This window comes from Spermophilus citellus (genome assembly GCF_964194105.1).
Source record: "Spermophilus citellus genome assembly, chromosome: 1".
NCBI lineage: Eukaryota > Metazoa > Chordata > Mammalia > Rodentia > Sciuridae > Spermophilus > Spermophilus citellus.
Genome location: NC_138182.1, coordinates 192,131,142 through 192,275,320, shown reverse-complemented (window position 1 = coordinate 192,275,320; position 144,179 = coordinate 192,131,142). Strand labels below are relative to the sequence as shown.

Here is a 144,179-nt window from a genome sequence, read left to right as displayed (position 1 = left end):
ATTTTAAAAAGGGCTGGGGACATGGCTCAGTGATTAAGCACCCCTGGGTTCAATTCTTGGTACAGAAAAAAAAAAAAAAAGGAATATATTGGGCTACAAGTAACAGAAACCAAACTGAGGCTGTTGATTTTATTGAATAAAAAAAGGAAATGACCTGCAAAACTAAAAAGCACAGGTCACATGCAGGCATTTACTCTCATGCATATCTCTGCTGACTTCCTATGAATTGGCTTCATTCTTAAGCAGGCTCTCCAGTCCAGAGGACAAGATGCACTCCAGGTTTACATTCTTTTTTATTTTTTTTTGAGGGGGGATTATTGGGGGTTTGTTTATCTGGGATTGAATTTAGGGGCACTCAACCACTGAGCCACATCCCCAGCCCTATTTTGTATTTTATTTAGAGACAGGGTCTCACTGAGTTGCTAAGCACCTCGCCATTACTGAGGCTGGCTTTGAACTCATAATCCTCCTGTGTCAGCTCCTCCAGCTGCTGGGATTACAGGTGTGTGCCACTGTACCAGGCTCAGTGTTTAGTTCTATTGGTTGACTACCATCAAGGAAAGAAAATTCTTTCCCAAGAGTCCAGAAATGATTCTCATTTCCCTAGTTTGGGTCATGTGCCCATTGTGACTCAATCTATGATGAAGGAAATGCAATTCTTCTAGAGCATCCTAGATGGATGGCCAGGCCTGGATTATAGATTTACTCTTAGATTTTGAATGTGTTTATCTTTCCCCAACCACATGAATTGGGGTGGTTCCAATGGAAGTTGCTGGTGCAAAATATTTACCAACAGAAGGGTGGTGATATTGGGCATGCAAAACCAAAGATGTAGACTGTGATGACTTCTGGTGTCCAGCTTCAGCAAGAACCTGAAGATATTTCAGGTCAGGTTGCACATTAGAATCATTGGGGAATTGGTTTGCCCTGGCATGGGGAGTAAGATGTTCTCTGGGCAGCTCCCCAGAGACAGCACAAGGACCCTAGGCTGAGGAGTTTGCTTAGTGCTGTCACTTACAGATTGTGATTCTGTTGGTCTTTCTTTTCCAGAGCCTGACTGGTGATTCTGCTGCCCAGTCAAGACTGAAATATTCTGCTCTAGGTTAGGATATTCTGTTAAAAAAATTTAGATTTCTTCTTAGGGAAAAGATCTTGTGTCAAGACTGGAATGATTTTTCCCAATCAGCACAACTTTTCAGAAAAGAATCACTGGGGGTGCTGGGGTTGTGTAGCTCAGTGGTGGAAGGCTTGCCTGGTGCATGTGAGACACAGGGTTCAAGTCTCAGCATCACATAAAAATAAATAAATAAAAGTATAGTGTGAATCTACAACTAAAAAGAATATTTGGGGGAAGAAGAAGAAGGAGGAGGAGGAGGAGGAGGAGAATCATCATCATCACCACTGGGGTTATCTTGGAGACTCAAAATGCATGGGTGAATGGTGGGTGACGCTGTGGGTCCCATGCTCCTGAAAATAACAATAGCCACTGTTTATGGAATGCCAACTGCAAGACAGGCACTGTGCTCTGGGATTTAACAGATGGCAGCCCATGTAAATTTCAGTCTTCACAATAATCCACCCTGTGAATATCATGAATATTAACCCCATTTTACAGTTGAAAAGAGTGAGATACAAAAAGCTTGGCCAGCGTAACCCACCTTAGAGTGACAAATGGACATGCAGACACGGGACCGTCTGATTCTCTCTGGCCTGGCCCTCCTGCCCTACAACAGGAGGTAGATAACAATGGGAGTGGGCCCCTCACCTTTCCCTAGCTCTTAGGACCAGGAGTTCAAATACAAGAATCTCGGATCACTGCGGGATTTTGTAAGTTGATTTTATAAGAAAATGAGGCGGGGGAGGGGGCAGTGGCAGAGGACAAATTCAGAGCGATGAAGCCTAGAGTCTCTGTTTCAGGCACGCTCATTTAAACCCGGTGTCCTGAGGCTGTTGGGGCTCACGAAGACCCTGACCCAACCGCTTCCCTCCAGTGTCAACACCCTCGCTCACATGCATTACCTGCTTTCTTTTTAAATTAAAACGCCACCTCCCCCAAATTCAGAGCTAGAGCAGGAACCTTCTCTTCCCAGAATCCTTGTTCCCCTTGGGATGCGCATTTGACTGTGTGGAGGGGGCGGGGAGGGCTTCCCTGTTTACGTCTTGCTCCCTGCAGACCTGCGGAAATCGTTTTCCAAGCCCCACCCCCCCACACCCCACCCCGCGCCCTTGGCCTGGCTCGAGGAGCGAAGTGTTATCCCGGAGTCTGGGCGCTTTGGCAGTAGCGGCCTCCCCAGGGACTGCAGGGAGAGCCCAGACAGTGGCGCCTGCTCAGTTCGCGTTCACTGCGTCTAAGGCTCCCCCGGCCTGGCTCCGCGCCCAGCACAGCAGCCGCGAGGGCAAGTGAGGAGGCGGCGGAAGAGCCCGCTCGGCCAGGGGCCGGGTAAAGGAGATGGCAAGGGGACCTCTAGGGGGCAGCACCAAGCCGCTAAGCACGTCCTCTGTTAGCGCTAAACCTGGGGTCCCCAGGCAGCCCTTAGGGAAGCCCTTCTTTAGAATCCTGCAGGGTCCGCCCCGCTTCCACCGGGATAGGATAAAAGTGGGGAAGTGCCCATCCATCAAAAGCTGGTGGGAATAGGACTCAGGACTGTCCTAGGGCAAACGAATTCCTTCTTCCTGTCCCCCAAAGGTGGGTTCTTTTCCAGCAGGGTCCAGGGAGCAGCCTTAGGTTCTGGGTGGGGTATAGAAGACCCCAAGCCCTTACAGCCCCAGCCCATTGGCAGGTAGCGGGGAAGAAGACTGCTACGCAGTGTCCCAAGAACCATGTGGCCATAATTTCCTAGCCTCAGTTTCCCTAGCGACTTCTGGAAAGTCGCCATGTTATTGGTCGAGGCCCAGGATCAGGGCCCCGCCCATCCTGGGCGGCCTCTGCCCCAGCCGGCTCAGCCGCTCCTCCCCTCAGCTCCGAGTTCTCTCCCACGGTCCCTGAGGTGGGCGGGCGGGCACTGGATGACGGCTGCAGAACCCCGGCCCAACTCGCCCTCGCCTCCGCTCGGTGTCTGGGTTTCCCCAGCCCAGCTCACGCCCGGGGGCCGCCTGAACAGCCGCGCGCCCAGAGCTACCCGCCTAGCGCCTTCTCCTCCTGGGCGTCCCTGGCTCCTGCGCGTTGGGTCTCCAGGCTTGGAAGCTGGGAGGAGGGAGGGAGCGCGGGAGCAACCAGCAGCGACCCGGAAACGCCATATAAGGAGCAGGAAGGATCCCCCGCCGGAACAGCCCTTATTTGGGCAGCGCCTTATTTGGAGTGGCCCGATATGGCCCGGCAGCTTCCGGCTCTGGGAGGAGGGGAAAAAGGAGGAGGGAAGGGGCGGGTGTAACGTCGGGAACTCCGAAGCTCTAGAGTCCGGGAGGCTCCAGCTGCGGCTCGAGAACTAGGTTTCCCCGAAGCCTGGGCCCTGGGGATGAGAAAGCGGTCGCGGGACCCGGGGTGCGGGATGTAGGTGTCCACCGCTCTTGGCTGGGGGCTTCACGTCACTCCGGGTCCTCCCCGCCGGTCCTGCCATATTAGGGCTTCCTGCTTTCCATATATGGCCATGTACGTCACGACGGAGGCGGATCCGTACTGTTCCAGACCCTTCAAATAGAGGCGGATCCGGGGAGTCGCGAGAGATCCCAGCGCGCAGAACTTGGGGAGCCGCCGCCGCCGTCCGCTACCCGCCGCTGCCAGCTTCCGCCGCCGTCGCAGGACCGGCCCCTGCCCCAGCCTCCGCAGCAGCGCCGCGTCCTCACCAGCCCGCGGCGAAGGCGAACCTGGGGATTCCACTTGCGTTCTCCCCAGTGCACCCCACACCCCGCATGTGACCTGGCTAGTCCCCCGCAAGTGTGTCCCCCCGGCGGCTCCATCCCCGGGCTGCGCCCACCCGCCCCAACACCGGCTCTCCAGCCCGCTCGTTCGGGATGGCCGCGGCCAAGGCCGAGATGCAGCTGATGTCTCCGCTGCAGATCTCCGACCCGTTCGGCTCTTTTCCTCACTCGCCCACCATGGACAACTACCCCAAGCTGGAGGAGATGATGCTGCTGAGCAACGGGGCACCCCAATTTCTCGGTGCTGCCGGGGCCCCCGAGGGCAACGGCAGTAGCAACAGCAGCAGCAGGAGCAGCGGGGGCGGTGGAGGTGGAGGGGGCGGCAGCAACAGCAGCAGCAACAGCAGCGCCTTCAACCCTCAGGGGGAGCCAGGCGAGCAGCCCTATGAGCACCTGACCGCAGGTAAGCAGTGGCCTAGCCAACGATGAGCCCCCTTGTCTACTACCATTCTGATGGCCAATCCTTCACCGCAGGAGTGCTCCCGTACCACAGGGATGCAATCGGGGTTTCCCTTCCATTCGTGCATCTCCAGGGGCATGTGTTAGAAGGAAGCCCGGAGACAACCCCCATCCTCGACCCTAGTGGTGCGCAGAAGACTGAGCTTTTGGATGGAGAGCTCTAGAGCTGCGTGGGTGGGTGGAGAGGGGGAGGGCTTGTTTTGATGAGCAGTCCTGGGCCCCCATCCCCCTCCTGAAAGGCTTGCCTTGCCTACTGCCTGTCCCCAAGGAAGGGCCGAGATTTGTGGCCTGGGATGTCCCGGCAGCCCAGGGTAGGGGGCGCGCACTAGCCCTGGCCGTGGGGAATGCTGGCGGGAATCCCTCACCCGCGCAGCCGCTGCTGCGGAGCGCTGGGAGCTGCAGTGGAGGGGGATTCTCCGTATTTGCGTCAGCTGTTGAAACGGGCTCTGCCACTGGAGCAGCTCCAGGAACATTGCAATCTGCTGCTATCAATTATTAACCAGCTCAGGAGTCAATGGTAGCCTGCCGACCTCTTGCCTGGCAGCTCGAGTCCTCCTTGTTCTCCAGTGATTGTTCTCCAGTAACCAGGCCTCTCCCCTTTCTCTCTCCTGCCAGAGTCTTTTCCTGACATCTCCCTGAACAATGAGAAGGTGATGGTAGAGACAAGTTACCCCAGCCAAACCACCCGGCTGCCCCCCATCACCTACACTGGCCGCTTCTCTCTGGAGCCTGCACCCAATAGTGGCAACACCTTGTGGCCTGAGCCCCTCTTCAGTTTAGTTAGTGGCCTGGTGAGCATGACCAACCCACCGGCTTCCTCATCTTCAGCACCATCTCCAGCGGCTTCCTCCTCTTCCTCTGCCTCCCAGAGCCCACCACTCAGCTGCGCAGTGCCATCCAATGACAGCAGTCCCATTTACTCAGCGGCACCCACCTTCCCCACGCCCAACACTGACATTTTCCCTGAGCCACAAAGCCAGGCCTTTCCGGGCTCTGCAGGCACAGCACTTCAGTACCCGCCTCCTGCCTACCCTGCTGCCAAGGGTGGCTTCCAGGTTCCCATGATCCCCGACTACCTGTTTCCACAGCAGCAAGGAGACCTGGGCCTGGGCACCCCAGATCAGAAGCCCTTCCAGGGCCTAGAGAGCCGTACCCAGCAGCCTTCACTTACTCCACTCTCTACTATAAAGGCCTTTGCCACTCAGTCGGGTTCTCAGGACCTAAAGGCCCTCAATACCACCTACCAGTCGCAGCTCATCAAACCAAGCCGCATGCGCAAGTACCCCAACCGACCCAGCAAGACGCCCCCTCATGAACGCCCTTATGCCTGCCCAGTGGAGTCTTGTGATCGCAGGTTCTCCCGTTCCGACGAGCTCACTCGCCACATCCGCATCCACACAGGCCAGAAGCCCTTCCAGTGTCGCATTTGCATGCGCAACTTCAGCCGCAGTGACCATCTTACCACTCACATTCGCACCCACACAGGCGAGAAGCCCTTTGCCTGTGACATCTGTGGGAGAAAGTTTGCCAGGAGTGACGAGCGGAAGAGGCATACCAAGATCCACTTGCGGCAGAAGGACAAGAAAGCAGACAAAAGTGTTGTGGCCTCTTCGGCCACCTCCTCCCTTTCTTCCTACTCATCCCCAGTTGCTACCTCTTACCCATCCCCTGTCACTACCTCTTACCCATCCCCTGCCACCACCTCATACCCATCTCCAGTGCCCACTTCCTACTCCTCTCCTGGCTCCTCAACCTATCCATCCCCTGTGCACAGTGGCTTCCCCTCACCCTCTGTGGCCACCACCTATGCCTCGGTTCCCCCTGCATTCCCCACCCAGGTCAGCAGCTTCCCTTCCTCGGCTGTCACCAACTCCTTCAGCGCCTCCACAGGTCTTTCGGACATGACTGCAACCTTTTCTCCCAGGACAATTGAAATTTGCTGAAAGAAAAATGAAAAAAAAAAAAAAAAGGAAAAGGGAGAAAAAAGAAACACAAGAGACATAAAGGACAGCAGGAGGAGATGGTTGAGAAAGAGGAGGAATCTCCTAGATGGAGGTTCTCAGAGCCAAGTCCTCCCTCTCTACTCAGAGTGGGAGGTCTGTTGGCCAACAATCCTTTCTTCCTGATTCCCCTTCCTCCCTAATTCCTGTTCCCTTTGACTTCAGCTGCCTGAAACAGCCATGTCCAAGTTCTTCACCTCTATCCAAAGAACTTGATTTGCATGGATATTGGATAAATCATTTCAGTATCATCTCCATCATATGCCTGACCCCTTGCTCCCTTCAATGCTAGAAAATTGAGTTGGCAAAATGGGGTTTGGGCCCCATAGAGCCCTGCCCTGTACCCTTGTACAGTGTCTGTGCCATGGATTTTGTTTTTCTTGGGGTACTCTTGATGTGAAGATAATTTGCATACTCTATTGTATTTGGAGTTAGATTCTCACTTGGGGTGGGGGGGGAAGAAAAGCCAAGCAAACCAATGGTGATCCTCTATTTTGTGATGATGCTGTGACAATAAGTTTGGAGCTTTTTTGAAACAGCAGTCCTAGGTATTAATCAGAGCATGTGTCAGAGTGTTGTTCCGTTAACCTTTTTGTAAATATTGCTCGACTGTACTCTCACATGTGGCAAAATATGGTTTGGTTTTTCTTTTCTTTTGAAAATTTTCTTCCGTCCTCTTGGTTTAAAAAGTTTCACGTCTTGGTGCCTTTTGTGTGATGCGCCTTGCTGATGGCTTGACATGTGCAATTGTGAGGGACATGCTCACCTCTAGCCTTAAGGGGGGCAGGGAGTGCTGATTTGGGGGAGGCTTTGGGAGCAAAATAAGAAAGAGGGCTGAGCTGAGCCTTGGTTCTCCAGAATGTAAGAAAACAATCTAAAAATCTGAACTCTCAAAAGTCTATTTTTTTAACTGAAAATGTAAATTTATACATATATTCAGGAGTTGGAATGTTGTAGTTACCTACTGAGTAGGCAGCAATTTTTGTATGTTATGAACATGCAGTTCATTATTTTGTGGTTTATTTTACTTTGTACTTGTGTTTGCTTAAACAAAGTGACTGTTTGGCTTATAAACACATTGAATGCGCTTTATTGCCCATGGGATATGTGGTGTATATCCTTCAGAAAAATTAAAAGGAAAATAAAGTAGATGTGAGTGGGTATATTTCCTGGGCTGAGGGAAGGGCTCCGCATTCTTAGTGAGAGGTTTGAGGTTTTCTCAAGATTCTGAACCATGTCCACTGTGTCCCTGGAGTGAATTTTTCTTTTCTTTTTTGGGGGGGAGTGGTGGTGGTGGTGGATAATACTAGGATTTGAACCCAGGGGTTTTCTATTACTGAGTCATTTCCCCAGGCTTTTTAAGTTTTTATTTTGAGAAACAGGATCTTGCTAAATTGCTGAGGCTGATCTTAAACTTGGTATCCTCCTGGGATTATAGGCACATGAGACTGCACCAGGTCTGAAGTGAATTTTTTTTTATTTGTTTATTTTTATGTGGTGCTGAGGATTGAATCCAGTGCCTCACACATGCTACGTGAGCATTCTGCCACTGAGCTATAGCCCCAGCACTGAAGTAAATTCTTAATGAGGACTGAGTCTGGGTCTCTCTCTCTGTTGTTGAGGACTGAACCCACACCTCATGCAAGCCAAGCAAGATCTCCTCTTGATGCTGGGCTTGTTCTACCTCACTCTGATAGGCTTCCACTTTGATTTATCTTAGTTAAAGAAGGTCACAGCTGGGCATGGGACATATGGCCAGAGGCAGTGCCATTCCTCTGGTATTAAATGTGTGGCCAGTGCCACCTTTCACCTCTACCCAGAGTATGGAAAGTCTGTTCTTGGGAATCCCTGCCATGTGCATTTGAGGTAGATAAGAGGTGGAAACAAGGGATTTGAGAAATAGTAACAAAGCTGGGACTAACTCCTTTCTCCCTTTCTCCATGTCCCCAGCAATTTGAGGGCATCAAAGAAGAGGCAAGGGCCAGTTCTCAAGCCAAGAATCCTTCCAGGAAGAAATTCTTGCCACTTGCCAGCTGGAACTGCCATCCTTGGCAGCTTCCTGGGACATAGGGCAGAGTGGGCAGGAAGCTAGCCTGGTATCTAAAGTTCTCATCCAGGCCAAATTTGTCCTTATTGAGTAGGCAGACAGTGCTAGGTTCTTTGGGCCCCACCCCCCTAAGGGCCCCCTGGAGCAATCCTTGTGGATATGTGAGCATTTGGCTACTCTGTGAGAGAGCTTAACCTGGCCATGACAAGCACAGCAAGAACAGATCCTATTCCAGGAATAGGATCTGTTGGTTGGAGAGACAGAGATTTAAGCCAAAAATTAGAACAAGATGTTATGTTATACAATATGGGCAAGCATGGGTCTTTGAAAGCACAAAAAAAAGGGCACCCAACCCACCCAGGGTCTTAGCACAGGTGGGAAAGTGGAGATGAGAAGCCTGAATAAGATTCAACACAATTGCCTTGGTTGTTGTGGAGGCAGAGAGGACATTGGCTAAATTTTTAATCCAGGTGTATAGATGAAATGGAGTACTGAGCTACCTCCAGCCTTTATATCTGAGTGTTTTGTGGATTGGTCAGATATACCCATTAATCGGGTAGATGGTGCAATAGATTTGATGTCCTGGAATTGCCAAACCTTGGCTCTTCTCCCAACCTCTGAGCCCTGGAACTGGAGTGACAATGAAGTATAGTTATCTAGTATAGTTATCAGGCCCTGAGTGAAATCAAGGTCAACCCATTCCACCCCTTCTCTCCTGAGTTCCCCAGGTTTCAACCCACACCTCTGAGGGCTAGGGGAAGTTCAATAGTCCCTTGGTATTAGCCCAATACTTTCTATTTATTTATTTATTTATTTATTAGTTTTCAGTGGACACAACATCTTTATTTTATTTTTATGTGGTGCTGAGGATCGAACCCAGCGCCCTGAGCATGCCAGGTGAGCGCACTACTGCTTGAGCCACATCCCCAGCCCCTAGCCCAATACTTTCTCTTGCCTTCTAGCCCTCCCCCACCAATACTGTTGGTCTCTCTGTTATTTCCCATTACCCCTAACTCCTCAACCTGGAGCAGGGGGAACCAGGTACTTTCTCTAGACAAGGGCATATCCCTGCAAGCCTTGTTGGTAAAATTGCCAGGTCCAGATGGGACATTTGTCTTGACACACCTCTTCCCAGCCCCACCTACCTGTCCTCACTATTAGCTCAGGAATACAAGTCTGTGCCTGTCACACATTCTTAAGAGTATCTCACTTCAGGCTCCCAAGAAACAAAGCCCAGCAAGAGTAATATGTGAAAAAAGAATCTAAGAGGTTATTCCTTTAAGCCAGAGTCTTATAAACTATAGTGCATCAGGATGAGATTCCCAGGCCCAGTTCCCAGAGCATCCCACTGATACCTTACATCTGGCACGGAGTCCTGATAAAAGGCCCTTCTGACACCAGCTACTTTTTGTTTTTTTGGTACTGGGGATTTAACCCAGGGGCGCTTAACTACTGAGCCACATCCCCAAACCCTTTTGGTTTTGTACTTTGTGACAGGGTCTTGCTTCATTGCTCAGGCTGGCAATTTAGCAATCCTCCTGCCTTAGCCTCCCAAGCTGCTGGAATTACAGATTTGTGCCACCAAGCCCCAGTTGCTAGCTACTGTGTGTGTGTGTGTGTGTGTGTGTTACCAGAAACTGAAACCAGAGCCTCACAAATGCTAGTCAAGTGCTCTACCACTGATACATCCCCAGCACTATTTTATATTATTTTATTTTATTTTGAGGCAAGTTATTGCTAAATTGCCCAGGCCTGCCTCACACTCAGAATCTTCTTCCCTCAGTATCCCAAACAGTACCTCGTGGCAGCCCATTTTTATTAACCCTGTTGCTAGGGTTTTCTTTAGGTTTAGATATCAAACTCAATATCCTTTGCATGATTGAAATAGGGCATGACTCAAAAAATTGCCCCATCAGGCACAGTGGCACATGCCTATATTCTCAGTGATTTGGGAGTTTGAGGCAGGAGGATAGCAAATTTGAGGTCAGTCTCAGCAATTTAGTGAGGTCCTGTTTCAAAATAAAAAATAAAAAGGGCTGGGGATGTAACTCAGTGGTAAAGCACCATGGATTCAATCCCCAGTACGGAAAAAAAAAAAAAATTGTCCCATTTTATAGACCTGTAATATAGTGAATATGTTAACTGATATTAAAAAAAAAATAGTGAAAATGTGGGATTGGGTATGTAGTTCAGTCGTAGAGCACTTAGATGCAGGAAGCCCTAGGCTTGATCCCTAGCACCCAAAAGTATTGTTGAGGTGTTTGGTGTTTTGTTTGTTTGGTACTGGAGATTGCACCAGGGGTGACCTACCACTGAGCAACATCACAGCCCTTTTTATTTTTTGTTTTGAGACAGGGCCTCACTAAGTTGCCCAGGCTGTCCTTGAACTTGATGTCAACCTCCAGAGTCAAATGGATACCAAGTGCCCAGCAAAAGTGTTGATTTTAACTCCTGGGAGGGAAATCTGAAACTAAAGTCACAGGGAATACTGATAAAAATCTTTCATCATCATAAACATTGAGGTTTTGGAAAAGACCTAGAGAATGTTGAACAATTGATTGCTACCTGTGGACATTGTCTAGGACTTCAAGAATGTGGGAAGGATGGAGAGAAGTAGAGTGGAAAGGGGTGGGGAGGGAAGGGGGAAACTTGACCAGCTGAAGACAGGTTTAAAGCTGAATTAAAAGAGCCAGGCCCTAAGAACCCTTGACCCTTCCCTTCCATCTAGTACCTGAGAAGTACTCTTTTAGCTTGAATTTCATGAGTGTTCAATCTCAACCATTTTGAAAGGTTCCAAGCACTTTGGAAGGCATAGTGGTCACACTGTTTGGAGTGTGCTTCATCCTACTTTTCCCAACTCACAGCCCCTAACCCCACCAGAAAGATAGGGAGTCAGGTATGGTACTACAAGTTCAGAGGTATTCCCTGCCAGGTCTCCCTACCTCCATCCTAGCTTCATGGCACACTTAGTGTGGTTTGTGAGAGGAAGACACTGGACCCAGTGAGGTCCCACTTTCCTAGCATGTGTGAGGCATTGGGTTCGATTCTCAGTACCACATATAAATAAATAAAATAAAGGTCCATTGACGACTAAAAAAATATTTAAAGAGGGCTGGGGATGTGGCTCAAGCGATAGCGCGCTCGCCTTGCATGCGTGCGGCCCGGGTTCGATCCTCAGCACCACATACCAACAAAGATGTTGTATCTGCCGAGAACTAAAAAAATAAATAAATATTAAAAATTCTCTCTCTCTCTCTCTCTACTCTCTCTTTAAAAAAAAAATATTTAAAGAAAATAAAAATAAGAATCAGATGTCATGTAAATAAGATTTCCAACATTTTACCCATAAATCTTTGAGTGATAATAAGATTTTTGTACCCAAGTAGCAAATCTAGCTGACTGCTTCAGCAATTTTTCTTACCCAGTCTTCCTTTTCCCATTGCTGGAATCTAGGAGACACTTTTGTGGCTAAGCCTACTTGAGATGATCTCTTGGGCTGAGATTGTAGGTCAGCTCCTCAGTTCCAATAATTTTATGTCATTTACCTTTGGGTAAAATTCTCCAACAAGCCCATTCTCCTCAATACTAAGGATTTTTTAAAATATTACAATTTGGACTGGGGATGTGGCTCAAGCGGTAGCGCGCTCGCCTGGCATGCGTGTGGCCCGGGTTTGATCCTCAGCACCACATACAAACAAAGATGTTGTGTCTACCGAAAACTAAAAATAAATAAATATTTTTAAAAGATACTACAATTTCACCTCGGTACAGTGATGTACTCTACCATTGAGCTATATCCTCAGTCTGCATCATTATTTTTGAGAGTCATTGATGCTGTGTGTCTTAATCGCTCAATCCTTTTTATTGCTGAGTGGTGTTCTAGTGTATGGCTATACCACACTTTGTTCATCCTTTCACTGATGGATGGACATTTGTGTTGGTTCCCTCCGGGACTATTACAAAGAAAGCTGTTGTGAACATTTGAGTACAAGTGTTTGTTGAATGTGTCCCCATTTACTCCAAAGTGTTCCTAAAACTTTCTGATTCCTTCTTTGCACAACAATCTTATTTATTCACCTCCCTGGTTCATGAAGCAATAATCACCCATTTCCCCTCACAATCACAGTCAGGGTCCAGCCTGCTTCTTTTAATCTTTTTTGAGTAAACAGAGCCAATCCCTTCATCATTTTTATTGCTCTATTCCAAACTCTTTCCTATTTGTTTATATCCTCCTGGTAATGAGATGTCTAGGCTAAGCAAAGTATATATTGATTCAACTTGGCAAGTATACAGAAGTTTTTGGAGATACTTTTCTATGGAGAAAAGGTATATGATAGAGAGTGAGCCACTGAACCGATAAGACACTCCTCTTTCAAAAAGGAAGGGGTGAAGGACCAGATGTGTGGGAGTTGCCCCAGCAGACTGGTCCTGAGAAGTTGTCTGTACACTTTGCCTTTATTGCTCTCTCCTATGACTGTTCCCCAGTAGGTTTTCTGGAACTCTGGACCCACTCACCCACTAATTGTCACAGACTCTAATCTATCACATTTCCACATCTGAGTCCTGGGAGGGTGCCTCTCCTCAATGGGCACAGGGAGTCTGGGACTGTGGAGTCACCTGAGAATATAAAGGGCAACTGAGGCTAGAGGAGCCGTCTGGCCGGAGTTCCTAGAATCAATAAACTGGCACTTGATGATAGTCTAGCGTGTGCTGAAGTTGAATAGAGAGAGGATGACTTCACCTATTCAAAAAATTATCCTGAGCTGGGTTCATGCCTTCAATTCCACCTACATGGGAGACTGAGGAAGGTGGATTGTCAAATTCAAGGCCAATGTGGGCAACTTAGGCGAGATCCTGTCTCAAAATAAATAAAAAGGGTCAGGGATGTAGCTCAGTGGTAAAGTGTTCCTAGGTTCAAATCCCAGTACTGGGAACAGGGTGCGAGTGGGGAAGAACTTTGACAAATCATTATGCATGAAATTCTTAAGGGCTGATAAAGGGAGAATGAATTGGGGCCTGATTTATTTTGGGGGTTGCTTGAGATGGAACCAGGGCCTCTTGCATGCCAGGCAAGCACTCTACCACTGAGCTACAAGGGGCCAGTTTTCCCGAGGTCAATTCAACAGCATGTGCCAAGAACCTTATAAAGTCTGTGCCCTCTCTCCTCGTCATTCTGCCAGGACTGCTGTTTATCACAATATTATTTGTAATGGAGAAAAAATGGCAACAAGCATAAATGTCCAATGGGTGATAGCTAAAATAAATTGTCACATCATCTGATAGACTATGAGGCAGTCATTATAAATCATGTTTTGAAATAATTGATGGCCTGAAAACGACTCACAATATAATTCTAAGTAATTAAGGTAGGATATAAAATGTTACATGGCATTATTCCAGTTTTGTAAAATAAATATGCATATAGCATACATCAAATGTTAATGGTTTTTATATCTAGGCAATAGGAATGCAGTAATTTTATTTATTATTTTGCAGTAATTTTATTTATTTATTTATTTATTTTGGTATTGGGGGTTGAACTAAGGGGTACTCGACCACAGAGCAACATCCCCAGCCCTATTTTATATTTTATTTAGAGACAGGGTCTCACTGAATTGCTTAGTGCCTTGCAGTTACTGAAGCTGGCTTTGAACTTGTGATTCTCCTGTCTTAGCATCCCAAATCATTGGGATTACAGGCGTGCGCCACTGTGCCTAGCTTGATTTTATTTTTTATATTTTCCCATCTTTTCCAAATGAGCAGGTGTTTTTGTCATTAGAAAAAGAATCATTCTTGGGCTGGGGTTGTGGCTCAGTGGCCCTAGCACGCATGAGGCACTGGGCTTGATCTTCAGCACCACATATAACAAATAAATATAAACAAATAAATAAATAAAATAAAGTATTGTATCCACCTACAACTAAAAAAATACATATATATTTTAAAAAGAAAAAAATCATTTTGTTTAAGGAAGAAGAACAAAAATAGTTACGCAAATTATAATTTTCTAGAATCTGGTGTCACGTGGGATTTTTTTTTTTTTTTTTTTTTTGTGGTGCTAGGGATTGAACCCAGGGCTTGTGCAAGCAAGGCAAGTGAGGCAAGCAGTGTACCAACTGAGCAATTATATTTGCAGCCCCCATGTGGGATCTTTATAAAGGTCTTCTGATGGATTATTTTCTTCCCTTGCAACTATCTGCTCCTTCAACAATAAGGTGTTAGCCCCATGCGGCTCACACCTGTAATCCCTTTGGCTCTGGAGGCTGAAGCAGGAGGATCACAAGTTCAAAGCAAGCCTCAGCAATTTATCGAGCACCTGAGCAACACAGCAAGACCCTGTCACAAAATAAAAAATAAAAAGGGCTGGGGATGTAACTCAGTGGTTGAGCACCCTTGTGTTCAATTCCTGATACTAATAATCATAATAATAATAACAATAATAATAATCATATGTTAAAGAAAAGTGCTAAGGGTCTGGGGATGTAGCTTGGCAGTAGAGAACTTACCTAGCATGTATGAGGTCCCAAGTTCAATCCTCATCTACCCCAAAACCAGAAAGAAAGAAAGAAGAGTACTAAAAATAAAGAAGAGAAAGTATTCCTACAGATTTGGGGCTGTAGGCTCTTTGCTGGTTGGATGCAAATTGGCTGTTTAATCCCAGTGGATGGTCTTTAGGAGTTGGCAGAATAGAAGCACCAGGCAGCCACTGTTGGCTTCTAAATATCTAGGCTGTAGATTTTTTTAAAACCAGGAAGGGTGCAGAGTGTGGTGGGACACACCCCCTGACTCAGTAGACTGAGGCAAGAGGATAGCAAGTTCAAAGCCAGCCTCAGCAATTTAGCAAGGCCCTAAGCAATTTAGTGAGACCCTGTCTCAAAATAAAAATAAAAAAGACTAGGGATATGGGGTTGGGGTTGTGGCTCAGCAGTAGAGTGCTCACCTAGCATGTTCGATCCTCAGCACCACATAAAAATTTAAAAATAAAATAAATATATTGTGTCCAACTACAACTTAAAAAAAAAAAAGACTAGGGATATAGCTCAGTGGTAAAGCTCCCTGGATTCAACCTCCAGTACCAAAAAATAAATAAATAAATAAAAATCAGGAAGGGGCCTAGGTGAGGTGGCACATGCCTGTAATCCCAGAAGCTAGGGAGGCTGAGGTAGAAGGATAATGAGTTCAAAGCCAGCCTCAGCAATTTAGTGAGGCACTAAGCAATTCAGTGAGACCCTGTCTCTAAATAAAATACAAAAAAAGGGGGGCTTGGAATGTGGCTCAGTGGTTAATCATCCCTGAGTTCAATCCCAGTATCAAAAACAAAACAAAACAGCAAAGGTTTTTTTTTTTTTTTTTAATTGTTGTTAATTCATGGTGCTCCCTCAACTTTCTTTTATTTATCTATTTGTTTGTTTGTTTATTGAGATGAGGGTCTAGCTATATTATTCAGGCTGGCTTGAATTCCTGGGCCCAAGTACTCCTCCTGTCTTAAGTGTACACACACCCAACTTCCTCAACTACTTCTTAGAGAACTGGTGAGATCTTGTCTGTGTTTCTTAATTAATTTTCCACCCCATTTCCAACATACAGTTCACACATATGACTAGACTCAAAGCTTTTCTCTTAAATTTCCTTTTCTTTTGCCAGGTGTAGTGGTGCCAGCCTATTATTTGTTATTCAGGTGGCTCATAGGAGAATTAAAAATTCAAGGCAAGCCTGGGAATCTTAGCAAGATCCTGTCTCAAAATTAAAAAAAAAAAAAAAAATCAAAATGGTGTCACCAGTTGTGGTGGCACATACCTGTAATCCCAGGGACTCAGGAGGATGCCAGGTTCAAGCCCAGCCTCAGCAAATTAATGAGGCCCTAAGCAACTTAGTGAGACTCTGCCTCAAAATTTAAAAACTGAAAAGGGCTGAAAAACTCAGTGGTTAGGCACCCCTGGGTTCAATCCTCAGGGAAAAAAATATTATTTTTCTCTCTTCAGCTTATTGCTGAGTTGATGTTAGTCCTGTGGCCTTTCTGGTGATTATTGGGTCTGACTGTTTACTTTGTTGTTCCCCAATTTAGTGAGCATCTCTAGGAAGGAAGAGCCCAAGTCTGGGTAACTTTCTTGGGACCACACTCAGTACTGATCCATCCAGAGTCTATGTTGCTCTTTTAGCCACTCAAACTTAAGATCTATGTATGTCCAGGTGATGTGGTGCACACCTGTAATACCATTGGATTGGGAGGCTGAGGCAGGAGGATTGCAAGTTCAAAGTCAGTTTCAGCATCTTAGTAAGGCTCTAAGCAATTCAATAAGACAACGTCTCTAAATAGAATATAAAAAAAAAAAACAGGGTTGGGATGTGGCTCAGTGGTCAAGTACCCCTGAGTTCAATCCCCAGTATATAAAAAAAAAGTTTTGTCTAGAAAGCATTTACTAAATACCTGCTTTATGTCAGGCACTGAGCACAGGAAGATAAACAGGATAAACAATGTAGGGCAGCATAAAATTGGGTGGGGGGGGGGATTTGGAAATAAATAATTACCAGACAGTGTGGTATATTAGAGGTGTGTACAGGTCAGGGAGTGACTAATTCTGTCCAGGAGGAGGGATGTAGGAACAGGGTGGAGAAGGAAGACTGGGAGTCCACAGAGGATTCCCAGGCAGAGGGAACTGCAAAGCATTAAGGCAAAGAGGTGTGAAAGGCCACAATGCTCAGGTGCTCAGGAATGGTGAATTAATAGCAGTGTAGCCAGGAAACCAGGAGAGGAGGAGCAGGGAATAGCTGGAAAGACAGGTCAGGGCCAGATTTAGAAGTACCTCAGTGATAGTGCAATGGGTTGTATTTTTCCAGAAGACAATTTAGTTTGACTGTGTTTGTGGATATGTGAAAAGCTGCATACTTCCACTTCCTCCTTCTCAGGAGGTCCTTGTGCCCCTATTCCACTTCTGATCCAGCTGCTGCAGTAATAACATTAATTGAGATTGATCACTTCAGATTCTATGCATGCTTTTCATGTTTGGTTTGTAATACAGTATGAACAAACCAGAGATAGTACATACTTGTAATCCCAACTACTTGGAAGGCTGAGGTGGGAAGACTGCAAATGGAGTCCAGTCTGGGCAAGTTAGCAAGACCCTGTCTCAAAGTAAAATAATGGAAGGGAAGGGCCAAGGATGTAGTTCATTGACAGAGCACTTCTCTGGCATGTGCAAGGCTCTGTATTCGATTATCAGTACTGCCAAAAATAAATAAACAAATAAACAAATAAATAAAGTATGAGCCACCTCAAACTCAATTATTCAAACTTAACTCATTTTTCTCCAAGTAAGATATGCCTACTAACTATGCTTTCATTTCATTTCTTTCTCTTTTATTTAATATAATTTATTTATTTTGTATCAGAGTGTGCCTAACCTCTGAATCACATTACCAGTCCCTTTTATTTTTTTATTTTGAGATAGGTCTTACTAAGCTGCTTAGGGTCTTGCTAAATTGCTGAGTCTGGACCCAAACTTGTAATCCTCCTGCCTTTGCCTCTTGAGTTGCAGGGCTTATAGGCATGAGCCACCATGCTGGGCTTTTAAAATTTTTTTTCATGTGGTGCTGGGGATCAAACCCATGACCTAGTACATAGGATGCAAGTGTTCTACCACTGAGCTACATCTACAACCCCAAGCCTCATTTTTTTTTATTGCGGAAACTTTCAAACATTCATAAAAGTAGGAGGGAAATGCATAATGAACCTCCCTATCAACCAGTTCAACAATTATCAATTCAAATGTGGTCTTATTTCTTCTACACACTGGATTATGATAAAGTAAATTCCAGACATTATATTATTTCTTCTGTAAAAACTTCACTGTACATCTTTTTTTTTTATATTTATTTTTTAGTTGAAGTTGGACACAATACCTTTATTTCACTTATTTATTTTTATGTGGTGCTGAGGATACAACCCAGGGGCTTGCACATGTGAGGTGAGTGCTCTACCGCTGAGCCACAACTCCAGCCTTTCACTGTACATCTTTATAAGTATTCTAAGTTCCTTTGTTTATTTAGGATCTCAAAATATCACACTTTACATTTAGTTGATATGTCTAAAGTTTCATTTCAGTCATAATAATTCCTCTTGTTATTTACTGAAAAAACTGGGTTATTTATCTGAAGAATTTTCCACTTTTGGAATGTGTTAGATTGCATTGTATTTTAATTTTTGTTTAATATGTCTTTTTATCCCATGAATTTCCTGTTAACTAATTTTAGACCTAGAGAGTGGGTCAGATTCATGTGCAATACTTAGGTGATGCTTTGTTTATATAATAAGTTTTTGGTTTTTTCTTTCCTCTAGCTCTTTAATTACCTGGATATAATTTTTTTTCTTTTTTTTGGAGGGGAGGGGCTGGGGCAGTAGTGTGGATTTAACCCAGAAGCACTCAACCCCTGAGCCAATCCCCAGCCCTTTTTATTTTATTTTTTAAAATTTTGAGACAGGGTCTCGCTAAGTTGCTTAGGGCCTTGTTAAATTGAACTTGCAATTCTCCTGCCTCAGCCTCCCAAGTCACTAGGATTACAGGTGTGTGCCATTGTGCCCAGCCTGGATATAATTTCTAAAAATTGCAGTATAATTCATATAACATTAAATTCTCCATTTTAAAAAAAATCTTTTTAATTTTAGTTGTAGTTGGACACAATACCTTTAATTTATTTTTATGTGGTGCTGAGGATGGATTGAAACTAGGGCCTCGCATGTGCTAGAGGAGCGCTCTACTGCTGAGCCACACTCCAGCTCTAAATTCTCCATTTTAAAGTGCACAATTAAATGATTTCCAGTGTATTTGCAATGCTATACAACCATTGCCACTATAAAATTTGAGAACATTACAATCACTTCCAAAAGAAACCTGCTACCTATTAGCAGTCACTCTCCTTTCCTTACCCCACCCATCAGTGCATCACCTGACAACTACCAATCTACTTTCTATCTTTATAGATTTGTCTATTCTGGAAATTTCATACAAATGAAATCACATTGTATGTGGCTTTTTGTGTCTGACTCCATTCATTTAACATAAAGTTTTTAAGATTCACTTATGTAGAATGTGTCAGTACCTCATTCCTTTCAATGGATAAATAATATTCCATTATATGGACATGACACATTTCATTTATCCATTCATCAGTTGATAAACATTTGGATTGGTTCCACCTTTTGAGTATTGTGAATAATGCTGCTGCTATGAACATTTATGTACAAGCTTCCTTATGTGCATGTTTTTTCAATTACTGTAGGGGTTGTCTGTTTTTGTGAGGTTAAAGTTGATTGGTGGGTTCAGGTGTCATTGGTAGTATATAAAGTGCCCCTCTACTTTTCAGCCCACAGTTATAGGTATCTCCCCCACTTTTTAAAAATTTGTTTTTAGTTATACATGGACCCAATATCTTTATTTTGCTTATCTATTTTTATGTGATGCTGAGGATCGAACCCAGGGTCTCACACATGAGAGGTGAGTGCTCTACCACAGAGCCGCAACCCCAGCCCTCCCCCACTTTTTTTGAGAGAGAGGGTGCTGTGTCGTCCATGTTGACCCTAAACTCCTGAACTCAAAGGGTCCTCCTGTTTTAGCTTCCAAGTGTTAGGACTATAGGCGGATCCCACCACAACCTGCCTTCCTCCACTATTGACGATACTTGTCTAACTCCATTATCTCATTAGGAGTTGCAAAATGGTGATTTTGTAATTCTATCATTCCATTTGCATTTATTAGCCAGAATTTTTCTCTACTGAATCATAGGTATAAAAAAAGGCAAGATAAATACTTGACTCCTTTCATTTATCAAATAATGATATTTTTTACTTTCCTGTATGGAATCCTAATAAAATTTTGAGTGTCTACATGGTTAAAGTTCTCCACATTGTTGAAAAGAAAGAATTATGATTCTGGAGTGAGAAAATGAAAAGTTATTCTGAACAGGTGTCCACTTAATGCCCCACAGCAATACTTTTAAACATCCTCTTTTCTTTCTCCTGGCTTACCTCTCTCTCTCCCTATTCCTTTCCCCTTCCCTGTTCTTTACTAGATAGATCAATATAACTTCTCTACCCAAACTCTCCTTCCTCTTGGCCTATTAGGCTCACATCTTTCTCACAAACTAGCACCCCAGCACTCCTCTTTTCAAATCTACATTACAAAAGAGCTGGTAAAGGCCAAGCATTGCAGCTGGGGAGTGGGTCTGAATTCTAAACTGAAAACCTTCTGTGGTTGGGTAAGAGAGTAACACTCACACTTAAGAATTTTATTTCCATCACATGTATTGTCTGCAATGAACATGCATCACATATGGTGTAATAAAAAATAAATAAGATGTTTTAAAAATAAATAAAAGAGATGGTAGGGAAGGAAGTGAGCACTGTTCTTTCTCACTTTCCACTTTCCTTTCCTCTCCATAGAGACTGCTGCATCCTTGACTCTCTGTTCCAGGGAAAGTGGAGTGGAACCTTTCCTGTGACTCAGGATTTGAAGTGTTTCCCACCCCCACAGGCCTGCTGCGGGGGTGGGAGCAATGGAGTCATACTCCTGTACCAGTGCAGAGGAGCTCTGAGAAGGGCTCTGGAATCAAGCTACCAAAGGCCTTCAGAGAGAGAGGAGCACAGCTCTCCCATCTCCTGGACTAGATTTGCTGGGCTCTCCATCCTGTCCTCAAGAAACACCTCCCTGGGTCTGAGATCTTTGGAGGTTTGTTCAATTTCAACACCTTGGCATCCCTCAGGAAAATCTCAAGGCTTGGGAAGGATAGTGGAACTGTATCAAGGCCTCCTGCCTCAGGAGTCTGCGATTGGAATGGGAGGCCACTGACATCGAGTTCTAAGAAAGACCCAGACCCAGAGCCCCATATCGCCCATCCATGCCTATATATCCTGATCCTATAAGCACTCTGGTGGTGAGTCTTGAATTAAGCCAAATGGACACTGGACAGTTTTTTTTTTTTTTTAATCCGTGTGCTGAGCACAAGGAAAATGAAGTGTGGGCAGGTTTTTGTGATCTCAGTCTTTCTGAATAGGAGCCCCCACAGGAGTGAAGAAGCCCTGGTGAGTCAGGAGGCACAAGACAAAGTGGTTAAACTGCAAGTGCTCACACAGATCTGAACTCTAATCCTTCATTCTGCTCTTACATACTTACTGATTGTAGGCAAGTTCCTGATGTCACTGAACCTTAGTTTTGTTTTATCCTTTTGTTTTCTATTTTGCAGTACTGGGGATCAAACTCAGGGTCTTATACATGCTAGGCGAGTGTTCTACCACTGAGCCTCAGTTTTTATGTGGAGTGTTCTACCACTGAGCCTCAGTGGGCGTATGTGTTCATATCATTGGTTTGCTGTGAGGATAAATGAAACAATGTCTATAGGGTCCCCAGTCACTCTCATTAATTGAGTTATTAGTATTAAGGAACCTATAAACCTTACTTTCCGGGCTGGGGATGTGGCTCAAGTGGTAGCGCGCTCGCCTGGCATGCGTGCGGCCCAGGTTCGATCCTCAGCACCACATACCAACAAAGATGTTGTGTCCGCTGATAACTAAAAAATAAATATTTTTTAAAAATTCTCTCTCTCTCTCAAAAAAAAAAAAAAAAAGAATTGTTTCAAACTTTAAAAAAACACAAAACCTTACTTTTCTTTAAAACAGGAATAGGGGTTGGGGATGGTTCAGAGGAACAGAGGCTTGACTGGGGATTAGGATTTATCTGAGGGATGGGGATTAAATGAAATAATAAATGAAGAGTAGTTGACACACTATGAATAAGTATCAATTATTGACACCTCCCTGTTTTTTTTTTTTTTTTTAAGGTCACAGCTTAAGAGTTTCCTCCTCCTACTGCTTACCTCCTTAAAGTTTTCCAGTTGCCAGGAAATGACCCTTTTTATCTTTTTGAAGGAAGACTCACTGATAGAAGAATGACATCTAGAAAAAATCATGTAGGGAGCTGGGCACGGTGGCACACTCCTGTAATCCCTGCAGTTTGGGAGGCTGAGGCAGAAGGATCATGAGTTCAAAGCCAGCCTTAGCAACTTAGTGAGGTCCTGTCTCTAAATGAAATATTAAAAATGGCTCAGTGTTTAAGCACTCTTGTGTTCAGTAGCAGGTACAAAAAAAAAAAAAAAGAAAAAAGAAAAAAAAAAGCATGTAGAGAGAGGAGATCCTGGGGTCTCTCTCCTTCCTGAGATCTGCCTCTCAAAACATTCCAACCCAGGGCTTTCTTATTAGTGTTTCTCTTGGGCCAAGCTCTGCCCAAGGGTTCATTTTAGCGTTTTCTGAAATCCCTAGAGGATCAGTATTAATCTTCCCTACCTATAACATGGCAGCTCAAAGCCAAGGGCTTCCCAGCCAGGGAGAGAATGAAATGGAAGTTTCCTCTTTTTATCTGTGTCTCTCTCCCCTCCCTTTTGCTGGGGAGCTGAATGCTCGCTCTGGAGGGACTGAGGGAAGCCGGGCTGGCTCTAATGTGATTTTGCCTAGATGAAGCTGGCAGCTGGGAACCACTTTTCCTCAGCTTGCCCTCTGCTGGGGAAACTCCATGACGGAGATGAGGCAGCTGGCAGGGAGAAGCCTCTGGATTGAGGCTGCCCGGGCTGCTGCAGAGCTAGGCAGGGACATGCAGGACCATGTGGGCACAGAGACAGATGCTGATGGCACCTTTCCTTTTTGAGCGCTCCCTAGAAGGGCGATGCCTTGGTGAAGGATTACTTCCTCAGTAGCAAGAAGAAAATACAAAAGAGCACAGGACATCATGGAAAGGATTTGGTACCTGGGGTCTCAAGACTTTAATCCCAATCCTGGTGTTATCACTTCTTGGTCATATGATTTTTGCTCTCAAGTTTAGTGTCTTTGCTCAAATTCTAACCTCCCAATTTAGAAAACGAGTATCAAAAACCTTTCTCATAAAACTGTGGGGGGAGAATTAGTTGAAATAACTACATGAAACTGGAATCTGGGCAATGGTTAATAAGTGTTCATTTATTCCACAAAGAGGCTGAAACAAAAGGAAATCACTGGATTCTGTAGGATTTGTGATTTATCAGCTTATTCTATAGGATGAAGCAATGGGCATCACATCATTGAGTGGGTGCTTGATTTTATCGAAAATGTTTCTATTATTAACCATGGGATCCCCAGAGGCTCCCTGATACTCTCTGTCTCAGAATTAGTTTCTCTGGGCATTGACACCCAGGGCAGGCGATCCAATCTGCATCTCCCTTGAGCCCTTGGCTGTCCTTCAGGAACCAGTCCTTCCTTTCTGGTACCAGAGCCACATTTCTGTTCTGGGGAGGACTGGATGACACAGTTACCATGTCACCCTGTGGTGTGTATGTGTGTGTTGGGGAGCTGTGTCCATTTTGGAATTGAAAAGCATCCTTGAGGGCTTCGACTTTAACAGGGAAGGTTACCATGCCAACCATAGCTTCCTTGCCCTACAGGGATGAAGGCAAACAAGGCCATGGGTGAAAGGCATCTATTGTGTATCCACAAACTTGCTTGGAGCCTATTAGGGGCTGCTAACTGCTGCTCAGCAAGACAGGGCAAGGGAGATTCAGGTTAGGTTTCAGTGGGACTTGGGACAGGCAGGTCTGATGAGGGCAGGGCAGGGTCAATGAGGGAGAATCAGGAAATGCTTTTCTGAGATTGATATCTATCTTCTGGTGAAATGTGTGGGTGTGGTACTGACAGCAGGTGTGGGAAGGGATGCTGTCCTAGATACAGGTTCTGGCTGTGATGGGAACTTCAACTTCTTCCAGGTTCTATTTGCCCTTTTCAGACCATACAGGAGGTCACCTATGCTTTAGAGGAAGTAGAGAAGGGTAGGGACAATAGATAGCAGTGGCTGAACTGAGAAAAAGAGCGTCAGTGCCACAGGCATGCTCTGGTAAAGGCATTAAAATCTTGGCAATAAGGTCCCCAAGACCTGGGGGTGTGGCTCAGTGGTGGAACAGCATGTCTAGCTCGCTGGAGGCCCTGAGTTCAATCTCCCAAATCAAAAGAAAGAAAGAAAGAAAGAAAGAAAGAAAAATAAACTTCTAGAAGGACAGGCTCACCCAGGGAGGGCAAAGCTCCCAGAAGAGCGGCCATGTGCACAAGCCTGCATTTCCAGGTTAGGCATTTTACACAAGTGCACACACTCGTTTCATTTGATTCTAACAGACTTGCAAAACAAGCATTGTTTCCCCCATTTAACTGAGGACTTGGAGGTTCGGAGGACATAAGCACCTCTTCCAGCGTCAATCCACTGGTAAGCGGAGAAGCTGGGATTGGAACTTCCTGTGTGAACCCCGAAAAACTCCAAACCTTAAGGGTGCCTTATTTTCTTCTGGAAAGATCTTTTTCGAAGCAGTCAGCTCCATGTTTCCCCATTCATTTAGGCTTCCCAGAGGCCCAGTTAGTTGGAAAAAGGCTAAAGAGATTCAGACAGCTGGTGTCTGGGCAGACTGTCCTCGTCCACAGCTTCCAATAACCCAGTGGCCACCGCGGACCATGTCCTTCTAAGGGGGTGGTCCTGCGGCATCTTCTCATTTTATCCCCTCCACCCTCCGCATAGTAGGGGCCCGTGGCTCAGAGACGAAAGCTCTCGCCCAAGGTAACACAGCGACTGCGAGGCGCAGCGAGGTTCCGGGTCGGCTTCGTAAGCGTCAGGGCAGCGCGGGGTCTCGGAGGGCCGGTCCGCAGTGCGCGTAGCCCCCGCCGGGCTGGAGTCCCGGGCTCTGGCCGCAGCGCGGGCTCAGAGGTCTGCGGCGGCGGAAGCGCCTCCCTATCGGGCGGGAACCCCGCCCCTGGTCCGCCCCGGCCGCCCCGCGCCATGTATGGTGCTTCCTCCCCGAGCCCTACAAGGCGCTTCCTTCCAGCCTCAGGCCCATACAAGGCGTTTCCTTTCCGGCGCGTCTGGCTGGCGGCCCGCGGGCGGCTGCGGGCTAGGAGCCCAGCCCTCGGGGGCCGCCCGCGCCCGGGAGCCCGAGGCCAAGGGACCCAGCCAAGGAGGGGGCGGCCGGCGGGAGGGTCCGGGAACGCGCGGCCTCGCCCCGTCGCCGTCCGGGCCCAGCTGAGGAAAACGCTGGACAGGCCGACTTGGGAGTCCCTTGGGAAGGCGCCTTCCTCCACCCCGCTAAGGTCAGAGGCTCCCACTGTCCTCTATCGTTTTCCTATTTGACCCCACCCCTGAACGCAGCACATCCTTGTTGGAGATCCTTAAGCGGCCAGAAGCCCAAGACCTGAAGCCTGCTGGCCCTCGATTTACCCTCCACCCCTTGCATTGGGCAGGTTGGTCTTTGGTAATATCTAATTGCTTCTATTTCTCTCTCCTTTTCTTTCCGTTTTTTCACTCCTCCCAGCCTTTAATCAAGCTGTTTCCTCTGCTGGAATGCCCTTCCCGCACCATTCTAGTGAAACGAATGCTGCTGCTACCCATCCTCTACTTGATTCAGACGTTGGCCCTGTGGAAATCCCTCCCACCCCACTCTATAGGTCCACAGACCTAGGTACTTCCCAGTGTCACACATCTTTTGTTTATTGCAACTATGATTTGGTCTTACTCATCTTTGAACTTGTTCTTACCGCAGAAAATGAGTAAGCCTGAAGAGGAAGAGGACCCTGTTAACAGGCCTCTACACACCGTTTTCACCTTGGATAGAGGTTCTTCACTTTAGGTCTGGTCTCCAGGATCTCTGGCCATGGCTCCCTGTGCTCTGGGGTTCACAAGTCTCAGGACCCTACAAGAGTAGTTTGGCTCTGTAGGGGATGTTGGGAGTGGGGTGGGATAGTGCCCACTAGGTGCCCTCACCACCCAGAGGGCCTCTCTTGTGCACCCTGATAGCTCTGACTATCCACCTTTGTAAGAGCAAGCCCCCACAGGTGCTCCATACAAAGCCTTAAATTTGGCCAGCCACGTGGTTACTGTGATCTGCCATGAGCAAAGGTCAGAGGGACCAGACTTCAGCAGAGACCAACAACACAACTATCATCAAAGTCCAGACTCTACTGGGAGGAGACAAGCCAGCTCCCATATTGCCAGCTGGACCAACCTGTGGCTCCTGATTTTTCTGCCTCAGGTGAGAACCAGAAAGAAAGCAGAGCTTGGGGCTGGGTAGGGGGAATATGCCAGAGCAGGGGCTTCTAGTGACAGGTAGCCTCTGGATTTGATCCAGAATAAAAATGACTCACAGGCTTGTAGTTTGTACTAGTTTGCAAGTGTGCACACACACATGCGTGCTATAACTACAAGCACCAAAGTTAAGGAGTTTCATATGTCTCCCCAACTCCCTCTGAGAGAAGATCTCAAAGGTCTAGGAATTGGATTTCAGATAAGACCCGGCTTCAGGCTTTGCAACCACCGTCTATGGTACCTCTTGCTTTGTTTTCTACCTAGACTGCAGCTCCCCAATCCTTCCCCAAGCCTTCTCTTCCGGGCTGCTGTTTAGGATTGTGGGTAAGAGACCAGGCTCAAAGGGGTTCTTTCCACCCTCTCTCCTACTCCTGCCTTCCGCCCCCTGCTGGCCACTGCCCTTTCCTGCTCCAAGCTGAGGGCAGTTCAGGGTGAGGAGGTGGTGCTTGCTCCTTACAGGGCTGGGAGATCCCCAGCTGGAAACCAGTTAGCTATTTATAACTGAGCCTAACTGAAGGGGAAGGCCTGAGAGGAGATGTGGAGCTTCTGCAGGCTGCTACAGAATTTGCAAGAACCCCAGGCTTCTGCTTAGGCTGGCCTTCTGTTCTTTTCTGGGTGAGGGTACTTTGAGCCTCTGAAAGCTCTATGAAGCTTAAGGATCCTAGGCTGTTTTCTGACCTAAAAAATAGGACATGTACTCCAGTTGCCCTGCACTGGGCATTTAGGCCCTTCTCACGGGGAGTATTGAAAACTGGAATTGGTAAAATGAGACTTTTTTTTTGTGGGGTGGGAATACCATGTGATGCACAATAAGATGGTCTCTGATATTTCCATGCATTTTTCTTATTGTATTCCTATGCTTGCCTTCTCAACCAAATTATATACTCTATAGAAATAAAGAGAGAGGAACTAAATCTCTTGCTAATGGTACCAACCCCTCCTTACCAAGACTGGGTTGGGTGCAACTTTTGTTTCCTAACCCTACAAAACCTTTCCATTGCCTTTTGCTTTTGCTTGCCTGGTTTTGCTACTATTTGGTGACTTCTTATTGATATGGACTTATCTGCCTTCTTGATAATCCCATTGTGACATAGTAAACAATTGTTGAATGGCTGAATATGAATCAGAGATGGCTAATTCTGCTTGTGGAATGCTTGATACATACTTAATTAACAGTTTTTCTTTAGTATCGGGGGTTGAACTTGGGGGTACTCAACCACTAAGCCACATCCCCAGCCCTATTTTGTATTTTATTTAAAGACAGAGTCTCACTGACTTGCTTAGCACCTCAACTGTTGCTGAGGCTGGATTTGAACTCGAAATCCTCCTGCCTCAGCCTCCCGAGCCACTGGGATTACAGATGTGTGCCTCACCAGCTCATTGTCACATTTAATCAGTGTTTTATAGGTTGGAAAATAAACTTGGCTGAGTGTAGTGCCAAACATCTGTAATCCCAGTGATTTAGTAGATTGAGGCAGTAGGATCACAAGTTCAAAGCCAGCAATTTAGCAAGGCCCTAAGCAATGTAGTGAGACCCTGTCTCAAAAGAAAGAAAATAAGCTGGCTGTGGTGGCACATTCCTGTAATGCCAGCAATCTGGGAAACTGGGGCAGAAGGATCGCAAGTTCAAGACCAGACTCAGCAATTTAGCAAGGCCCTAAGCAATTTAGTGAGACTCTCAAAATAAAAAAGCAAAAGGGCTGGATCTGTGACTTAGTGCCCCTGGGTTCAATTCCCAGTACCATAAGAAAAAAAGATTAGCTTTGATCATTATTTTTAAGTGCCTTCACCCAGATCTTTTTTTCTTTTCCTTTGGTGATAGTGGGGATTGAACCCAGGGCCTCATGCATTTTAGGCAAGTGCTTTACCACTGTACTACATCCCTGAGCCTTTTTAAAAAATTTTTTGAGACAGGGTCTCACAGAGTTGCCCTGTCATGGAACTTGTGATCCTCTGCATCAGCCTCCTGAGTAGCTGGTTAGATATTAAGTGGGAGCTGTGATAAGACCTGGTGTCTGACTTCAGAGTAGTGGTTAGGAGGAGGCTGCCTCCGTGCTGGCATCCAGTCAGAACCTGGTACCTGTGACTGCACAGCAGCCAGGTAGGTGAGGAGGGACACATGGGTTATTTGGCTGGGTTCTGCTGGGAAACTGAGGCAACACAGAGACCTTCTTCAAACCCCAATTCTTGTGATTAAATCAGAAAGATTTCAGACATGTTGCTTAGAGTGACAGGCATGAGTTTATTAGAAGGGATAGGAATGGGGCTGAGGATATAGCTCAGTTGGTAGAGTGCTTGCCTTGCATGCACAGGCCCTGGGTTCAATCCCTAGCATCACACAAAAAACAGGGATAGGAATGGGGAAAAGGAGAAGGACAGTGCACTTCTCCTGCCCTCCAGTTTTTTTCTCCACATTTTTTAAAATTGGTCCATTATAGTTGTATATAATGATGGGATTTGTTATTACATATTCGTACATGTATAATATAACTATATAATTTGGCTAATATCCTTCCCAGCACTTCCTCCCTCCTCCCTTCTACCCTGCCTTTGTCCTTTTCCCCCATTCTATTAATCTCCTTTGCTTTTCACGCATGGCTTCCCACCTTTCTTTTTCTTTTTCCTCTCTGGCATCCACAAATGAGAGAAAACATACAACGCTTGACCTTCTGAGTTTCTGCCCTCCAGTTTTATTGAGGGTCCCAGGGAGGTTTCCAGAGAGTCCTGCCCAGGTGTGCTGCTTGGCTTTTTTTTTTTTTTTTTTTTTTTTTTTATTGTAGCCATAGATGTGTTACCGCTGCTTGCTTCCCCCAATGCTGAAGTATAACACCAGAGAAGCACGCCGAGGCAAGTTTAGAGTGGAAAGTGGAAGCTTTATTAAAGGACAGCAGAAAAGACTTCTCCCCAGAGGAAGAAGGGGACCCAAAAGGCAGAACCGTGGAAGAGGGAGGTCTTCCCTTTTTTATAACTAAGGTCTTCTTTCAGTTTTCCCACACTCCTGTCCTTTGTTTCCCTTTATCTTTCAGTGAAAGAATGCAGGTGGGAAGGCCCCAAAAGGTGGGAGATAGGTGGGCTGGAGGATTAATCTGGGCAGGAAGGGTCTGGGGTGGCTTTTGATTAGCATTTCCCTGTTTGCTGGGAGCTGTTTCATTAACAGTTCCTTAGAATGGGTTCCGGGCCTTGGGGACATTAATATTTCAATTTCCACAATTGCTGCTTTGGTTTCCTGGACTCCATTCTTTATAATGGCCTCCATTTTATTTATCTTACTTGGTATTAGACCCGATTTACCTAACTACACTAACTACCTATCTGTAAATCTGGCTTCAGATGGACATCATGTCTTTTGGTTTGTTTATTTTTATGTGGTGCTAAGGATCAAACCCAGTCCTCACTCATGTGAACAAGTGCTCTGCCACTAAGCTATAGCCCCAGTCTGGTACCACTTGACTTTTGACTGACAGCAGGATGACATCAGGTTTTCAAGTCCCTACTGCCATTATCACTCTAAGTGACTTTGGCCCATGCTGACCCTGCTGGAACCTGTTCTTACAGATTTTATGGTTAGGGGGAATTATCCTTATCTACCCGAGTTCCAGGTGTAAGGGTCTCTCCTTCAGTGTAACTTGTGTTTTTTTTCTTTTTTTTTTGTACCAGGGATTAAACCCGGGGTGCTAAAACAGTGAGTCACATCCCCAGCCCTTTTAATACATGTTTATTTTGGGACAAGGTCTTTCTAAGTTACTGAGTCTGGCTTTGAACTTGTGATTCTCCTGCCTCAGCCTCTCAAGCCACTGGAATTATAGGCATGCACCACCTTGTTCAGCTAATTTGTATTCTTATCACTGGCATTTCATGCCTACATTTCTTCTGCAGATAACAGGTGGTTTGCTGAAGAATGTAACATATCCTGTTGACTCAAGCCAGGCAGTACCACAGGTAAATTGCTTTTCTTTCTTTCTTTTTTTTAATATTTATTTTTTAGTTCTCGGCGGACACAACATCTTTGTTGGTATGTGGTGCTGAGGATCGAACCCGGGCCGCAGGCATGCGAGGCGAGCGCGCTACCGCTTGAGCCACATCCCCAGCCCCGGTAAATTGCTTTTCAAAAGAGAAAGAATGTGGGGGTCAGCACAGTGGGCTGAGTTTTATAGAATTCTTCCCTTAACCTCATGTTCCCACCCTCAGGTCTTTCTGTCCCCTATCAGCCTGAGCCTCTCCCTGCCAAGCTTGCCTGTCTTGCGATTAGTGTTCCCCGGCCTGGCTCAATGACGCAGATGCTTTTCAGATGGCCAGGAAAGCTGCCAGGGAATCCTCCTAAGAAGCTTTTGGAGAGAAAGACCTGTTCTCATCTGCCAGTGGGAGGATCCTGAGGTAGCTGCTGTTGAGGCTGGAGGTGGTTGGGCTGGAGGGCTGAGCTACAGGTCACTGGGATTATTGGCATGTGTGGCCACACATCCACCAGGCTAACACCTCTATTTAAACTTGAGGGAATGGAAAGAAAAGTTAAAAAACATGTTCAAGACCACATAAGTATGTGTAAGAATTAAGATTTTACCCTGGACTGCTGGCTCCAGTGTCCAGTTGTTAATCCTGAAGTACTTTTAAAGTAAACAGGAAGGGTAAAAGAAAGGTGATAGGGAAAGGAAGGGGGCTGTTCCCTCTCCAATCATGGAAATGCAAATGAAGATGTACTCCACCAAAAAAAAAAAAAGATACTTGAATAGTTAATAAGCATATGAAAAGATAATGTCATCAGAAAAATGAAAATCAAAAGCAGAATGACACCAGCCATGAACAATTTGAAAAAGAGATGAAAAGAATTTAATTTTCAATACTATCCAAAAAAATAAAATACTAGGAATAAATTTAAGCAAGGACATAAAAGATTTATACACTGGAAACTATAAAATGTTGCTAAAATAGATTAAAGAAGTCCTAAATAGAGAGACGTCCTAAGTTCATGGATTGGAAAACTTAATATTATTAAGAATGGAAATGCTATCTAAAACAATCTATAGATTCACTGAAATCCCTATCAAAATTCCAATGGCCTTTTTTGCAGAAATGGTAAAGCCCATCCTTAAATTCATATGGAATTATAAAGAGCACTAAATAGCTAAAACAGTACTGAAAAAGAAGAACAAATTTGGAGGGCTTGCACTTGTTTTAAAACAATGCAGTTGGGTGTGGGGTGCACACCTCTAATCCCAGCTACTTGGGAGGCAAAGGAAGGAAAATTGCAAGTTTCAAGCCAATCTCAGCAATATATGAAGATTTTGAGCAATTTAATGAGAATTTGTCTCAAAAAAATAAAAAGGTAAGGCATCCTTGGGATCATTCCCTGGTATCAACAACAACAAAAACTGTTTACTATAAAACTACATAATTCAAAATAATATACTGTTATTAAGATTAGATATAGACTGATGGTATAGAATTCAGAGTTTAAAAACTATCCCACATGTCTGTGGCCAACTGATTTTCTCCAGTAGTGTCAGGACCATTTAATAGTAAAATAATAGTCTCATTAACAAATGGTGCTGTGCCATACATAGTGGCCCATACTTGTAATCCTAGCTATTGAGGAGGCTGAGGCAGGATGATCAAAAGTTTGAGGTCAGTCTGAGCAAATTAATGAGACCCTGTTTCAAAATAAAAATCTGGAGATGTAGCTTAGTGGTAGGATGCTTTCCTAGCATGTGCAAAGCACTGGGTTCAATCCCTGGGATCACAGAACAAAAACTGGGACTGGGACAACTGGGTATTTATATGCAAAAGTATGAAGTCAGACCCACCCTCCCATCTCACACCACATGTAAAACAAATGAGCTAAAAGGTAAAATTCTTAGAAGAAAATATAAAAGTAAATCTTAATGACTTTGAAAGTTGCCAAAGGATTCTTAGATATGGCAAAAGAAAGAAAAAAGATAAATTGGATTTCATCAAAACAAAGTTTTAGCATGGTGGTACATGCCTGTAATCCCAGCAGCTCTGGAGGCTGAGGTAGGAGGATGGCGGGTTCAAAGCCAGCCTCAGAAATTTAGCCAGGCCCTAAGCAACTTAGTGAGACCCTGTCTTTAAATAAAATATAAAAAAGGGTTAGGGATATGGCTCAATGGTTGAGCGCCCCTGGGTTCAATTCTTAGTACCAAAAAATAAATAAATAAAATACAAAGTTTTGGGATTGGAATATAGCTTAGTGGTAGAACACTTTCCTAGTATGTGTGAGTTCCAAAATTAAATCCCCAGTAGAGCACAACAAAATAAATATAAAGTTTTGTGCATCAAAGGACGTAATCAAGAACTTACAGAATGGGAGAAAATATTTCCAAATCATATATCTGGTGAAATTCTAGTATCCAGAAATATGTAAAGAATTCTTATAACTCAACAGCAAAAAGACAAACCAATTAAGAACAAGGAAAGGACTTGAACAAACATTTCTTTATAGATATACAAATGGCCAACCCACAACAAACAAAATCATTTATACAAAGATTTACATGTGAATTTTCATGGTGGCATGAGAATTTTTCCAGCTAAAAACTAGAAACCACCTAAATATCCACCAATGGAAGAGATAAAATGTGGTATACATACAATGGTATACTACTTCTCTGCTATTTTATTCATAGTTCTAACACCAGATATGTGGGATTTTGTTTCTATATCAAATAGTTCTCCAACTCTCCAAACACTATTTGGGTTTCCTACCATTCAAATAAATTCTGACACTCATTTACCTAGAGTTAGGGCAGACCCCATGGCTTTAAGGATCAGTCCCAGAAGACTACCTCTATTTCAGAAGACAGGCACAACTCCCAGGTTGCCAACCATACTTTTTTTGGTACCTTGGATTGAACCCAGGAGTGAATAACCACTGAGCCACATCCCTAGCCCTTTTTTTATATTTTATTTAGAGACAGGGCCTTGCTAAGTTGTTTAGGGCCTTGCTCAGTTGCTGAGCTGGCTTTGAACATGGGATCCTGCCTCAGCCTCCTAAGTTGCTGGAATAACAGCTCTGTGCCATGGTGCCCAGTCCAGCTATACTTCTGATTGACTCCTGGCTCTAAATCATGGGTTTCCACGACCCCCTCCTCAGGTTTGATAATTTGCTAGAATAGCTCACAGAACTCATGAAATTTGCTTACTGGTTTATTATAAAGGAATACAACTCCTGGGTGAGGAGGTGCAGGCCTGTAATCCCAGTGACTCAGGAAGCTGAGACAGGAGAATGGTAAATTCAAGGCCAGCCTCAGCAATTTAATGAGAGAGTGTCTCAAAGTAAAAATTAAGGCTGGGGCTGTAGCTCAGTGGCAAAGTGCTTGCCTAGCATGTGTAAGGCACTGGGTTCTATCCTTAGCACCACATAAAAATAAACACATAAAATAATGGCATTCTGTCAACCTACAACTATAAAAATAAAAGTTAAAAAAAAAAAAGGAGTAGGGATGTGGCTCAATGGTAAAGTGCCCTGGGTTCAATCCCAAGTACCAAAAAAGCAATAAAATTTAGGGGCAGCCAATTGGAAGAGATGCATAAGGCCAGATATGGAAGGAAATGGGGGTTTAGAACTTACACACCCTCTCTGCGTATGACCCCTCCCAGCATTTTAATGTGCTCTTCATCAACCTGGAAGCTCTGAGAACTGTCTTTAGGAGATTTTAGGGAGGTTTTGTTTTTGTTTTTTTTCGGTACTGGGGATTGAACCATTGAGCTATATCCTAAGCACCTTCCCTTTTTTTTTTTGTACTGGGAATTGAACTCAGAGGTACTTTACCACTGAGCTACATCCCCAGACCTTTTTATTTTTATTCTGAGACAGGGCCTTGCTAAATTGCTGAGTGCTAACCTCGAATTTGCTATCCTCCTGCCTTCCCTCCTGAGTTGCTGGGATTACAGGCTGCACTACTGCACCCAGCATCCTAAACCCTTTTATTTTTAATTTTGAGGCAGAGTCTCACTAAGTTGCCCAGGCTGTTCTTTTTTTTGGTACCCAGGATTGAACTCAGGGGCACTTGACCACTGAGCCTCACATCCCCAGGCCTATTTTGCATTTTATTTAAAGACAGGGTCTCCGGGCTGGGGATGTGGCTCAAGCGGTAGCGCGCTCGCCTGGCGTGCGTGCGGCCCGGGTTCGATCCTCAGCACCACATACAAACAAAGATGTTGTGTCTGCTGATAACTAAAAAAAATAAATATTAAAAAATTCTCTCTCTCCCCCCCCCCACTCGCTCTCTTTAAAAAAAAAAAAAAAAAAAAGACAGGGTCTCACTTGCTTAACTCCTCGCCATTGCTGAGGCTGGTTTTGAACTCCTCAGCCTTCTGAGCTGCTGGGATTTTAGCATGCACCACCTAGGGCCCACAGGCTGGTCTTGAACTTGCAGTCGTCCTGCTGTGACCTCCTGAGTAGCTGGGAGGTGCCACACTGTCAAGTTTTAAAATTTCAATATGGTAGACACGGTGGCACAGCCTATAATCCCAGTGAATCAGGAGGCTGGGGCAGGAAGAGTGCAAGTCCTGGGCCAGTTCTAACAATTTAGGACCCTCAGCAATGTAGCAAGACCCTGTCTCAAAATAAAAAATAAAAAGAAAATGGGCTGGGGATGTGGCTCAAGTGGTAGCGTGCTCGCCTAGCATGCGTGCGGCCCGGGTTCGATCCTCAGCACCACATACAAACAAAGATGTTGTGTCCGCCGATAACTAAAAAATAAATATTAAAAAATTCTCTCTCTCACTATCTCTTTAAAAAAAAAAAAAAAAAAAAAGAATTGAGGATGTTGCCCTGTAGTATAAGCACCTCGTGTTTAATCCCCTCCTCAAAAAAGTTTCATTATTTAGGTGTGATTGATCACATCATTGGATATCAGTGTTTAATTTAACTTCCAGCCCTGTCCCCTCTTTGGAAGTGGAAGGCTGAAATTTCAGCTCTCTGTGCTTTCAAATTAGTCTTTTTGGTTAACAGTCCCCATTCTGAATCTATTTGTGCACACTCAATCACCAGCTCTTTCATTAACCTACAAAAGATAATATATTTATAATTTTATTATACTACCTAACAATAAAAATGAACCCAAACATTCAATAACAAATGTACTTAATCTTTATTTTTATTTATTTATATGTGGTGCCGAGAATTGAACCCAGTGCCTCACATGTAAAAGGCAAACACACTACCATTGAGCCACAACCCCAACCCAACAGATGTATTTAAAAAAAATATTATTTGCGAGGATTAGGCAGGAGGTTCACAAATTTGAGGCTAGGCCTGGGGATATATGTGGCTCAGTGGGTACAGCCCTTGCCTGACATGCATGAGGCTCTGGGTTCAGGTTCCCCCCCCCAACTTGCCTCCCAGAAAAGAAACAAGAACACACATTACAAGTTCAAGGCCAGCCTTAGCAATTCAGTGAGACCCACAGCAACTTAGCAAAACCTTGTCAAAAAATAAAAGGCTGGGGATATAGCACCCTGGGTTCAATCTCCAGGGCCAAAAACAAATAGAAACAAACAAACAAAAAACAAGTCCAAGTCCAATTTAAGTAGTGGTAGCAGTGAGATATGTTTGTGGGATAGATAGAAGTGTTACCAGCAGTTTAGACAGGGAGCATGCCTGGATCTCAACTGCCTGGATTAGACCACCTATCCACATAAGAAATAGGCAAATGAGGGACTGGGGCTGTGGCTCAGGGGTACAGTGCTTGCCTAGCACGTGTGAGGCCCTGGGTTGAACCGCAGCACCACATAATAAATAAAATAAAGGTATTGTGTCCAACTACAACTAAAAATAAGTTAAATATTTTAAAAAAAGAAAATAGGTAAACGGTATACAAAGGGAAAATTGATTTTATGCAGTTTGATCAAATTTGGCCAGCTAGGATCCAGGCAGGTTCCCTGACTTGACTGCCACTAACAGAAGGCTGGAGGAAACAGTTTCTGAAGGTCTTTGCTCAGCTCCCCAGAGAGAAGCAGAATTACCATGCTACTTCAGAGTTGAATTGGAGCAAGGAGCACAAGTATGCTTTTTTTTTTTTTTTTTTTTTTTTTTTTTTTTTTGACGTTGCATATGGAACTCAGGTCCTTGGGCATGCTAGGCTAGTGCTGTTATCACTGAACCACATACCTAGTCCCAGAATGCAACTTTACTATGGGGCAGGTGTCCTGTCATCAAGCCTTGATTCCTCTGCATTCTCCAGCCTACCTCTTTCCCAGGCAGCAGCAGATCTGCAGCTTTGCCTGTAATTTAGGAGCATCTTGCCTCTCTAGCTTAAAACTTTCTCTGGGTTCAATCCCTAGGACATAGGGTGGGTTGGAGAGCCTGAGACCAGGTAAGGTATCTTAGCAGAGTGGAAAAGACAGGTATCTTAGCAGTGCTGGGAACCTGGCAGTTGGGGAAACTTAGGTTGAGCTATTTTAGAAAACTGGGAACTGAAGAATCAAGTTAATGTATAGTCAAGCCAACCCTGACTCAGGGAAGTGACTTCAAAATAGATTTCATAATCCCACCTAGATGTTAGCCACCTTTACCCTCCCCGCACTGACTTTGGTGTTATCCATTCACTTGCTCCCTCGGATCTTCCCTTTTCTATATCTGGAGAGAATGGGGCTTAGAAGAAGAGTAACAAGATCATCCATCCAGATTTGGAGTTGTAACATCAGGTGCTCATGTTGGCTCTGCTAATTTGCTGAATGGACCAACAGGCCATTCACTCTGTTGCTCTCTGGACTTCAGTTTTCTTCTCTCTTCAACAAGGGGACGAGGATGAAGTCCAAGGCTCTTTCCAGTATTAAAATGATGATTTCTTAAGGAATGAAAGTGTTAGGGTACCACAGAGAAGAACTATAGAAGGGTGTAGTGTAGACAGATTCTTAGAGATTCTTGTCCTTTCTGAGAATGGGCTCAGTTTCCAGGTATAGCTTTGCCTTCCCATCACCTAGCTAAGGGTCAACCCTTGCCCAGTTAGCCCTTGTATTTCACAGTACCCCATCTCCCCACCCAGCTCTGGACCAACCTTAAGGCCGATTCTATCACCAAGGCACAATTATAGCATCTCCTTTATTGGTCCTGCCCCTGCTCCCTTCCAGCTTTGGCCCCAACTCCCAAGTCTCATCCTCCAGGCCCACTGGTTGACTCATGAAGAAGCAAATGAAAGTGTCAAGTAACTTGTGAACCATTTACAACCCCCAAACTACACATTGTTCTATAATAGGTGTTCATTAATGATCCTAAACTGTTAAAGACAATGGAATGATGCTGTTTTTCTTTATTTCTGATATTTCAAAAATTTCCTTAATGGATATGTCTTATTTTAAGCTTCTTGATACATTAATATATATTTCCTAAGGAAATAAGTAATATATAACCACAGAAGTTTTAAAATTTAGGAGCTTTAACATTGATACTTTTTTCTATAGTCTACGTCAGGTTTTGTTTTCATTTTTTGGTACTGGGGATTGGACCCAGAGACACTTAACCACTGAGCCACAGCCACAGTCAATTATTATTATTTTTTCATATTGAGACAGGATCTTGCTAAACTGTTGAGGCTGGCCTTGAACTTGTGATCCTCCTGTCTCATTGGGATTACATGTGTGTGCCATCACACCTGACTACATTTCAGTTTTGTTAATTGTCCTATTAATGACATAATTTTAAGAGCAGGGACAAGTCAGGCAGGGTAGTGCCTGCTGGTACTCCGTGCTGGCTGGGGTGCTGAGACAGAACTGCTTGAGCCCACAAACTTGAGCCCAGCCCAGGCAATGTAGCAAGACCTCATCTGTTAAAAAGGAAAAAAAAAAATGCAGGTGGTGGTGATACAGTGGTACATGCATTTAACCCTAAGTGGTTTAGGAGACTGAGGCAGGATGATCAAAAAATTGAGGGCCAGCCTGGACAACTTAGTGAGACTCTATCTCATAAAAAGGGCTGGGATGTAATCTAGTGGCAGAGCACACCTGGGTTCAATCCCCAGTATTGCAAAAATAATAAAATGAAAGGGGTTGGGCTTGTAGATCAGGGGTAGAATGCATGCTTAGGATGTATATGGCTCTGGGTTTGGTCCCCAGCAGCACCAGAAATTAATGTTTTACCCTCCCCACCCTTTTGTGGTATTGAGGATTGAACCCAATCTATTTTGGTGCTGGGATTGAACCCAGGGCCTCATGCATGCAAGGCAAACACTCTACCACTCAGTTATATCCCCAGCCCCCGACTGTAGTTATTTTACAGATGGATAATTCAAAACCCAGATTGCAGAGTGCTAAGAAAACTGAGCAGACTCAGTGAGACTTCTAAGTGCTCCTCTCTGTTCCCTCATCCTTGCTTTCTTTAGTAGACTGCCCTCTCCATTTCTCCAAAATTTAAGGGCAAAGCAAACTGTCCCAGGCACCTCTTAGAACTTGTTAGAAATCTGCTCTCCTTCAGATGAAGCAAAATTCTTCCACTGCCATTGTGGTCTAGCACCATCTTGTGGCCACCAGCACAAACTCACTCTCGCCACTTTAAGTCTACAGTTGGAAACAAAGCATTCACTGAGGCTCTCATCTGAACCCTAGCTAAGTTGCCAAGCACTGTACCGTGGACTTCATATGTCTTTGCCTATTTAATGCTTACCAAGGCAGCATTACTACAGGTAGAAAAATTGAATCTTAGGGACATGGGATAATTTGCCAATCTCCTGGAGAGTCAGGATGTCAGTCACATCTCATAGGGAGATGTGAAACTCCTGCTCCCCACCATAGCACTTCAGATTTAGGACCTGCCTTATAGTGAGAGGGAATCTGGACAGGAAGGGACTTGTTTGAAGTCAGAAGTCCAGCTAATGGCAGAGCCAGAAAAAGGGCTTTATTCTGGCCTCTTAACTGAACCTGCCATGCAAGTTCAGGGAAGTTCTGTTGAAGATGGCTCAACCTGAAACTGTTCGCACCTATACCTCAGTCCCTCTGTTCAGCCACATCCTCAGCAACTTAAGGCACCAAAACACCTACAAAATGAGCACATAACTGGCCCTATTTCACTGGCTCTAGTATCAGTTACACACCCTTAGGCTGGAGTCAGTTCCTAGGTCTCTTTAGGCACAGTCCCATCAGGATGGGGCTTGGAAGCTTTAAGTCTCAGATGGCATGCATTCAACTTGGCAACAAGGGAGAAGCTGGCATGAGGCTTTAATTCCACCTTGGCATTCAGCCCTGAATCTACTGGGCCTGTCTAGGAGTGCATGGTATGGGAATTAGAGCCAGGGAACAAAAGATGGCAAGAGCTGCAGGCCAAGACAGGTGAGCACTGCAGCCCACACATCCGGCTGGCACTACTATGCTGCCTTCCAACAATTTGGCTTCAAGAACATCACCTAAAGATGAATTAGAAGGAAAACTACTTGCACAGGCATGCCTGCCTCTTCTCAGAGTGACTAGTTTCATCAGGGGATTTTATGGATTAAATGAGAAAATGGGTGACAGAAAAAAATATTAAACTGACCAGTAATGGCAGTTTATCTCAAATCTGGAGAAAGTAAACCATGCACCATCTTGATTCCTCAACTAGGCAGGCATCCTAAACTACCAAACAGAAGAGGCTCCAAGCAGCTTGAACTCTGGAGAAGGAAAAGAAATCCTCTTCTCCTAACCTGGTCTAGAAGCTTTGCTCTACTGGGCCAGCCCAACTTGCTCTTGTTATTCTCCTACCTACAAGATATCTATTCAAGATAGGGGAAAGCAGTAGGAAAAGGCTCAGACCTAGTTTCTGTTTTTATCAGAGATGTTCTATTATAGGACTCAAAGGCAAGCAGAATCAACTTTGTAATTGGGATAAATTTTTTTACTTTATCACTATTAAAACCTCTTGGTCCATCCCCCCCCTTTTTTTTGCAGTGCCTAGGTGATAGGCATCTAAAGCTTCATGCTTGCTAGTCAAGTGCTCTACCACCGAGCCATACTCCCTACCTTTATCACCTGTTAATAGTTTTGCCTTATCAACTTGAATCTCTTTCCTCTAATATAATCTTGGGATCCTGATCCCCCGACATCCTTTGAATATACCTTTGCACAGGCCAATGTAGTGAAGAAACTAAAGTCTAAGGCTGCAAATTTATCAGCTATGACTAATCTGACATAAACTTCAAAGACCTCTTATACTGTCTCTAAAGTTCAGACTTTTCTAGGAAACAGTCCTAAAAAATCTCAAGCACACAAAGTATATTCTTAAATATGGTTTAATACTCTTCTCCATTTCTGTACATCACAACACCAAGATTTCGCTGCTTAGATCTCTCTGCAGAGGCTATAGAGAATGCAAAGGCTACGTTTTTCACCCCCTCTTATTTATGTGTTTGCATGTGTAAGTGTAATACATACCAGTATATATTGATACACACATCAATATATAATGCAATATATATCACCGAAGAGAACACATTGATTAAAGAAATACAAAAATTTGGCATCATTTCCAAACTTAAATAGTAAAAATAAAAACTACAAAAGGAGCTGCATACCCTAAATGTATCATGTGAAACAACAAGCATATTCAAAAATGTAAATTTACATCCAATTTCTCTGGTCTTGTCATATCACATTAGACCCATTTACAATGGCAAAACCCTAAGGTACTGCTGTGAAGAGAGCATGTTTACTTGTTCTTGGGTGTTCTGCAAACAAACAGCAGAGCCCAAAGCAAAAGCCTGTTCCGGTGAAGCCTCCCACATCGGTGAACACCAAAGAATTGACTCTTCTCACTGGGGATTGAGACATCAGGTTATACATTGACAGACAGTTATTTGGACCTCAGAGCGCAGTGTGAGAACCAGAAGCTTTACATTTAAGACATACTCCCTTCATTCAAGTGAAACAGGATTATTGGAACGATAGGCAGGTCTGTAACCTGGGAACAAAGAGTTGGTTCAGACCAATAAAGCTACGAGTGACTGAATCAAGTCAGTGAAGAACAGCAGTCAGGCACTAAGTGTTGAAAGTACCCAATTTGAAAACCAAATGCACCCCACTACCCTAGTCACTGTGGGGGTGATACCAATTGACTTAAAAAACCTTTGGTCCTTCAAAGTCCATTCGGTATACACTTTGTCATTGCTAGCACTGGGCACATCCTATACACTTTGTTCACTGTCACCACATTGAGTACGCCATGACCTTGCATGGGCTGGGTTCTAGTCCACCTTATAGCCTAGCTATGAAGCATAAGCTTCAGGTTTTCAGGCCAACTTTTTAGATCCAACATGGTTTAGTCCATCGTGCTAGAAGCTGTGTCCCATCCCTTCCCACCCCTTCCCTTCCCACCCTCCTCCCATAATTTCTCATCTGAGAGGTGCTTTTAAGTCCCACATTTGAAACAGATGCTCAAACCCCACTAGGGGTTTATAATTACATGCACAGTCATACATGTCTTGTCTGTCGTCCTGGTGAAAAATCTTGCAGTTCATTAAAAAAAAAAAAAAAAAAACATTCACATAATCTCATGCCACCCAACACAAGGAAACACGACCACCTCCCTTTTTACCAAGGGTAGACCCAAGCAAAATAAAATAATCTTTAAATTTCTTTGCTTCCACTAAAATTGTTTGTTTTATTTCTCCCAATCCCAGCAAATAGCACAGAAGCCCCACCATATCCATCCCAAACTGATTTCTAGTAGGCTAGGTTTATGGGGACCCTTGTTAAAGTAAATGATACAAAGGGCTCCCGAACATTGGGCACAAATGTGTCTGCCAAACAGATGAAAGTAAACAGTGCACTGGCCTCAATGCTTCATGAGTCAGTTTGACTTTACAATGCAATCTGCATCCTTGAAACTGACAGTTTGGGGAGGGGGTGTGTGGAAGTGAGGTTGAAACTGCCTCCTATTAGCTCACCCTTTCAACATTAAACAGAGACCAAGAGAGAAATGGTTCCAACATTTCACCACATGTATTTCTTCTTATGCAGTCTAAGCTGAGAATGCCATGTAAATGGGTCACTGCGAAATGCAGCAATTTAATTTTTCTCCAATCAAAATAAGAAACAAACCAGTATGATCTCGCTTCTATTAACTTTTGAAGGTTTACAGCAGTTAAAGTATTTTGCTTCTATGTATGAAGGTTAAAAAAATCATTTTTTTTCATAAAATACAAGAGCAACCAATTTCACCATCGAGTAAAAGTAAAAACTGGGATTCTTTTTAAATTAGTCCAAAGTGGCATTTAGGAACTTAGTTGCAGGCTGCTGCGCTGACACCATGACAAACCAATGTACAGGGTTGGGTCTGGTTTTGTTTCGGTTTTCTTTTCAGTATCCAATGCTCATGGATTAAGTTCTAGAAATGTTCCAATTGTAAGGCAGGGATCTGTTTAGATTCCACCACGGGTATGCTCCTTGGGTTGGATGCTGGAGGGTGAGGCACATTTTGCCGGACCCATGTCGACTACCTAGTAGTCATCAAGGTCAAAAAATTCATCGTCTCCTCCTTGGTATTCCATTCCCTGGAAATCTACTCGGTACCGCAAGATACCTAGAGAAAAAAAATCAAAGGGTAAGTACCAATGTTCATGGAATAGGGAGGGGTTGCTCTATAAGGGAAGTCCATTCATTTGCAGAATTATAGAAAGCAAAGAGTGACTGACTAAAATTGTTCCAGCTGGGTGTGGTGGTGCACACCTGTATTCCTATTGACTTGGGAGGCTGAGGAAGGACTGCCCAGTTTAAAGTCTGCATTGATAACTTAAACTTCATCTCAAAATAAAAAGGGCTGCGTGAGCCCCTTGGTTCATTCCCCAGTAATGGAGGGGGGAAAAAAATCCAAATCACGTTGTGTAGCCACCTGCCTCAAGTAGATCATGAGTACACTTTATCTGAAATTACTTAATCCAGGAGAGGCCCTGGCCTGAAACCCTTGTTTTAAGTTATATTTGCTGATTTGCTACTCACCTCCAATTCCACCAAATCCTTTCACAAATTGGGATCCTTCTTGTGACTTATCTGTGACAATTTCCAATGTAGCTCCAAATTTTTTATAGTTGTTAGCAAACCATTCCAAGAGGGGCATGCTCTCAATCAGCTCATGTTCCTGCCCCGTCTATAGATGCGACCATGAGAAACAAAAAAATTATACACAATGAAGTTCATCTTAACCCTCTCAATCCCCCTTTCCAACACTCTAATTCTCCTACTCATTATGCATATGTATAAAATGTGTGTAAAATAAAGTGAATTCTGGTTTCTGGTAACAGAACTGAAATAGCAGAGAAATTCTGATTACTTTAATACTTCTCAGGCTCTACCCTTTAATGAAACATTAACAAATTCTTCAACTTATGATTCCTACTGTTGATTCCAGAAGTCATGCTGTTGCTCACTCATTCACACCCCAGAAGAAGCATGCCACAAATGCTTTTGGGAGCAGCTTCATAAAGGACCAAGTCCTCCAACTCAGAATTTTAAACTGGTGATACATTTACATCAAATGCAGAGAAGCCATTGCAGTGGAGGAACTGATAAAAGCAAAGAAAGCAGTATAGGTTCACAGATAGCAGAAACTATTCAAATTATTTCAAGGATAACAACAATGTTTTCCTGACTGCTTAATTACTTAAAAAGATCTGCAGTAACCATTCCTAGGCCCCCTTCCTTGGAATCAGATCAGTGCACGGCAAATAGAAGCTGACCCCTTCCTGCTGACTCCCTAACTAGTATGAGGTTTGGTCTCTCAAGGCTGAGAGTCTGTGCTTCCTTGCATTTATCACCAAAGAAAACAATCACATACCTCTTTGTCTGTGAAATGAGATTTATCCTTCTCTTGTTCTGGAGTTAAATAGAGAATTTTCTCCTCTGTAGTATTAAAAGGAAACAACAACAACAACAAAAAGAACTTGTTAATCTGGCTCTCATGTATTAATAGGTATGAGCCCTGTGACATGAGATGAGAAAACGTCTCCTGGACTCATTGTATTAACCTTCTTTCCTACAGAGTTTAGCATGCACTCAGCATCTACCAGGTATACTACTTCTACCATAAAGACATATCAAACAACCAAAAGAGAGTGGTACATACAACTGCCTTCTGGTTGCTTCTGAAATCAGCCACATGTCCCCAAATGCCCACCCCAGATTTCCAGTATACACAAGAAAGTAACAAATAACAATCTTATTTTCTAGTTTTCTTACCTTCTGTGCCTTGGCAATGAAGAACGTATCTCATTATATCCAGATTTTCATAGACTATTAGAATCTCTACAGCGCCCATTTCCAAAGCCTTTAATGTATCTTCAACACCAAAGCAGTACTTGCCTGTGTCCTGACTAATTTCATCAAAGTATCGTCCTGTGGATTAGAGACAGGACAATAAAACATACAGTTGGTTGACTATCCACAAATTCAATGAACTTCAGATCAAAAATATTCAAGAAAAAAGTTACACTTGCTTATGTGTATTATGTACTTAGGTCTATGATGGATGCATCTGTACTGAACACATACACCTTTTCTCGACATTGTTCCCTAAACAATATATAGCATAACAATTATTTACATAGTATTTATGTTGTAGTGGTTATTATACATAATAATCTAGAGATAATTTAAAGTATACAGGAGGGTGTGTGTAGATTATATGCAAATACTAAACCACATTTTATATAAAGGACTTGAACATTCATGAAGATTCAAGATTGTGAATCTTCTGCAGATACTCAGGGATGATTATATATTACATTTTCTCTTGTAGCTACAAACACTCATTAGACCTAACAACTAAGGAAGATTAAAAATGATTCCATGAAGGCAGAAAATTTTATGAAAATGGTAAACCTTCTATATTTTCAGTGCCTCTTCATACATACAGTTATGTACGTACCTACATTTACACACAAATATAATGAGCAAAATAGTTGCATTTCATTGATACCTATTAATTTCTTCTCTTGAATGAATTTCACGTTGGAGAGGACTTCAGTAGATAACTCAATAGCTTGGTTGAATCCATTTTCACCACCATAGGATATATCAACTAATTTTAAAACTTTTGATTGCAACCTCTGATACAATTAAAAACAAAAACAAAAACATTAGCACTTCAAAATACTCAGAGGAGCTCAACCTCTCAGCCACATTCCCAGCCCTTTTTATTTTGAGACAGGCCTTGCTAAGTTTCTGAAACTGGCTTTGAACTTCCTATCCTCCTGCCTCAGCCTCCTCACAGGTACGTACCACTGTGCCTTGCTAGCTCTTTCACTTAAAAAAATAAAAAAAATATAAAAAAAAAAAATTTTAAGTGAGCCTCAGCCCCACCCCCAGCTCTCACTTCTGAACCCCTATCACAAACCAAAAGATCCTCTGAATTTAAATGCTTTGATCCTTTTTTGGGGGTACCAGGCATTGAATCCAGGGCACTCAAACACTGGGCCATATCCAAAACCCTTTTTTTTTTGTATTTTATTTAGAGACAGGGTCTTGCTGAGTTGCCCAGGGCTTTACTAAGTTATTGAGGCTGGCTTTGAACTCTAGATCCTCTAGCTTCAGCCTCTGGAGCTGCTAGGATTATAGGCGTGCATCACCACACCTGGCAATGCTTTGGTCTTAAAAGTCTGTCTGTCATACAGCTGAGTTTCACTACTTGATTTAATTGCAGTTATAACTCAGCAAAAAAAAAAAAAAAAAAAAGAGCTGCTAGTTTCTCTGAAATCAAACCATTTTAAAGCTAATTATGGCAATCTGCCTAAAAATGATTTCAACAGAGAAAGTATCCAGAAGAGAATGAGGCATTTTAAAATAAATGCCTATAAACCTGTTACTGTTTAATTCAGAGCTAAGTTTTTTTTTTTTTCTTTTTCTTTCCTTTGCAGTGCTACAAGATTGAACCTAGGGCCTCATGGATGCTAGGCAAGCACTCTACCACTGAGCTACACCTCTAGCTCTCATAGCAAGGTTTTTTAAAGCCAGGGAAATATTTCTGTAAATTCAAAAAGATATGCATGTCCCAGGGTAAATACAGAGGACTTACCTATTCCTACTTAGAGACTTACATAAAAATTGATCCATCTATTTTTCACTTACCTGATCAAACATATCAGATTGACTTAGTTCAGTTTTAAAGTCAGCTGATCCAGCTAAAACGAGACCAGCCACATTCACTTTGTCCCCAGAAATAAACAGCTGCACAGCAGTCTCTGCTACTTTCCGAACATAGTTATGTCGTTTTTCCATTCTTAAACGGGCAAAACGCAAGGCTGACTGACCTCCTCTACCTATGACACAAAAGGGTGATTATTGAGAAGTTATCCAAACACAAAAAGTGAAAGTAAAAGAAAAAAAATGACTTTCTTGCTAGACACAAAGTTAAAGGGCTCATGCATTACCATGTTTCTTTGGGAGATCCACAGTGAATTTGTGCAGGACTTCTCTTGTGTTTCCTTGGAGTGTGCCAAAAAGTGCACCACTGCCATCTATTACAATGAAGCCAAATTTGCTGTCATCTGAAAGTAGTGCTGTAAGAGCCTGAAAAACAAACATAAGTATCACATAATAAACTCTATAGCTTTGCTAAGGTCAATACAAAACCTAGGAGAACATATGAGCCCTTTTACCCAACTTGCTATCGTATAAATACTGTGGTAAAACCATTTTATGGAATAATTTGTAGACTTCAGCTATAAATATGTAACTTATGTAAAATGGTGGTTGCCAGGGACTGCAGAGAAGAGGGGAATAGGGAGTCATTTCTTGTTTATTGTTTATAGAGTTTTACATGATGAAAAGGACTTTGGAGATGGATGGTAGTAATGGTTGAATAACATGAATGTATTTAATACCACTGGACTGTACACTTAAAATAGTTATGATAAATTTAATTCAATTTTTAAATTATTTTGGGTTACCAGGGATTGAACCCAGGAGCACTTGGCTACATCCCAACCAATATATTTTGTATTTTATTTTGAGACAGGGTCTCTCTGAGTTGCTCAGAACCTCGCTTTTGCTGAGGCTGACTTTGAACTCATGATCATCCTATCTCAAGTCTCCAGAGCCACTGGGATTACAGGCATGTGGCACTGTGCCTGGCATAATAATTTTTTATGTACTTTACCCCCTGACACACACACATAAAAAGGAAAGGCAAGGTGGCACATGCCTGTAAATCCCAGGAGCTTGGGAGGCTGAGGTGCTATAAACTCAGTGGGACCCTGCATCTAAATAAAATATAAAAAAGGGCTGGGGATGTGGCTCCGGGGTTAAGCATCCCTGTTCAATACGCAGTACCAATAAAACAAACAAAAACAACAATTAAAAAAAAAAAAAGAGAGGGGAGAGAGAGAGAGAGAGAGAGAGAGAGAGAGAGAGAGAGAGAAGAAAACAACAAAAATCCATCCAAAATCCAAACTCAAGGGTTATAACTTCAACTTCTTCCTATTCCTTGATTTCATTTAGATAGTTTGTGGAACACTAACATTTAAATCTACCTTCCAAAAGTTGGACTTTATTTTTATTTTTTTCTGGGAGCAGTGCTAGGGACGAAACCCAGGGTCTTACACATGCTAATAAACAAGCTATCCACCAGAGTTACATATATCCCAAACCCCAAAAGCAGAGTTCTTGATCTATTGTAACAAATAAGACGATACTGTACCATCAACTCCAAAGCAGAAGTACATAAGCACAAAACTCATGAACAATCTTTAAAAATATCTTCTAGTTTTGAAATGTTTAATTCCTGTGGTCTTGGGCAACATTAATATTATCTGGAAACAATTTCAAAATAGTTTCAAGGCTAACAATTCTGAATTTAATGCAGAAAACTTCTGGGTTAGTATTAAATGTCCTATTTCTATTTCTCTGAAGAAAAAATGTTTATATAGTCCTAGAGCCCACATAAGATATGTTTGCATGGTGAATTCCTTACCCCACTCCCAAGCACTGGAGACTTAGCCCAAGGGTGTTCTACCACTGAGCAACATCCCAGTCCTTTTTATTTTTTAAAATTGTTAAAGATAGGCCTTGAATTTGTAATCCTCTTGCCTCAGCCTCCAGAGTAGCCAGGAATACAGCAGCGTGCCACTGTACCTGATCTTCACAATGGATTTTTGAAAACTACAGGCCTTGTAATCACTAATTGCCAGATAGCAATCTACTTAGAAATAAGGAATTATTATCCATTCCATTTTAACTAAGGAAGAAAATAGTTCCTTCAAAGGAATGTCTGGGAAGCAAATTAACCAACTAAGAATCTATTTTCAACCACACCATGCTTAATAATTAGCATTAAGACATGAATACTGCACGCTAAAAATAGGCTAGGGTTTTATCTTAGTGGTAGAGAGCATGTACAGCATGCACAATGTCCTGGGTTCAACCCCCAATACCCCCAAACAAAAATAGCCTTGTATTATCATAATCATGTCTGTTAGCTTAATTAAGGTTTTCAACAAATTTGCTTATCAAGAAAGATTTTATTATTATTATTAATTCCTCCAGAATTGAACTCAGAGCCTTCTGCATGCTAATTACTCTTTATAAGAATGTATAATTACCTTATTAAACTGGACACAAATTGCAACATCAACATACCTCAATCATTTCTAGTTATTGATATCATATCAGTTATAGCCAAAATATGAAAAGCCAGTAAGATTAAACAGTGTCTTAAGAGAAACTGAGATTTAAAAAAATTAATTAGGAGGCAGACAACATAAGTAGCATATACTATTTAAATCAATAAAAATCTGCTTTCATCAACCCAGATACAGGTAAAAGTGACAGAGTGGCTAAGAATCTCTTCAACAAAGCCTCTTCCAGAAGGAGACTGTGGTATCTAAGAAAAAAAAGTCTGGATCATCTATGCAGTCAAACAAGATTCAACTGGAACCGGACTTCCTGTCAAGTTAGCAAAAACCATCTATTGTAAACAGTGTTGACAAATGTCAGTTCTAATTCCACTGTAGAGATTTTTCCCTAGGTCAATGAAAGGAAAGAGAATAAACTGGGAGCCAGCTGTGAATTCCTGATTGTTCTACTGTTGACTGATTTAGGTCACTCTAATGAGGTTTCCTTTCCACCATTAAAGTTCATCTTATGGCAGCTCTGTCACTCAAAAGTTTCATGGGGAAATGTAAAGGAAAAAACAAACAACATAAAAACTTCCATTATTAAAAATTATAACTTGCCAGCTGAAAATTGAGCATATAGAGAACATAGGCAAGTTATCACTGTAAATAGGAGGAGAGAAAGATTAACCAGCCAATTATTTCTTTATCTCTAATTAGTTCTCCAGGTTAGCACATTCTTTGAACATGAAGAATGACTAGTGTCATAATAAATGTGAGTTATTTTATTTTTTAAAAATAGCCAGCTGTGTAAAATGTACCATTATTTCCCATCATGGTTTGGAAAACTAACAACTTTTCAAAAAAAAAAAAAAAAAAAAGGTTTGATACAGTTACTACATGACCCAGCAGTTCCATTCTTAGATATAGAATGAAGTAAAATGAGAACATGGTCACACAAAAACCAGTACATGAATGGTCATAGTAACATCACTTATAAAGGGCAAACAGTGGAAACAACCCAAGTGTTCAAACTCTTACCTCTGTGTGGAATTTGTTGTCACACAAATACAATGACGTATTAATTGGTTTGAAAGGTTCAAAATCAATGTTGACTTTCTTTTCCTTTCCTTCTTCTGTTACAATTGTTCCACAGTAAACAACCAGACCATTTGGAGGTACTGCAAATAACAAACAATTTCTCTACTTTAAATGTTTCCAGTAAAAAATTTAAATAAAGCAGAAATATCCTTAAATCTCTCAGAATTCTCTCCTAAATTTAAAAATTCTCCTGAGGTATTTCACTAGAATTTATTCCTTCAAGTAAAGTTAACTTTCTATAAATAAAAAGTTAAACAGCAATGCTATGGAGACATTGTTGACGGCTGGCTGCAGGAAACCTTAGTGAATAAATCACCATGTCAGAATCCGAGTGGAAGATGCAACTAAGATAAAGCAGAGAACAAAATGATCCAGTTCCAGATTACCTTTGTTATAAAGTTTGAGTCTTTGTTGTACAGATGTAATGGCTCCCAGGACTGAAAGGCGGTTTACTCGTGACTTAATGTTAGATGCAGTTCCAAACTCATCTGCTAACATTTTTGCCACTCGTGAAATCTGGTCTTTGGGAGGAATGATCAATGATATCATGCTGGTGCCATTGCTGTGAAAGAAAGAATAACTCATTAGAGGTTCAAAGACCACTAAAGCAGAATTTACACAAGTTAGGGTGAGCTGCCCTTAAGTAATAATAGAAATGTTATTCTCAATGTGACAAGGACTATACTAGTAATATACTGGCTCGCACTGAAAGTGTTTAATTATTTGAATGCATACTGAGTAAGATTAGCCATGTGAGGAAGGCATTTAAAGGGGATGCTTGGCAAACAACTTATTTCCCCGAAGATGAAGAAAGAAGCTATAAGTAGGCCTTTGCATGGCAGAGACTTAGAATCTGGGGCTTTTCAGTGGGAGACACTATGCCAGGACAGTACAATAAGTCTTTCCAAAGTCTAGACAAAATTCCACTTATTATTATCCTTTAAATTCCAAGCTTGCCTTGAACATTTTTAAACAATGACTTAGCACCCTAAGTGCTTTGATGACAGCACTAGAATTTACACAACTATCCAAACTATGAGACCAAAAGAAAGAAAGTGAAAAGACAAAACTATGAAATGGGAGAAAATATTTGCAAACCATTGAACCCAGAGCCTTGTGCATGTGAGGAAAGCACTCTACCATCTGAGCTATATCCCCAGCCCTGAGGCATTACTCTTAACATGTGTATGATCAAAACAAACAACAACATCAACAACAACAACAAGAGGGCTGGGGATGTGGCTCAGTGGTTAAGTGCCCCTGGGTTCAATCCCTGCTACTAAAAAAAGATACTGGTTAATGGAGAAACTGAAACCCTTATCACAGATATAAATGATATAAACTAGTATGATCCTTTTGGAAAACAGTCTGGCAGTTCTTTAAGAGTTTAAACATAGTGGCTCAGCAGTAGAGCGCTCGCCTAGCATGGGTGGGACCCGGGTTCAATCCTCAGCACCATACACATAAAAATAAAGGCATTGTGTTGTGTCCATCTAAACTTAAAAAATAAATATTTTTTAAAAAATGAGTTTTGAAGAAAAAAAAAGAGTTTAAACATAGATAACATATGACCTAGCCATTCCATTCATAGGCAAATACCTAAGAGAAAAGAAAACATATGTGACACACAAAAATTTGTGCTTGAAAGATCACTGAGGCATTACTTTTTTTTTTTTTTTTTTTTTTTTTTTTTTGGTGCTGAGGATTGAACCCAGAGCCTTGGGCATGTGAAGCAAGCACTCTTACCAACTGAGCTATATCCCCAGCCCTGAGGCATTACTCTTAACAGTAAAAAAGTAGAAATCCACAAATCTGAAGAATGAGTGGATAAACAAAATGTGGTATAAAATACAATGGATTATAGGTTGGGGCTGGGGCTCAGTGGCAAAGCGCTTGCCTAGCACCATATAAAAAATTAACAAAATAAAGGCATTCTACAACTATAAAAAATAAAAAATTACAATGGATTGTTATTCAGCAGCAAAAACCCAATATGATTTTATTTACATTATAATAAGTAAAACCAGTCACAAAAGATCACATATTGTACAGTTCTATTTAAATATGTAATGTCCAGAATAGGCAATCTAGATACAGAAAGTAGATTAGTGGTTGCCAGGGATGGGGAGAGGAAGGAACAGGGTGTGATTGTTAAAGTATGTGTATGTTGTTTATTTCCAGGTTGATGGAAATATTTTAAAATTAATGGTGATGGTTGCATAACTTTGAAAGATTAGTGTACTGAGAATTTTAAAGGGGATAAGTTTTATGGCATGTAAATTTAAATCTTAATAAAATTACCATTAAAGAATATATATATGGGGGGGATGGGTTGGTGGCTCAGTGGTAGAATGCTTGCCTACCATGTGTGAGGCACTGGGTTCCATTCTCAGCACTACATATAAATAAATAAAATAAAGGCCCATTGACAACTAAAGATTATTTAAAGGCTGGGGATGTGGCTCAGTGGTGGTGTGCTTGCCTAGCACATGCAAGGCCCTGGGTTTGATCCTCAGTACCACATAAAAATAAGTAAACAAAATAAAAGTATTGTGTCCAACTAAAAACAAAACAAAACAAAAAAAACTATGGAAAAACAACAGTACATAAGACATTGCTCTTTTTTTTAAAGTCTTTTAACTTTACAGCTTAGTCTAGAAAAGTCAGTTTTTTTTAATATTTATTTTTTAGTTATGGGTGGACACAATGTCTTTATTTTATATTTATGTGGTGCTGAGGATTGAACCCAATGCCTCACCCATGCTAGGCGAGCGCTGTACCTCTGAGCCACAATCCCAGCCCCTCAAAGTGTGTTTTCCTGAGAAATGTGCTCATTAAATTACCAATGCTGTATATAAAGAAAACTATATTACATTGAAAATTAATTCCCAAAGCTGCCCTGACCAGAAAAAGAGGCTAACTTTATTTATCACAATAGCTATTAGTATAAACTGAGAGGATTTACACTTTCAAGGAATCAAGTCTGATCTGATATGAACCCAAAGCATGTTAAAAAATGTGACAATATGGGCTGGGGTTGTGTTGTGGCTCAGTGGTAGAGCAGCCCTCAGGGCCTAGCTTGTGTGAGGCCCTGGGTTCGTCCTCAGCACCACATAAAAATAAATAAAACAAAGGTATTGTGTCCAACTACAACTAAAAATATAAATATTTTAAAAAATTGTGACATCATTTTACAAACTGTGATACTTGAGTGTGAGTCTATAAGAAAGTTACTTCTTGAGATCCTTATAGATCAGGTCCTTAAAGACTATAGCGAGTTTCATACTTATATAATTATTAGTGTCATGGGGGAATTGGTGGGGTCAAATCGACACATTAAATTGGGAAGACTGCCAAAATGTTTAAGCTTTATCACTAATTACTGAGCTTGTGTATTTTCACAGTAGCCTAATATGCCAGTCTTGAGAGAATTTCACATATCCAGAATCCAGTGGAAGCTGGCAAGAAAAAATTTACAAAGTTAGGACCATCAAGTCAAATGAGCTTACATGGAAAGTGACTAAGAGAAGAGAGGGCTGGGGTTGTGGCTCAGTGGTAGAGCACTCGACTAGCGCATGTGAGGTCCTGGGTTCGATCCTCAGCACCACATAAAAATAAATAAATAAAACAAGGGTGTTGTGTCCAACTACAACTAAAAAATAAATATTAAAAAAATGATAAATAAAAAGAAGAGGGACTGTGAGTGGTAAGGGGAATAAAAACAAAAAGCAAACTTTTTTTTGTTGTTGTTGTTACTGGGGATTGAACCTAGAGGCACTCAACCACATCCCTTGAGCTGCACCCCTCCATCCCTTTTGAGATAGGGTCTCATTGAGTTACTTAGGGCCTAGTTAAATTACTGAGGCTGAATCTGAATTTACAATCATCAATCTCAGCCTTCCAAACTGCTGGGATTATGGGTGTGCACCACCACGCCTGGCTCTCCTTTTTTAAACAGTTCTGTGGACTGAACCCAGGTACTCTACCACTGAGTTACATCTCCAGCTCTTTATTGTTTTTTATTCCGAGAGGGTCTTGCTAAATTGCACAGGCTGACCTTGAATTTATGATTCTCCTGCCTTGGCCTCTGAAACAGCCATGCCATGGCAGGCTCCCTTATTTAACTTTATTACTGCAGCTGGGCACAGTGGCTACACCTGTAATCCCAGCAATTTGGGAGGCTGAGGCAGAAAGATTGCAAGTTCAAGGTCACACTCAGCAAAAAAAAAGGTGCTAAGCAACTCAGTAAGACCCTATGTTTCTAAATAAAATACAAAATAGGGCTGGGGATGTGGCTCAGTGCCCCCCGAGTTCCATCCCAAATTACCCTCCTTCCCTCAAAAGGGATTGCATTTCCAGAAGACCTTGCCCAGGATGTTTTTTCCTAGCAGTAAAGTCTACAAGTCCTCTAGACAGAGTTTTATTTACAAGCAGGCAATTTGCTTATCAAATCCTTTTCACTATCAAAAATGGTTACTCCCAGATTGTGAGTTCAAGCAACATCTCCAAAACCAGCAGTGTTTGCTTAAAACCAAGAAGGCTTGTTTATAATAAACTTTATGAAAAATTTCCCAATAAACTACGAATTGGATAAAAGCCAGTAAATGTGGAGAGCATGGTGTGTACTTTGCTGCCACCCCTTGGATATGGGAGCAAGTATTCCAGCCAAACCAGGGAATCAAGGAAATTTATGATAAACAGCTTCAGCTATCATCACACTTGGTATGCTTCTAAAACCAAATTGCCAAAAATACCTTTCTGTAGTTTTATGTAAAACTCTGTAGACTAAGGAGTAGAAAAGGAATTTGCTGAGAGGCTGGAAATATTGAATAAGCAAATTTAACCTAAAAAAATGATTCGGAGACAGGCACAGTGGTGCATTCCTGTAATCCCAGTGGTTTGGGGAGATCTCGAGTTCAAAGCCAGCCTCAGCAAAATCAAGGTGCTAAGCAATTAAGTGAGACACTGTTTCTAAATAAAATACAAAATAGGGCTGGGGATGTGACTCAGTGGTTGAGTGCCCCTGAGTTCAATCTATGGTACTGAAAACAAAAACAAACAAACAAAAAAATGGTCTGGGGACCATGACATCACTGGGTAGGGTGATGTAATCCCAGTGACTTGGGAGGCTGAGGCAGGAGGATAAAGTTTAAAGCTAGCCTCAGAAACTGAGAGAGGCCCTATCTCAAAATAATAAAAAGGGATGTAGTTCAGTGCTAAAGTACCCCTGGTTCAATTCCCAGTACCAAAAAAGTCTGGTCTGGGAGCTGGAGGAGTAAGTAGCTCAGTGTTAGAGTGTATGCCTGGCATGGGTGAAGCTTAGGTTCAATCCCCAACACCTAAACAACAGCAACAACAACCAAACCAGTCTAGACTGCACGTATTTTCTATGTCAACTTATACACACAAGAACATGAAAATATACAAGATGGCAAAATGAAGACAAAAAAAGTTTTAATACCAGCTTTTACTGGCTTGTGATTGTTTTCTGATAAAAGATTCTAAAGGGGGTATACATTACCACCCTAGGGGCTCTTGGAAACTGTAGGGACCAAGGGAATTCTTTCTTAAGGGCTCAGTTTTTTTTTTTTTTTTAAAGCAAACGTTCTCTGATTTACAAAGTAGTTTCCTAGGAGATGGAACTGGCAAAGAGGCAATCAATAAGGAATGGAATGAGAAGGGGCTCTAAGAATGGCAGGGGTGAAGGCTAAGAGATGAGGTGAGAACAGGCACCAAACCGCAAAGGATTGGAAACTTTCAGGCTAAAGAGAAGGTTGGGACAAATTAACTGAGTGAACCCAAAAATGCCTAAAGGCAATCCTTAAAGCAAGATAATGATATGGAGTGCACAGCAAAGATCTTAGATAATAAGCAGCTATTAGGGCTGGGGCTCAGTGGTAGTACACTTGCCTGGCTAGTGTGAGGCACTGGGTTCTATCAACTTAAAAAAAAAAAAAAAAAAAAAAAGATAAGCAGCTATTTACTTCCTACTGCAGATAGGTTAAGAAGATAAACATCCATTAAGCAACTTTACTATATAATACAGTTGGGAGGCCATATACTCGCATCCAATTAACATTTCAGAGAGGACAAAGTAGTGAATACACCTAAGGACATGATCTTGTTATAGATTCCATTTTTAAAATGGATTCAGAAATGTAACTAATAAGAACTTTTTTGTTTGGTAGGTTTTTACCAAGTTGCTAAAGTCTTGGACTCTCAGAATTTTGAATTTTAGGCACAAAACTATCTTTCATTACTTTCTCTGCATGCCTCTCCCTACTCTCTGTGTTGAAAACCTTAAAGTTTCTGAATTCACCTTTATTATAAGACATTGACTGGGAGGAGAAATGCAGATTATTAAATATATGGCTTCTTTTAAAATTTAAAGGCTATTTTAGTAACATCTACTGTTTATGTTTTTGTTTTAATACAAGAAGATTAAAAATTTTAGGAAAATTTTCAAACAAGATAAACATGCTCTTATCCCCCAGGCAAACCAATCAAAGTTGTTTGACCAGTTTGTGTAAACACAAAAATAAAGTCAAGGAAGCTTAATATTTCGAGTAGAGCCAATACCTCTCAGAGGAGAAATACATAAAGCTCTACAGAGCTGCTTGCTACAAAGGCAAACTGCAACCTTAAATTTTCCTCCATTTTCTGCTGTCATTATTTTTCTTTTCCAAAATCCAAAGACTCTCACCAAGAAGTCAGTGAATCATGGGGTACAGCAATGACTCACATGCAGGTAGTAAAACCTTTTACGAAACATGACACAACATATAATGAAATGTCACACAAAGCTCCCAGGGGCCCCTGCTCTCAGATTCCTTCTTTTTCTCATTGGTTTAGGGGTACCCTTATCAAAGAAATTTTAATCAATGCCACATCCAGAGGATTAATTTCTAAAAAATCAAATAGTGGAAAACAGGAAGAAGTATTTGAAAATAAATATAGAAAGTAATCACAACTAGGCAAAATAAATTGAAACAAAAACCAAAACCTGAAACAAAATTCAGGAAGGAAAAAAAGATTTAAATAGCTGCACTCTCAAGAAGAGGATGTTGATAAGGAAAAGTTTCTCTTCCCAAGATAGGAGGATAGGGTAGTACCACCAATCACTCATCCAAGGATTCATGATCCCTGAGCACTGTGGACAGGGAAAACATTTAGATGGTAACTTAACTGCCAGGATCAAAAGATCTCTAAGGAAGAAAATTCAAAGCAATCTGAGCAAATCCTGGGTCACACTGGATGCAGGGAGGTGTTTGAGTAACTTTAGGCCTCTCAAGGTCTCAGTCTCTGGACTGAGATATACAGACAAAAGAGCAACAGGCAAACAAAATCTAATTACCTTTTTACCTAAAAAGATCTGATCAATACCCATCATCTTACTGATTCTCAAGAACACTTTAGAAAGGTAAGTGAAAAAGAAAAATGTGATTCCTACAAACTTAAACACTGATCAGTTTGTACCAGAACCCCAGAATCTACGAAGAGCTTTCTTAAAAAGCAAAGTGTGGCTAGGGATGCAGCACAGAAGTAAAGTACTTGTCTAGTATGCATGGGGCTGATCCCCAGCACCACATACACAAAACAAAATCAATAACAAAAAAGGTAAAATTTGAGTGGGGTGGTAATTGTGGATAAGAGTCTCGGGGGGCTTGGGTCGTGGCTCAGTGGTAGAGTGCTTGCCTAGCACATGGGTTCCATTCTCAGCACCACATATAAACAGAATAAATAAAAGTATTTTAAAAAAAAGAGTCTCAATTTTCCAATGAAGAACTAGGATCAAGAATTACTGTTCCACTGAGTGCAGTAGCACACACCTGTAATCCCAGCAACCCAGGAGGCTGAGGCAGAAAGGCTGCAAGGTCAAAGCCAGCCTCAGCAACTTGGAAAGATCTTGTCTCAAAATAAAAAATTTCAGGCTGGGGATTTGGCTCAGTGGGTAAGGGCCTCTTGGTTCAATTCCTCATATTAAAAAAAGATGGCTTTTTTCTGTACCTCCTAGTATTGGATAATCTGCCAAAGGCAAAGAGCCTCCAGGAGCACTATACTCACTTTAAGAGGAACTCAAAGAACTTACCTATACTGCACTTACCCTGTGCTATGGATTGAGTATGTGCTCCAAAATCCATGTGTTGGGAAACTCTGTCCCCATGGATGCCAAGCACTCAAGGCACCACCTTGGAGGACCCTTCCTAGACAACCAAACTTGACAGTATTTTGATTTGGGACTTCTCAGATTCCAGAACTAGGGGAAACAAGTTTTTCTTCTTTATAATTTATCCAGTCTGTAGTATTCTGTTATAGCAGCACAAAGTAAGATACCCTATCTATATATAACATAGTCACACTGAATAATAGCTGAGAGATGCTTGACTTTTACCAGCCAGAACACCCATGCCCCACCAAACATCATACCAACCAATTCATCAAATCTAAATAACAGAATTACTCTCAGGTTAGGGACCAGGAACATTTCAGACTCCTTACCCAAATCCCAAATTAAAAATTAGAGCAGAGGGCTGGGGATGTGGCTCAAGCGGTAGCGCGCTCGCCTGGAATGCGTGCGGCCCGGGTTCGATCCTCAGCACCACATACCAACAAAGATGTTGTGTCCGCTGAGAACTAAAAAATAAATATTAAAAATTCTCTCTCTCACTCTCTCTTTAAAAAAAAAAATTAGAGCAGAGGCACCTTAAGAAGCTTTCATTCCAATGTTCAATAATTTGGTTGTGCCTAGGATATGGATGAACAAGGTTTTCACCATTCCCTCTTCCAAACTCACATTTACTCCTGTCCCACAAAGCTCAACTCAAAACAAAAATCAATCAATTCCCCTCCAACTTCTACTCCATTTTCAAGTCGTCCTTATTTGATTCACTGTAGGTTTTCTATCTTTTTACCTCTTTTCCAAATTGTGCAAAACTAAGTTTAAACTTTTAAACCAAGACAATCAAGATATAGGTTAAATATGGGAACAGACTAGGAGGAATACAGGTTTTAGAATCATGAATATTCAGGCTCACGTCCTATTGTTATTTTTAGTTGTAGATGACACAATATATTTATTTATTTTTATGTGGTGCTGAGGACCAAACCCAGTGCCTCACATGTGTGCGAAGGAGGTGCTCCACCACTGAGCTACAGCCCCAGCACTCCTATTGTTATTCTGTGACCTAAAGCAAATCATATAAATCTCTGTGGGTCTCTGTATCTACTTATTTCACAAGGTCATGAAGGTCAGGCATGGTTGTGCATACCTGCAATCCCAGCTTTGAAGGCAACCTCTAGATAACTTAGCAAGACCCTGTTCTCAAAACAAAAAAATTTAAAAAGGCAGGGTGGAGCTTAGTAGCAGAGTGCTTGCCTGGAATACATGAGGTCTTGAGTTTAATCATCAATAATGCAAAAGAGAAAAACAAGGTTTGGTGCAGTGGTGCATGCATACCTGAAACCCTAACAACTTGGGAGGCTGAGGCAGGAGGATCACAAATTCAAGGCTAGCCTCAGCAACTCAGTGAGACCCTGTCTAAAAATAAAAAGGACTGGGTTATTGCTCAGTGGTAAAGTACCCATGGGTTAAATCCCCAATACCCCATCACAAATATGTGTGTGTTTGTCAATTTTATATCTTGAATAGCAAGCAGATACCAGAAGATCACTAAATGACAATGATGAAGCTCTAACTCTTTACCTACCTCACCCAGCATGGTAACAGTAAAAGTAAAAAAAGAAATATTACTGCACAACTAGAAATGGGAGGAGGAGAGTAATGTCAGGTGGTGCTGAAGTCTTATCTGAATTTGGGTAAGCCCAAAGAAAGAGGTAAGAGTTGACTTTGTGGTAGATAGTAGCTACCTTTACGGGATGGGAGAACAAGAGATTCCTTTCCTTTAAAATAGCTATAAAATCTTCAGTGTCCTTATTCTACATTTGTGGCTTGAGCTCAGTATTTTGATATAACCAAGGTCCTGTTAACTTCTATTTGTGCATCAGTCACTTCAAAGAAGCCTCATATCTGTTTTCTTTTCCATCAAGTATCAAAGAATGAAAAAATACATTGCATCAGGCACAGCAATCCATGCCTGTAATCCCAGCAAAATGGGAGGCTGAGGCAGGCCAGCTCCTGCAATTTAATGAGGTCCTAAGCAACCTAGTGAGATCCTGTCTCAAAAAAAAAAAAAAAAAAAAAAAATCAAATACTGGGGATATGGCTCAGAGGTTGAGAGCCTTTGGGTTCAACTCCCTGTATAAACAAAACAAAACAAAACAAAACAAAAAAACCAGAAGAAACACTGATCATACTGTATCTACATAAGCTTCTCGACAGCAGAAATTTTAGGACATAATGGTGCTTAAAAATTTGAGGAATAAAAAATTCCTAACAAAACTAGGGTCTTCTCTATAAACTTTTTCCTTTTTAGGTATTTTTATTTGTAGATGGACACAATACCTTTATTTTATTTATTTTTATGTGGTGCTGAGGATCAAACCCAGTGCCTTACACGTGCTAGGCAAGCACGCTACCATTAAGCTACATCCCCAGCTCTCTATATACTGTTTTATAAAGCAGACCCCAGAAATTTAGCCTAACTACCAAATAAAACATCAATTAAAAGTCTGCCACTCCATGGTGGTGCATTCCTATAATCCCAGCTCTTCCAGAAGCTGAGATAGGAGGACTGCAAGTTCAAGGCAAACTCAAGCAACATAGTGAGAACGGGTCATAAAAAACAACCCCGCCTCTATTCCATGCAAAGGAACACACACGTGCCTTAAAAATAACTCAGTCCCCAGATTTGCTTCATTAAAAAGCTCAAACCATCACTTCTAACAGTGTTTTTTTATTTTGCGAATTCTCACTATAATGTCACCCCACCCCTATTCTGCAATCATCAATGCGGAAGGTCAGGAGGTAGATGGGGCTGCCTTTTATAAAAACAACTTGGTTAAAATAGCATGTAGAAGGGAGTATTCTGTTTCCGTTCCAGTTATCTGAAATTGGTTTGTAAATTGACCAGAAATATCAAGATTTGAACTTACTGAAACATTAAAGCAGCCTTCTGTCTCAGGTACAGAATAGCTCAAATTTCCCAGTATTTCAGCAGAAAGTTTGCAAATACCATTTTAGTGTTTTACCCTCAAAAGCACAAAAATTACTCAGTCATCTAAAATAAAAATGTAACATCTGGTAGAGTATTACTTTTTCTATAGTTATAGGCATTTACTAAAAGAACTTCATAAAAGTAAACTAGTAGAATATTCCACCAGGGAGCAGCAGAAGCTGAAAATTTCCTTTAGTTTTCTCACAACAGTGCAAAGCCAGGAAACAGCAATCACCAGCAACATTAGGGACTTACTACCAGAGTTCTACACTGGACCCTATGATAGAGTCATATATTTTTTTTTAAACATTTTTTTAAGTTGTAGATGGACCCTATATCTTTGTTTTATTTATTTATGTGGTGCTGAGGATCAAACCTAGTGCCTCAGGCACGTAAGGCAAGCGCTCAACCACTGAGCCACGACCCCAGCCCATAAAGTATTTTTCTGGACCACTACCGAAGTACTTTTCAAATAAACCCAAAGTCACAGCCTTCTCATTAATCACCTTTTTAATATACAAATAATGGGGCTGGGGATGTGGCTCAAGCGGTAGCATGCTCGCCTGGCATGCGTGCGGCCCGGGTTCAATCCTCAGCACCACATACAAAACAAAGATGTTGTGTCCGCCGATAACTAAAAAATAAATATTAAAAGAAAAAAATATATATACAAATAAACATCCAGTGCAGCCACAAGTTATTTCCCTCATCACCAATGCTCATTAAGAGTAAACATGTTTGGTACCCAAGTTCTTTCTAAGGAAGATGTACAAATGGCATGCCTGTTTTCCTTTTGTCTTGTTCCTGAATCTCAGCACACCTGCTCCCTCTAGAAAATTATAAATCTCTTTAGACAAAAGTCCTCCTTTCAAAAGAGAATGGGAGGATGTTTCCATTCAGCAAAAGAAATACCTGACAAAGAGGGATAGGGAGTAGAAGCACAGGCTTTGAAACTGGAAAATCAGGAATAGAATATGACACTGCCTCTTACTAGGCTGTGATACTAGGCAACTACCTACTCTTTCTATACTTCATATTCTCCAACCATGAAACAGCAATATCTTCCCTCATACACCTGTTATAAGGAGTCAAAAATGTATGCTACTCATTTATTTATCCCCCCAACCCTTAGGGATTGAACCCAGGGGTGCTAAAACACTGAGCTACATCCCCAGGCCTTTTTAGATTTTGAAACAGTCTAAGTTGCTTAGGGGTTTGCTGTTGCAGATGCTAGCTTTGAACTTGCAATCCTCCTGCTTCAGCCTCCATGCCACTGGGATTATAGGCATGTACACCACACCTGGCTCATTTACTTATCTTTGGAAAAGTAGTTCTTTTTTTTTTTTTAAGAGAGTGAGAGAGGAGAGAGAGAATTTTTAATATTTATTTTTTAGTTCTCGGCAGACACAACATCTTTGTTGGTATGTGGTGCTGAGGATCGAACCCGGGCCGCACGCATGCCAGGCGAGTGCGCTACCTCTTGAGCCACATCCCCAGCCCCTGGAAAAGTAGTTTTATTACTTGATGAAAATAATCTCTCTCAGGGGGCTGGGGATGTGGCTCAAGAGGTAGCACACTCGCCTGGCATGCGTGTGGCCCGGGTTTGATCCTCGGCACCACATACAAAGATGTTGTGTCCGCCAAAAACTAAAAACTAAAAAAAAAAAAAAAAAAAAAAAAAAAAAAAAAAAAAAAAAATGTATCTCAGGGCTGTGGGTGTAGCTTAGTGGTACAATGTGCACTTGGCATGTGCAGAGTTCAATTCCCAGCACAAAAACACATCTCAAGCTAAATCTCTAAATCTGCATCTTTCCTGGGGGTCTATCTTGCTCAACCAGAGTTAGACCCTAAAATACCACAAATATCAGAACCAAAGCTCTTCAGTAAAAATATCAGAAACATTAGTACCAGGCACAGTGGCACATGTCTGTAATCCAAGTTACTCAGAAGGCTGAGGCAGAAGGATCACAAATTCATGGCCAGCTTGGGCAACTTAGATCCTTTCTCAAAATAAAAAAGGGCTGGGGGTGTGCTCAATGGTAGAACATGTGCTAATATTATTAGCAAGCAGCTCTGGGTACACCCCTAGGACCAAAAAAGAATGAATTACAATTTTAAAGTTGCAGATCAGGTATAGCTCTACTTTACTGCTGTATCAAAGACACTGTATCAATCCAATAATACTAACATCTAAGTAACATTCTTTGACACTTGCCTTGCCTAGGAAATTGTTAAATTTTGCCTAAGTAGTTACACAGTCTCTTTTCCTTTTTTACAATGTTTAACACCTCATTCAAGATCCTAATCATCTGCTTATACTAAACCTCTTCAACATATACTGGCTATATCATTATTATAGGGATGTGTAGCTGACCATGTTCTCATTTTATTACACACTTCTTTCAAAATGTCTAGCCCAACTCAGAGCAGGTGTTTGATGAATCCTGTTGGTTCACTGGTCAGTAGTAAGAATACAATTATAGTGCTGGGCTTGGTAGAGCATGCCTATAATCCTAGGGAGGTCAAGGCAGGAGGATTCCAAGTTCAAAGCCAGCCTCAGCAACTTAGTGAGGCCCTGTGTCAAAATCCTGGGCTTGATCCCCAGCACTACAAAGTCAAACCTAGACATAGCAGGAAAAAGAACCTTTTGACTATGATAATTTTTTCTAAAGGAGAAATTAGAAGATCAACTTCTTACCCTAAGATAGTAGGCTGAAAAATGGAGAGACAGCTATAGAATGTATCCCAGGAGAAGGTTCTATTCTGAGATCACTAGAGAATAGGCTGAATAGACTGAACTCAGAAGAAACTTCTGTCCTTCCTATTCTTCAAATAGGATCTAAGACCATTTAGTCCTGCAAATCTTAAATTTTTTTTTTTTTTTTTTTTTTTTACAACCACACATTTTTCCAGGATAGGGGGTCTATGCTGAGCATATCTTCAATCCCAAATTTGGAGAAAAACAGCCCCCCCCAAGGATCCAAATGGTAGAGGCAGGGGGCAGGACAAACTTGTAACCTATAATGTACTCTGGTTTAAATGGTATTCTAATCAGTTATTCTTGCTTTACCTAGGAGTGTGTTCAGAGAATGCCATCCTTCCCTGGAAGGATAAGTGTATCTGCTATTACAATGAGAAGTTTGTCAAGACTTGAAATTCAAAGAGTGATTGTTCCCTAAGTCCATAATGCACAGAACACCAAGCCAGAATACTACAGCTGTTACAACTAGTTCTAAGTTGAGACAGGAAGCTTATATGACACTTGTGAACACTGAGGAATACCAACACATCCCATTATATATACTCTGATTTCTCTCTTCCCTTTATCACCTCTTTTCTCATGGCTCAGATCTGTTGGTGGTATTTGTATCCTTATCCCTTAACAATTCTTTTAGATTTTTTTTCTGGTTCTGGGAAATGAACCAAGGGGTGATCTACCACTCAGCCACATCCCTAGACCTCCCCACCCATTAGGGGTTGAGTGCCCAGGGGCACTTAACCACTGAGTCATACCCCTCAGACCTTTTGTGTATTTTAAGACAGGGTCTTATTGAGTTGCTTAGGGCCTAAGTTGCTAGGGCTGGCTTTGAACAGGCATGCCGCGGCACTTAACTCTAGTCCTTTTAAAGACAAGGTCTCACTAAGCAGCCAGAGCAGGCCTCAAACTTACAATCCTCAGTCCTTAGCCTCCTGAGTAGCTGGGATTACAGGCTTGTGCAACTGTACCTGGCTTCTATTTCTAAAGGCTCAGTATTTGTGTACACAAAGGAGAGAATTAACATTTGCAGAACACTCTATGGGATAAATGTAGTATTTGACTTTTAAACCCATATCACATTGACTGTTACCACCTAATCCAAGATATTGTTCATAGTTAAGCGTGAAAACCAAAGCTTTGAAAGAATAACTTGCCATAGGTCGAATAGGTAGCTGGGGCCACTGAAGTCTCATCTTTTTTGGAGAAACTTTTAAACATTCTAATTGTTGAGTTTTCTCTCAATGGTCTTTTATCTTATCAGAGATGGGGGTGGAAGATGGAAGGAGCAAGAACCAAGGATAGAAAAGTCCTCTCGCTTGTAATCTCAGAGATTCTAGGGTACAAAAGGAAGAGCTGAAGTCTTTGTTAAGCCAGGTGTGGTGGTGCAGCGACTCAAAGAGGCTGAGGTGGGAGGATTGATCCTCTGCGTGTATCAATCCCCACCACAAAACAACAAAAACTTCTTTAAAAACCTGATCCCAGCAGCTTGGGAGGCTGAGGCAGGAGTTCCACAATTTGAGACCAATCTCAGCAACTTAGTGAGGCCCTAAGGACTTAGCTAGACCCTGTCTCAAAAAATTAAAAGGGCTGGGAATGTGGGTCAGTGATTTAGCACCCCTGGGTTCAATCCCCAGCACAAACAAACAAATAAACAAAAACCCAAACACTGAATTGTTCAGTTATCTATATGAAAGATTACAAGGTATCCCTTAAAGGGTATTATAATTTTTGGCAGTGCTGGGGATTGTATCAAACCCAGGGCCTTATGCATGCTATGCATGTATTCTTTAGTTAAAAATCAGCTCTCCAAGAATACTGAGGAATAATAAATAAATAAATAAAAGAAGTACCCAAAATTCAGTGATTTGGAAGTATTCACTTTATCAACTAGGTGATGATGAATCAATGTCAACTTGGGGAAGGTACTAAGACACATTTAACATGTTATTCAAATTATGCCTCAATAAGTTTATACTTGAAACATACAAGATTTCTTCATGAAGATAAGTGAAAAATATTCTAAGACCTACAGACATAACCCAAACTAACACCATATTTTTCCTTGTCACATTTCTCATGACCTTTGATTAGATGAGGCTTTGGTTATTTTATTATATAAACTATAAAGCTTCCAACACCATTTCTGGGGCTACCTCTTGCTTGCTCAGAAAACATCAGGGGAAACAACCAGAAAAAACAACCAGAAATCTGTACCTAACTTTCTTGTGACATGTTCACCTGCTTTAGTTCCTTATTTGAAATCAAGGACGGTTCAATTCACATGGCCCTATTCCCAGGCTATGTACACATTTGTCCTCATACGCCAACTGTGAAGAATATACCAGGAACAATCCTAAGTAGGGAAAACCTACCATCAACTTTAAGTGAGGCTTATGCTTAGCAAAAGAGCTGGCTGGTTATTTTACTTGTCAATATAGACTAACATTCAATCATACTTATATAAAACCAAAATAAAGTATGTTCCACCCAACTTAAAAAAAATCAGATTAAGTATAATACTATGAGAATGTTAGCAAAGTTTCCCATTTCAGAAATGTCGCCTTTATACATGTTCTTCCACAGGCATAACACAGTCTGTTATAGTTCAGATTATGTTGGATAAATCCAGACTTTCATACTTTGGAAAACATAAAATATATCCAGTAGAGCACACTGGTTCAAGTGCTGGATTATTATACATTATCACTCTATGACATTATGGACAGCAAGTTATCTAATTTCTCAGTCTGTTTCCTTGTCTATCAAATGGTGGCAGTATTTATTGTTGTGAATGATACAATGTATTGTTTATAACAGTGTAATATACTAAGTGCTCAATAAATTATTTTATCTAGATACCTCATTCTGTTCTAATGTATCATTTTGCAGGTGGTTCTTTTTAAGCTACACTACATTTAGGTCATATATCAAAAGATAATCATTTATTATCTAAATTTCAGAATAACACTCATACCTTAGAAAGAAATGTTAAAAATGAACTAATTCCTGATTCTCATGTTCAGAATTCTATACCGCTGGAGAAGTCATTTTTACATTCTGTTAACCCACCTCTAAATTTCACTGTCTTGTACTAATAAACATGCTCTAACACAACCCATTTTCTCCTGAAAGCTACACAGTAGCCCCGCATACACCAGCACACATGGATTGACTCAGTTTGTCTTTAAAGCTCATTACAATTACTCCTAAAATATTTAATTTTAGGTAAAGAAGAAAAACATTTCTCTATATACACTATGAAAAACTAGAGTTTGACTTTAACACAAAAAAGAATTGAAAATACAATCTTTTTGTTTCCCAAGAGAAAATGACATATACCAGGAACCTTGTGAGTCACAGAACAAACTTGACTCCCTAACCAACATGAGAAATGGCTAAGATTTTAAGTTTTCATGGAATCAAGATGCAACCAAAGCCTGACTAGAAGCAAACAGGACATGATCATTAATCACATTGTTTAGAGGAAGAGTCCCTACTATTTTAGACAGTTTAATCATGTCTAAAATGTTCAAACTATCACTTGGAAGAAGAGCTGTGCCTAATAGCTTCATTTTTTAGCATGCTTCAAACTTTACCAACAAAGAGGTAAAGCCTTCAAACCTTTAAAAGGAGATGCTTATAACTTTCAAATGGCTAGGTGACATGCTTAGGAACAAATTTAAGAATAAGCTTTCTTCATCAAAGAATAGAAAGGAATATTGTTACTTATTAAGCAGCATTATCAATGTTACTTCACTCAGACAACAGGCCGATTAGTAATAAATTCATATTTTAGACTGCTTCAGAAAATATAATGTGAACCTTCCTCCAAACAAAGAGAACAAATACTTTAAACAACAATCTACAAAAATCAATATACAACTGAAGGCTTCAAGTAACATGACAGAAAATCCTAGTGACAAAAAAGTACTTAGCATCATAATGGCTCATGACCTACATTACTCTTTTACATTTTGGGAATTCTTTTTTTTCTTCTATTGTGGTACAAATTCCCTTAAAAATTAATAAGCAAATCTGATATTCATCCTATCACTGCAAATGCAATGCCAATGACAAGCATGAGCTGAAAACCAGATTCTTGTGCTGAAATCAACTTTCCAAAGTCCTGGGACAAAACCACTATGCTAATCTAAGAATGCACAGACTTTTAGGGGCCACTTCCGGTAAGTAAAAACTTTCTATGACTGGGAAAGTCAGGAAGTGAGGAAACAGGAATACTCTGGCACCTTCCTCAAATGAGCAATATTAAAAAAAAAGAAAAAAAAAGGCTAATCTTAATCTAGTTTACTCTTCTCAGAATGGATACACCTACAGTTTCTTACTAAAACTTAAAACAGGAGACAAGAAGTTCACTTAATTCAGTTCTGAATTTCAACAAGCACCCTCTACAGTGATATCATAAAAGTTCCACCGGAAGGTCAACAGGAACTCTATTATTATGGCCTATATCAAACAGTCCCACTATCCGGAATTCTCCTGGATATACACATATAGGTTTGTCAACCAAAAGCAGTCCCCACCCCCCCCATGCCGCACACGTTGGCATTTTCAGTTTATAGGCGGGTCCTGGAACAGCTAGAAACCAGGAAGCTCCAGGATAATTAGAGGACTTGAAGGAACTCATCCTGGGAGAGGTGGGAGACCCTCAGAAATCATAAGGAGCTAGAATGAGGATGTCTCTGTCCACCTCTCCTTCTCGCCCCATCCAAACTTCACCCGGGCCTTAAAGTCCAAGAGGGGGAGGCCATTTTAATAAGGCCTGGCTGAAGAACGTGATGGGAGGAAACCAGGGAAGGACGTTCGGAAAGGAAAGCCAAGTACTTTTCCCCCAAAGCAGTCGAGTCTGGTGTCAGCACCTGGAGCCTGAAGAGTGAGGAGCAGGTCTTAAGGGCCTGAGAGGGGTACAAAAGTAGTAGTGGCTTATCACGAGGGGGGGGGTCGCATGGTCTGAGCCCAGGGAGCGCAGGCCCCTTACCCCCAAGTGGGGGAAAGACCCCTTCTCCGGCCAACAGCTCCGACCCTCGCCCCTGAGTCAGAGGCTACTACCCAGAGGTCCAGAAGGCGGGAGTTGGCTAGTGCCGGGTTCTCCTCATCCGGCCATGCGGCGCGGGGGCGGCCATCCTGAGGGGTCCGGGATCCAAGAGGGCACGGGGGGGCCGGACGCGGCGCTCACCCGCGGGCCGCCTCCAAGCTCTTAATGAGCTTCTTGATCTTCCAGATCTCCACGTTCCTGTCGGCAGCACTGGGGTCGTCCGCCATCTTCTCGCCTCCTCCTCCCTAGAGCGGCCCGGCGGGGCCCGGAGACACCAAGACCACAGAGTTAGCGCCGCCGCTGGGGCAGAGCGGCCCCCTTCCTTGCTACCCCCGAAAGGCCCTCCTCTCCCCGCCCCGCGCGGCCCGCCGGATAGGTCACTGGCCTTTCCCTCCCCTGTCTCACCTAAAGGCCCAGTCCTGGGCGGCAGCGGCTGCTCCTCCCCGGCGGCGGCTCCGCGGCGGCGGCGGCGGCGGCTCTGACGTAGGACACCGGCTCCCTCTCTCCAGGCAGCTGCATGTGTTGCAATCCGCTCACATGGGGCCTGTGATATCACTTCCTCCGCCAGGGGCGGAGTGGAAGGCGGCGGGCGGAAGGGAGGGGGCTGGTTCTGATGAAGAGAAGCTCTGCGCGCGCCGCGACTTTCCATTGGCCCTTTGTACCGCGGCCTACAACGGGCCTAGTGATTGGTTGCAGCTGCGGCCGCACTGCCTTGTGAGGTAGAAGCAGGGGGCGGGAAGTACCGCGTTTCTTCCGTCCCGGCATGCAGAGAGTAGGAAGCGGGCGGAAGCCAGCGGCTCTCGCGACGATTTGCTTAGAGCTTCTCCAGGCTCCAATGGGGGTGGCTCTTAAAGGGCGAGGCACGGGGGTCGTCGTATTTTGCTTTTTCTTGAGTGAACAGGGTAGGCACCTGAAACTCTGCAACACAAGAGAGGAGCTTGGGGCTCGACGCGCACGTCCAGTGTTGCTTCAGAAGGCTCAAAGGAACGTCTCGGGCTAAGCGACTTCGCTGACGAAGTGTTTGGGCCTGTGTGCGTCACTGCTTCGAGGACTAGTGTTCAGAATCCTGGCCAGTGAGCCCGGATCAGGAGCCTGAACTACCTGGTACGGGACCCTCATCCACAGGGGCGAAGGAGGCACGTTCCTTGTCGCTCTGTATGGGTTCACTCTGGACTTGGAACTGTGTGAGGTTTAAGAAAGCAGGAGTGTCTGAGATAGGAGACCTGCGGTATTTTGACTCCACGTATAGTTTGGTCTGAGCTGTCTAGTCTTGACTCCATGTATGTTTGGTCTGGAGCAAAATTGGTAGCTGTATATATTAGAACTTTTTTCTATTTGAGCTAAATTTTTTTAGTTGGCCATTTGGTCCCTCTCATCTCAGTTTCATTCAAATATTTGAACCCAGACCGTGTGCTACATTCTGTTTTCCTGAGGATACAGGAGTGCATCAGACAGGTAACAGTGCCTACCCTATTGGAATTTACTGTCTAGTTGGGTTTATAATCGTTTTCGGTTTTTTTTTTTTTTTTTTGGCGGGGGGCGGGTACCGGGGATTGAATCCAGGTGTGCATACTGGACCACAGTCCCAGCCCTTTTTTGTGTTTCATTTAGAGGCAGGGTCTCGCTGAGTTGCTAAGTGCCTCGCCAAGTTGCTGAGGCTGGCTTTGAACTCGCAAATCCTCCTGCCTCAGCCTCCCGAGTCTATGGGATTACAGGTGTGCGCCACCGCGCCTGGCTTCTAATATCTTGGTGTAATAATCTAATTGTACAGATGAATTGTACTTAAGGCTCTAAGTGTGGATGATGGGAGATCCAACTCTGAAATGAGGCGTAAAAGATGAATAGAAGTTGGTCAGCGAGGCGCATAGCACATTTGAGGAACTACAAAATTAACCAGGGCTGGAGCAGGGGTTGGGGAGTGTGGTTTGAGGAAGCAACAGGGGAAGGGGTCATGTAGTGGCCTTTTAAGCTGTTTGGCTTTTTTCTCTAAATATTTAAAAGACTTTAGAGCCCTTGCCTGGATTGGAGAGGGCAAAAGTAGAAACCTATAGACCCTTTTGGTCGCTTCAGTACGATGTGAAAGATGACTGTAGCTTAGAAGAGGGTGGCGGCAGTGCAGATGGAAGTGAATGAATAACGATACGGTATATATGTGGTTAATCTGTATGGATTGGACCCATATATGGCCTGGATAAGAAAGGAAGAAAGGTTCCCATAGAGTACTGAAATGATGACATTTACTGAGGTAGGAAAGAGGAGGAACAGGTTTTGCTTGGGGATAATTGAGAATTTCATCTTAGCTCTATTAAGTTTACAATGGTTGGAACCTGGCTTGCAGCTCAGTGCCAGAGCATTCTCCTAGCATGTATGAGACTGTGGTTCAATCCCCAGCACCACAAAATAACTATTGCTAAGTTTGAGAATGCTTATAAGATGTTTAAGTAGTGATGTCAGTCATGCAGTTGCGTTTATTTGGGCTTTAAGTACTTTTGGCATGTTTTCTCAACTTTGTCTACACTTTGGAAATGGGAGTGTCACCCCCATTTCATGCATGGGAAAATTGAGGTAAAGAAAGGTGAAAAGGTCTTGCTCACTCAGCTAGTTTGTGCTTTCCCACCTCCATATTCATTATTCAGTGCATAATACCAATGATCTGATTACCTCTCTCTCCATAGGGTGGGAACACAGACTTCTATGGGGCAAGTTTTCTTTCCCCCTAAAAGCATCTCTTTAGGTTCTGTTTTAATTTCCAGTATGTTGTCTCTCATTGTATAACACTGTACTCCAGCTCTGCCTGTTATTCACTGTGCTTGGCAGTAAGGTCTTATTTTTTTTTTTTAATTTATTTTTTTTAATTGTCAGTGGACCTTTATTTTATTTATTTACATGTGATGCTGAGAATCAAGCCCAGTGCCTCACACATACTAGGCAAGCGCTCTGCCACTGAGCCACAACCTCCGCCCCAGTAAGGTCTTCTTAAATATACTATTTACTGACTAGGGTCTACTGTGTCCCAAGCTTTTCTCTACTTCATTTCCCTTACCCTACTTTCTACTTTCTATATTAGGTTTCCTTGCTTTACCTTCCTTTTGTTATGTTTATATTGTGTCTTTAGGTTCCTTTGAAGACTTTCCAAGCTTTTTAGACCAGCTCATGGTTTCATCTGGTCACATCTCAGGTGGAATTGGTATTTGTCAACCTTTGAATTTTTTTGGGGGGGGGGCGGTTACTGGGGATTGAACTTGGGTGTGCTTGGCCACTGAGCCACATCCCCAGCCATATTTTGTATTTTATTTAGAAACAGGGTCTCACTTAGTTGTTTAGCACCTTACATTGCTGAGGCTGGCTTTGAACTTGTGATCCTCCTGCTTCAGCCTTGTGAGCTGCTGGGATTATAGGTGTGCACCACCATGCCTGGCTAACCTTTGAATTCTTGAAATGTGTTTCAATATTGCAGCTCCAGGCAGTTCAACTGTATCCCCAAAAGCTCATTTGCCTAATTGCTGCAAATTCACCATCTCTGCATTTAAACTTGGATTCCATCAATGCATTAGAGGCAAAGGCTCTGACAGGAGAGAATTTTGGAAGGAATGGAACGGAAAGCTAGTAAGTGAAGGCTTTTAAAATGGAACAATGGGGGTGCTGGGGTTGTGGCTCAGTGGTAGAGTGCTTGCCTAGCATGTGCAAGGCCCTGGGTTCAATCCTCAGCACCACATTAAAATAAGGTACTGTGTGCAACTAAAAAATATTAAAAAAAATAAAGTGGAACTATGATCATTTAGGGTTGAGAAGGAAACTTGTGATGTCAGGGTGATGCTGATTTTTCAAACTGCTACATGGTAAGAGTAGAATATATAACCTCTGATTGTCTGAATAATGAAGGAGTTGTTCTTGATTATCAAATCTTGTTCAAGAGTTTTTATAAAACTTACTATAGATTATATAGAACCTATCTGGGTATATTGCAGCACTTCTGTAATCTCAGCTACTCAGGATACTGAGGCAGGATGACTGCAAGTTCAAGACCAGCCTGGGCCACTTAGCAAGACCCAGTCTTAAAAAGGGCTGGGGATGTAGCTCAGTAATAGAGTAACTCTGGGTTCAATCCCTATTACTCCTACCCCCTGACCCTCATATCTCTAGAATCTCTCCTTTCTTCCCAGAGGTCTTTGCATTGGCTGAAAGTTCCAGTCCTCTAACCAGCTGGTCTTTCTCGTGATCAGCCCCTCCAGAGGTTTCCTTTGGGCCCCTCTCCTAAGTGCTTAAACTCAATATAAACTGCGGCCATCTGAAGAGGCTCATATGAACAACAAAAGAAACTCAGAAAATTCCAAGGATTCAAGAGCTGTCAATGGAACTGAAAACTTTATCGTATACCACAGCTAGGGTATATAAAGACCCAATACTTTAAATTGTAATTCTGAAAGGCTCTAAATTCCTAATAGTTGTTAACACATCAGCCTCTTATGCAGGATGAAAGATCCTACATACCCATTCTACAGACTCCGTCTTTCTACCAGGATAAACAAATCTCCAGGAATTATACTTTGGATTTGCTTTATCTTAAGTCTCATAACTTTATTTTCTGCCACAGATTTAATGAGTTTCTGGGTTGGTGAATGCATCCTTGAACTAGGAAGATTCTGTACTCCAACTCTACAGGAATAGAAATTCCTGCACTCAGAGGACACTCATGAACCAAACTCTTATATACTTCTTCATTTGGCTGTCCATGTGCATCTGTTGTAATATCCTTTATTTTTTTTTATTTTTATTTTTAATTTTTTTTTAATATTTATTTTTTAGTTTTCAGCGGACACAACATCTTTGTTGGTATGTGGTGCTGAGGATCGAACCCGGGCCGCACGCATGCCAGGCAAGCGCGCTACCGCTTGAGCCACATCCCCAGCCCTGTAATATCCTTTATAATGAAAGGCTAAATTGAAATAAAGTTTCCCTGAATTCTCTGTTCCACCACCATAGCAAATACCAAACGCAATTAGGGTTAAAGGATCCCTGATTTTGTAGTCACTTAGTCAAAAACAGGTCACAATCTGGAACTTGTGATTGGCATCAGAAGTGGGGAGAGCCATTAACTTGTGGGATCTGATTCAAATTCCAGGTTGATAATATCAGAAGTTAAAAGTGAATCATAGGATACCCAGCTCGTGTGCAGAAAGTTGAAGTGCTTGGTGTGGAAAAAACCCACCATTTGACCATGACCAAAGCAGCATTCTGTGTTGAGTGTAGAAAAATGGAATTTGTATTTCTTCATTAATATAAATTAAATGAATAACATTTTCCTGGGTGTCTTAATAGTTATATGTCTGTCTGCTCTGCCCCTGATCAGAGATTTTTTTGAGGGGGTGGTACTGGGGATTGAACTCAGGGGCACTCAATCATAGAGCCACATCCCTAGCCCTATTTTTTTTTTAATATTTCTTAGTTGTAGATGGACATAATATCTTTATTTCATTTTTTTTTCACGTGGTGCTGAGGTTTGAACCCAGTGCCTTTCGTGTGCTAGGTGAGCACTCTATCACTGAGCCACAACCCCAACCCCCTCCCAGCCCTATTTTGTATTTTATTTAGAAACAGATATCACTGAGTTGCTTAACACCTCAACGTTGCTGAAGTTGGCTTTGAACTCCATCCTCCTGCCTCACCCTCGTGAGCTGCTGGGATTACAGGCGTGCACCACCATGCCTGTCCAGAGAGTTCTATATATTTTTAAAATTTTAAAATATTTTTTCACTTGTAGGTGGACACAAAACCTTTATTATTACTTTTAAGTTTTAGTTGTAGTTGACACAATACCTTTATTATGTATTTACTTTTATGTGGTGATGAGGATCAAACCCACGGCCTCACACATGCAAGGCAAGTGAGCTATGCCCCCAGCCCCAGAGTTCTGTATTGAGGCTGGGGTATACTCAGTGGTAGAGCGGAAAAAAATAGTTTGAAAAGTATCTGTGGATTTGGTTATCTCTAAGGCACTTACAACTTCAGTAAGTCCCAGCAAGATGCAGTGGCACACACCTGTAATCCCAGCAATCTGGGGGGGCTATATCCTGGAAAATTAAAACCAAATATGTGGCCCAAGGTTTTTCTGGATAGCACACAGAATGGGAATGACCAGAATAAATGGCAATCCTATCTCAGTCCACTTTGTGCTGCTATAACAATACTGACTGGGTAATTTATTATGAATATATTGGTTCAATTCTGCAATGTGGAGAAATTCCAGAATCAAGAGCCACCTTGCTGATACCAAGTGTGGTGATGCATGCCTGTAATCCTGGCTACTAGAGAGGTTGAAGCAGGAGTATTACAAGTTTGAGGCCAGCCTGGGCAATTTAGTGAAACCCTGTTCTAAATTTTTAAAAAGTGCTCTGGGGTTAGCTCAGGTATATAGTGCTTTCCTATCATGAGGTCCTGGGTTCAATCCCCAGTGTCACCAAATGGGGGCAGGGTGGGGGGAGCATTGCTGCATAATCCAAACAGAAGGGCAGCAGGCAAGAGAGGAAAAAAGACGGAATTTGTAGCCTCAATCTCTCGTAACTGGCATTTGTGAATTCATGAGCCATGCAGACTTCCCTTGTATGATCTTAAAAAAAACTGTATGCCATTTACCTCAGTTGATTTCTTTTTTTAATTTCATACATTCTTGGGAAAATAATATGGCTGAGCAGGGTGGTGCACACCTTTAATCCCAATGGCTCAGGAAGCTGAGGCAGAAGGATTGCAAATTCACAGCCAGCCTCAGCAACTTAGTGAGTCCCTAAGAAATTTGGTGAGACCCTGTCTCAAGGAAAAATTCTGGAGATGTGGCTCAGGGGTTAAGGGGCCCCCTGGGTTCAAACCTTGGTACTTAAAAAGAATGGCACACACCAATAATCCCAGCTAAAGTGTAACCTTAGCTATTTGGGAGGCTGAGAAAGGAGACTTGCAAGTTTGAGATGAGCCTTTTCTATAATTATTTTCATCTTGTTGGCCATGGTGACACATGCCTGTAGTTCCAACTACAGAGGCTGGGAAAGGATTACCTGGGCTCATAAAATTATAAGAATAGTCTGGGCAATGTGGAAGACCCCAATTTATTTATTTATTTTTTAAAGAGATAGAGAATTTTTAAATATTTCTTAGTTTTCGGTGGACACAACATCTTTCTTTGTATGTGGTGCTGAGGATCGAACCCAGGCCGCACGCATGCCAAGCAAGTGCACTACAGCTTGAGCCACATCCCCAGCCCAGACCCCAATTTAAAATGAACCCAAATAGCCTGGAGATGGAGAGAAGCATACGTGAACACATAAATTTGATCCACAGCACATTATCAAATTTGGTATAAGCTCCCCCACCCCCATTGTGAGTCTGACAAGGATGTAATTTATAAATCAATAACCAAAAGGCTTTAATTTCTAAAATGGAAATGTAAAACCACCCTGAATTTTGGACAGTAGAGGTATTTTGAAATATTTTAGTGTTTATATGCTAGGAATCATTCTGGGTGCAGAGACATTGTCAATGAACAATTTTTGGTGTTAATGTAGCTTACATTTTAGGTGGGGAAAGGGCAAATTGAATAGTAAAAAATGCTAAGAGGAATAGGAAATGACATACTTGAGAAGGGGGGCTATTTTTCTCTCTCTCAAACAAACAAAAAAAAGTGATAGGTGAGTCAAATGGAAATGTTGAGACTGTTCCATCAAGGCATAAAAGCCAGAAAATAAAATCGGGAGAAAGGAGTAAAGTGGTAATGAGGGGCCACATCATGTGAAGCCTGTAGGCCTTGGGAAGACCGTAGAGAAGGGGAGTGCCATCTCACTGCTGTGAGAAAATACCAATGTACCAATATAGCAATGGTTTATGTGGATAGACTGGTCAAAACTCAGGTAATCCAAGGTAATTTACAATAAAAATAGTAGAGATGGTAATTGTTTACATACTTTGGTAAGATTTGATGACTGCAGGTTTTGGTTTGAGCAACTTTAAAAAAATATACATACATTGGTACTGCAAAGACCAACTTAAGGAAGGAATAGCAGAAAAATTACAAAAAAAAATTACTTGTTATCCTATCAAGTACTTATAACAAGAGACTTTCAAGTAGAGGAAATTGTGTTCTAATGTGTGAAATATCGAAGTAAGCGCCCTGATGGGATATAAAAGGTAGAGGAAAATTGGAATTCTTTGCTTGCTTTAGCAGATGCATTCATCTTGGATAAACCATTAGTATTCTCCAGCTTGCACACAGTAGATAGGATTTCTGGATCTCCATAATCATGAGCAAATTTCTTATAGTGAGTCTCAGACCATATAATATCCTATTGGTTTATATCTCTGGGAAATCCTAATGAAATTTCTTATGCTATTACAGCTTAGATTGAGAGAGAACTGAATTATAGTTCAATGTGTTTATTTCTCCTACTGGGCACCTTAAGTCAATAGCTATAGACATCTACTCAAGTACCCTTTCCAGTAGAACCCAGACTCTGTTCAGGGTATGCTTCAGTCCCAAGGGTAAACCTTGATTAAAACATGCTATTAATAATCAGTCGGGTTACTTGGAAATCTTGGAGGACAGTTTAGCTACCATACTGATCTGAACACAGCCGAGGTCAATCAGAAAAGCATCTTCCAACATAACACAAACCATCTTTTATGACAGAATCATTGTAGGTTCCTATCAAGTGTTCATGTGGCTGGAAACCTGAGTATCAACTCACACAAATCCTAATAATTTTCACATGGGTGTTACGAAGTGGACAAGTGAATTTTCTAGTTATGCAATGTAGAAATCACTCACTTCCTCCACATTAGGGCATTGTATTGTACTCACCTTAAAAATGGGAATTTCTGATAGGCATGGTGGTACATGCCTGTAATCACAAGACGCTGAGGCTCTTAGCAATTTAGTGAGACCCCTATCTAAAATACAACCCCCCCCCACAGAGCCCTATATTTCTAAATACCATTAAATTATAAAGGAGCTGTGTTACATGGTATAAGTTTACTTCAGTATCCATGAAATTCAAAGAGAAGTATGTTCAGAGACATGGGAAATAATTCTACTTAATGAGACATAAGAAAAATATCACTTAAGTCATTGGCATGTGATATTTAAAAGTACACCAAAATTTGGGACAAGCCAATACACCGAGGATGGGAAATCGCAAACAGATCAAGAATCTGGGTTCCTTATTTTTGAAATCACTCAAAATACATCTTATGACTATTACATATCAGTTTCTTCAACTTAAGCCAGGCTTGGTTGTATACATTTCTAAGCTGACGGCAACCTGAATAAAAGACCTGGTTTTTGTAATAGACATCTAAAATTTGCCTGTGACTTTTTATACCAATCCTTCTGAATCTTTGGATTTGTTCGTATCTTTATCCAGTGCTAAAAAATCCTGTTTTCTTCCTTGGAAAATATGGAAAGTGTGATATGTCATAGTCCTGAAGCTAAACTGCAGCTCACACCATAAAAACAATCAAGATGTTTTTTCATATTTATTTTTTAAAAAATCCAGAATGGATCAAAAAGAACAATCTCAAGGATGTAGGTGCCAGATGCGCCAGAGGGTAGCTAGAAAAGTATGCCTTAGGAACATTAGGGATTTAAGAACTACCTTATTTTAAGCTACCTGACATAAATAGCTTAGTTTTCCACTGACCAGCTTCCTCTGTCCCACCTACTACAACTGTAGCACAGCTAGCTCTCTTGCGCTGCAAGGCCTCAGCCGAAGGACCCTGAGTACACATCGGCTATTATAGCAGTGCTCTCGACCAACTAGGATCTTCATCCTCATTATGGTCTCATTCCAGGTTATTATGGTGCATCTCCTTCATTGCGTTTGATACAGTTTCACACCTTGAAAATATTGCCACTTTAGCACAAACAGGAAGTCTTTATAATGATTAGTAAATCGTCTATCCCTAACCCTTTCACATGCAGCTGAAAATTAACAGGCCAGGGAGAGAACATTGTGAACTTTGTACTGCCCATTAAATTATTGCCCATTAAATGTTCATCAGCTAATGGTCACTAAATTTACATATCAAGGAAATTATATATTGAATACTGCAAAAATACAGTAAAGACTGAGGGTTGCCCATTTCTGCTCAGGAAGTGCCTTCACTCCTAAGCTTCATATAGAATGTCGTCTTTTTGGCTCCAATGTACTATTACTGTTTCTCCTCCTTTTGATCTTCCTTTTGTTCCCCAGTGCCAGAACTTCCAGAGCCTTCTCTCTCAGATGCCATCTGTTAAGAAAACATTCGATACCCATTCAGAATATTAAGCTAATAGTTTAACACCAAAACAAAGGAGTGTCATCCTGTGCACTCCTGTTCCATCCCCTACACTAGTGCTTTCCCTTGATTCCTTTGACACTATTATCATTCCCTAAATAGAATCAAGATGGCAGGAGATGTTTTAAAATCCTATTCTCAATTCCATAAATGATAATGGAGAGAACACCAGTAACAGTAATTAAGAAAAGTTACAAGAAAAGTAATCAGGATCAAAATACCCGTCAGCCCTTGTACCTTTTTGTATGCCATTTCAAAGAGCTTTAATGATGCCTGCTGAAGGGAGGATGCTGCCTGCCTTATGTTTTCTCCCGTTTCACTGTCTTTTCGAGCCAGGAGCTCCCTCATTTTGGATATCTCTTCTTTAAGTTTGTTGCACTTAAAAAAAGACAAAAATTTTCATTTTCTCAGGTCTTCTGTCCCATTATGTGTTGCAGTAATATTCAGAACACTTAAAAAAAACTGATTACTTTATATCATGATACACAGAAAAACAAACTTCACTCAGTGGTGATAATTCCCCCAATCTTTCCAGTTCTTTGAGAATAGTTTACCTCATCAGCAGGTAATTGGTCCTTGAATTCTTCCATCTTGGTTTCTGTGTCATGAATGATTCCTTCAGCCATGTTAACTGCTTCAACTCGTTCCTTAGAGAAATGAGAAGTTTAATATAAATGTTTTTCCAATCAAAACTCAGAGGTTTGAGCTAGACTCTTTTCATAAGAATTCTGATAGAAGACTAAGAAAAAACCATAAAAAGACCCTATATGAAAGCAAAAGAGATCTGAGTAATAAGCAAAGGTGAAGATAGTGGTAAAAGTTCAGCCACATGTTCAACTCTACTTTCATGTGACAGCTTTACTAAGATTAAGAAGCCAAGAAGATGGGCTGGGGTTGTAGCTCAGTGGTGGAATACTTGCCTAGCATTTGTGAGGCACTGGGTTTGATCCTCAACATCAGATAAAATTGAAATGAATAAAGGTGTACTATGCCCATCTACCAACATTAAAAAAAAAAAAAGTAATTACCTTCTTTCGCCGGTCTTCTTCAGCATACTTCTCTGCATTTTTAACCATATTTTCAATATCATCTTTACTTAATCCACCAGAGGACTGGATTACAACTATAAGAAAAAACATCTATGAGTTCTTTGGTAAAATTACATACCCGTTCTTCCTCTGGCCAAGGTCAACTGATCTACTTTTTCCTACTTAAAATTCACCAGAGGGCTCACTACTTACCTGTTTGCCCCCATTCCCTGAAAAACATTATACTTGTAAAGAAGACTCATTCTCCCCTCAGGACAGAGAAGAAAAAGAGGTGCACGTAACAACAGGATCTAATTCCCAACAGAGGTCCCTCACCTTACTCTTAACTGATAAGGACTTACTCTGCTGCTCACGTCCAGTGCCCTTATCTTTTGCAGAAACATGTACGATCCCATTGGCATCAATATCAAAGGTAACTTCAATCTGAGGGACTCCACGAGGGGCAGGTGGAATTCCAATCTAAAGTAAGCAATACTAAGAGTAAGATCCTTTAACAGGAGGTCTAGTGCTACTATTGTCACAACTATATGATCATTAGGTAAACAAATTATTTGCTTCCTGGAAGTAACAAGTGATACCTTCACACAGTGCACAAAACCATGAGTTTATAAAAGTGAGGGTGGTAGCTTCACTGCTGCATGAAATCAACAGGGCTTTATACTTGTGAAGTTTAGTTACATGTACAGTGAATAACTATAATGGCTATATTTATCCGGGGACATGGTGAATGATAGGAAACCTCTCCACTGTAGTTCATATCACTAAGAACAAAGCAATACTGATCAAAAGCCAGTAACAACATCAAATGACTTTTACATGATTAGAAGAAACATTTTATAAAGTACTTGATGAAATTTCGAAGGCTCTGATAAACACCAAAGGCATGGATTGCAGAATTCATCCTATATACGTCAGCAGTTTATAGGATTTGGAGTACTATCTAACTTTAGAATGAAGCAATTGGAGAACACAATTTTCAGATTTTTCAATACCTACCAAAGTAAACTGTCCAAGAAGTTTGTTGTCTCCAGCCATCTCTCTCTCACCTTGACACACTTTAATTTCCACTTGAGTCTGTCCATCAGCAGCAGTAGAAAACACCTGGGGAACAGTGCATCACAGGTTGACAATCTAATTAAAACACTCTCCTTATAGAAGGCAAACAAGGGAAATAAATTCACTGGATAGGAATTTATTTTATTTATTCCTATCCAGTGAATTTATTTCTGGAAGGATCCCAATGTACACTATCCTCAGAACAAAGGCCTATGTCTTTTCAGGGATTAGGAGTAGGATTGGTACAGCAAAATGGCATAGCTATTGTTCAAACTAAGCAAATGTACTATACAAAGATATAGCATTAGCACAGAAGGTGTCAAGACAAAAATCAGATGTTATTATGTGCTCAGTCATAGGATGTCATCACATACTTTTTCCTTCAGAATGATGTGTTGACAAAAACATCATTGCACAAACACAGCAATAGCTGCAGTTTTTCAGAAATAGAGATAATACTTCTGTGATGAGGCAAAGAGAAGGAGAGCTCTTACCTGACTCTTCTTAGTTGGAATAGTGGTGTTTCTATTAATAAGTTTGGTAAAGACACCTCCCAGAGTCTCAATGCCCAGAGACAAAGGCGTGACATCCAGGAGCAGTACATCTGTGACATCACCAGCCAATACACCTCCTTGAATGGCAGCTCCAATGGCCACAGCTTCATCAGGATTAACAGCTTTACTTGGGGCTCGGCCAAAAAGATCTTGCACAGTTTGCTGAACCTGAGAATTAAGAAGAAAAGATAAGAGTGAGACAGAAAACTTAAGATGGAGAACTCAAGTGGAGAACACAATATTCTCCAATTAAAACACAAACTTAATTTGGTAGGTAATGAAAACCTGAATATCGTGTTCTCCAATTAAGCCAGTCAGATCTAAAGACAGAATTCTACTAAAATTATTTCATAGTTGAATTCTTGTTAATGCATTCTTTAACCAGAGTTTCTCACTTATTGCCCTTTTATATTTGATTTCCTTTATTACTAAATATCCCTAATATTTATTATCTGGTTTCCTGCACATTAATGAAATCATTTTAAACAGATGGTGTTAAGGCATGGGGACTTAAAATTTTGTCATCCAAGTCCTATTAACTGAAGACCAAATAATGGAAGCAACATAATAAAACTGTTGCTAACATGGGGCACATTCTTCTGTTTATTAGGACTAATCAGTACAACTAGAATAGGACCATGAATAAGTTGTTAAAATTCAGGACTCCTCTTGTCCCAGAACCCCCCACCATTAATTTTGTGCTCTTTTCCTGAGCCCAAATACTTCAACAGAAAAACTAATACCAAAGATCACTAATTCAGAACCCAGAATATAATTCTAATTCAGACTATCAAGGAAGTCTGTGCTTAGTATCAATAGGTTTGAGCTTAAGTCATTATTTCTCCATACATCTATGCCTTTTCAGATTGATGTTGATGAATAAAATGCATCACTGTACAAATCTTTACAGGAGAGATACAAAAAGAAACACTAGGCACTAAACTGTAAAGACATATATCCTGCCAGGTATGGTGGTGCATGCCTTAATCTCAGAGGCTTGGGAAACTGAGCCAGGAGGATCACTAGTTCAAAGTCAGCCTCAGAACTCAGGGAGACTTTCTCTCTAAATAAAATATAAAAAAAGACATGAATGTGTTTCAGTGGTTAAGCATCCCTGGGTTCAATCCCTAGTACCAAATAAATAAATAAGAGATGGGGATATATAACTTCAGTGATACAGCAACTCCATGGGACAATTCTCAAAGACATTCTGCTTCCCTTTAACTAAAAGAGCCAAAAAGCCTCTAGTGAGGACACAATCACATCCCTCTTAAGTCACCCTGGCAGTTTACATGCTGGCCCCCCTTTTCTCCATGCCAAGAATTCCATGGGTTCATACCTTGGGCATTCTAGTCATACCACCAACAAGAATCACTTCTCCTATGTCACTTTTGCTGACTTCTGCATCCTGCATAGCTTTTTGACATGGAGCAATGGTCCTCTTGATTAAATCAGTGACAATCCCCTCAAATTGAGCCCGGGTCAGCTTCATATTCAAATGCTTGGGTCCAGAAGCATCCATTGTAAGATATGGCAAATTGATGTCAGTCTGCAAACAAAATATTTAAATTGCATGTTAGAAAGTTTAATGTTTTATGTAGAAGCTAGAGTAAAATATAGGAAATGGGGAGGAAATGATAGGATGGGTAAGGGGAAGCAATGCAGAATGAACTCTTAGAAAACAGCCAGGTGCAGTGGCTTGGGAGGCCAAGGCAAGAGGATTGCAAATTCAGATCAGCCTCAGCAACTTATCAAGGCTCTAAGCAAGACCATTTCAAAATTAAAAATGGGCTAGGGGTGTTGCTCAGTGGTTAAGTACCCCTGGTTCAATCCCTGGTAATCCCCCAAAATCACATTATGTGCATATATGAACACCTTTATGTGTAGGTAGGAAAAAAAACAATCAAATATAAATTAATAAAAATGAGCAAAGGGAAGTCAAGACTACAAAGGAGAATGAGAGGAGGAGGATGGGAAGGAAAAGGGTGGGGAATCATGAACTGAAATAGAACTCCATGCATTTGAGTTTGTTGGGATGAGCCCTACTACTATCTACATCTATAAAGCTTTAATTTAAAAAATTGCATATTAGCGGGGAGACCAATTGTAGTTGTTTAATACTCAGTAAGGGGACACAAAACTTGAAATGCCACAAAAGGGGGTCAAACCCACTTTAATTGATTAACCAAAGGCAGTGTCTGCAACTTATCTTTCTAGACACAAACATTTCAAAATCCTTCTTAATAAGGTCTATATATATTGACAACTAAGAATGGAGTGGACAAGGAAATCCCCATTCAGAAGAAAGAATTGTTCTTCCACTTAACATTTAAAACCACACTACTGTTTTGGCCCCCCCCCCTTTGTAATACTAGACAGTGACCCTAGAGACACTGTCACTGAACTTCATTGCCCACAGCCCTTTTTTAAATTTTTAGACAGGTTGCCCAGGCTGGCCTCAAAATTGCAATCCTCCTGGCCTCAGCCTCCCAAGTAGCTATGGATATGTGCCACTATGCCTGGCACACATTTTTTTAACCAAGTTTTAAAAATATTCTTTGTACATATGCCTTAAGTTTGCACTCAAATAACCTGAGCTTTATACATTCCAGAAAGTTCATATATGTTAATAAAGCTGCAGAAATACTCTTATTAGAGAGATTACAAGAATTGAGTTACACTGCCATTACATTAATGCAGAGCAGTGAGTAGTCCCATTGTGTAACATCCAGTATTTTATAAATCCCAAATGAAACATGGGATCTTATAATGTGTTACTAAGAATATTTTGGTTAAAAGTTCAAAAAATTTTCTAGGGCTGGGGATATTGCTCAGTTGGTAGAGTCCTTGCCTCAAATGCACAAGGCCCTGAGTTCAATTCCCAGCCCCGCCCCCACAGTTTTCTGAAAAGTGTCCCAGAATGGACCCTCAAGAATAAAATTCCTACAAGGTGTGGTGGCGCATGCCTGTAATCCCAGTGGTTCGGGAGGCTGAGGCAGGAGTTAAAAGCCAGCCTCAACCTCAGCCAATGTGAGGCACTAAGCAACTCAGTGAGACCCTGTGTCTAAATAAAACATAAAATAGGGCTGGGAGGTGGCTCAGTAGTTAAGTGTCCCTGAGTTCAATCCCTGGTACCAAAAAAAAAAAAAAAAAAAAAAAAAAAAAAAAACAAAACAAAACAAAAAAACCCAAAAAACCAAAAACACAACACTGTTGATCTTCTAAGAAGTCACTGGGATTATAGGCATGCACACCTCCATACCCAATAATACTTTTATTACTGAAACCAATTCTAACAGCAAAAGTACTAGTATTATCCAAGAGATTAAGATAAATAAGTAATTCATACAAGATCATGCAGTTAATTGATAAAATAAGGAACCCCAGCAGTTTGCCTGGAGAACCATCACTCTTTTGCTTTTCTCAGTGCTTGGATCAACACAGGGCCTTGTGCATACCAGCAAGTGATCGAGCACTTAGCAATAACACCCCCAGCCCCTAAAACCATCACACAAAACTTCTATTTTATATCATTTCTGGTTTGACATTTACTAATATATAATATCAACTATCAATGGGATAGTCACATTAAAACCAGTCTCTTCGAGCACTCTGCCCTTCAAAATGTCCTGGGAAGCATTAGCTGGCAGTTTAGTGACAAACCCTATCTCTAACCACCACATTGTGAAGTTCTGTCATACTACCTGAAGCAGAAATGAAACAACATTTAGGATGACTGTACACAACTTTGTTACTCCATACAAACCACTTAAAAAATTCAGATTTAGGCCAAGTGTGGTGGTAATATGCCTCTAATCCCAGTAGCTCAGGAAGCTGAGGCAGGAGGATTTTGAGTTTAAAGTCAGCCTCAGCAACTCAGAGAGGCCCTAAGTAACTCAGTGAGACCCTGTTGCTAAATAAACACTTGCCTGGCATGTGTGAGGCACTGAGTTCAAATCTCAGCACCACATATAAATAAAGGTCTATCAAAAACTAAACTAAAAACCTAGATGACTGCATTGCTCCTTTGTTCATGGCAAAGGTTTTACGAACCAAAACACTGTAAAGAGATTACACTTCCATTGGGACAAACAGAATATACTATTCAAACAAATTCAAGTTAAGTACAACCATAAACACTGCTAGGATTTTCCCACATCTTACCTGCACAGATGAGGAGAGTTCACATTTAGCCTTCTCAGCAGCTTCTCGAACCCTCTGAAGTGCCATATTATCTTTGGTCAAATCAACCCCTGTCTACAAAGTAATGATATGACATTACCATTAGTGAGGTGATAAATACTTAAGTTGTAGTAACAATGCAAAACACCATGAAATGCAGCCATATCTTCATAAGCAAACAAATTACTTTTCATTAACCGTAAAAATCTGTGGGGAAGAAAAGAACTTATTCTTAAACGGGTATCTATCTGACTGGAGTCAGGAGACTGAAATGAATGATTTTCAGCTCTTTCTGGCTCTAGAACTCCTAATTCAAAGAAGGAATCCCTTAATGCCTTTTCAAATATTCTATAGTGATTGACATTATTCCCATTCTAAAGCTACAATAACCAGAATAATTCATTGCCCATGAAAGTGAAACACAATTATTTCAGTAGTTGTTAAGAGCAAAAAGTTGTAGAAAAAAGCCAAGAGCAGCCTGGTGTGATAGTGCACGACCGTAATCCCAGCTGCCCAGGAGGCTGAGACAGGAGGATTGAGAGTTCAAAGCCAGACTGAACAACAGAGATATGCAAAGCAACTTAGTGAGACCCTATCTCAAACAAACAAACAAACAAAAACCCCAAGAGTGGCATGCGTGATGCATGGGTTCGATCCTCAGCACCACATAAATAAAATAAAGGTACTATGTCAAGAGTATTCTGAACAAAGAAATTCTCAAATTCCCCATGTTCACACTTATTAACCACAATGGTAACCAACCTCTCTCTTGAACTCCTTCACAATGTGTCGTAACAAGGCCTGGTCAAAGTCTTCACCACCAAGGAAAGTGTCCCCATTGGTGGATTTCACCTCAAACACGCCTTTCTGTATTTCCAGGATAGAAATGTCAAAAGTGCCACCACCTAAATCATACACAGCAATGCTAGAAAGAAAAAGAAAGCCTTATGATACAGAACTTATCCCAAGCACTGAATTTCAACAACCAAAGGAAGTTAAACTTAGCTATTAAAGTATAATCATGATACATGCCTAAGTGATATTTGAGCATACATTAACACAAGGCCCTGATTTAAAAAAACCATGGAAAATGCAGAGAGAAAATGAACTCAATTTTTAGTATCAGTAAGACAGCACTCAACCCGGTTTTGGAGAAATACTTGTCAACATGAATATCAAGAGAAAAATAAATGATCAAGGCCCCAAAGTAAATAATGGAATGGTCTTAAATAACTTGAAGGTAAAGGAAGCACATTTTTACTCTAAATACAAACAAAGCTCAATCAATAGAGGATTCAGAATGAATCTCATGGCTACATGACCTTAGTTTCATGCATCCAGTCTGGACTGTATTTACAAACTTACATTTTGTCTTCAGATTTGTCTAAACCATAGGCCAGAGCAGCAGCTGTGGGTTCATTAATCACTCGAAGCACATTCAGTCCAGATATCTGGCCAGCATCCTTAGTGGCCTAGAGAAAACAGATAAAAGCATTTTCCCCTACCTTGTGTCCCAGGCAACATTTTGTAAAGAAGAAAGCTAACTGATCTCACCTGCCTCTGTGAGTCATTGAAATAAGCAGGGACTGTGATTACAGCATTTTTTGCTGTGTGACCCAAGTAATTTTCTGGAAAAGAATCAGAATAAATTTAATCATGGTATTATGCCACAAAAAAACAAGCAACAGAATTATTAACATAGCCTCGAAACCTGTGTCATCCTTTTAAGACCAAAAACAACACACAACACTGGTCAGTGTTTTAGCAAGTAATTAACATGTAGACAGACCTTTTAAGAAATACTCCAAAATTAAAGACACTGGCTGAAAACTCAAAAAATCTCACCTCTAGTATGTTAGTGAAGGTTCACCAAGTCACAATAACCTTTAGACTTAAAACAGCCACTAGTTTTTAAAATGCAAAAGTTATAAGCTTTACTTAATAGGGACAAAAGCTTAAGGTACAGCCTTTTGACTTTCAATATGGAACGCTAAACTCTCCAACACAAAAGCAGCAAGCCCACATACTACCAGGAAAACGTGAAATTAGGTTGATATAGTGAATAATAAGAGTTTTGCCTTTCCTAGGTTTTCTGTACAAAGGGCATGACTCAGCTACAGAGCTGTGGGGTAATCTCAGGTAAGTCAAAATATTCAAACTTTTCCGGATATGAACACTCACCTGCAGTTTCTTTCATCTTCATCAACACAAATGCTCCAATTTGACTTGGAGAATACAGTTTTCCATGAGCCTCAACCCAAGCATCACCATTGGAGGCACGGACAATTTTGAAGGGAACATTTTTACTGAAAGCCACAGACAAATTATATGAGATAACTGGCTAGTGCGACCTACCATAAAACAAAAGTTATGTCACAAATGTCCACTATCCACCCCACAAGGGACTCATGAACAAAGGATAATTTTATAACATCATTTAATGAAAATCTTTAGAAAATAATAAAAATGTGTACATGAATGCTTAAGGTAGCATTCATTCAGACGCCAAAAGTGAAAATAACACAAATGTCCATCAAATGACAAATGGTTAAACAAATGTATATCTATACAGAATATTATTTAGTATATATTTATACAGAATATTATTTAGTCATGAAAAGAAATGAAGATTGATATAAGCCACAAGATAAGGACGAACCTTAAATTACCTAACTGGGAAAAAAACAGTCACAAAACCCAATGATTACTATAGAACTGACACTCCAATTAAAGTTCAACAAACCAATTAAAAAAAAAATTGGGGCTGAGGTTGTGACTCAATGGTAAAGCACTTGCCTAGCAAGCATGAGGCACATCAAAACAAAACAAAAAAATAAGATATAGGTACCGTGAATATCTACTAAAAATATTTTTAAAAATTATACAAAAACGGGTAACTCTACATGTCTGGTATTTTTAACCAGAAATAAAAGCAAACTCAAGTGTCCCCCGGCATCGCCCTGCCCTGTATCTGTATATATCTGAACAATACATGATAGAACCTATGCCATTAACTTATTCTGCCATTGATTCACATAGTTCAGGAATATCTCATAAACCTTCACATGCATGATCAACACAGCAAATACTGAATCCAAGAAGGTAAAAATGAAGTTTTCGTTGTAAGAAAGGATGTACCCCTATTTTGGAGGCATGGATTCCCCTCTTGACTCCCAACATGTAATCCACTAAAGAAAGATGTTTTGAGGATCTTAAACTGCTAAGAGTGTTCTGTTTGGCCCTTGCAAATAACTGTTTTTTGCTATTACTCACATGTCTTTCTGTACTTCAGGGTCATCGTATCGCCGGCCAATGAGACGCTTGGTGGCATAGAATGTATTGTTTGGGTTGGTGACAGCCTGTCGCTTCGCTGGCATCCCAACAAGTCGTTCACCATCTGCTGTAAAGGCAACAACGGAAGGGGTGGTTCTGGCACCTTCAGCATTCTCCAGCACCTAAAGTCCCCAAAATAAGAATTAAGATTCTAGTCACCACCAGCATCTTTTTTTTTTTTTTTAAAAGTTGTAGATGGACATAATACCTCTATTTTAAAATTTATTTTTATGTGGGGCTGAGTATTGAACCCAGTGCCTCATACATACTTGGCATGTGCTCTACCACTGAGCTACAACTCCAGCCCACCAGAATATTAACAGCAACTATTTCACAAAGGCTTAAATACAGCATAAACTGGCATGCTTTACTACTGTGAATTCTAACTCAGCAAATACCAACTCTTGAAAGCATTTAACAGTTTGGTATCTTTGAACCTTTAACTTGAAAGAACTCACAACTAATAACAAAAAGTTGTACAAAAAACTATTCATCAGGTTTTTCAAACTCAGTGTTGAAAAAGATAACCTCTCCTTTGGCATAGAACATTAAATCTTACATTTCTGTGATGGCTACAAATTTCAGGCATGTAAAATATATACCAAGAAGCACAAATAAACACTAAAAAGGGATTACTGATACTAAACAAATGGAGAAAGACTCCTCTACATAGTGTTTCAGACAAGGACATGAGGGAAAAGCATTAAAGCCCATGTAGGAAGAGGCAAGACTGTAGAATCTCAGGTGCTCTAAATCTTGGTAACAACCCAGAGGGAATAAAGATGTTACATGCAAAGAGTAAGTAGGTTCAGAGTAACAGCCTTTATCTAGAAAGCTCTTGCATGTGTGACTCCATTTGCTTCTAGCCTGCAACCTCTCATCTTGGTTCAATATATTTAAAAAACTGCTGCACTATTACACTGCAAGCCAGTCTGGCCTCTATCCCAGGTGAATGTTTTTCAATCCCATGGGGAAGTGAAATTCATTCAATTATCAGCATCACAAAGATTCTCACCTCACAAATCTTAAGAAACCAAAAGCAGCTTTTAAAATGCAAACCAAACTTCAGAATTCCCATCTAAGCCCCAAAGCACATAATTCTGGAGGGGAGACTAGCTACTCTATGTGACCCAGAGCTTCTTATCATGCTCACCTTTGCTTGTTTACCCTCCATAACCGCCACACAGGAGTTGGTAGTACCCAAATCAATACCAACAACTGCGCCCTTGATTGCTTCTGATCTGTAAGATATTTAAAACAATGTCATAGTTATTACCTTATTACTGGACTCCAAAACAACAGAAGGAAACACAAATATTTGATATGGGAGCAAAATAGTGGTACACTACATTATAAATAAGCAGGTTGAAGTAGTGCTTCTCACTAGGATGGGTTATTAAAAAAGGAATAGTTAATGGTAAATGTAGAGACCGTTAATATGTATCCTCTGTCAAAGGAAATTAAGTTATACTTACGCATAATCTCTCCTTGAAACAAACCTAAAAGCCTCATGACTAAGGCCATTCCAACCATCCTAAAAAATAAAAAACAGTTGCATCAGTCATCAACAACATAAGAAAACTTAGGCTTGTTCTAATTATTTCTTTAAGTTTTATGCATCAGCCTGAATGTGTGCGTACTCAGATTCTAAGTAACTCAGAAGTTTGTGCTGACCTTGTCACGGTATTAATGTTGTAGAGCCATTAAAAAAAGGAGAAGGGGGGGGGGTTAGGCAGAACCTTTCCATCTGGATAAAAGACGTTTTATTACTTTGTTAACATCTAACCATAGGACTACTTTCAAGCCTTCCATTAAACCCACATCTGAGTGGATAGCTTCAATTCTCATTCACCAAAGATGTAGTTTTCGTTTTAGATGAAGAGCAACCACAACCTTCTTTCTTGTCCTTACTTTTTCTGATGTACAAACGAGTACAATCTTCTACCTAAGATTTTCAGAAGGTGTTCCTAAACACGAAAACTGAAGCTGAAATTTGATTTTGGACTTCTTCAGGCATTTCTCTTCCTTTATTCACCACACCACCGGGGTCCTACACACACTACTCTGCACAAAGGAAAACCTGTCTTTTGACTCAGGTGAAAATGAAACCTATACTAGCGGCTCCCTCCCAACAGGCTGCATCCCTCTCCCAAGGCGAAACCTATCCAACCAGACACAGAACAGACTGTTAGGACCACCACCTCGTAATTCGTGGGATAAGAGACTAGATCACGAGTAGTGTGACTCAGCAGGACCCGAAGGGCAGAGGAAGAGGGCCCAGAACTAGGCCTTAAGCCGGCAACGCTAAATACTTAAGTCCGTTACCTTCTTTCCCTCGTGATTTTCCCTTGAAGAACCTGACCCTGAAGGGCGCGGCCTGCCCTACTGAGTCCTGAGACCGTGAGCCGTTTCGGGAAGGCCCGACAGTTTCTTACCTGGTGGCGAGCGGCCGTAGGGCCCCGGGAAGCTGCGGCGCCCACGAGGCGGGCTGCTGCGGCTCGGCTAGCGCTTATCATGGCGGCTAGACCTAGGGAATAGGAAGAAGCAAAGAAGCACTCGGCTGGACTTGAGCAGAGCGGCGCGGTGGTGGCAGCGATTCTGGAAACCTCCAACCACGTGGGGTGGTGGGGCGGAGATTGGGCACTGAGGCCCAGAGAGCCACTTTTCCACTGAGGCGTCGCCCGCGCCGCCTGACCAGAACCTACCCGACTGCCGCTTCCGGAACTAGGGCGTGCTCATAACGTGCTCCGAAGCAAGACTGTTGAAAACACTTTGCCCTCCAGTTTCGGCCGCAGCTGCTGAGAGGATAGTGAAAAGCGAAGAGGTGGAGATGGATATTCAGGCAGCGCCTCAGACAGCCGCGGTCCTCAGCTTCAGGAAAGACTCAAGGTCACACGGGATAAATTGCGAACCGATTACAGGCTCCTTGCGTCAGTTGCGTGGAGGGAGGAGCTTGTTGCGCCTACGCAGGTGGCATTGCGCTAAGGCTCGAGAACGCATGCGCGCAGAGACTGGCGGAAAACGGAGTGGGAGATTAACAGTGTTTATTGGATGCCCCGGCGCAAGCGAGTTTGGCCCGAATACAGCTGAGAGCGAACCCTCGCTCGTGCACTGTGGGCGTGGACGTTTTCCCCTCTCCCTTCTCTCGCGGAGGGCGCCATCTTGTCCTGGGGCTTTGTTTTGTTTTTTGGTACTGAGGTTGGAACCCAGGTTGCAAAACCACTGACCTACATGCCCTGCTCTTTTTTGTGTTTTATTTTGAGACGGAGTCTCGCTAAGTTGCTTAGTGTTTCGCCAAATTGCTGAGGCTGGATTTGAACTCGCGATTTGAACATCCTTTGGAGCCGCTGGGATTACAGGCGTGCGTTGCGCGCCCGACAGGGGGCTTTGTTAAGTGCCATGGTTTGTTCATAATTTGAAATACACCTAGGTATGGAGACCGTAGACAAAATTTTTGCTGTGTTTTACCTCGGGAGTCTTGGGTTTCCAGCCTCTAAAGCAGCGTTTCGTTCAGAGTTTTGGGTCGCCCTAAAACTAATCATCGTGCTAACGATCAAGGAAAAAACTACTTGAGCTCAGGCTCTTCCCCTTTTACTGTGCTGGCCGAAGGCCTCCTCTGTACCCTTTCAAACCTTGTGCTGGTTGTAAAATGTCAGTTACTCCTTTGTGACAAGTTTCACATTTTTTATAAAAGGAATTCATTGATTCCACAAACTTATGTGCCAGGCACTTTTCTAGTTGGTGGGAATACAGTAAAAGCAAAACGTGTTCGTTGATGAGAGGACAGTGAGATTGAACTTGATTTCGATGATGAAGCCATTTGTCTTTGAAGTCCTCTTTCAAAAGAGGAAAATGCTTAAAGCCCCTACTTCCTTATAAATAAGTACTGTATTATTAAGTGGTCATCACTGCGAGGAATTGTGAAGGAAATGTGGAAAAATTGGGAAAGAAAGAAGATAATTGAAGAGTTTACATTCTGAGGGGAAGAAAGTGAAAAATAGAAAAGGTGCTGGGCTTGGCTCACGCTTGTAATCCCAAAGGTTTGGGAGGCTGAGACAGGAGGATCGCTAGTTAAAAGCCAGCTTCAGCAACCCAGGAGCTAAGCACTCAGTGAGACCCTGTCTCTAAATAAAATACAAAACAGGGCTGAGGAGGTAGCTTAGTGGTCGAGTACCCCTGGGTTCAATCCCCAGTACCTTCACCCCCAAAATAAAAAGTCAGATATAACGTTGGTCATAGATTATGCAGATTCTAAGATTTTTTAAAGCCTCCCACACCCTCTTTTCTAAGCATTAACTATTATTATCCTCACTAGTCTACTTAAAAACTCTTTTTCAAGATTCAGAGATAGGCTTTCCTAAAACATCAAAGCTATAGGCTCATGAACCGTATTTGTAGAGATTTACATTTTAAAACAGAATGCTGATGAAGGGAAATAATACAAAATAGTGAAGCAAAATAGAAGCAACATTACATCTTTATGTTGTATATGACAGAGAGGGAGAGACTGTTCTCAATTCTCTGTGCCGTCAAGAGGCTAAGAATTTGCTTTTCTTTTTCGTTCCATACACTTAAAAGCCTCAAAGTATTAATCAAAAGAATCCTGGAATCAAATTATGTTTTCTAAAGGGTGTCTGAGACCACGATTGTGTGGGTATGACTTTCCTGTGGTTTCTCCAGGCGTCTTGCAAATATTCTCCATAACCACAAGGGGGATGTGGTAGTGCTAGATATTCAAAGCATGAACCTGAGAATGAAGGCTTTTAATATTTGCCAGTATAAAAGACAGGCTTCTGCACTGCCTTGCAAATTACCATAGCCTACAGCCTGAAGGCTGGAAGAAATGAATCTGATTCTAAGAAAACATAAGGGTTCAAATGAATAAGAGCAGACAGATCCTCAGCCAAGTAGTGTACACCACAGAACTCTAAATAGAGATTGGCATCTCACTGTTAATTTGGGAAATGGAAGGAAGTGGTGCATAATTTGCATGAGGGTAAATGTTTACTAAACAGAACAAGTGGCTGTCCAATTGTCCAATACCTGTGCATAGTGTGTGTGTGTGTGTGTGTGTGTGTATATATATATATATATATATATATATATATATATATATATATTTTTTTTTTTTTTTTTTTAGTACAGGGGGTTGAACTCAGGGACACTTAACCACCGAGCTACATCCCCATCCCCAGCCTGTTTTTTGAATTTTTTATTTTGAGACAGTGTTTCACTAAGTTGCTCAGGGCCTCATCAAGTTGCTTATACTGGCCTTGAACTTGCAATCCTCCTCCCTCAGCCTCCCCAGTCACAGGGATTACAGGCGTGCACCCCTGTGCCCAGCATATCATTCTTTTTAAAAAAAATATTTATTTTTTTAATTGTAGTTGGATACAATATCTTTATTCTATGTATTTATTTTTATGTAGTGCTGAGGATCAAACCCAGGGCCTCGCATATGCTAGGCGAGTGATTTACCGCTGAGCTACAACCCCAGCCCCATACCATACTTTTAATAATATTCTGGGGCTACAGCCATTAGTAGGAATTTTCTCTAGTAATTAATAGTAGCTGTTAAGTGTTTACTTAAGCTCCACAAACTGCTCTAGATTCATGTACATTTTATAGTGGAATGTCAAAACATGACCTAAGTAAATGTTGTTGTATTCTCATTTTGCAAATGTAGAATTTGAAGCTTAAGATTGATTAAATATGTTACCTGGGGTCTTATGGCAATTGAATGGTAAAGTTAGAATCTGGGTCAGTCAGTCTGACTCCAGAATCTACACTGCCAACAACCACTGTTCTGCTGCCTCATAACCAAACAGGATCTGATGTTTCACCTCTACATTTACATTTACAAAATCTGAGTTTTATAATACTGGCTCAATCCATTATTAAGAGCAGTTACTCTGACAATGGAATAAAAAGAAATACTTTAAATTTTTTAAATGTAGTTTAAGGGGCTGCTGTTGTAGCTCAGTGGTAGAGCTTGCCTAACATGTGAGGCACCAGGTTCGATCCTTAGCACCACATAAAAATAAATACATAAAATAAAGGTATTGTATCCATCTAAAACTAAAAAATATATTTTTTAAAAATGTAGCTTAGGTTCCAAAACAACCTTAGGAAAATTTGGGGCTAACCAAGTGTGATAGGCTCATGCCTGTCTGAAAAATAAAGTAAAAAGATATGGGTATATAGCTCAGGGCCAGAGAGCCCCTGGGTTCAATCTGTAGGACCCCTACTCCTACACACATACATAAAAGAAAATTCCAGACTAGGGATATAGTTCAATGGTAGAGGGCCTACCTAGCCAGTACAAGGCCCTGGGTTTGATCCCCAGTACTGTTCAAACAACAACAAAAAAAGGTTGGAAAAAAATTAATATAACTCAAGGATCAAATTTGTATTTTTAAAGAAAGTCTCTAAACTGATGTCTCGGGAGACATTTTATTCAGTCTCCTGAAAGATGAATGTCATGTGTGGTAATTTCCAACTTCCAAAAATAAAAATGACGCATGTAGGGGCTGGGGTTGTGGCTCAGTGGTAGAGTGCTTGCCTAGCATGTGTAAGGTATTGGATTCGATTCTCAGCACCGCATATAAATAAATAAATAATAAATAAAGGTCCATCAACATTAAAAAAAACTTTTCTCTTAAAATGATGATTTGTCACTTTTGTTCTTGAAATTTTTTATAGCTGCATCATATTTCAGGAAATAGTTCCCACCTTTCTTCTTTGGCATCACTATCAGAATGCCTTATGCGATGTTGCTCCTCTCAAGCAGAGCTTGCCCCAGTGAAATGTAGGAAGTGTTAGGGTGGGTGGGTGATGTCTCTGTCCCCAGGGCTGATGACAACTAGTAGGTTTCATTCTCTGTTGAATGTCTAATAATCCACCAACTTGCCTGCCTTCTGGTAGGAGAAGGAAAGAAATAGAATGACCGTGAAAGAAAAGTAGAGGAACAATAAATCAAAATAAGATGTCATTTTCATTAGATAGGACATTTATATTCTAGTGATAATCAGTTACATTGCACAGGTAGAAAACAATTAATCTTGGGAGCTGGGAATATAGCTCAGTTGGCAAAGTGCTTACCTCACATGTTCAAGGTCCTGCATTCAATCCCTGGCAACACACACACACACACACACACACACACAGGCAGTCAGTCTCATTCTGGATACGTATTCAGGTATAGGACAGACAAAGGACATGAAGCCCCTACAGTAGGACTGACAAAACCAGAGATTTGGCTCTTTATGAAGATCCATTTAATGCTTAATTTTTAAGGATGTAGTGACCTTTTCTAAATTTTTTAGTGTAAAAAGCCAGAATGATTATTCATTCTTGTCCAGCATAATATAGCAAAAAGAAATTTTAAACTAGGAGTGAGCAAGAACTTGGGTTCTAGAGACACACACAAAGGACCTTAAGTGTCATTTAAAGACTGAAGAGAAACAATGAATTGCCCAATGTCACACTAACAGTATTAGCTTCTGCTCTACCGTCTCCTTTTTTTTTAATGCTTTTTAGAAATCACCCGCATGATTTCAATCAATTTTTACAGTATCTTTTCAAATGTTTACAGATAACCTGGTTCATATATCCACTTCCTCACTCCTTAAGGCACATGATTAGTGAAATTATGTCAGCTGTTTTTCAATTTGCATGGATTACTTGCTTTATGTGAAGGGCTGTTGGACTGAACATTTATGTCCCCACAAAATTCATATGGTAAAACCTTACCAGCATAATATTGTTTGGAGGTGCATCCTTTGGAAGGTAATTAGGTCATGAGGATGGGCCCACATAATGAATTAGTGGCCTTATAGAAAGAGTGATGAGAGAGATTTCCCTTTATCACGAGGAGCGCTCTCAAGAGAACCCAGCCATATCCTAATACTGGATGTCCACCTCTAAAACTGTAAGACATAAACTTTTGTTGTTTAAGCCACCTGATCTATAATGTTTTGTTATAACCTGAGCTGATCAAGATAGTTTCTAAGCTTCCCCACCCCTGCTTCTCAACTATCAGTAGAGGAAATGCCTAGATTTCTACAGGTGACAAAGGTCTTAATGGAAAACTACTTGGGGAAGTACAGACATGGTCTCAATATTCACAGATCTAGAATTCTGAAAGAACAGAGAATGTCTTCTCCTCCTTGGTGGGACCAGCAAGACCTCTACTGGCCAGTTACCCATTTCCTCTCAGAAATGGGCTCCTGGACTGGGTATGGTAGTGCACACCTGTAATCCCAGCTAGTAGGGAGGCTGAAGCAGGAAGATTGCAAATTTGAGGACAGCCTGGGCAATCAAGTGAGAGCCTGTCTTTAAGTAAACAGATAAAAAGTATGAGGGTATAGCTCCGTGAGTACAATCCCCAATACCAAGAAAAGAAATGGGCTCCTGGTATTCTATCAGTACTGACTGCACTTTTTGGATTTTTTCCTTTTGTTTTGTGGTGCTGGGGTTTAAACCCAGGGCTTTTTTTCATACGAGGCAAGTATTCTACTATGAAACTAGCCCCCACCAGTCCCAGGTCAGGTTCTTCATGTCTTCTCTAATTCTTCTGCAGTGGTCCCCAAACTTCAGTAGAAGTCAGAAGCTTATTAAGCATTGAGAGCCCTAGCACCCAACATTCAGACACTGATGGTATGAGGTGGGTCAAAGAATCTGCATGTTTAACAAGTTCCACAGGAAGGAGGGAAGGGAAAATGAAAATACTGGGGAATGATATTGGCCAAATTATGTTGTTATATCATGTACATGTATGAATATTTAGCAATGAATCCACCATTATGTATAATTATAATGTGCCAATAAAAATATGGGGAAAATTTCTCCAAAGGATTTTGATGGGAGTAGATATTAAAGTCCACACCTTATTTAGAAACATCTCAAGCACTGTGATATCTTCTTTCCTCTAAACTTTTTCATTACATATCCCTAGTAGAAGAATACATGTGGAGCTAGGCATGTTGCTTAGTGATAGGGCACATGCTTAGTATGTGCATAGGCCCTGGATTCCATCCCTAGCACCAGACACACATGCACACACACACACACACACACACACACACACACACACAAAGAGAGAAATATTTGAGCTTATACCCCAAGATGTGTGTGTGTGTGTGTTTGTGTGTATTTATAAACTACCTACATGTATATAGAACCATTACTAAACATACATGAAAATGGAAAAGAAATATAAATATATTTAGATATTTCTTTCCTATACCCCAATGTATCTCCTAGGTTACTTGTACTACTCTTGCTATACCACCCTTGAATTATACCATCCTGTATGGAGTGCTTTTATTAGGCAGAGGAAAGGTCCAGTTAAGTTCCAAGGTGTGTCAAGGATCCCCGAGTTAACCTCAGCCCAGACTTTGGTTTAAGTGCCAATTCCTTGTTTATGTAGCTAGTGCGATGGGGTGGAGCAAGGAGCTGTGTATGTGCATGCCATAACTTGAAGGAAGCCAGTTTCTGAAAGGAACCCTATGACCACTTATTGGGAGTTGGGGAGGATATGTGAGCATGATAGCTACCTACCAAGGGTCTCATGAACACCTGTCCTCCATAGAATAATTAACTAGCTTTTCTTTCCTTTTTTTTTTTTTTTTTGCAGGGCAGGGATACTGGGGATTGAACCCAGGGACTCTCTATCACTGAGCTATATCCTCAACCTATTTTACTTTATTTTATGTTGAGACAGAGTCTTGCTTTGCTGAGGCTGGCCTCAAATTTGGGATCCTTCTACCTCAGTCTTCCAAGTTGCTGGGATTGCAGGCATGTTCCACCACGCTTAGTTTTTTTTTTTTTTTTTTTTTCCCCTTCATTTCTTGGAAGAGACAGTTTCATCAGTTTCATTATGTTGCCCAAGTAGCTAGGGTGACAGGCATGTGCTGTGGCATCCAGCTATTGGCAGAATGAGACTCCACAGAGGCTGTGGATGCGTCTGCAGCTTTGCATAGCTTCCCAGAAGAAATTCTAATCTTCCCTGGAATGTGTGGGGATGTCTGCCTTTGTGTATATGTATATGGTGCTGGCCCATTTCTTTCATTATGGCGTAACTCTGGCCTTAGCTGGGGAGTTAATTTTCAGGATTAAAGGCAATCAACAGAACACCAGCACCCAGAACCTTGGAGAATAGCATCTATGTATGAGTGGTCAAGTGTTAACAGGGACCTCAAGGAAAAGTGGTAACTAAGTCCCTGAACCCAAATGCATTCTTCCATGGGGTCTGTCTGTAGATCTGTTCTGCTCTCAGATGTACTTCCAGTTGTCAAAGGAGCTTCATTTCTCTTGGTGCATAATTTGTGTTTCTTTTCTTGTTTTAGGGCACCATTTTGAGAGAGGAGCATCACTATCATGAACTTGAGTAACTGCATTGGGACAAGCAGACATAAGGTGTTGCTAGAGCACAAAGTCAGACCTGGGCAAATCTCACACATTATTTAAATTTGGAAGTAGTTTCCCTACCTTTTTTCCCCTCAGGTATTGGGGATTGAACCCAGGACCTCACACATGCTAAGCATTGGCTCTTACTGAGCTATACTCCTAGCCCCTACTTTCCCTTTTTTCAAGTAATTTTCCTACTGGAACTTTTTGTATTTTCAGCTTTCTTTTTTTTTCTTAAGTTATAATATGAATTCTTTTAGAAAATATTTTATTATTTTTTGGTGGACCTTTATTTATTTATATGTGATGCTGAGAACCTAACCCAGTGCCTCACACATGCTAGATGAGCGCTCTATGACTGATCTACAACTCCAGCCCACATTTTCAACTTTCTTCTTCACACTTAGATATTTGAGTGCTAGTGGTTCTATATTCTTCTTCTTTTAAAAAATATTCTCAGTTTCTCTCTTTTTTTTGTACCTTTATTTAATTTATTTTTATTTTTATGTGGTGTTGAGGGTTGAATCCAGTGCCTCACACATGCTATGCAGGCACTCTACCACTGAGCTATACAACCCCAGCCCCAGTTCTATATTCTTGAAAGGCAGAGAGGGAAGAACACTGTTTATAGAACTGTGCAAAGGAGGTAAGAATAGGTTGCTTCTTGCATTCCGTACAGTCAGCAGCCATGTGTATGTGTGTATTTCCTGATTGATAGGGGAGTTTGAAAATAAATACTTTCATTGTTTTCACTTAGCTTTAGACTATCAAAAATCTCTAGGATGAAAACACCATTTCTTCTATCACTTTGTATTCTGCTTTTCGCTTAATGTTATCTTGTCTAAAGATTTCTGCACGTCAACCTGATCCCATATACTTGTCAGTTTTAATGGCTGTCTATATAATCTTATTCTTTCTTGAGATACATAAGTTTATTCCACTGAATCTTGTTTACTCCCCCCTCCTTTTTTTTTTTCAGGGTATAGGAAAAAATCTGCATTCCTTTCTTTCTTTCTTTCTTTCTTTTTTTTGAAAGAGAAAGAGAGAGAGAGAGAGAGATTTTTTAAATATTTATTTTTTAGCTTTTGGCGGACACAACATCTTTGTATGTGGTGCTGAGGATCGAACCCGGGCCGCACACATGCCAGGCGAGCGCGCTACCGCTTGAGCCACATCCCTAGCCGCATTTCTTTTCTTTTTCAAACTTTTGTTTGTTATTTATTTATTGTGGCACTGGGGATTGATCCCAAGGGCACTCTACTACTGAGCTACATCCCCAGTCCTTTATTAATTCTTTTTTTTTGGTATTGGGGAGTAAAACCAGGTGCTTTATCACTAACTACATTTCCAACCCTTTTTATTTTCATTATATATATATATATATATATATATATATATATATATATATATATTTTTTTTTTTTTTTTTTTTTTGGTACCAGGGACTGAAGCCCAAGGCATTTAACCACTGAGCCACATCTTCAGCCCTTTTTTACATTTTATTTAGAGACAGGGTCTCACTGAGTTGCTAAGTGCGTCACTAAGTTGCTGAGACTGGCTTTGAACTTGTGATCCTCCTGCCTCAGCCTCTCACACTGCTGGCATTACAGGTGTGCATCAGCATGCCCAGCCTTTTTTATTTTTTATTTTGATACAGGGTCTCACTAAATTGCCAACTTGCATTTCTGCCTCAGCCTCCTAAGTTCTGGGATCACAGGCATGTGCCACCACGCCTAGGGGATCTGCATTTTTAAAATGTTTCTGAAAAAAGGCTGCATTTCAGAATCCAAATTAGTGTTTGATTTACTTTAAGGGTGTACACAGGAAGCCATTGGATGCAACAAGGTGTCTTCTCTGAAGTCTACCTCTGTGGATCTGGCAAGACCACTTGATGAGAAATCTCAGCAAGAGGGCTCATACACCATACTGGGGAAAAAATTAAACTGACATAGTGCTTGATATTTTGAAGGAGTCACTTAGGTTCTGTCTATTACTGCAGCGTTCAAAACATAGACATAGTTCAATGCTGTGATTAAAGTGACTTTTGCCGTTAGCCTCTTTGTTCATAAGATATACTGGTGGACTAGAGCCATTTCATCATTTGAGGGTATAAAGGTTAGCTAAAGCTATTTTTCTCCAAAGGGCTGGTTATTTCTTTAGTTTTTGTCCAAAACTTCAGCTTCAGCAGGAAGGAACCATAAATTCTGTGACATAGCTGCCTTCTTATCTATCTGGGGAATTATAGACTATACATATAAGACAATTCATGTACCTCTGCATAATGAGGTGAGTTTTATAAATCATAAATCTTCACTTAACATGCAGGTGGTGTTGGGTGCCAGGTTTAGAAAAACTAATGTAGTTGCCAAGTTCATGAATGTCATAAATCATTCATGCTAAGGTAGCCCAGAATCTGCTGTCCTCTGAGGCAAACCAATTTCAAGGTGGTTGTTAAACACAAAAATGAGAGTCTCCATGATTGTTTTTCAAAATCAAATGCACTTTTTATTTGAAGATTAAAACCAAATTATCTTCTTTTTAAAGTTGAAGTCAGTTTTTTGATATCCTCCTCACCCTCAAATAATCAATAATATCTTTTCTTCCCTGGTCCCTGAATTCTGTCAGAAATACATCACAAAATACATTACCTGTACATTTGCAATCCAGATCTTTAATGTGCTGAAAATGAGATTTAGACTTTTCAATAAATCTTGAGGCACATTATTAGAAAAAAATCCTGGAGTTTTGGGGGGTTATTTTCTTCTTGTTCTATATTTTATATGATGTTGCCGTGGATTAAAGATATACCAAGGAGTTGAGTATAGATAGTCCTCTTCCACACCGCCTGCCTCTCCAGGCAAATGAAGGGAAGTAGATTTTCTGTATATTCGGGGTAGATCTAAAGAGATGTGATCCTCAGGACACTCAAGGCTGGGCAGTATGGATGAGTCCTTCTAAGTTCTATAGTTTATACAGACTCCTGAAACATGCACATTAAACTGAAGTGTTTTTTTTTTTTTCCTGAAAGTTCCTCACTTGGTAGATGAAGAAAGCTATGAGGATGGCTATAATTGAGGAAGGAAAACCTACAACTTTTGGTGAGAAGCACTCAATAAGGAAAACAGAGAGAAAATTAGTTTTGAAGGAGGCTATTAGATGTTTGTTTGTTTGTTTTTGCAGTACTGGGGCAAGAACCAAGGGGTACTGTATGAATGAGCCATATCATAGTGCAATAATCCCACTTACTCTGTGAATCCTAACTCTGGGGTTTGTAAATAACTCCTTTCCTACTTGTGAATTTGCAAAATCATGTATGTGCTTTCTGTAATTGAATTTATCTTACAAAAACACTGAGAAAATAATTTCTTGCCAACTTCTTCATTCCTCATTTCTCTATTTCCCACTGCACTCTCACTATTTTTTTATGCTTCTATACTTTTCCCAGCTATCTGTAATGTTCTTCTATCCTTATCCAAATGCTGAACTTCTACTCATTCTGTAAAACCCACTTAAATTTCACCTTCTCTGTAAAACGTTCTCTGGCTTCCTGAGGCAGAGCTTAACACTTGGTTTTCTGTGATTCTAGAGCATTCATCCACAGTGTTCAGACATATTAAAAGGGTTTTAATAATTTATTGGCATATCCATCCCTCTCACTGATGGTGAGCATCTCAAGAACAGGAACAGAGATTTTAGTAAAACTCAGTATTGCTAGTACCCCCTGTATAAGGCATGAAGTGGAAATTCAGCAATTAAATCTTCTCTTTTTATATTACCCTGCTTACCTGAGCACTAACATACATCCTTGGTAGAGAACAAAGCTGTTTTTTAAAACCATTTTACTTGGGCTGGGGATGTGGCTCAAGCGGTAGTGTGCTCGCCTGGCATGCGTGCGGCCCGGGTTCGATCCTCAGCACCACATACCAACAAAGATGTTGTGTCCGCCGAGAACTAAAAAATAAATATTAAAAAAAAAAATTCTCTCTCTCTCTCTCTCTCTCCTCTCTCTCCTCTCTCACTCTCTCTTAATAAAAAAAATAAAACCATTTTACTTTCTTTTTTTAAAAAATATTTGTTTTAGTTGTAGGTGGACACAATAACCTTTATTTTATTTTTATGTGGTGCCAAGGATCGAACCCAGAGCCTCATGTGTGCTAGGCGAGTGCTTTACCACTGAGCCACAATCCCAGCCCCCATTTACTTTATATATATATATATATATATATATATATATATATATATATATATATATATATTCTAGTTGTAGATGGACACGATCCCTTTATTTATTTATTTATTTATTTTTATATAGTTCTCCCCAACAAAGCTTTTTTTAAAATATTTATTTATTTTTTTAGTTTTCGGCGGACACAACATCTTTGTTTGTATGTGGTGCTGAAGATCGAACCCGGGCCGCACGCATGCCAGGCGAGTGCGCTACTGCTTGAGCCACACCCCCAGCCCCCCCAACAAAGCTTTTTTAAGTTACATTTCATCATAATTTATAGATGCTAAGACTAAATTGTAAAGCATTTACTTGAGTCCCCTATTGGAATGCCTAGAGGTAGACAGAACAGAAGCAAGGAGAAACTTTCTGTATTTTCTATGTGCCTTGGGATTTTCTGTATATTCGGGGTAGATCAAGACTTGTTCTTTATTCCTGCATCATTTTTTAAAAATTTAGTTGTCGATAGACATTTATTTATTTTTATGTGGTGCTGAGGATCAAACCCAGTGCCTCACACATGCTAGGCAAGCGCTCTACCACTGAACAACAAACCCAGCCCTATTCCTGCATCATATTAATAGAATTTTATGCCTTTGTTTTCTCGTTGTAGTCATTCTCATCTAAGTGTCATTTGTTTACACTTAAACTTTAGCAATTATAGCAGGTGTGACTCTCAATTTATGAATTCATGTATGTAAGAAGGACCACACCACATCTATTTAAATAAAGGTAAACTCCAACTATATGCTCTGATTGCATCTGAATGGTGGGAAATTTAACCTCACTTATCTTTTTCTTCAGGCTTGAATTCTAGGATCTCACACTTTGCATGAGATTGGAAGGGGCTTTGAGTTGCTGGTTATGGCTGAGACACCTGCTGTCCCATCATTTGTACCATCCCTTTGGTACAAATGTTCTTCATCCTTGTCTTACAGGTATCATTTGCAAGTGTGAATCCTGCTGCCTGGAGTCTTGTCTCCTAGGCAGCCCTCTCTAGAGCCTTGTGCTCTCCTCAGGTGCTTCCAGGAAGCAAGATCTGGTTCCCCATTTCAGGACCTATGAGCCATCATCATTCCCAGTCCCAGGGAATCTCTTGCTAGTATGTATTGAGTACCTTCCTGCACCATGCTACTCTGAGGTAAATTTCTTTAAGATCTAGTTTTTCTCATATTGTTCTACAATAGTTTTTGGTAATTTTTTAGATACTGAAAGCCCCTATCACTACACCCTATAGCAGTTATGGTTTATTTTCTATCTGTTTCTACCTCCTCATGTAGATTCGTGAGCTTCTCAAGGGCAGATCTCCATGTTCTTGTATCCTGAGCCATCACAAGGCTCTTCATAGTGTAGGGTACTTACTAAATGCTAATGAATGATGATGGTCATACGGACATGGAGCCCTTCCTGAGCACACCCAGCGCTGCAATACAGTGAAAATTAAGAAAAATGAAGAGAGGAGGAGACCAGGTTTCATTACTGCTTTTCAGTCATGATTGTTTCACTGATTAGTATCATTGAGGAGTAGCCTCTGTGTCCTGCTGCCAGCACAGGAAGAGGCATTTTCCCTAATAATGATGTAAAAGTTCCATTTATCAGAATATATGGGCCAGAGCTCCTCTGGACACTGGTCACTCTGGTTTTGCTCCCCTTGGTTTATTTGCAGGCTGCTTGACTTGCCAAGTCCTCAACAGAGATTTCTCTGTAAAAAATAGCCAAACCCCTCCTGAACAAATCAACCTCCCTGACACCTGCTCAAAGTAATCATCCTTTCAACAAGTTGTGGTTATAAACATGAATGTCTGTTATCCTCTTTTTGGCAATTCTGTGAGGGTATCTTCATGTAGATAACCAGGCTGCACAGAACACCAGCTTTAACTCACACTCTGGGATCAAAGAAATAGAATCAAAACCCTTTTCCCCTCAACCTTTGAAACTTAGTGGGTACTTCACCTGCACCCTTACATCAGCCCCCTGTGACCTCATGCCAACCCTTTCTGGCTTCCATTTGTATTCATCCAGTGGTACAGAATGGGCAGAGAAGATTCTAGCATCATCTGGACTAGTTAACTTAGCTTCATATTCAGTGAATCTTTTTTTTTTAAGTTATCGATGGACCTTTATTTTATTTATTTTTATGTGGTGCTGAGGATCAAACCCAGTGCCTCACACATGCCAGGCAAGTGCTCTACCACTGATCTACAGCCCCAACCCCTTCAGTGAATCTTTGATCATGTATTTTTCACTTCTTTGTTCTTAAACAACATTTAAAATCCCCCAGCCCCAGCTCTCTACTGATGCTTTCTAACTTCTCACCTTGATTCTGTATCCCCCTTGATAGATTTACTCCAGTCACATGGGCCTTCTTTCAGTTCCTTGAATGTGTTGCTTCTGCATTCCCATATGCCCTGCCTTTTCCCTAGATCACTGTCAGCCAATTGTCCAACCCTACTTAAGCTTCAGGTCTCTCTCTCTCTCTCTCTCTCTCTCTCTCTCTCTCTCTCTCTCTCTCTCTCTCTCTCTCTCTTCTTTCTCATGGGTTTTGTTTTATTTCATGGTGCCTAGAATTGAACCCAGAGCCTTGCACATGCTAGGCAAGTACTAAAACCCCAGTCCCAGTTTAAATGTCACTTGCAAGCTTCTCTGGCACCCAGAATAGATTAGATTCCTAATGCCTAGACCAGTCCTGCATACTATCTTTCATAGCACTTTCTATACTTATATTCATTAAAATCATTTTTAGTAAAACATTGTTTAGTATTTATCTTTTTAGTAAAAATTATTTAGTATTTATCTTTTTAGTATTTTGAAATAGTGCAGGGACTATGACTATTTTGTTCAAAAACTTATTGTGAGAACCAGGCACTGTGGTACATGCCTGTAATCCCAGCAGCTCCAGAGGCTGAGACAGGAGGATCATAAGTTAAAAGCCAGCCTCAGCGAAAGTGAGGCACTGAGCAATTCAGTGAGATCCTGCCTCTAAATAAAATACAAAATAGGGCTGAGGATGTGGCTCAATGGTCAAGTGCCCCTGAGTTCAATCCCCAGTACCCTCCCTTTCTCTCCCCCACAAAAAAAACTTATTGCAAGAGCCAGCACAGTGGAACATACCAGTAATCTTAGCTACTTGGGAGGCTGAGGTGGGAGGATTATGAGTTCGAGGTCAGCCTGGGCAATTTAGGGGAGTCCTGTTCACCCCCCAAAAATTTGTTGCCAGAACCTTGCCCAACACCTGACACCTATTAACTGTTGAATAAACATTCATTGCTTAGCTCTGCTTCTCATCGTGCATTTACCCTGCTGTTCATTCATAGATTGGTTTAATACTGCTTTCTGCTATTTATGTTTATGCTCATCGGTTAAATGGTAGCTGTCTTAAGTTGTACATTCTGGGGGCAGAGAAACCATGTGTATAATTTTCTTTGTACCATGCTTTGTATGTGGGTGTATGTGTATCACATCCTGTGACTGTAGGGAAGGAATGAAGATATAACACTGAAAAAGTGCCTGTAAAGTGTTACCATGGAGGAGATTCTGAAATTCTGTTGGGATGAATTCTGAGTTGCTATATTATCCCTGAAGATGGGCAGGGTTCAAGGGGCAGCATATAGGGCAGGATTGCAACAGCACAGGAGATTCTAAGACCAAAAGAAATTGCTCTTGGAACTGGGTTCATAGTGCAGGGTAATAAAAGGAGGGAAGAGAGGATGCGGCAGTAAGTTAAGAAGGAATGGGAGAAATGGGCAGAGTTTGAAACCATAGGCCTTATTTTCTACCAGGACATAGAGCTGAGTTAAGCCAGGGAGAAACATTAGGTCTGACAACAGCTTCTTTCAATAGGACCCATTTAGTGACAATATTTATTTATTTATTGCAATACTGGGGATGGAACTCAGGGGTGCTCTACTATTGAGCTACATCCCCAGCCCTTTTTATATTTATTTATTTATTTTGGTATAGGGATCAAACCCAAGGGAACTCAACCACTGAGCCATATACACAGTCCTTTTTAAATAATTTGAGACAGGGTCTCACTAGGTTACTTATAGCCTCGCTAAGTTGCTGAGACTTGCTTCAAACCTGTGATACTCCTGCCTCACCTTCATGAGCTGCTGATATTACAGGTGTGTGCCACCACACCAGGCCTTATTTTTAAATTTTGAGACAGTGTCTTGCTAAGTTACCAGGCTAGCCTCAAACTTGAAATCGTCCTGCCCCAGTCTCCCAAGTTGCTGGATTTACAGGTTATACCACCATGCCTGGCTATTATTTTTTTAAAATAAAGTTTGAAGAACAACTTTTTATAATTGTAACTGGAACAATAACAAATAGGATTCATTGTTTATAATCATAAGGGTTTTAGTTCCTCCTCTCTCCTTTTTCTGGGAATTAAACCCAGTCTTGCACAAGTTAGGTAAGCATTCTTTAAAAAAAAATTTTTTTTAATTCCATCTGTTGTTACTTTTGTTTATTTTTATGTGGTGCTGAGTATCGAATCTGTGCCTCATATGTGCTATGTGAGCACTCTACCACTGAACCACTACCCCAGCCCCTAGGTAAGCATTCTTAACATTGAGCTACATGCCCAGTCCATTGTTTCTTTGAACTTGCTTGGTAGTGATGGTTCTAACTTCTTTCCAGCTCAAATACTTTCCTGGATCCCTTATAGGTGTCCAAAAGCTCTATAGACACTTTAAGTAGTAAAACATAACTTCAGTTAGACACTTAAAATGTTCAGCCTGGTATTGGTGATGTTTGTATTTTTTTTTTCTATTAAGTTATTTTTATTTTTTAAAATTTTTTTTAATATTTATTTTTTAGTTATCAGCGGACACAACATCTTTGTTTGTATGTGGTGCTGAGGATCGAACCCGGGCCGCACGCATGCCAAGTGAGCGAGCTACTGCTTGAGCCACATCCCCAGCCCTTAAGTTATTTTTCTTCCCCATCTGGAACCTGCTGCAAGCAAAAAGAGGGGATGTAGTCTTTTTTTCTTGACATTTCTGACCCTTTCAGGGAGGGAAATATTGCACTTGTGACCCATTGTCAAAACTGGCTTTGCGCTCTCCAGGTGTGGCTGGTATTTAAATCTAGTTTTCTCCTGGGGCACTTTTGTGAGTGCACATGTGCATGCATGTACAAGTACTAATAGGATCTGGGTGGGTGCACTGTCCTCTATTATGCTCCTAATAATTCAACAGTCTATTTTTCATGCCTATTCTGTGGAGGTCTGTTTGCACATATTGGGCAGGATCTAAGAGGATCTCCAAGCCATCCCCCAAAGTTCAGTCAGAAACAGGTTCTTTGCCCTCACAAACCCTGAGCACATATTTTGAAGAACACGTGTTTATAATTGTAACTGGAACAATAGCAAACAGGATTCATGATTAGATCTGAAAACAGCTCCTCTCAATAGGACCCATTTAATGGCAATATTTATTTATTTATTGCAATGCTGGGGATGGAACCCAGGGGTGCTCTAACATTGAGCTATATCCCCAGCCCTTTTTATTTTTTATTTTTATTTATTTATTTGTTTGTTTGTTTATTTATTTTGGTATCAGAAATCAAACCCAAGGGCATTCAACCACTGAGCCATACACATAGCCCTTTTTAATATAATTTTGAGACAGGGTCTCACTAGGTTGCTTACAGCCTCACTGAGTTGCTGAGGCTTTCTTCAAACCTGTGAACTCCTGGGATACTCTGGTCCTTCCTTAAGTTTCTTGAACTGAAGTCAGAAATTAATCCACTTGTCTCCATCCATAATTGCAGGAGACACATATCAAGCTCTCTGAAGGGTCCCCTTGAAGTCTTCAAATTAGGCTTGTGGTGAAACACCAGCATCTCTTTCTTTGAAGTGGGGTGCCCAAAGCATTCCAATACTCCTTATTAAATAAACATTTTAAAAAATTCTCTTGGTTTTACCTTTATGTATATGTAGAAAGTACCAATAATAAAAAAAAAGGAGTGAAAGGAAGATAGTAAAGGAGAAAGGGTGATGGGGAAGGAAAGGAGGGAGAAGAATGAGGATTGAAATCAAATGTATAATTTTGTCAAAATGAACCCAAATACTGTATAATTATAATGTTTTAATAAAAAAAATTCTCTTGGGCATGCATGTAACTCAGTCCTAGAACACTTGCCTGGAGTACACAATTCTTACTTGGATTCAATTCCTAGCACCACTGGCGGGGGGGGGGGGGGGGGGAGGAAGAAAGAAAAAGAAAATGGAAAAACATACTTTCTTGATATCCAATAACTTCTTTTTCTATGATATATGCATTTTTTGCTGACACATCACTTAGTTAAGACATACTCTATTTGGGAATCTCTGCTGAAACTTTTAAATAACAATATAGTTACTATAGTCAAATGAGGGATTTCAGGAATGAATTAATTTATTTCTGAGTAGGGATAGGTAATAACATTTTCTCCTGTTGAGGAGGTGTAATTACCTTATCTTTAAAGTACACTCCCCATTCTTTCAATCATGAGTATAAAGATGACTCTGGATGGGCAACAGGCCCTGTTAACAGGGAATAGTTAAATAATCGGTAGAGGAAACCTTTCTCATATAGGCAGCCAGGAGAGATGAAGGGCTTGATGGAAAGAAGAAAATGCTATTTTTAAACATTTGTCAATGTTTTTCTAAATTTCACTCTAAATCCTCCCATTTCCATCTCACTTTGGAGCTGTCTTCTTATATGCAGATTTCTATATAGTCACAAAACAATGCTTGCCCAGGACAGGTCCTTCTCCAGGTTCCTGTTAGATAGATATAGATGTTTATCATCTGTATTTCTGTCTGTGATTCTGGGTTTAAGGTAGGAGGGATAGATGTCCTCACCTTTGATAAAATGGCTGAATATCTTTATCATGATAAAAAGACATTTTAGTCTTTTTGTTCAGAAGCAGGAACTGCTTTGCAAGAAATTAAAGGCTTCAACCTGAAACTGCTGTCAAGCCAGCAGATGGAGTAGTTGTCTTTTTCTGTATAGGCCTGGCCCACATGGGCTGGTATGCTGGGTGATGCTGGGCCCAGCTTTGTGGCCAGAGGAAATAGGGAAATGAATAACAATGATTGTACAACATTGCCACATCTATTGTCCTGTCTGTAAAGGAGTTTGCTAAAATATGATCCTGGGGAGGTTGTTTTCATGTGATTCTGTGTAATTACTGCAGAAGCAATTGTAAGGAATGGGTGCTTGTCGGAGAAGGGAATGTGTAGAGACGATAGAGTCAAGTCCTGGGCAGTGGAGGACTTTGCATAATTCTCTCACCTGGAAAACCCTGGAGACTATTTAGGAATATGACCAGTGTTTCTTGGTGGGAAAGGGCAGCTATAAGAGGAAAGTTTGGAAAAATGAAATTCAATTGCTATCTTCCAAACTCACTCCTCTCTGAACTACAGGCCCTTGAGGCCTTCTTATTAAAATCTGTAGACAGCTTAAGGAATTGACTTTGGGGATAGTAGAATTTAAACTTCCCGTAAATAATTTCTTTCTATTTTCTAAGCACCCACCACATAGATGGGTAGATGGCCACTCTTAATAAATATGATACATGTGAATGGTGTTTTCACTGAAAATTGCCTCCCCCTAACCAATAGGACTTTTCATTTCTTTAAAATAGAAAATTCTGGGGCTGGGGTTGTGGCTCAGCAGTAGAGTGCTCACCTATCGCATGTGAGGCCCTGGGTTCAATCCTCAGCATTACATAAAAATAGATAAATGAAGCAAAGATATTGTGTCCAATTACAACTAAATAAAAAAAATGTTTAAAAAAATAAATAAAATAAAATAGAAAATTTTTTCCCATCCTCTCGTAGCTTCATAATGGAGCAGCAGTAGTAAATGTGTTCCTACTCTGTTAGGGTGGGACCTATTTGACTTTTCTCTATCAAAATAGTACAAATTCAGAAGTCACAGGGGACTGAAGTGATCAGGAGAATCACCTCCATAACCCAAGGCCTAACCCCTGTAGACTGCCCAAGAAGCCAGAGGGAAGACGGGCCTCTTGTCTGGTCCTTTCTCAATCTTGAAGTCTGTGAGTGGAATAAGGGTGCTTAGAGTCTTAGCTGAAGAGCAGGTGGCACAGCCTCCTCTTCATTGGGAATCCAGAGGTGTCTGGCAAATCTCTTGGCCACAGGACTCCCTGGAGCCCAGAGCTCTTTGAAGAGAAGAAAAGGTTCTGGGAACAAGGAAGCTGTTGCTCCTGAAGAAAAAGTGAGGACTAACAAGAGCTGAAGGGAACTGTCTGTACACTGAAGAGAATGTTAATGGCTCTGCTCTCAAACTTCAAAGTCTGAGCTGGGTAGGAGCACACACAGATGCCTCAACTACAGAATACTTTCCAAGGACTGCGGCTTGCAAATAATCACAGCCTGATTTTCCTGGATCAAGAAGCAGTACCTATTGGGTGTAGTGGGGCACACTTATACTCCCAGCTACTTGGGAGGCTAAGGAAGGAGGATCCCAAATTTGAGTCCAGACTTGAGAACTTAGTGAGACTTGTCTTATAATAAAATTCAAAAGGACTGATGATGTAACTCAGTGGTAGAGCATCCCTGGGTTCAATCCCTAGTGTCTGTCTGTCTCTCTTTCTCTGTCTCTCTCTCTCATACACACACACACACACACACACACACACACACACACAGTAGGATATGCTGAGACAGAGGAAAGAAAAATTGTTGGGAGCTGGGCGTGGTGGCACACACCTGTAATTCCAGTGGCCTGAGCCCATCCTAGGTAGGAGGAACATGAGTTCAAAGCCAGCCTCAGCAAAAGTGAGATGCTAAGCAACTCAGTGAGACCTTGTCACACCCCTAGATCATACTTTGGTCCATCTATTTTCATAATGGTCCCCAGGAAATCTATGGGAGAGCTTAGTAGATGCTTATCAACATGCTGCCAAAGATTTAGGGACATACCTCAAATAGCCCTAATCTCTTTAGCAAGCACTTTAGTTGACTATTTCTGGAAAGAGTAACTCCTGATCCTTGTTCTCAAGAGATCTGGAATATTTTATTTAGTTCTAGAGGTGAAAGAGATAATTTTAAACAACTATTACTCATTTCTATTACGTTTCTCCACTTATTTTGTGGGGGGAAATAAAATAGCAACAATAGAAGGACCTTATCCCAGAAAGAACTGAAAGGTAGGTGTCTGTTTTCTTCCACAACCTCTCCAATAAAGGCAGACTTGCTTTGGGAAGAACATATCCATGAGTTCAAACAATGCATCAGGGAATAGACTACCTCTATTAGTTGGCTTTGTTTCCTTCTCAGATAGTATATCTGCACATGGCAGCCAGATTGCCACCAGCAGCCCCAAACCAGTGCTACCCTTAGAACACACCATTCCAGAGTGAGAGAATATGTATTTGCCTCCACAGCTCCTGCAAAAGTTCAGAGAAGACCATAATTGGTTTGAGATGTATGTCTTTCTCTGAACTAGTTGCTGTGCCCAGAGGTGTTGAGTACTCTGAGGGGCTAGGCTTGGCTCATGTCTTTATCCTGAACTTGGGGAGGAGGATCTTCTTGTTCCAAAACCATGTAGTATTGAAATAATTGGAGAGACTGATTCCCTAAGGAAGTAATGCTTAGGGAGGAATATGTGTCCATTATAGCATGTATTGTCTATTCACTGTTTTGACTGTAGCTTATTCAAATGAAATTGCTTAAGAAACACAAATTATGGGTTCAGTAGTTTAGTTTTGTGAATAGTACTTTCTAGACTCAGATGTGAAGAAAAGCAATTCCAGTATAAGAAAGTATTAAATCATAGCTATATTAAACCAATATAGCTCAGTTGGTAGAGTGCTAGCCTCACATGCATAAGGCCCTGGGTTCAATCTCCAGCACCACAAAAAAAAAAAAAAAAAAAAAAAAAAAAAGAGAGAAAGAAAGAAAAAGAAAAAATGAAAGTATTAAATCACTCCAGCTATTTGGGGGAGACTTCTGGTCCTACAGCCCAAGGAACCAGCTAGGAATGTTGGAAAACCACGAGGATCAAGCAATCTTACCATGAACCCAAAGGAAGGGCAACTTGGCACATAGTAGTGCTTAGTTAATATTTATGAATATCTTCTCAGAGAATCATAAATCAAAGAGAGAGCTGGAAGAGGCAGGAAGAACCAAGAATTAAAGGCAGGTTCCTGTGCTCATGCTCTGTTTACTTTGTTTTTTGGTGGGGGGTGTACCAGGGATTGAATTACTCAGGGGCACTCAGCCACTGAGCCACATCCCCAGCCTTTTTTTGTATTTTATTTAGAGACAAGGTCTCACTGAGTTGTTTAGCGCCTTGCTTTTGCTGAGGCTGGCTTTGAACTTGTGATCCTCCTGTCTCAGCCTCCGGAGCTGCTGGGATTACAGGCATGCGCCATCACATCCAGCTCTGTTTACTTTTTGACCAAGCCATGTTCTCACAATTTGCCAGTTTGTACACAGACTATTCAGTATGACTTTCCAATACTATAATTAAAATTGTTGTTTTGTCGTCTTCATCCTAAACAGTTAGTAAACATAACTTTCTAATGTCATATGTCATTCTAACTAGTTAGTAAACATGATTTTCTAACTCATGATATGGAGGAAAAGGCAGGCAAATGACAGTCAGGTACTCATCCCAGGGCCAGAGCCCTTGGAAACAATCTTCCTCCTAAAAGGGGCTTTTAGACTTTGTGTCATTGTAGTAAACTGTCAAAAATATAACCAATTGTCAGAGAGATTCCACAATCAGGGTTTTTATTTTCTTTTTGCTGTGGTGCTGGGGATTGAACCCACAATTTTGCACATACTAGGCTCTACCACTGAGCTATATCCCTAGTCCAATCAGGGTTTTTAAAGTAGCAGACACAGGTGGACTTTGGAAATGTGTGCTGATTTACCCTTCCCACTATTTTCCTCCCATGTTTCCAAGCACTGCCTTTGTGGCTGGTAGACAGGCAGACATCAATGTGTATTGCAGGGAAGCATATGGGTTCTCAGACCAGGAGTTGCCATTCAGTGACCTGGTCCAAGCACAACGTGAAACGAAAAGATAAGGACCTTAGATACACGATGGAGGCTACAGTTTGGAATAAATGGGTTCAGGCCCTCTGCCCAGTCAGCCTAATGCTCTGGCAGCTGCTGCATTTAATGGCCAACTCCATTAACTTTTCCCTGGATGATTCCATTAGCATTTCCCTTCAGGAGGCTGGATGGGGGGGGGGAGTGGGTAGAGAGGAGTGTGTGTGTGTGTGTGTGTGTGTGTGTGTGTAGAAATTAAAAAGTGTTGGAGCTTTCCTCCACATTGTTTTTTGAGTCTCTCTATTTATGATTCTAAACTTGTTGAGTTGCCTTTTTTTGTGCCCTGAGGGAGTTTTGTGCTTCCCTTAGTTTGTGTGCCATCACTGGGTTTGGCAGGTGAGGTGGAGCTGGCAAGGGTAGCAATTTAGATTGAGTAGAAGGGGGACTCAGACCACTTGCCTTCTAACTCCACAGGCTAGAGACGATGATTTCTTTATTATTATTAATGTAACAAAGAAATTGTTGGTCCTGGAATTCGGAAGATAAAAACTTGGGCGAAGGGCTAGGGATGTAGTTCAGTGGTATGTAGTTTGCATAGGCTCTGGATTGAATCCTCAGCATATGTGAGACTCTGGGTGCAATTGCTAGCACTGCAAAACAAACAAACATGGGGGACTTTGGGGTCTTCTCAGAGATTCTGTGATGATGCAGGTAGTTGAGGAGAGGGTAAGGTGAGGAGATGGGAGCGGCATTCCAGGATTCAGAAAGGGGGTTGTGAGTGAGAACAAACTGGTTGTCACTGAAGGAAGAGAGAAGGAACAGGTCTAAAGAAAAAAACAATGCAGACTCATCATCCCTGAGAGTACTTAGGTTCAGTCCCTCTCTGGAGATAAGGAAGCATGAGATACCTCTTACCATGGCTAATGAATGAAACTCAAAACCTATCATATAACTGTGATGCCTGAGACTTCCAGAGTCCCTGGTACAGAGAGAACTCCCAGATAGTAAGAAGAAGCCACGTTTCCACTGAGGGATTTTCAGTTGTAGTATCTTCCCACTTGAGCCTTTTAGCTTCTGTCAAATCACATTAGGGCAGAACAGTGAACCTGACCCATATCGCAGCTGCTGGGGATTTCCCCAGAGGAGAATGTGTGACAAGAGTAGGCAGAGCAGGGGCTGGGGATGTGGCTCAAGTGATAGCGTGCTTGCCTGGCGTGCATGCGACCCGGGTTCGATCCTCAGCACCACATACCAACAAAGATGTTGTGTCCGCTGAGAACTAAAAAATAAATATTAAAAATTCTCTCTCTCTCTCTCTCTCTCTCTCTCTCTCTCTCTCTCTCTCTCCCCCCCCCCCCTCACTCTCTCTAAAAAAAAAAAAAAAAAGAGTAGGCAGAGCAACTCTGATCCAAGATTCTCCTCCTGGCATAATTGAATACCCTCACTAGCTCTCCTCCTCTCAAAAGTCACTTCTAGAGTCTCAGTTAAGGTATTTGGGGTGCTGTCTATTCACAAGTGCTTGTGCTCAGAGACAAGTTCTCGGTCTGTTGAAATCTATGATTCTTGGGTATACTGGCCTGATCATAGGTCCTGGGTTGAAGGAGAGCCCAAGGTGGAGAGTACAGTGGATAGGTAGGCCCCTAGCTTGGAGGTGAAAAGTGCAGGGTTCAGGTCCTGATTTTGCACCCTATAGCTGTGTGACCTTGAATTTTTGCTAAGTTTTCTAAACTTCAGAGTTTTTCATCTCTAAAATGAGAATAATAATAATGCCTTTCTCAGAGTGCTGTTTTCAACATCAGATGAGGTAATACTTTATAAAATGTTGTTTTGGTGGAAGGAATTATTTCCTTCATTCCTTTATTCTATCTCCTAAATCTAAAGTTCTATCTTTGGAATGTTGTGAATATTCTTGGATTACTTACTCTGAATCCCATCTTGGCTCAGCATAAGCATCTGGAAAGGTTTTTATTTTCTTTCTTTCTTTCTTTTTTGTGTGCTGAGAGCAAGGAGAGAGGAAGACAGAGTAAAAGATATGGGGAAGCAGTGTTCTCTGCTATCATGGAGGACAGACTCTTACTCATACAGTAAGAGTCTGTAGACACTCATTGAGTTGGTACCACAACCACAAAGCTACTAGCTTGAAATATTTGAGGGTTTAAGGCTGCTATGATAAACGGAGAGCAAATAGGGTGCTATGGTTTAAATGTATGTCCCCCCTGCCAAAAGCATGTGATGGAAACTTAATTTCCAATGCAACAGTAGTCGGGGTCTAGGCCTACTGGAAGAGGATTGGATTATTAGTGATTACAAAAGGGCTTAAGGTTACAAATTCAACTTTTGCTCTGCTATGTGTCCTGTCCTACCCTTTTGCCTTCTGCCAAGAGGTGATGCAGCCAGAAGTTCCTCCCCAGATGTATGCCCCTTGACCATGGACTTCCCAGCCTCCAGAACTGTAAGAAATAAATCTGATTTTTAAAAAAATTACTCTGTATTGGGTATTCTGTTATAGCAGCACAAAATGGAAAAAAGACACAAAGACAGCCAAAAAATGGAACTCTGGGCAGGGAGAGAGAGGGGTAGATTCTGGACTAAGTTGCTCATTATGACTCTTCATGCCTTCAATCATATGTTCTGGCACCTCATTCTATGCACCTTTGCAGCTTTCATCCCACCACTAGTCATTTGGCCCTGAGTTCTTTTTCTAATTATCCAAAGAGAATCTGATTCCTCTCACCAGGCCTCACTGGGTTGCCCTGACTCAGAGCTCAGGCTGAAGGGCTTGGGCTCTTATCATAGAGCATATGGTTGTATCAGATAAAAATAGTAGCTCACCTTCATTGAGGGATTCCTATGCGCCAGGTACACTGCTAAATGCTCTTCATGGCTTAACTCACTAATATAATCCTCTCAACAATCCTATTGAAGTAGATTCTAATATTTTCCCTGTTGTGTAGATAAGCAAACTGAAGCACAGAGTCTTCATGACTATTAAGTAGTAGAGCTAGGATTTGAATGCAGGCAGACTGGCTTTAGAGCCAAGGCTCATACGCAGCTTCTATACTGCTTATGAGTAGTGCTGTGAGTGAAACTACCCCTCTCAGCAAGAGCAGGAGGCATATAAGCAGTGTACTTGACATATGTAGTCCAGATGCATCTGCAGGAGGCAAGGCAAACAAACTTAATTCCAGAATCTTCCAGCTGTTTTGTAGGTGCTCTTTTTGGAGCTGTAGATGGGTGTGGCATGAAAAAGACTATCTCCATTTAAAGATGATAAATACTGAGGGGGAAGGATATATGATCCCTTTGACATATTCTAGTCAAGAAAATTTTTCCCTCCCAGATCTACCTTCCAACCTTACACCACTCAGTTCCTGAAGTAATGACAGCACCCTGGATACAGCTAAGATTTCTGCAAAGCACAAAGAGCTCTGTGGCCAGTCGGCTCAGATGGCAACCACCGGATGCTAATTAAAACAAGGTTAGGCAGCCAGCTGACATTCCTAGTCTGCACGAAGAAGCCATCCAACAGAGTTGGGTGGTTTATTTCTTGCATTCATTTCCCCATCACTGCTCTTGTCTAGACCCTTTACATGTCAAGTTTGGACTGTCAAAACAGTCTCCTGCCTGCTGGTTTTCCCTCAGTCCATTCCGCACACCTGGCCAGATCTGTCTTCCTAAAGCTATGCTTTGAATATGCTGCACTCCTGGCTCAAATGTATTAACTCAGCTTTTGAGACTGTCCCGTCTGGCACTGGCCTACCTTCTCTGATTCCTCTATACACCCTACATTGTAGATGAAACTGAATCATCCAGAGACCCTCTGTGCTCTGCACATGCTGCTTCTTCCATCCAATGCTTGAAAAGTTATTTCCTGCTACCCATTTCCTCCTGTGACAATTTCCTGTTATCATTTATTCTCTTCAACAAGCATTTAGGTTATGCCTATGTGTCAGGTCCCAGGCTGAAATAAAATTCAGTCCTTAACCTTGAGGAGCTAATACAAATGTAAATATACAACTAGAATGATATGGTGTTTTGTTGTTGTTGCTGTTTTTGTTGTTGTTTTTGTGATGCTGGCAGTTGAACCCAGGCCTTGCACATTCTAGGAGGACTAATATTTATTATTATGCTAGAGTGACACAGGGTTTCAAGGTATGTGCGCTTATATCTTCCTAGAGCACAAAAGGCAAGTCAGGGTAGGTTGGCTTCCTGGGGAAAGAGATGTTGAAGCTTACAAGATTAAATGGTATTAGTCATTTGAGAGCATATGACATGCCAAGAACTGGCTAAGGATGTGTTGGGTGCATGGATCTTTGCTGTAGGCTAAACAGAACAGGTTTTCCTCAACCTTCCTCCTCAGGGAGAATCTCCAAGGGATGCTGTTGACGTGGAGAAGTCAGGTGACGTGACAACACTTGTACTCATTAGGAAATTGGGGTCTAGGTCTGGGAGGAAGAAAGGAGCATAATGACTGACCTGCTGTTTGTACCCTGTAGTTAGGGACTGCTCCCATCCTCCCCAGCTCCCAGGCTCCTCTAAGATACAGACATTCAGGCACTTTGGTTGCCAGGGGCAACCTCAGAAGGCAACCTCATTCCAAAGGCAGACATTGAAGTCCCCTACCTGTGGCCTCATAGTTTGGATCTGATAGACAACAGGTAGGTGGCTGAACTCAGCCAGTTCCTTCTGGGAAACTACAGAGCAGAGCCAACATGCTCAGGTGGGTTTGAGTGGAGGGAAGGAAAAAGAACGCTTTCACTCAGCAGGGTCCTGAGAAAAGAAAGGTGACCTGCAAAACAGTAGATGGCATTTTTAATCCACACGAATCTTAATATGAGTAATATAACCTTGTTTTTCTGAGATGCCGCCTAATTTATTTCAGGCCTCAGGCTTAGTAACTTACCAATGATAACCTGCAGTCTGATGCATGTGTATGTGGGGCTGCAGTGCTAATGAGAATGTAGAAGGAGTGGATTCCTCTTTCTCACAGTTTTCCTACTCTGTTGAGGTTGTTAACCAATAAGTTTCTCCTTTTCCTGAGCTAGGTAGGACCTGTGATCTGGGCATATGGGCATTACTAGAGAAGTCAGAGAGTATAGGCTCCTTTCAAGAGAAAGTGTTCCCAGTGCCACTGAGATGTAATTGCATTTTCCAAGGCTCCCAGCTTCTTTTCTCTTGTTCCTGCTGTTCCGCCTGCTTGAATTGCCTGCTGCTTTCCTCACAAAGAGGGAAGCCTGTGCTATGTAGATTCAGAACACCTAGGTTTCATTTTCTGCCCTGTAACTTTGACAATGTATTTAATCATTCTGAGTCTCAATTTCTTCACTTGTGAAATGGAAACAGGACCATCTGCCCTGCCCAGGCATAGGGTTATTGTAAATATCAAGTGAGGGAATTTGCCAGAAAGTGTTTTGTAAACTGTAAGTAACACAATGAGAAAGGGGAAGAAGAGAAGCTGCAGCTGCCACCTATTGAGTGGTTACTGTACCGATTGCTGTCTTATTTATTTGTATGGCCTCTTTCTTTCTCTTTCTTTCTTTCTTTTTTATTTATTTATTTATTTATTTATTTTTGTACTGGGGATTGAACCCAGGGGCACTCAACCATTGAGCCACATCCCCAGCCCTATTTTGTATTTTATTTAGAGACAGGGTTTCAGTTGCTTAGCACCTTGCTTTTGCTGAGGCTGGCTTTGAACTCGCAATCCTCCTGCCTCAGCCTCCCGAGCCAACTGGGGTTACAGGCATGCACCTGGCTTGTATGACATCTTTCTTTTTTTTTTTTATTTATATTTATTTTTTAGTTCTCGGCAGACACAACATCTTTGTTGGTATGTGGTGCTGAGGATTGAACCCGGGCCGCACGCATGCCAGGCGAGCGCACTACCGCTTGAGCCACAACCCCAGCCCTGTATGACATCTTTCTAATCAAGATATCATTACTTTTATTCAGATCTTCCCTATCCTTTAAAGTAGTTCACTATTCACTTTCCCATGAACTCTTTTTTTTATAAGTTTATTGTATGTATTTTTTTTTTTAATGTGGTGCTGAGGATCGAACCCAGTGCTCACACATGCTAGGCAAACTCCCTACCACTGAGCCACAACCCCAGTCCCTCCCATGAACTCTTTTTTGAGCTTTTGATCATGTTGATCCCTAGCGTCTCTGAACTAGTTTTGTATCTTTTAGGTTAACTCACCATTATTTTACAAGGTCAAATTCTCTTTCCTCAGATGAATTATAAACTCTCTCAGGATAGGGATGAGGTGCTCTGTTTCACTTGCTTTTCTCAAGATACTGAACACATGTTTGGTACTAATAGAAAACTTGACCAAATAATTATTGCATAAATTGAGAATATTCTACTTTTCTAAGCAAAGCCCTGGGTGGAGAGATAATTACTCCTCGTGGTTTTCTTTTCTTTCTTTTTTTCTTTTTAATATTTATTTTTTGTTTTTTGGCGGACACAACATCTTTATTTGTACGTGGTGCTGAGGATCGAACCCAGGGCCGTGCACATGCCAGGCAAGCGCGCTACCGCTTGAGCCACATCCCCAGCCCTTGGTTTTCAATTCAGGTTGATAAATTGTATCTTTGTAAAGTCTTCACCAAGTTCCTGGATTGATAATTCTGATTGTAGGACCTTCCTCAAGAAGTGCTAATTATGTTATCCCTAAACCCCCTTCTAGCCCTTGTCCTGCCCCATACCTTTTCTGTATTCATAGTTATATATACAGATTTTACAGATGCATTGTGTTGTTAAAAGATGGACTGGCCCCAACATAAGACTAAAGAGGAATAGCAAGGAAAACTAGTGTTAGATGTCAGAAATGACTTCCCTTCCACCCAAGTGTGAATACTCAGGAGCAGGGATAAATGAGCACAATGGAGTCTTTATGCTTCCTGATTTATCTCCAATCACTGCTCTCTGGCCCAGTGTGCCCAAACACATGGACTTCCTTTCTCATCTCTAGACCTGTCATATCAAGACCAGCTTAGAGTCTTTCTTTGCACTGGCTGTTTCTACAGCCTAGAAGCTGCTGCTCTGAGAAGATGCTGGCACCTTCTTATCATTCAAGTTTTAGCCAAATCACAAGTCTTCCCTGATCTCCCAAAATTAAATAGTTTTCTTGGGAGCAAAAATGTATACTATGTACATGTACTTCTTTTGTATGAATACATTTCTCTGGAAAAAATGCATAAGAAATTAATGTTGGTTGCATATAGGAAAGGAAACTTAATAGCTGGGAAATAGAGCCTGGAGAGACACTTCTTTGTCTATTCTTTCTATTTTTCTTTTTTAAAACAATGTAGACTCATTAAATATATATTCAAAAATTAATTTAAAAATACAAAGATAATAAATAAAGTAGACACCTGCTAAGCATTCTTCATTTACTTTATAAATTTTATTTACAAAACAGGTGGTAGACAGATTTGGCCTATAGGCCATAGTTTGCTGATCTGATCTCTGCTCTATCATATCATCTTGAGAGTCAATCCTGGCACTGATTTTTGTTTATTTGTTTCTCATCTGTCATCCAGCACTAGAATCAAGCTTCATGATCAGTCTCTGGTTCATAAAAACTCAATAAATACTTGAATTAATATCAGAATGAATTCTTTTTGGGCTGAATGGAAGAGAAGCCTTATATAGGAGAAGATAAGATAAAGTAAACTTTTGGGGGCAGTCCCTCTGGGAAGAATAATCTCTAGTTTGGTCATCTTCAAGCAAGTCCTAGCCTTAGTTCTTGCCTCAGGAGAAATTGCTTATATCTGCTTCCTGGAGGCAGACATGGAACTGAGTACCCACCCTCATAAGACAGGTTTCAGAAGGTAAAGAAATCAATGGATTTACTTTGTGTTTGTGTGTGTGTGTGTGTGTGTTGCTTGCACATGATAGGCAAATGCTTTACCACCATGCTATATCCCCAACCCCATCTTTGATTTAAGAAGAATAACTGATAACTAATGAAAACAAATTTTAAAAAAATGAAAAAGAAGAAGAACTGTTGTCTGTTCCCCACATGTCCCATATACACATGGCCTAGGAGAGACCTCTGAGCTTGGAGAACCTATTCAGTTGGCAAGTTGAGCTTTGCAGACTAATAGTCACCTAGCCTGAGGGAATGAGGGAATGGACTCTTCCTGCCAGAATGACATGGGTAACAGCCAAGACCTAGGAGGGAGAGAGCTGGGGGAAGTGGGAGGGGGAAGTTTGACAATTCTAATGTAGGCAGCACATTGCCCTGAACAAACAACCTGCATCACCATGTGCTTATTAATTTTAAAAATGTTTCTAAATTAACACATTCTTTGTATGTCTGGCCTGGGCTTTTTACAGCCATACGGCATACTGACCAAGAAAGTGTGAGGTCCCCAAAGGAAAAATAGAAGCATCACCTATGCCACTGGGCATTGCTTACCTAGTACAGAGAGCAGGCCCATTCCACAATGCTTGGAAGATAAGCAGAGTCCAGAGACCCAAGCAGTGCTACTTTTTCTCCCTTGGAAGAAGGTCAACAAACAGGTGCCTCCTCCTTTACCTCCCACAACACTACCTTCTCCATCAGACACAATCTTCTGCTTGCTCCAAACAAGGAGAAAGGGCCAAGATTACACATTACTCACAACCTTTTCTTATGCCATGCTGGAGATTGAACCCAGGGCCTTCAGAACCTTGTGCATGTTGGGCAAGTGATCTGCCACTTAGCTACATTCCCAGCACTTTTCTTAAAATCTTATTTTGAGACAGGGTCCATTAAGTTGTCCAGGCTAGCTTCAAATTTGTGATCCTCCTGCCTCAGCTTCCTAAGTCGTTGGAATTACAAGCACACACCACAGCCCCCTGCTCTAGTTTTATAATCTTGATCAAATCATGTAAAATCCATGAACCACAAGCTTTCTCAACTTTCTCTTCAAGAATACCTTGTGGAAAATTTAATTTAAATTAAAATAATGAGCATAAAATACAAGGACTAGCATAAATGCCTGATAAAGAGAAGGGCTTAGGGTAGTAGGGAATTTCCTTTGGACATTCCTGGCCCAGATTCAGTTTAGCAATGTTGGGTCCTTTTATTTTTTTTTATTTTTAATTTTTATTTTTATTTTTTTTTAGAAAGAGTGAGAGAGGAGAGAGAGAGAGAGAGAGAGAGAGAGAGAGAGAGAGAGAGAGAGAATTTTTTAATATTTATTTATTTATTTATTTAGTTCTCGGCAGACACAACATCTTTGTTGGTATGTGGTGCTGAGGATCGAACCCGGGCCGCACGCATCCCAGGCGAGCGCGCTATTGCCTGAGCCACATCCCCAGCCATGTCCTTTTATATTCAGGCATTTCACCTGGCTGTCATTGACTGCTTCTCCTAGAGCTTAAGAGATCATTGAATCTTTCCTCTTTCCTTCGTGAGGCCTTATCCTCAGAAAAACCTGGGACTACTCTGCCATCTGTTGAGCCAGAGGGGAGTGAGGCCACACAGCCTATTGGCTATTGCCGGCCCTTCCTCTGCCCCTTGACTGGAACTTGTGTCTGTGCTTTGCAGAGCATGCTGCTGGAGCACTTGGTGGGAGCCCCAGAGTCCTCTGTGCAGAGGCTACTGCGGAGGGGGTTGGGCAGTCTACTGGTACTGACCCTGGTGTCCTCTGCTTGATGTGCCAGGTGCTAATGGAGTCTAGGCACTCAACACTCACCATTCTCTTGTGTGGCAAAAAAAAAAAAAAAAAAAAATGTTTGGACCCCAATAGCATTCTATGGCTCATTAGAAGGGAAAGAGATGGGAGGAGGGGGATTTTGGATATCAGATGCCTGGGCAGATTCATGCCAGTGTGACATCGGATTTCCTGCCCGAGTGTTATTGACTGCAGGGCCGTGTCTGCTCAGCTCCAGTCCTGCATGTGTGTCCATGTGTCCATGTGGGCAGGTGTGGGGGCAGTGCTCGGCTCTGTGTGTATACACATGCTGTGCATATGTAGGAGGGTCAGCAGTAGGGGGCTTCCAGGTTTTGGCTACAGACTCATCTTCCGTCTTGCTGCTCCTGGAGGGGGAGCTATAACTCAGTTCTGAGGCCACCTAGCTGCATTCCCCACCCCCAACCACCAGCCTTTCACTCTGTCACAACAAGAAGCTTTGGCAGAAAGGGAGGGAGCGTGGGTGCTGCAGAGAGAAAAACACCCCAAAGTTTCAGTAAAATGGCAGGAGAGATGCCAGCACACAGGGAGCAGGAGCCTTATGCTTCTCACAGACTGTACTACCGGGCTGGGGGTATATACCATGATTTCCTTTCCTTCCTTCCTTCTCTCCCTTCCGGCCACACCCTGTGACATTTAGGAAATGAAAACCTAAGTGAGGGGAACAAAGAAATGCTATTCTAAGGGTCTACTGTAATTACCAGGACAGGCAATTCTGGGTTCTGCTTGCTTTGGGCAAAGTGATGTGTGTGTGTGTGTGTGTGTGTGTGTGTGTGTGTGTGTGTTTGTGTGTGTGGGGGGGAATGTGAGTGTGAGTATGTGTGTCTGTGAGTGTGTCATTATATATGAGTACTTCTTAATATTTGAATATGTGTGCATCTGTTAGAGTGTGTGTGTGTGTGTATGTGTGTGTGTGTTTGTGTGTGTGTATGTGTGTTGGGGAGCAGTAAAGGTTAAAGGATAGCTAGAACAGAGAGAAGAGAACACAGGGTTGGTTAGATAACTGTTTTGAATAATCCACATGTGAATAATTGAAAATTTACTATATTTGTGCAATAAATTGACCATTACTCAATATTTGGCAACACTGGAATAAATATGGGTAAAATGAAAAACCTCATTCTTTTTCCTCATGCTTTTGAAATTAGGGAATGTCATGGGCCATATAGCTCCTTGTCCAAATGGTAAAATCCTCAATTATTCAAAGCTCAAAATATAGTTTTGTGATCATTTCACATAAATAAGGGCTGGAATTTATCAGAGTTCTATTTGCTTACAAAATATTTGAGTTTATAGACAAGATCCCAAGGGGAGTGTTTATCTCACTCAAGAAAACAAGTTACTTTTCACCTCTTTGAAGTATCTATTTGCATTCCAACAATATGGTAATTATAAATCACTTCTTTCTAGCAATTCATTAAAGCAACTCCTAGAGGCAATGCTTTTAAATAGTGAGGTTATATTTCTTTATTTAAAATCTATAATGAGTTTTAACAGTTTATCTGACTTACTGAAGTTTATTCATACATGATTGTGTAATTTCCAATATTTATTGAATGCTCATCATGTACCAGAAATTGCATTAAATGTTTTATAAATGTGTTTGCAGTTGGTCCTTCAAACCAGAGAGGTGTTGTTATTTTACAACTAAGATGTGGAGAGGTTAAGTAGCCTAACCGAGGTCATGTAGGCAAATAAGTATCAGAGAAGAACTTAAATTCTGATTTTGACACCAAAGCGTTATCCCACAGGCTTAATTGCTTTCCTTTATATTTACCGCCCAAGGCTATCAACGCATTCAGCAAGAGGAATGACTATGTAGATGCCTATAAAGGGTTGTCCCCAGAAAAATCTCCGTTCCTGTTCTAGAAACTTGGCATTAAGGGTCAGTTCAGGTCTGAAACTGTAATTCCTATTGTTGGGATAGGGGAGGATAAATACAGATGTTATAATAATTGAATCTCCTTGGGATTTAAAATTTTTCCTCTAGGACAGCAGACTTATTTTTTTTTAAGTTGTAGATGGACACAATACTTTTATTTTGTTTATTTATTTTTTTATGTGGTGCTGAGGATTGAACCCAATGCCTCACACGTTAGGTGCTCTACCACTGAGCCACAACCCCAACCCCAAAGGACAGCAGATTTTTGTAGGATTATCCCTGATAGAAGTACACCTGAGACATTGGCATGAGAAAATCTGGGAATATAATGTATTTTGTGAAGTATGTATTTAGCGCTGTGATGACCAGGCCAGAATGAGCTCAGAAGTTTCTTGGAAGAGTGTAGAACTCTGAGAAAGGGCTATGACCCTGAACTCCCTCTGGAAAATGTGAGGGAGAGCAGGCAGAAAGAGAAAAGGAAGGTGATTGAAAAAGGTTGAGGAGGGGGCATGTGGAGTGTGATTGGGAGAAGCCTGCAACTGGATGAATAATGAAGAACAGCTTTATTACTTGAACTGTATTGAAATAAGAACTAGCTTATGAAGATGGGAAGGGAGCAGCCTGGGAATAAATTAAATGAGAAAGGAAATTGAAGTCATTATTTCTGGCCTGCTGATGAGCAGATGTCAGCATGCCCCTAGCCTCTTGCTGTATTCAGTACTTTCCTAGAGATAAATAGTGGAGCTCAAAGAGGTTCCAACAGGGCTGTGCTGAAAACTCGAAGGCCCTCGGGTATTTTAGTCACAAGAAAAGAGGGCTGGAAGTTGGGGACCAAGCCTCTAGTTTCTGAGAATTTTTTAAAAATTTGAGCTTCTTTACTATTATTACCACAGGATTTAAATACAAAACTAAAAGCAGATCAGGTAAGAATTTATAAAAGAGAAGATTATAAGGTGCTGGGATTCCTACTAAGATGACTTTAGGGATTTGTTGAAGATTCTAGAAGGGAAAAACCTTCACCAAGCCTCTGAGAAACTTTGCAGAGCAGAATGCTTGAAACACTCCTGCCTTAGGGCTTTTCCTTAAAAGAAATCAGGCCAGAGGGCAAGGGAAACAGGCAGTTGGGTCAATAGCTGGCTGAAGAGCATAGATAGGGAGCCTAGCTCAGGGACCTAACCTGGGAAAGCAGCCCCATGTGGAAGGAATGTAAAGTTGTCTGTGAAGATTCACTTTACACTAGGAGAGACAGGCAGGGGGCAGGGCATGCACCAGAGACCTGGCATCCTCATCATGAATTCTTTAAGATCTCTTCTGCATCCAACAGAAGGGAATTATTTGCTAACAGTTGGAAGAAATGGGCAGAAATCAAAATATGATTTTTATGGTGCACGCCTGTAATTCCAGCAACTTGGAGGCTGAGGCAGGAGGATCACAAATTCAAATCTAGCCTCAGCAATTTAGCAAGGCCCTAGGTAACTTGTCAAGACCCTGTCTCAAAATAAAAAACAAAAAGGGCTGGGGATGTTGCTCAGTGGTTAAGCGCTACTGAGTTCAATCCCCAGTACCAAAAACAAAACAAAACACAAACAAACAAACCCTGATAAACTAAAAAAAAAAAAAAAAAAAAAAAAAAAAAAAACGTGATGTTGTGGTCTCCTTTTGGGTGTGTAGACCTAGTTCAGAAAGCGTTTTTTCCTATAGAGTTGATTCTGCTGACTCAAAGCCTATACAGCCTGAAATCCTGCCTCTAAAACATATGGCAGAGAGCCTGGGAGGGAAAGAGGAGGGTGCCATGAAAGTCAGAATTCCAATCCTGGGATTCTGGTCCATAAATAGCACTGGAATCAACAAATACTTACTGAACACTTTTGGGTGTAATGTAGGGGAAGCAAAAATAAATGAATAAATAAGTAAAGGTATGAGACTGCTCCTATTCTTTTTTTAATATTTATTTTATTTTTAGTTGCAGTTGGACACAATATCATTATTTTATTTTTATGTGGTGCTGAGGATTGAACCCAGGGCCTTGCATGTGCTAGGTGAGCGCTCTAAGGCTGAGCCTCCATCCCAGCCCCAAGACTGCTCCTATTCTTGAGGATATTAATGTGTCTTCTAAAGGGATTGGCCTCTTCATTATGCTTCTTTTCTTCTTCAATGTTTTCACATGTGTGATCATTTACCTTTACATACTTCCTCCTCTTTTCTCGCCATCTTCCTTCTTTGGCTCTTTCCTACTTCCTTTGGTCATTTTCCTCTCTAAATATTTTTTTTTCTGTCTCCCATTTGGTCTTCCCTAACCTCTCCGTACTTTGTCTTTTGGTTTTCCTGACTCCTCTCCTGCCCTGGGCTGATGATAACCTAGAGACATCATGGGCTCCAGGGAAGGCTAAAATTCTGTGATCCTGGATTTGGATGGGCATAGGTACTTCTGATGTCCTAGAACTTGGAAACTGCTCAAAGGAGCAGTTTAAAGAGGAAGAAAGAGTGCTCGCTTCAGCAGCACATAAACTAAAATTGGAATGATACAGAGAAGATTAGCATGGCCCCTGCACAAGGATGACACGCAAATTCGTGAAGCATTCCATATTAAAGAGAGAGAGAGAGAAAGAGAGAGAGAGAGAGAGAGAGAGAGAGAGAGAGAGAGAGAGAGAGAGAGAGAGAGAGAAGACTTTTCCTCTATTCTTTGAGGATTCAGTGATCGAATATATGAAATAAATTAGTGGAATGAAGATTGATAGGAGAAAATGTCTACACATTTACAAGGGCATCACATGAAGGAAAAGTAAATGCCCCCAAACCCCATAAGATCTAGAAACATATATACCCTCTTCACAAAGGGGAGGGGGCATGTAGGCAACTTAGGGGAGAATAAGTGATTTGGGGGAAAAATGAATGGACTTTCAAGAATAAGTTGTAGCTTGTAGCATCTCTGTCTGGGTGTGGTGTCAACCTCTAGTCTCCTCTCCTGTGATAAGATTAAACTCTTATTAATCTCTTGATGAGATTCCTGGGGAGGGGATTCATGGCAATGAAAACCCTTTTCTGCATTTGCTATTCTCTAATTTCCCTCAGTTTAAAGCCCAAAGCAGCATATTTTGTGGTGGTGCTATGGATTGTTTATTTGTTTGTTTTTTTGTTTTGCTATGCTGGGATCAAACTCATGGCCTCACAAATCCTAGGCAGATATTCTACCACTGAGCTACAACTCTAGCCCAGTGCTATAATTTGAATATGGTTTGTCCCCACCAAAACTCAATCTGGAAGCATGCATGAGACCCTGGATTTAATTTCCAGCACCACAAAACAAAACAAAAACAAGCGGAGTACAGTGGTGCATGCCTGTAATCCTAGCAGCTCAGGAGGCTGAGAAAGGAGGATTGCAAGTTCAAAGCCAGCCTCAGCAAAAGCAAGATACTGAGCAACTCAGTGAGACCCTGTGTCTAAATAAAATACAAAATAGGGCTGGGGGATGTGGTTCAATGGTCGAGTGCCCTTGAGTTCAATCCCTGGTACCAACCCCCCAAAACAATAACAACAACAAAACAAACAAATAAACAAAGCCCTTCAGTGTTAAGGGATATTGGGGTTTTTCAGAGGTGATTAGGTGTTAAGAGAGATTGATCCTGGATCACCAGGACTAGATTGGTTACTTAGGGAGTAGGTTGTTATAAAGGGAGGCAACCCCATGTGCTTGGCCCTTCTGCACACAGCCATTTTCCTTTCTGTTTTTCTGCCATTGAGCAGCATGTGGCCCTCACCAGAAACCAATCAGATTCTGGCACCATACTTTTGGACCTCCAGAACTATAAACTAAACATATGTCTTTTCTTTATAAATCACCCAGCCTCATATATTTTGTTATAGTAAAAGAAAACAGACTAAGACAGATAGCATTTCTTGAACTAAGCTGTCAGAAAGCAGGTGGAACCTGAGTCAGGGAGTCTTAGCCATGCCCAAATTACATTAAATTTGTAAGACAAGAAGCACATCCTGAGCTGGGGTTGTGGCTCAGTGATAGAGTGCTTGCCTAGCATGTGCAGGGCCCTGGGTCTGATCCTCAGCACCATATAAAAATAAATAAAATGAAGGTATTATGTCTGACTGCAACTAAATTTTTTTAATTAAAAAAAAAGAAGAAGCACATCCTGCTCCACTTTCTGGTATAATGGCTCAAAGATATGGAAAAATTAATGTGGAATTGATGGAGAAGAGCTCATTAAAATTATTATAATAATTAGGAAAAAGCAGAGAAAGACCATAGGAAAAGATAGTTTCTTTGGCAAAATATTGTGTTTTCCTACATTTTATATTTGGTGAGTGTGTAGGAGTGATCAACACACCCAGACTCTGCTTACTCTTTAACTACAATTTCTAACTACAATTTCAATTTCAACAAAAACCTAAATCGGAAGCCCTCAAACCTGACTCTTTCCCTTCACTGAGTGCTAAAGCTCCTGTTTGTATTCTTGGCATTAGTTTCTTCAAGATAGAAGCTATGGGTTTGTGTAAGTGACTTTGTGAGTGAAATGGTACCTGAATTTTCTTTGTTTGGCCACAGCAATACCTCAGGCATTAAAGTTATAATGAAGGCAACCTTGATCATGGAGTAGAGTTGTTTCAGACTTCTTTTTATACTCCATGGGAGAAGGAGCCTAATTTTATTCCCTTAATCGATAGTTGCCTCTTAACTCTAGACTGCTCAGAAAAAGAGGTTAGATAGTTGGTCAGTTCATTGGTTTTTGGTTGTTTTTCAGTCATTTATTCACAGACACTGATGATATGAGAATGGAAAAAGTCATGGTTTCCACCCTTCAAGAGCCACAGTCTTAGCTAAGCTTGGTAGTATTCACCTATAATCCCAGTGAATCAGGAGGCTGAGGCAGAAGGATCACAAGTTGCAAGCCAGCCTGGGCAAACGAGAGAGACCCTGTTTCAAAATAAAAAATAAAAAAGGCTGGGGTTATAGCTCAATGGTAGAGTGCCTCTCAGTTTAATCCCCAGTACAAAAAAAAAAAAAAAAGAGTATTCAATGGTGTATTTTACTATTCTGATGAAATGAGAAAAACAAGAACAATATAGTATTTAAATAAATAAATCTTAATATATTCAACATTGTAGCAAATATTTAAATAAAGCTTAATATATTTTCCTCTTTAGTGTATATAATATACACTAAAATATATATATATATATAGGTGTATTTAATATACATATATATATATATATATTATATTATATTATATTATATATTTGAGGCAGGGTCTTGCTAAGTGGTAGAGGCTGACATCAAACTTGTGATCTTCCTGCCACAATCTCCTGAATAGCTGGGATTACAGGCATGTGCCACCAGACCTGGCTTAGTTTATATTCTTGTATATATGTTCTTTCCTCAAAAGATATTGACAGCAATTGGTCATGGTGATGCACACTATATAATCCCAGTTACTCAGGAGGTTGAGGCAGGAGGATTGCAAGTTTGAGGCCAGCTTCAGCTTCTGCCACTTAGCAAGACCCTATCTCAAAAAACAAAAACAAAAACAAAAAAATAAGGTGGGGGAGATGTTGATAATAGATGATAGTTGTCATTAAAAAAATTTTTTTTTTCCTTGGGGCTGGGGTTGTAGCTTAGTGTTTGAGTGCTTGCCTCGCATGCGTGAGGTACTGGGTTCGATCCTCAGCACCACATAAAATAAATAAATAAAGCAAAAAAAAAACTCCGGTAAAAAAATTTTTTTTCCTTGGTAAAATGAAAATTAAAGAATAATTTTTATATTCCAAAATGTGTGTGTGTGTGTATGTGTGTGTGTGTGTGTGTGTGTGTGTGTGTGTGTTCGGGTGTTTTTTGTTTGTTTTTGTTTTATACTGGTTATTCATTTCTTCATTCCAAAGGTAGAACTAAGAGCTGTTTTTTCTCATCCAACAGAACTGAGACTAATGCAAGACCTCATGCTCTGTTCTACCTTCCCTAGATTCAGAAGGGCATAAAGGAGATTCCTTAAGCCCAAAAGAATTAGGATTCAGCCATCCCTTTGCTAGACAAGGGCAGCTCCGCCTGACAACACAGAGGAGATGGTTGGTATTTCAGGATTCTACAGGCCCAGAAGCCCTGGGCTCATCTCACCTGATTGGAGAAAGATTGGCACTTCTACAGAGGGATGCAATAGATAAACAGGAAGAGCTGGTGAAACAGGAACAGGCTATCTCAGAGAGAGGAGCCTCAGGCTCTGTCTTTTATGGCATAATAATTTTCACCAGCTTTTACCAAAATTAGCCTTGCACTCAGGATTTCCATGGCTCAGGTACAAATAACCCACCCACCTCTCTTACCTCATCCCCTACTTCAAATTATATCCCTTGGCCAGTCACATGCCTGTTGCATAGCATTAGCACCAAAACTCAAGCTACAACAATAATAGGACTACACCATCCTGCTTATCACTGAAGACTTATGGACTTAAACAAATTTAGGAGTCCATATGGAACCAAAGGGAGAGAGTATTATAAGGTGGCAATTTGCTTAAGGAAGAGGATGCATGTGAAATCCTGAGGTTGGGGAAACACTAGTCTCATGCATGGGAGGGATAAACAGGTAAGCAATTTTTTTTTTTTTCAGTTCAGCATAATAAATTTAGGTACAAAGTTACAAAGAACCATGAAGTAGGGGAAGAATGGTGAGTTCAGTATGAGTAGTGATAAGAAGTATCTATTTGGTGTAGGTGTCTGAAAAAAGGACTAGAAAGGGAGGTTGGGGGGCTGGGGCTATAGCTCAGTAGTAGAGCACTTGCCTAGCATATGTGAGGCCCTGGGTTTGATTCCCCAGGGAGGAGGAGGAGGAGGAGGAGGAGGAGGAGGAGGAGGAGGAGGAGGAGGAGAAAGGGAGGTTGGGGCCTGACTGTGAAGGGCCAAGCCAGGAGGGGAGAGCTGCTGACCAGCAGACTATGGAAATTGGGAGAGGCTTTCCCAAAGAGCTGACACCTGAGATGGGTCTCTTACCTCATCCCCTACAACATGGCTCTCCTTTCTCCTTTCTTTCCCCCTGCCCCACATTTCCTTTGCATGCTGGCCTGAACATCCTCACAGACTGCTGCTCTAATTACTTCATCCCATTTTAATTCTGCTGAGTTAGGAGCCTGTGAACTCAAGAGGAAATTCATGCAAAATACCCAACAAATTGAATGTGCTGGCGTTTTAGGAACAAGTCTAACCCTAGCTGCCCCTTTCATCCTCCCTTCCTTTAGCACTGCCTCTGACCCATCTCAGCTTGAAAAATCCAGGGGTGAATGTGCTTGAAAAAATATGAAGGTGAATGTGCTTATGGGAACAGAGTGTGGCTTTAATGGAATGAGATATTGGATTTGGCTTTATCATTTGAGCCATTTCTGGGGAGAAAAGAGGATAGGATGCGGCTTTCTGATAGCGGGGCTTCTATGACCCCTTTTGGAACTGATGGAGTTCATTTCTGCAGCTCCAGAATATTGTATTTTGTGAGTTTTGAACTTCTTTATATCTTGAGATATTTACAAATTAGGAAAGATTTCTTATTTCAAGCTGTCTGTTCGTGGGGTTGGAGAGAATAACCTCTCAAAATGAAGGGCTTTGTGTGTATGTGTGTGTAAGTACTGGTGATTGAACCATAGCCTCATGCCTGCTGGACAAGTGTTCTACTGCTGAACTATGTCACTAGATATTTTTATTTTATTTTAAGATGGAGTCTCACTAAAGACTGGCCTTGAACTTTAATCCTCCTTTCAGCCTCTGGAGTAACTGTGATTACAGCTATGCAGCACCACACCCAGCAGTTTATATTTAGTTTATATTCTTGTATATATGTCTTTAATTTTTAGTGCATTTTAGTTATACATAATAGCAGGGTTCATTTTGTCATATTTGGGGTGACAGTTTTTAAACCAGCAGTTCTCAAATTTTTTTTGGTTCCAAGATTTCTTTACACTCTTAAAGATTGAGGGCTTCTAAGAGTTTTTTTATGTTATGTTTATATAGTTATTGATATTTACTGTATTAATGATGAAAACTAAGAAATTAAAAGAACATTTATTAACCTACTTAACATGAAAGTAATAAATCACTGTATGTTAACATAAATAGCCCATTTTGATGAGAAAGAGAAATATGCTCCCCCCTCCAAAAAAGAGTGATGAAATTGGCATGTTTTACTGTTTTATAGATCTCTTTAATATTTGACTTAGTAGAAGATACCTGAATTCTCATATCTGCTTCTACACTCAATCAGTTTCAATATGTTGTTTTGGTTGAAGTATATGAAGAAAGTCTGGCCTCACAGAGTTGGAAAAGTAGGCAGTATTTTAGTTTTCAGATAATTGTAATAAGAATTTGATACCCAGTTTGAGAAGAATTTTAAAAATATTTTTATTAATTGTTGATGGACGTTTATTTTATTTATTTATATGTGGTGCTGAGAATTGAACCCAGTGCTTCACACAGGCTAGGCAAGCACTCTTCCACTGAGCCACAATCCCAGCCCTGGAGTTTGATAAGAATTTGACACACAGTTTTGTAAAGGTCAATTGCATTGTGGATTCTAAAGCCAATCAACTAATTCTTCTTCAATTATATTAAAACCTATTGGTTTCTCTTGAATTTTGAAGAGATTTTGTAACATCATGCATTGGTCATTTGGAAAATACAGGTCTGCTGAATTATATAAATCTTCCAAATGTTGATGCATTTTATTATACAGTTATTTTAAAAAATTATATTCATTATATCACCATCAGTTTCATCAGAAAAGTTTTTATGCATTGGGAAGTTTTCAAGTTCATGGTGGCAGATACAAGTGTTCTAAAATTTTAATTTTTCACTTGAAAGTTTGAATTTTATCATTGGCAACAAATACTGTCAGTTGTTCTCACTGAAATGGCAGGCTCACTTTGTTCATTTTGGGAAAATATCTGCCAAACATTCAAATCTGAATAATCAAAGTTTGTCTCTCAGTATTCCTTTCAAGTAAAAATGGTGTGCCATGAAAAAAAGAGACTAGTTCAGCTGGAGATTAAAAGTGCAGAAGAGTCTTTCCTGGAGACAATCATTGTACTTTGGAATATAGCAGAAATGCTTTATGTGTGCTTCCTATTTTGTCAGACCGAATATCGAAAAGATGTACTCAGGGCAGAGGTTTAGTAGACATCAATAATTTTTACTGTTTTTATCAAGGATATTCCTAAGTGAACATGAAATATTTTTTAGTGTACACACATAGCTGTAAAGAGTTCCATGATTACTTGGACAATTTAGTACCACTGCTTTGATCTGTGCTTAGGTACAGCCTTTTATTTTTTTAACCCACAATTGCATTTGCATCATCAGTGCAAATGTCAGCACAATGAAAAATGCAAATAATAAAGCATTATGAAAATAGTTTTAACCTTATGGACCCTTGTGAATGTCTTGGGGGTACCCCAGGGTTCCACACTTTTACAACCATTGCCCTCAATGACATGTCTAAATTCCTCAGAGATTGGCGCTAGGCCCTCTATTCATGTCCCATTTATTAAGTGGGTTATTTGTTTTTTTGGTGTTAAGTTTTTTTGAGTTCTTTATGTATTCTGAATATTAATTCTCTGTCAGAAGATTAACTGGCAAAGATTTTTATCCTATTCTGCAGGTTCTCTCTTCACATTTTTAACTATTTCCTTTGCTGTTCAGAAGATTTTTAATTTGATTCCATCCCATTTATCAATTCTTGTTTTTATTTCCTGAACTTCAGGAGATTTATTGAGGAAGACTGTGACTGTGTCTATATGTTATAGTATTTATCCTAAATTTTCTTCTAGCAGTTGCAAATATTCTGGTCTAATTCTTGGGTCTTTGATCCACTTCAAGTTGACTTTTGTGCAGGGTAAGAGAGAGGGATCTAGCTGGGCATGCTGGAATATACTATAATCCCAGCAATTTGGGAGGCTAAGGCAGCAAGATTCCAAGTCTGAGGCCAGCCTGGACAACTTAGCAAGACCCTGTCTAAAAATAAAAATATAAAAAAGGCTGAGGATATACTTCAGTGACAGAGGGCCCTGGGTTCAATCCCCAGTGCTAGAAAAAAATAAATTTAATTTAAAAGTAAATAAAATATCTAATTTCATTCCTCTATGTAAGGATATCCAGTTTCCCAAACCATTTTTTAAAAAGTCTGTTTTTTTTTCCCAACATATTTTTAATGCCTTTGTCAAGGATCAGATGACTATATTTGTGTAAGTTTGTGTCTGGGTCTTCTAATATATCCTATTGAATATGTGTCTGTTTTTATGCTGGTACCATGCTGTTTTTGTTAATTTAGCTCTAGAGTGTAATTTGAAATCAGGTATTTTGTAGCAGCCCAGCCTTGCTCTTTTTGCTCAGATTTCTATGGCTATTATAAGTCTTTTGTTCTTCCATATGAATTTTAGGACTATTTTTTCTAGTTTTGTGAAAATTTTCCTTAATATTTGGTGGAAATCACACTAGATGTGTAGATTGTTTATGATAATACACGGGTCCTCTTTTCTTTGCACTTTCTATTCTTACCTTAGATAAACTCATCTACTGCCTTTGAACTACCTTGGAAGCAAATGACCCACATATTTATTCTGACCTCTCCCAGAGCTCCAGACCATTGTACCAAGTTGCCAATTCAATTTTGGCACTTGGATGTCTCAGAAGCACCTCAAGGGCAACATATCTAAGACTTCACCTATGGTCTTCCAACCAGTTATACAAGCCATAATTATTGTTATTGTCAATGTCCTCCTCACCCCATAACCAATCATCAAGTTCTAGAAATGTTTTCTACTAAATATCTCTTTAATCTCTCCCTCTCTCTCTCTCTTTCTCTCTCTCTCTCTCTCTCTCTCTCTCTCTCTCTCTCTCTCTCCCCCCTACCACCATAGCTACCAAAGCCTGACATAATTACCTCTAGCCAAATTGTCACAATGGGGCTGGAGATGTGGCTCAGTGGTAGCGCGCTCGCCTGGCATGCGTGTGGCCCGGGTTCGATCCTCAGCACCACATACCAACAAAGATGTTGTGTCCACCGATAACTAAAATATTAAAATTCTCTCTCTCTCCCCCCCTCCCTCTCTCTTTAAAAAAAAAAAACAACAAATTGCCACAATGTCTCCCTTCAATCTGTTCTCATTGTAGCAAGACTGATATTTGCAAAACACAAATCTGATCATCCTAAACCTTGTTTATGCCCTTCAATGACCTCCCATTGCTCTCAATATGAAGGTAAAAAAATCTTTGACACGGTCTGGGTCAGATTTTTGTTAAAAATTCTGGGATTTAGATGTAGCTCTGTGATGGAGTACTGGCCTACCATGTGCAAGGGTCCTGGTTTTAATCCTCAGCACTGCAAATAATAATAATAATAATAATAACAATAACAATAATAATAATATAATAAATAAAAAAGTTCTTACACAGTCATGTTCTTTTTCTTCATAATACTCATCATAGGTTTTTACTTATAGTATATTCATTAGCAGGACTGTTTGATTAATGTATCTCCCTGATATGATTATAAGTTTCATGAGAGCAGGGACAGCCACATAGTAGACATTTTATAAATATTTGTTGAGTCAGTGATTGAATGAGGCCTAGGACAACTTCTCTGAGCATGGATTAATGGCCAAAAATAAGTCTTCTGCCTTAGGCCCTCAAGTTGGGGGAAGACCTATTTTTATTTTCATTGTGTCATAGCATTTCAAAGAAAAATGCTGCCTTGTCCTAGGCATTCCATCAAAGTGTCCTTCTAAGCATGAGGGTACATTTATCTTCCTTTTGACATAGGAGCCTCTTTGCTCCCCATCACTCATTCTGGCAGTAGCTCTTGAAGAGGGTTAGCTGGCAATACTGGCCCTTAAGGATTGTGAGAGAAGATCTCATCTTTCTCTCCAGCTGGGTACGTGGCCAGGAAGCCCATTTCAGCAATACAGAACAAAATATACAAGACAGAAGTGAGAACAAGAGAAAAACAAATGCAGCTTTTCATTAAAGAAGGGAAAGGAAACCAATGTTTATTCATCACCTATTGGATACCAGGCACTTTGACTTTTCCTCTCTCATTCAATCTCTAAACAAAATTAAAGATAGAAATTATTGTCCCATTTGTATAGATGAGAAAACAATTGAGGCCCAGAAGATTCAGTAATTTGCATAAAGCAATACATTATAGAACATTAGATCTGTTTTCTTAATCCACCTCACAGACCCCTCAAACGGACTTGATATTCATCAAAACGTTGTAGCAGCCCAAATGATATATCATATGACACCATCCCATCCCATTTTTTTTAAATCACCACTTATCTACCCCTACTGTCTTCTGCTTGAGGGATTAAACCACAGAGAAGTTCTGACCTTCGACCTTAGTCCATGGGATGACCAGTCATCCCTGATTCATGACTCTTATGACTTGGTGCAAAAAGATGAGCTGGGCCAATAGGATTTCTTCTCTTATAAAGCTCAATCTAAAGCTGAGTTCCCCAGCATAGAGCAGAACAGACACCTAGAAGAGAAGCAGACACCTTGAGTGTGGCTAACTCACATTAAGGGCAGATGGAGCCGGAAGAGGAAGAGCCAGGACTTCTAGTCATTGAGCTCTGAGGAGTCTTTTATGTGTGTGTATGTGAGGGTGGGTGGGTACTGAGGATTGAACCCAGGGGTGTTCTACTACTGAGCCGCATCCTCAGTTCTTTCTTTCTTTCTTTCTTTTTTTTTTAATCTTGAGACAGGGTCTTGCTAAGTTGCCTAGGCTAGTGTGGTACTTGTAATCCCTCCTGCCTCTGCCTTCCAAGAAGCTGGTATTAAAGGCATGTGCCACCACACATGACCATTGAGGAGTCTTAAATCCAGATACCTCCCAGTTTCAGTGCCTGCCCTGGAGTTTTCTGAGAGCCCCATTTTGTTCCTAATGTGTCTGATACTAACCTTCTGTGCTTGACCTAACTTAAAGGGTACCTTGAAGGGTCCCTCAAGTGGTTACAGAGTGATAGAGTCAGGATTCAAACCCAAGCCTGTCTGATTGCACAGCCCATGTTCTTTTGATTACTTCATGCCACAGGTGAGTCCTTGAACAATCTCAAGGGTCCAGCAACCTGGGAATGAACACAGCTTTGGAGAGAGTACCAATATAAAGCAGGATATACAAGAAATGCTCTCCTCCAGGCTGCTTTGAGATGGTCAAAAGATTGACTAATAGTGCTTGGCCTTGCTTAGGGAAGTATCAAACAATTTGTGGCCTCACACTTCAGACCACAGTTCCATGTGTGACCCCATGTTTGACGTCACTAGTCATATGTGATATCATTCTGTGCTATTTCCATAATGGCCCTAACTGTAGATTAGGGTACTGAAACATGAATATGAGAATAAAGGAAAAGATATTGAGTCTCAAAGGAAACACCCATGAACCACTGAGCTGCAAAAAGCACCCAGGAACAATTGTAACTTTTTTTTTTTTTGATACCAGAGATTGAACTCAGGGGCACTCGACCACTGAGCCACATCCCCAGTCCTATTTTTTTGTATTTTATTTAGAGACAGGGTCTCACTAGTTGCTTATTACCTTGCTAAATTGCTGAGGCTAGCTTTGAACTCGCCATCCTCCTGTCTTAGCCTCTTGAACTACAGGGATTACAGGCATGCGCCACTGCGTCTGGCACAATTGTAACTCTTGAGCAATATACCCTTGGCTCTTGCCCTTGACTCATGCCTTTGTAACAAGAGCAATGTGCAAGTGCAGAGAAAACTGGCACACAGAATTGTGTAGCTCCACATTGCCTCTACCTCTGATCCAGCTATTAGCAACTGTCCCTCTCTAAATGTCAACACCTCACACCAACAGGTTGCTGTCTGTTCCTCCAGAGGTGGTCCACGTTCTCCCTTGAATTCATATTCCTTGCTTACCCCAAAGGCATCTCTCTTGAGATTGCCCCTATTCTCCCTTGACTACATATCTACTTTCCATCTGAAATTCTTTTTCTTCATGTACAACAAGAACCCTGCTGATCCTGAGTCAAGTTCCCCTTTCTCTCTGGGAACTCCTGGGCCTCTTTGGAGACATGTCTTCTCCAATGACAGTAGGAAACTACAAAGAGCACAAACCTAGGAATCAGGCAAACTGGGCTGAATTCTTCTTTCTGATTGTCTTTGATAAAGGCAAAACTGCTTTCTCTATCTGCTCCTCAGTGTTCTCAGCTATAAAGATAGGGATAATTTCTACCTCACAATAAGGATTGAAGGTGATATATATGCAAGACCCTATCTATATTGGGGGGAGTTAATGGATGCACAGTTTTAGTTGGGAAAGAGAAAAAATTTCTGGAGATGCCATGCACTGTGGTACATGCTTATAATCCCAGCAACTTGGAAGGCTGAGGCAGGAGAATCGCAAGTTTGAGGCTAGCCTGGGCAACTCAGCAAGACCTTCAGCAATCTAGTGAGATCCTGTCTTAAAATAAAAAGGACTGGAGATGTTGTTTAGTGGTAAAGTGCCCTTAGGTTCAATCCCCAGTACTAAAAAACAAACAAACAACAAAAACAAACAAACAAAAAAATTCTGGAAATGAATGGTGATGATGGTTAAACAACATTATGAATATATTTAATGCCATAGAACTGTACCCTAAAACCATAAGTGTGTGTGTGTGTGTGTGTGTGTGTGTGTGTTTAACTAACAACAACAACAACTAAGAAACCTGACCTTAGGCCTCCGGTGTAGCAGGTCCCTTATAAATGCCGGTTTTCTATCTTTATCCCTTGTAGCAGAAACCAAGGTCAAGTAAGTCTGGGTACTCTAAATACTAAGACAACACTCTGATTTCTCCTCCAAGACCCTAAGGCATGGGGTTTCCCATAGCTCCCTGCCCCAGAGAACTGAATGCTCATCAAAACAATGAAATGATGTCCCAGATCTGGGAGAGCAAGCACTTTCTAGGCAAGAGGCCAGGACTTGGGGCTGCTTGGACAGAGAAGAGCTAAGCCCAAGTCTCGACCAGGCTCAGCCCCAAGATGCCAGGCCATGGGGCAGTATCTAAGAGTCCTGCTGCTGAGGCTCCCTCCCCTGGAGACAAGCACACTAGGTAGGCTCCTCAGTGGAGAAGAGTGGATAATTAAGCTGAATCTCTCTGGAAAATCCAGGGCTTGTCTGAGAGGGCTCTCATCAGTTTTCTGATCACACCACCAGCCATGAGCGTGTACTGTGTGGAGCTGGCCTGTTTTCCCCCATCTCTTCCTCACAGAACACCCCCATCCCCTGCTGCCACTGCCTGTGTTAATATGATAATGCCATGATAGTGGTCAGGAGACCTCTTCAGCTAACTGATAAGGCCCTCTGGAGTGGCATCTGAGGCCCAGGCTTAATTCTCTTTGGCAGGGAGGCAGCCAGTGGCCCAGGGCAGGAGTACAAGGTGCTGGCTGGGAAATTACATCTGGGAAAGCACTGAGGGGGAAAATTAGAAGCATAAGAATTTCCCAGGTTGCTATTCCAGAGGGGCCAAACATCGTTAGTAGCAGCGCTAATTATGATCCAGGAGAGTCAGGCCTGGCTGCCTAGCCTGCCAAGGCAGTCCTGAGAGTGGCTTGGGAGCTAGTAGGGTAGAAGAAGAGCCACAGGGATGCCAGGCTCTATAGCAGGGAGATTTGGGACAGGAGAGACTGCAGAGTCATTCAGATACATGGGAAAGGGAATCTGGATAGGTTTAGTTGCTGGGTATCTTCAAGTCCTTTAGAAAGTTAGGAACTGTCATAAGAAGGGTAGAAGTTAGATTTCTTTAATGATTTCTAGCTGCCAGGATTAAGAGTTGTCTCTATCTTTCTCTCCTTTTTCTCTTCCCATTCTTTCTTGTACTCAATGCTACATGGAAAGTAGTGTCACCAGTGATGTCCATTTTGCTAATCTTAGATTTCTTTGTTTATTTATTTATTTTTAACATGCAGTGCTGAGAATCAAACCCAGTGCCTCAACATGCTAGGTAAGCACTCTACCACTGAGCCATAACCCCAGCCCCAAATCTCAGATTTCTTAGTCCTCATTTTACTTATCCTATAGAAACATTTGACACTATGGTCATTTATTCCTTAAAACACTTTCTTCATTTGACCTCATGATACTCTTTCTCCCTTCTCCTCCTATGTCTCCTTGGCTAGTTCCTTACCTTCTACATCTCTTGGATGCTCCTAGACTATCCTCACACTGTTTTTCTTTATCCATTCTCATTCTCTAAATATCCCTACTATCTCAAGAATTTAAAGCCAGCTCTGGAGAATGGTGTTGTAACTCAGTAGTAGAAAATGTCTTACCATGCACAAGACTCTGGGTTCAATCCTCAGCACCAAAAAAATAATTTATATTAAAATTTTTAAAAATTTTTAAAATTCAATATGTAACTTCCATATTCTGGCCTAAGATGGCTTCTTTAGCTGCCACCCATCATTCTTAAATCTCAGCTGCTTCTTGCCATCTCTATGTGAATGTCTCTCATAGTACTCAGTTTTTTTGGGCAGGAGGCAGGTACTGGGGATTGAAATCAGGGGACTCAACAATTGAGCCACATCCCCGGCCCTATTTTATATTTTATTTATAGACAAGGTCTCACTGAGTTGCTTAGCACCTTGCTATTGCTGAGGCTGGCTTTGAACCAGCAATCCTCCTGCCTCAGCCTCCAGTGCTGCTGGGATTACAGGCGTGCGCCACCACACAGGCTCTCATAGTACTCTTTTTTTAAAAAATTTTAGTTGTAGATGGACACAATACCTTTATTTCATTTATTTATGTGGTGCTGAAGCTTGAACCCCACACATGCAAGGCAAGCACTCTCCCACTGAGCCACAACCCCAGCCCCATAGTACCCTTAAACTCAATGTTCCCCAGTCTTCTTCATTGCAATAAATGCCACTCTATTCTATGAGGCCCCAAACCTTGGACTCATTCCTAGTTCTTCTCTTTTTTCACATCCTTTATCCAATTCCTCAGAAAATGCTGCCAAGTGTACCCTTTACAGAATCTGATGTTTTATCTCAATTACACCACTATCTCTCTCATTGGAGCTTCCACCAACATTGCTAGCTTGGGCATTTGCAGTAGCCTCTGAATTAGTTACAATGCACATTAGTTTGTGCTATGAGAGCCCGCAAAACATAGTGTTGTACACAAGATGGAAGATGATGGAAGATCACTTTTTTCTCATGTATGAGCTTGTGTAGAAATAGTCCAGGGTTAATGTAATCACCCCACAATGTCAGAGACCCTGGTTCACTGTGGCTTACTGCTCATCTTCAGTATGTAACTTCCATATTCTGGCCTAAGATGACTGCTTTAGCTCCCACCCATCATGTTATGAGATACCACCCTGAGGAAAGGAAAGAAGGGAGATGTTGAGGGAAGGTTCACTTTTTTTTTTTTTTTTTGTACTG

At 41.3% G+C, this 144,179-nt stretch overlaps 3 protein-coding genes and 2 long non-coding RNA genes across 10 annotated transcripts; 3 read left to right on the top strand and 2 right to left on the bottom strand.

The window, feature by feature from the left end:
- Window positions 1-3,391: 3,391 nt before the first annotated feature.
- Window positions 3,392-7,466, top strand: EGR1 (early growth response 1). The gene is made up of 2 exons (XM_081282119.1): window positions 3,392-4,261; window positions 4,933-7,466. The coding sequence occupies exons 1-2, from the start codon at window positions 3,952-3,954 to the stop codon at window positions 6,258-6,260; spliced, it is 1,638 nt and encodes a 545-aa protein (XP_081138245.1). The 5' UTR covers window positions 3,392-3,951; the 3' UTR covers window positions 6,261-7,466.
- Window positions 7,467-25,278: 17,812 nt separating this feature from the next.
- On the top strand, window positions 25,279-50,053 carry LOC308657709. 2 transcript variants are annotated; one of them, XR_014024039.1, is made up of 5 exons: window positions 25,279-25,504; window positions 26,277-26,442; window positions 30,372-30,434; window positions 30,684-30,869; window positions 49,217-50,053. It is a non-coding gene; the product is annotated as an uncharacterized lncRNA (long non-coding RNA). The 2 variants fall into 2 exon arrangements; XR_014024040.1 differs by lacking the exon at window positions 25,279-25,504 and adding an exon at window positions 25,610-25,654.
- On the bottom strand, window positions 42,393-69,601 carry ETF1 (eukaryotic translation termination factor 1). The gene is made up of 11 exons (XM_081309555.1): window positions 69,450-69,601; window positions 69,186-69,289; window positions 50,506-50,681; window positions 50,060-50,199; window positions 46,838-46,976; window positions 46,536-46,726; window positions 45,388-45,517; window positions 44,649-44,804; window positions 44,248-44,312; window positions 43,413-43,560; window positions 42,393-42,996 (listed from the first exon to the last, which is right to left on the bottom strand). The coding sequence occupies exons 2-11, from the start codon at window positions 69,269-69,271 to the stop codon at window positions 42,914-42,916; spliced, it is 1,314 nt and encodes a 437-aa protein (XP_081165681.1). The 5' UTR covers window positions 69,272-69,289; window positions 69,450-69,601; the 3' UTR covers window positions 42,393-42,913.
- A 132-nt stretch (window positions 69,602-69,733) lies between these two features.
- Window positions 69,734-88,419, top strand: LOC308657701. Of its 4 annotated transcripts, XR_014024037.1 has the most exons (4): window positions 69,734-70,499; window positions 72,160-72,231; window positions 72,502-72,650; window positions 73,639-73,797. It is a non-coding gene; the product is annotated as an uncharacterized lncRNA (long non-coding RNA). The 4 variants fall into 4 exon arrangements; XR_014024035.1 differs by lacking the exons at window positions 72,160-72,231; window positions 73,639-73,797 and adding an exon at window positions 88,290-88,419; XR_014024036.1 differs by lacking the exon at window positions 72,160-72,231.
- On the bottom strand, window positions 78,548-92,409 carry HSPA9 (heat shock protein family A (Hsp70) member 9). Of its 2 annotated transcripts, XM_081309476.1 has the most exons (18): window positions 92,241-92,409; window positions 91,971-92,062; window positions 91,011-91,069; window positions 90,689-90,776; window positions 89,476-89,657; window positions 88,384-88,508; window positions 87,757-87,830; window positions 87,568-87,674; window positions 86,965-87,127; window positions 86,185-86,277; window positions 83,360-83,569; window positions 81,961-82,188; window positions 81,407-81,511; window positions 80,752-80,869; window positions 80,390-80,484; window positions 79,916-80,008; window positions 79,599-79,739; window positions 78,548-79,313 (listed from the first exon to the last, which is right to left on the bottom strand). In XM_081309476.1, the coding sequence occupies exons 2-18, from the start codon at window positions 92,049-92,051 to the stop codon at window positions 79,236-79,238; spliced, it is 2,040 nt and encodes a 679-aa protein (XP_081165602.1). In that variant the 5' UTR covers window positions 92,052-92,062; window positions 92,241-92,409; the 3' UTR covers window positions 78,548-79,235. The 2 variants fall into 2 exon arrangements, with proteins under 2 accessions (XP_081165602.1, XP_081165601.1); XM_081309475.1 differs by lacking the exon at window positions 92,241-92,409 and having other exon boundaries at window positions 91,971-92,171.
- Window positions 92,410-144,179: the final 51,770 nt, after the last annotated feature.

Bases quoted from the DNA above. Each gene is read 5' to 3' on its own strand.
- HSPA9 (XM_081309476.1), bottom strand. From the start codon at position 92,051: ATGATAAGCGCTAGCCGAGCCGCAGCAGCCCGCCTCGTGGGCGCCGCA. The intron at 81,512-81,960 runs GTAAGAGCTCTC...ACTGTTCCCCAG, and splicing joins TTCCAACTAAGAAGAGTCAG to GTGTTTTCTACTGCTGCTGA. The intron at 80,009-80,389 runs GTAATTACTTTT...CATTTCTCTAAG, and splicing joins AAGAAGACCGGCGAAAGAAG to GAACGAGTTGAAGCAGTTAA.
- EGR1 (XM_081282119.1), top strand. From the start codon at position 3,952: ATGGCCGCGGCCAAGGCCGAGATGCAGCTGATGTCTCCGCTGCAGATC. The intron at 4,262-4,932 runs GTAAGCAGTGGC...CTCTCCTGCCAG, and splicing joins CTATGAGCACCTGACCGCAG to AGTCTTTTCCTGACATCTCC.
- ETF1 (XM_081309555.1), bottom strand. From the start codon at position 69,271: ATGGCGGACGACCCCAGTGCTGCCGACAGGAACGTGGAGATCTGGAAG. The intron at 50,200-50,505 runs GTAATCTGGAAC...TGTTATTTGCAG, and splicing joins ACTCAAACTTTATAACAAAG to TACCTCCAAATGGTCTGGTT. The intron at 45,518-46,535 runs GTAAGTGAAAAA...TAATTGTATCAG, and splicing joins AATCTGATATGTTTGATCAG to AGGTTGCAATCAAAAGTTTT.